Below are 132,498 nucleotides of genomic sequence, written 5' to 3'. Positions count from 1 at the left end.
CACACACACACACACACACACACACACACACACACACACACACACACACGTCGCGCACGCGCACTCGCTCTTCCCCGCATTCCTCGCCCCTCCCCACAGGCCCAGATCACACGTCACGCACGCGCTCTCCCCTTGACAACCCCGCTCCCTCCCCGCGGGCCTAGCGCACACATCACGCACGCGCACTCCCCACGGGCGGCCACACGACGGCGCCGCCCGCTCAGCTCAAGGGCTGAAGAGCTGAGGACCGAGCGAGCCCGAGAGTCCGCGTTTCCGCGCGGGACTCCGGCCTCTCCAGGCAGAGGCGCCGCCGCCTGCAGTCCCTTCAGTTCTGCAGGCGCCGCAGACTCCTGGGGTCCTGCCGATGTTCGCGGGGCTCCAACCTACCACCCGGCACCGCTGCCTCCGCCGGCTCCCCGAGCCGCGGGGGGTCCCCTTGGCCCTCGCCCCCACCCTCTGGGGCTCACCCGCAGCTCCCTCGCCGCGTGGACCTGGAGGCCAGGGATTGTTTCCCACGAGGGGCTGGAGGCCGGGGAAGGACGAGCCGGGAGGAGAAGGCGGGGATGCACATGCGCAGAGGGAGGGAGCAGCGTGGCGCGGTGGCGGCGAGTTGGAAGTTGGCTTCTGGCAGCTTGGGTTGGAAAAGTGGCTCTACCTTTAGAAGGAATGCCTCACTCCTAAATTGTACAAAAGTAAGCTAATAGTAGTACAGTACCTAGCTAACGGTTTTTATGAAGATTAAGGGCGTTTACATTGTAAAAGCACTTAGGATGACGTCTGGCACATAAATTGTTCAGTACGTTTCTTAAGATTACCTTGCCCAGTTTACGCCATGCGCACTCCTTTAGAAATCAGCTGGTAGAGTTTCTGCCTTGTTGACTGGATTGAGATATTACTATCTGATATATTCACTCCTGCTACCTGGACCCTGGATTCTGTCCGTGTCCCAGAGATGTATGTCAAAGCAGTGTGCGTTTTCGACTAGACACAAACCAAGAGAAGCAAAGTGGTACATGAATTTAATTTATGAACGTGGACAGATGTTATTTTAGTTTTGTTAAATTTATCTTCTATAGTTTAGACAGTAAATCTATGTAAACTAAAATAATATCTGTGAGCAGCCTAGTTATTCCGCGGAATGAGGAAAAAAGCAACCTAGCAATTCAGTATTAATAATAAAAACTGTTCCTATGTAAGAAACTGTTCACACACCAAACTTACGAAGAAAGCACTTTATCATCTCTCAGAAATGCTTTACCTGGAACCAAATATACATTCTTTTATGTGGGCATCCTCATGACATTTTTAGCACAGTATGAGCATATGGGTGTATTATTTTATGATGAACTTTTCATAAAAGAATATGTAGTTAACTCTTTTTGATCAATGTCATTTAACTTTTTTTTACTACAGATTTACAGAAGAGTTGCAAAGATAGTTCCCATATACTCTTCACCCAGTTTCACCTAATTGTTAACATTTATTTATTTATTTTTATTCGGCTGCATCAGGTCTTAGTTGCGGCACACATGGGACCTTCGTTGCAGCGTGAGGATTTCTCTAGTTGCCGCGCGTGCGGGTTCAGTTGCCCTGTGGCATGTGGGATCTGTTCCCCCACCAGGGATCAAACCTAAGTCTCCTACATTGGAAGGCGTATTCTTAACCACTGGACCACCAGGGAAGTCCCTTTAATTGTTAACATTTTACATAACCATGGTTACATTTACCAAAACTAAGAAAGTGATACGGGTACAATTGTATCAACTAAACTACAGAGTTTATTCCGCGTTCATCAGTTTTTCCATTAATGCGCTTTTACTGATCCAGGATTCAATCCAGGATACCACAGTACGTTTAATCATCAAGTCTGTTTGGTCTCGTCCCATCTGCAATAGTTTCGTGGTCTTTCCTTGTCTTTCATTACCTTCAGATGTTTGAAGAATAGTGGTCAGATATTATGAAGAATGTCCCTGACTTTGAGTTTGTCTGATGTTTTCTCCTGATTGGACTGAGGTTATAAATTTTTAGAAAGAATACCACAGAGAGGATGTGTCCTACCTATATATGAGGGGACACATGATATCAACACAACTTATATTAACCTTGGTTACTTGGTGAAGGTGGTGTCTGACAGGTTTCTCCACTATATCTTTAGGATTTTCCCCTTTCCAATCTATGCTTAGGTGTGGGTTACTAAGTCCAGTGCACTCAGTGGGAGCGGAATAAGCTCCATCTCAAATTTAGGGTCATATTTTTAAATCACCACATTTAGTAGTAAATTTGGGGCGAGAACCTTTAAGGCTATGCAAATATACTATTCCTACTTAGAGTTTTGGCCACTAATTTTAGCTTTCACTGGTGGCTCTTGCCTGCAACAGTTATTACTGTGGTGTTCCAATTGGTGATTTTATATTTCACCTCTTTCTTCTATATTTATTAACTGGGAATCCCCTGTAAGGGAAAACTTTCATTTCCAGCATTTATTTATTACATCATTTATTTATATCAGTATGGATATTTATTTTATTCCCAACCATGGTTATTCAACCCACCTTCTCACTCAACCATTGGCACTCTCTGATCTGTCTTCTGTTCTATAATTTTACCCTTTTCAGAATGTCAAATGGAATTACATGTATCTCCTGGGTTTGGCTTAGCAAAATTCATTTAAGATTCATTCATGTGGTTGCTCCCTTTTTTTTTAGGTCAGTTCCTTTTCCCTGACTCTTTTAATTTCATCCAATACTATTATGTTATTATGTTGCTCAAATTGTTCTGTGTTTGGGCATTGAGAGCTATCGTAGGTTAGCTTTTGGATCCTCTTAAAGTATTCTTATCATTTTTAAGAAATAACAGTTTTATTGAGATATAATTCATATAACATACAACTCATTTAAAGTGTACAATTCAGTCGTTTTTAGTTTATGCACAGATAAGAGTGATCATCACCACAGTCAGTTTTAGAGCACTTTCATCAACTCAAAAGAAACCCCATATGCTTTAGCTATCATCCCCCTATACCTTCATCTCCGCAATGCCATGCAACTACTAATCTATTGTTGTCTCCATATAAATGGAATCAAACAATATGTGGCCTCTTGTGACTGATTTCTTTCACTTTACATAATGTCTTTCAAAGTTCTTCCATGGGCTTCCCTGGTGGCACAGTGGTTAAGAGTCCATCTGCCGTGCAGGGGACATGGGTTCGAGGCTTGGTCCAGGAAGATCCCACATGCTGCGGAGCAACTAAGCCTGTGCACCACAACTACTGCGCCGGTGCTCTAGAGCCCACGAGCCACAACTACTGAAGCCGGCACACCTAGAGCCTGTGCTCCACAACAAGAGAAGCCTCCGCAATGAGAAGCCCACACACTGCAACGAAGAGTAGCCCCCACTCACTGCAACTAGAGAAAGCCCGCACGCAGCAATGAAGACCCAACGCAGCCAAATATAAATAAATGAAATAAATTTATTTTAAAAAGTTCTTCCATGTTTTAGCACGTATTAATACTTCATTCTTTTTTATGACTGAATAATATTCCCTTGTATGGAATATTTTTGTTTTGTATCAATTTTCTTTATCCCTTCATCAGGTGATGGACATTTGGATTGTTTCCACCTTTTAGATATTGTGAATAACGTTGCTATAAACATTCATGTATAACTTTTGCTTGGACATGTTTTCGTTACTCTTGGGTATTTACCTAGGAATTAAATTGGTGATTCACATGGTAACTCTATGTTTAATATTTTGAAGAACTGCCAGACTTTTTTCCACAGTGGCTTCACAATTTTTCATCCTCACCAGAAGTGTATGATGGTTCCTATTTTTACACATCCTTACACACACTTTTTTTTTTTTTTTGGCCATGCCACGTGGCTTACAGGAGCTCAGTCCCCCGACCAGGGATTGAACCCAGACCACGGCAGTGAAAGTGCCAAATCCTAACCACTAGACCACCTGGGAACTCCCCTACACAGACTTGCTTTTATCTGATATTTTATTCTAGTCATCCTAGTGTTATGAACTACAACTGCACTGTAGTCTTGATTTGCATTTCCCTGATGAATAATGAGGATAAACCTCTTTTCCTAAGTTTATAGGCCATTTGTATATCTTCTCGGGAGAAATTTCTATTCAGATCTGCTGCCAATTTTTAAATTGTGTTATTTTATTGTTCTTTTAGTATTGAGATGTAAAAGTTTTTGGTGTAGTCTAGATGCACGTCTCTTATCAGATATATGATTTGCAAATATGTAATCCAATTCTTTTTTTTTAAACCGATCAAGGCAAATAATTATCTATTTATTTATTTATTGGCTGTGTTGGGTCTTAGTTGCAGCACGTGGGATTCTTCATTGTGGTATGCACGCTTCTCTCTAGTTGTGGCGCCCAGGCTCCAGAGCGGGTGGGCTCTGTAGTTTCAGCACGCAGGCTCTCTAGTTGGCGTGCGAGCTCAGTAGTTGTGGCACGCGGGCTTAGTTGCCCTGCCACATGTGGGATCTTAGTTCCCTTACCAGGGATCAAACCCACGTCCTCTGCATTGTAAGGTGGATTCTTTACCACTGGACGACCAGGGAAGTCCTTGTAATCCAGTTCTGTAGGTTGTCTTTTCACTCTCTTGATACTGTCCTTTCAAGCACAAAAGTTCTGCATTTCAATGAAGTACAGTTTATATTTTGCTTAGTTGCTTGTACTTTTGGTATCATGTCTAAGAATTCATTGCCACATCCAAGGTCATGCAGATATACCCCTATGTTTTCTTCTAAGAATTTTATACTTTTAGCTCTTACATTTAGGTCTTTGATCTGTTTTGAGTTAATCTTTTCCTATAGTATGAAATAAGGGTTTAACTTTATTCATTTGTAAGTGGCTATCTGGTTGTACTAACACCAGTTTTTTAAACTTTATTGGAGTATAATTGCTTTACAATGTTGTGTTAGTTTCTGCTGTATAACAAAGTGAATCAGCTATACGTATACATATATCCCCATATCCCCTCCCTCTTGTGTCTCCCTCCCACCCCCTCTACCCCACCCCTCTAGGTGGTCGCAAAGCACAGAGCTGATCTCCCTGTGCTATGCAGCTGCTTCCCACTAGCTAGCTATTTTACATTTGGTAGTGTATATATGTCAATGCCACTCTCTCACTTCATCACAGCTTACCCTTCCCCCTCCCTGTGTCCTCAAGTCCATTCTCTACATCTGCATCTTTATTCCCATCCTTCCCCTAGCATCTTCAGAACCATATATAATTTTTAGATTCCATATATATGTGTTAGCATATGGTATTTGTTTTTCTTTCTGACTTACTCTAGGTCTATTCACGTCACTACAAAAACTCAATTTTGTTTCTTTTTATGGTTGAGTAATATTCCATTGCATATATGTGCCACATCTTCTTTATCCATTCATCTGTTGATGGACACTTAGGTTGCTTCCATGTCTTGGCTATTGTAAATAGTGCCGCAGTGAACATTGTGGTACATGACTCTTTTTGAACTATGGTTTTCTCAGGGTATATGCCCAGTAGTGGGATTGCTGGGTCGTATGGTAGTCCTGTTTTTAGTTTTTTAAGGACCCTCCATACTGTTCTCCATAGTGGCTGTTTCAATTTACATTCCTACCAACAGCCAGCACCGTTTATTTTTAAATTATTCTTTCCCTATTGAATATTCTTGACACACTTGCCAAAAATCAGTTGCCCACAGATCTATGAGTTTATTTCTGGACTCTTAATTCTATTCTGTTGCTCTGTATTTCTATACTTACGTCCATACTTCACTGTCTTTGATACTGCTTCTCTACAGTAAGTTTTAAAATTCATAAGTGTGAGTTTTCTTCTTCAAGATTGTTATGGCTGTTCTATGTCCCTTGTTAATCTATATAAATTTTAGAATCAATTGTCAATTTTTATGAAGAAGCCAGCTGGGATTATGGTAGGAATTGCATCAAATCTGTAGACTAATTTGGGGAGTATTGACATCTTAACAATACTAAGACCTGTGATCTAAAACTTTGGGCTTTTTTGGAACTTCCCTGGTGGTCCAGTGGTTAAGACTCCACACTTCCACTGCAGGGGGCACAGGTTCAATCCCTGGTCGGGGAACTAAGATCCCACATGCTGCGTGGCCAAAAAAATAAAATAGAATGAATAGTTTCTTTCCTTTAATTAGATTTTTGTTTCCTTTGATCAATGTCTTGCAGTTTTTAGGTGCAAGTTTTGTAATTCTTTTGTTAAAGTTATCCCTAAGTATTCTATTCTTTTGGTACTATTGTTAAGTAGTATTGTTTCTTTAATTTTGTTTTTAGATTGTTCATTACAAGTGTATAGAAATAGAATTGATTTTTTCATATTGACCTAGTATCCTGGCACCTGGTTGAACTCAAGTATTCTTTAGGATTTTATATATACAGGATAATGTCATCTGCAAATAGAGATTTACTTCTTCCTTTCTTTTCCTCTCTTTTCTTTATTTTTTTTTTGACCACACCCCTTGGCTTATGGGATTTTAGTTCCCCCACCGGGGATCAAACCTGGGGCCCTGCCAGTGTGAGTGCTAAGTCCTAACCACTGGACCACCAAGGAATTCCTACTTCTTCCTTTCTAATCTGTATGATTTTTATTTATTTTTCTGGCCTAATTGCCCTGGCTAAGGCGTCTAGTACAGGGGTCCCCAAGCCCCAGGCCACGGACTGGTACTGGTCCATGGCCTGTTAGGAACTGGGCTGCACAGCCGGAGGTGAGCGGTGCGCGAGTGAACGATGCTTCATCTGCTGCTCCCCATCACTCGCATTACCGCCTGAACAATCCCTCCCCATCCCCCAACCGTCTGTGGAAAAATATTCTTCCATGAAACCGGTCCCTGGTGACAAAAAGGCTGGGGACCACTGCTCTAGTACACAGTTGAATAAAAGTGGAAATAATTGGCATCCTTGAATTATTATTGATCCTAGGGGGAAGGCATCCAGTGTTTCATCATTAAGTATGATATTAGCTGTAGGTTTATATAGATGCTCTTTACCAGGTTGAAGAAGTTTCCTTTTACTCCTAACTTGTTGAGAGCTTTTATTATAAAAGTGTGTTGAATTTTGTCAAGTGCTTTTTCTATGTGTGCTGAGATGGTCATGTGGTTTTTAGTTTTATATTATTGATATGATATATGACATAGATTATTAAATGTTAAACCAACCTTGCATTCCTGGGGAAAATTTCGTCATGATTTATAATTTCTTTGTATGTTATGTAAGATTTAGTTTGCTATTCTTTTGTTGGGGATTATTATGCCTATATTCATAGGAGATACTTGTCTCGTTTTTATTTTTATTTTTTGTCATGCCTTTGGTTTTGTTTTCAGCATAATACTGACCTCACAGAATGAGTTGGGAAATGTACCATCCTCTTCTATTTTTTTGGAACTGTTTGTGAAAAATTGTTATTGAGTCTTCTATAAATGTTTGGTAGAATTCATAGTGAAACCACCTGGGCCTAGGCTTTTCTTGCTGGTAATTACTGATTAGTGACTTGATCTCTTTACATGTCGTAGGTCTGTTCAGATTGTCCATTTATTCTTCAGTCAGTTTGGATCCTTTGTGTCTTTCTAGGAATTTTTCCATTTGTAGTAAGATACCTAATTTACTGGCATACAATTGTTCCTAGTATTTCTTATAATCTATTTTTATTTGTTTCTGTAAGGTGGATAGTAAATTCCTCTTTTTTATTTCTGATTCTAGTAATCTGAGTCTCCCCTATCTCACTTCCTCCCTTCTCCCCTCATCCCTCCATCTATCTAGCTAAGGGTTTCTCAGTTTTATTGATCTTATCAAAGAACTGGCTTTTTGTTTCATTGATTTTCTCTATTGTTTTTCTATTCTGTTTTATTAATTTGTGCTCTAATCTTTTATTATCAGTTCTTTCTACTTGCTTGAAGTTTATTTTGCTCTTGCTTTTTAAATGTCTCAATTTGGAAGGTTGGGTTACTGATTTTACACCCATCGAGGAGCCCTTGGAGGAGCCAACCCAGAGTTGCCTCATCAGAACAAAAGGAAATATCACCCAGGAAATTCCCAGAGTTTCATAAGCACTGTCAGGAACCAGGGTCAAAGACCAAATATTGGAAGAGAAATGCTTCTGGTGTTCTTATCACTTAGGAATTTTCAAGTGTTTTAGGAGCCCTGTGCCAGGAACTGGGGGCAGAGACCAAAATATATTTTCTATTATCTCACAGGCCCAAATAAACAAATCTCATGATGCAGCCCAAGAGATCTTGATAAATTAGGCTAATTGACTCTCTTCTTCCTGCATTCAACTAGAACTTTAATTTATTTACCTCCAGATTTATGAGCATTTCTTCTGTGTGGAGGGGTTATTACGGAAAAATTTTGTATGTATATATATATTTTTTAAATAAATTTATTTATTTATTTTTGGCTGCATTGAGTCTTCGTTGCTGTGCGTGGGTTTTCTCTAGTTGCAGCGAGCGGGAGCCACTCTTTGTTGTGGTTCACGGGCTTCTCATTGCAGTGGCTTCTCTTGTTGCAGAGCACGGGCTCTAGGCATGCAGGCTTCAGTAGTTGTGGCATGTGGGCTCAGTAGTTGTGGCTCGCGGGCTCTAGAACACAGGCTCAGTAGTTGTGGTGCACGGGCTTAGTTGCTCTGTGACACGTGGGATCTTCCTGGACCAGGGCTCGAACCCATGTCCCCTGTACTGGCAGGCAGATTCTTAACCACTGCACCACCAGGGAAGTCCCTGTATGTATATATTTTTGAATTTTTCAAATATATTGAGCCTAGAATAGGGGTAAAGAGAGAAAGGATGAGGTCCTGGATTGTTCTTGAAACCCAGGTTGCTGTCTTGTGCTCAAGTAGGTCAACTTGGTGACCTCCAGGATGAACCCTTAGGGCCATAGTAACCTGCTATCCTAAGGGAGAGGCTCATAACATTGTGTGAGTGACCATCACAACTATATTCAACATGAGCCAAGACATAATTAAAAACACTATTGTTGAGAATATTTGTAAATATATGCGTGTGAATCAAGAATGGCACCACCTTGGCCCTACTGCTCCTACTACATTTACTTTAAGGGGGGAAACTTGTATGGGCCCTGAGGCCTGGAGTCTCCTCAGGCTTGAGGATTCTCTGAGTTTCTAAGACCCCTAAGGCCCCAAATCTTGTGGACTAGGCATGTGAAGGTATATTAAAAACTCTCTCATTGATTTGGTAGTACCAAGAATGCTCCATGGGTGCTGGGAGCCTAGCAACCATGGGGAAAGGGGCAGTGGCTTATGCTTACTTAAAAGCATATACTACATTCCTGAAGACACTATCTATCCTCTCAGGATATTGTCTTCCAATTGGCAACATAATTGAGTCTTTAGTAAGCCATTCCACCTTTCAAGTTAGGCCAGCTCCTTCTGGGTAATAGAGTATGTTGTAAGACCAGTTAATTCCATGGGCATGAGCCTTTGCTGTGAAATGAGTTTCTTGACCAGATACAATGCTATGAGGAATACTATGAGGTTGATAAGACATTCTTTGAGACCACAAGGGGTGGTGCTGACAGAAGCATTACACGTAGGGAAGGCAAATCCATATCCAGAATGTGTATCTATTCCAGTAAGAATGAATCTCTGCCCCCTCCATAATGGAAGAGGTCAAATATAATCAACCTGCCAGGAGGTAGCTTGCTGGTCCTCCCAGATAATGGTGCCACATCAGGAGTTAGTGTTGATGTCTGTTGTTGATGACAGATTAGACACTTAGCAGTAGCATTAGCCAAGTCAGCCTTGGTAAAGGGAAGTCCATGTTGTTGAGCCCATTCTTTTTTTGCCACCCCATGCAGCCTGCAGGATCTTGGTTCACGAGCCAGGTCAGGCTGTAGCTCCTGCGTTGGGAGCTCCAAGTCCGAACCACTGGACTAACAACAGAGAACCTCAGACCCCAGGGAATATTCATCAGAGTGAGGTGTCACGGAGGTCCTCATCTCAGCACCAAGACCCAGCTCTACCCAACAGCCTACAATCTCCAGTGTTGGAAGCCTCAGGCCAAACAACCAGTGAGATGGGAACATAATCCCACTCATTAAAAAAAAAAAAAAAAAAAAAAAGGAGGAGTTACTAACAAAGAAACACAACAGTACTTCTTTTCATGTTTGCCTATGTAGTTATCTTTACTGGTATTCTTTATTTGTTAATACGGCTTTAAGTTACTGTCTAGTGTTGAGTATCCTTCCTTTTCAGGCTAACAGACAGAGTTTAGAATTTCTTGTAGGGTAGGTCTACACTGACTTAGCTTGGACCAAACTTTAATCAGGCTTCTCTCGCCCTCACAAGCCCCAAACTTTGGCTGTCCCCCAGTGTGACCAAGCACAGAAATAAAGAATATATCCTCCCATCCCTTAACAGCTCATTCCAAAAAGGGCTTAACAGAGTCAGACAAATTTCCAGTCAGACTACCCCATCACGCTGTTTGTTCACCTCCTCCACTCACTCAATTTCCTCTCGAGTTCCCGCTAATCCTTCTTATTCCTCCCTAGAAAAGAAAAGCCTTTTTCTATTTAATTTTGAGAAGCTTTCCGATCCTTAAGTCAGGGCATTATTTCTATTGCAGTAGTCTTTTTTAGAGGCTTCTCTTAACCTGAAGCCTGGATTTATTTTTGATATCCAACGCGCCATCTTGCTATCTTTTTCACTGCTGAGAGAAATGCTACCATATACTGTTTACTTTTAAACAGTATCATCTTATTGCTAGTATTTCCTAGTATTTAATTCATTTAATTTCTTAGTATTTAAAGTAACTTTCCTGTTCATATTCATAATTCACATTGATTTACAACTTTGCTTCCTTGGGTAGCCTGGTGTTTAAAAGGCACACTGGCTGTGAGACTCTTTTTGTGAGGTACTAAAAGAACTCAGGGCTGCATACAGTAGAAGTGATAACCCTAGCCCACAATCTCTGAATTGCTAAGGAACAAAAATGTTACCGAAATTCTTTCAAGGTACTGGGCGAGCAGGCTTCTGGGAAATGGAGTCTGGAAGTTCGTGAGCTCACCGCGCATGGTCACGGGAACCGGTCTCTTTTTCGCGTCTCCTTCTGCGCATGTCTAATAGCCTGGAGGCTCTGCCTCTAGAAAGCCTCGGGACGATTGTGGCAGATGGTTACGGAGCGTCCGGGTCTGCGCGCCGCTCAGGGAGCTGGTGCGGCCCTAGTGGGAGTGGCGGGCGAGGCAGAAGGGTTGGACGAGGGCCGGGGGGAGGGAGGAGGCGGCCCTGCGCGGCTCCAGGGAGTAGGCGGGGGGACTGCGGTGCCCGAAGGTGGGGAGGAGCAGGACCCGCGGCGTAAGAACCTGAGAGGGCAGGTGGTGGCGGCCTTGGCGGAGTTTCCCTCTGGAGAAGTCGTCGGCGTCGGGCGTGGGGACGCCAGACCTCGGTGAGGCCGCAAATTCCGCGACGCAGGCCGCCTGGTATCTGCGGCCACGGGAGTGGGGCATGTGCACATGCGTGATGGGTGCGCCCTGCCCGCGAGTGGGGGACGGGTTTGAGGGGAGCTTGGGTGCAGGGCAGAACTAGGTATAAAGAAATTATCTGGGAAAGTTACCTACGTGAGACTTCATTTTCTCGTCTGTGAAACACGTGATATTAATAACACGTGCCTCGTGGGGTTGTTCAGAGGATTAAATACCATAGCACAGTGCCTGGCAGTAAATGTTAGCTACCGTGGTTCGTAGAAATAATTCTTCTTCTTACTCATTACTTTATGGCTTACAACCTGTCACTTAGGTCAGTATAACTCTCCCCACTGTAGCAGATTAGAACACTGAGACTGAGAGGACAGTTATATAGACAAAGCCACAAAACGATCAGATAACAAACTAGAAGACATACTCAGATTTTCTCCGAATGTCATGGTCTTTCGCATTTACTGTCTTGGTTATAAAAGCCAGCACTGCATCCTCCCCAGAACTTAGCAAAAATAATTTGACGTGTGAAAAATAATTTGAACGGTTGAGTATTACCATGTAACAGCTCTGTTTCTGGGATTTCTAGATGTCTTCGGAGTCCTGGGGACAGAGAGCATAATTGTTTCTGAGTTAGTTCTGTAACAGTCTAGTTTTGTGTTCTGAGCAGCCTTGGTTTGAGTTTATTGAAGGTCCGACCTGAGATTCTATGGAATAATGGATACTAAGAGTTGAACTGCGGGCCTGGGTGAAGGTTCCAATGAAAATGAATTTGTTCCTTAGGTGCATTTCTCATCTACCTTGGAATAAAGTACCTCTTGTGAAGTAAGGAGGAGTCTCTAGGAACAGAATCTGACGTGGGAGAGAACCACTCCACCATTTGAGCAAGTGTCTTAGCAGAGGCAGTAGTTCCTAGAAGGGAGCAGATCCCAGGTTTGCACCGCCTGCTCAGAATGAGTGAGATTTGGGTGTTGCCACATTCAGAAGTCGTCACAGGCTGCCTGATGGAGGAAAGTCTGGAGCAGTTTTCAGAAGGCAGGGGAACTGGGCTGAGAGGAATGAAGGAGGGTTAGGCTACTCAGGAAATATAAGTTCATTGGAGAGCTTTTGAGGACATGGTGTGAGGAAAGGAGCTTTACAGCTAGATTGGAATGAATTCTGTTTTAGCAATCCCAGTTAAACCCGCACTCTCTATTTTTCACTCACTCATCCCAGATTCTGAGCTCTTAGCACAGTGAATCTGGCATCTAAAAATACGCTGATGATTTTCTTATACAAAACAGTATAAGAAGAACTTTCTATTTGTCTTGTTAAAAGTTGGGAAAAATTGGTCCTGAGGGTGTAAATGAATTTCCCTGGCTTTGTGTTAGTGGCAGAGCCAAGAATAGATGTTGAGTCTCCTGATACCCAGGCCGGTTGCTGCTGCATCATCATTGGTAAAATGTTTCTTAAAAGGCAGTCTTTTGAGGATCTATATATACTTTTTTGTATTTTTTTTTACTTTTATCCATATTAAAATTTTTTTTTAATTAGTTGATTTTTAAAATTGAAGTATCATTGATTTACAGTGTTTCAGGTGTACAGCAAAGTGATTCAGTTACACATATATATATTCTTTTTCAGATTCTTTTCCATTATAGATTATTACAAGATACTGAATAGCTTTATATATATAACTATATTTTATAGTTCCCTGTGCTGTACAGTAGGTCCTTGTTGTTTATCTATACACATACTTTAGAAAAACACTTAAAAAGTAGCCTTGAAGTGCCTCCTTCCCTTTTTCCGTAGCTTTGGGTGAATTCTCTACCTCAAGCAGTAAATAAGAAAATATATGTGTACATTACAACATTTGCTGTATATCTTAATGAAAGCTTAGTGTTCCTTCATTTAGGGTATTGTTATTTGACCAATTTCCTTGTAATTTTTAAATTTCTTTGAAATAAAGGGGTACATATATTGTTTAAAAAAAAAGTAGAAAATAATTACATTCACCCAGTGAAAAATTGCATACCCAAGCTCTGCATGACCATATCACAGTCACACATAGACATGTGAGTACTTTTTTTCATATGTCCCTTCCTGCCCCTTCTGCAGGATGAAAAGGATATTCTCCCACATAGAAGCATTTTACCCGGGCTATTTTTGTAGCCATTTAAATAGGCAAATCCAGGAGTTGCAGGCAGTCTATATCTCTAATGACTTTATTCCTCTCTTTCTATCCCAGCTATACCTTCAGAGATTTCAACATTTTTCCAAGACCAGCAAAATATGAAGAAATCTTATGTGAGTTGTTAAAGTCTTTCTACACTGTTTAACAATGTATTTTATGGGGTTAATGACTCCTATACTTGAAATGGAAAAGTAGAAATAGGTAAAATGAAACTGAGGGAAACAGCATAGCATAATGGTTCTCAAACTTTAATGTGCATTAAAATCACCTGGAAAGTTTGCAAAACATGGAATGGGACCTGAGATTGCAGGTGATGGTGATATTGAGGTCTACAGGCCAGTAACATTGGAATAGCAGGTCACTAGAGCAGAATTGGCAAGGAGACACATATACACAGATCATAAGAAATTATGTGGTTACCAAAATCAAGCTGCAAATATTTATTTATTTATTTAAAAATTAATTTTTATTGGAGTATAGTTGCTTTATGATGTTGTGTTCATTTCTACAGTACAGCAAAGTGAATCAGCTATATGTATACCTATATCCCCTCTTATTTTTTGGATTTCCTTCCCATTTAGGTCACCACAGAGTGTTGAGTAGAGTTCCCTGAGCTATAGAGTAGGTTCTCATTAGAGCTGCAAATATTTCTGACCATTCTGGTAGTCATGGCTAAAAAAAAGACTATGTTACATGGCTTTTATTGATCATGTGAATAAAGCTGCCTGATTCCTTTTGGAGCCAAAAGATTTTCTGACATTGAAAGCTGAAAGAAGAAAAAAAAAACCTTTTGTTTCTTTTCCTGTAAATGATGAACAACCTTTTGGTGGCAACCATGAAATAAATGCCTGTAATTATTCTTCAGTGGATGCAAAAGATGGTACCAAGCAAAACCCAGTTAATGAGATTTTTCAGGAGGCCATATTACTGATGCTCATGTAGACAGCTTTCTGATGGTCTTGGGTTTTTTGGGGGGGCCCACCCCTGCATAAAACTAGAACATCTACAGAATAAATTGACTGCATGTCCTTAAAATAAATTTCTAAAATTCTTTGTCTTGCTCAGTATGTAGAGTGTTCAGTTAAGAGAAGATTTTCTGGCAGGTGTTTCTGCACCTAATCAAATTTCAATCTGCTTCATGCAGAATGGATTCTGCCTCATCATTTGCTGGAATTTGGTCAGTGAAGGTCACCAATAATATATATTGTTTAAGTACATGTAAACAATTAACCATTTTAAAGTGTACATTTCAGTGGCGTTTAATACATTCACAGTATTGTGCAACCATCATCACTATCTAGTTCCAGAACATTTCCATCATCCCAAAATAAAACCTAATACACTTTAAAGTCATTCTCTATTCCCCTTTTACCCCAGTCCCTGGCAACTACTAATTTACTTTCTGACTCTAAGAACTTGCCTCTTGTAGATATTTTACATAAATGTAATTATACAGTATGTGTTTTTTGTGTCTTTCATTTAGTATGTTTTCGAATTTCATCCATATTGCAGCATGTATCAGACTTCATTCCTTCCCCACCCCCCAGCTTTATTAAGGTATAATTGACAAAATTGTAAGATATTTAAAGTACATATCATGACAATTTGATATACATATATGTTATGAAAGGATTCCTCCCATCTACTAAATTAACACATCCACCACCTCACATATTTTTCTCTTTTTTTGTGAGACATTTAAGTTCTCCGCAGATTTCAATTATACAATCAATACAATGTTATCAGTGTAGTCACCATGTTATACATTAGATCCTCAGACCTTTTTCATTTTATAGCTGAAAGTTTGTACCCTTTTACCAAGATTTCATATCTTTTCATGACTCAATATTCCACTGTATGGAGGTACCACATTTTGTTTATGCAGGTATCAATTGATGGACATTTTTGTTGTTTCCACCTTACAGCTATTGTGAATAGGGCCACTGTCAACATTTGTGCACATTTTTGTTTGAAAACCTGTTTTCTGCCTGTATCACTGCATCTTTTCCAGTCTTGAATAGTCTCATTAAATAATTGTATTTCATTAAAAAAAAAAGAAAACCTGTTTTCAATTATGGGTATATACCTAGAAGTGGAAATGCTGGGTCCTATGTTAATTATTTTTAACTTAATGAGGAACCACCAAACTTTTTCACAGTGGCTGCACAATTTTACATTTTCACCAGCAATATATGAGAGTTCCAGTTTTTCCTCATCCTCAGCAACACTTGTTAACATCTGTATTTTTTTATTATAGCCATCCTAGTGTGTGTGAAGTCATATCTCATTGTGGTTTTGATTTGCTTTTCCCTAATGACAAATGAGCACCATTTTGTGTGCTTCTTGGACATTTCTATAACTACTTTGCAGACATATTTATTCGTGTCCTTTGTCCATTTTTAAATTGGGTTGTTTATTATAAGAGTATTTCAGGTACTAGGCTTCTATCAGTTATATGATTTTCAAATATTTCCTCCCATTCTTTGAGTTGTCTTTTCATTCTTTTGATAGTATATACTTTGAATCAAAAAGGGTTTTAATTTTTTTTAATAAATTAGTTTAGTGGTGCTTGATTCTTTTTTTTATAAATTTATTTTATTTATTTTATATTTGGCTGCGTTGGGTCTTTGTTGCTGCGTGCGGGCTTTCTCTCGTTGCAGCGAGCGGGGGCTACTCTTCGTTGCAGTGGGTGGGCTTCTCATTGCAGTGGCTTCTCATTGTGGAGCACAGGCTCTAGGCACGCAGGCTTCAGTAGTTGTGGCTCACGGGCTCAGTAGTTGCGGCTCGGATCTAGAACGCAGGCTTAGTAGTTGTGGCTCACGGGCTTAGTTGCTCCATGGCATGTGGGATCTTCCCAGACCAGGGTTCAAACCCGTGTCCCCTGTATTGGCAGGAGGATTCTTAACCACTGCACCACCAGGAAAGCCCAAGGGTTTTAATTGTGATGAAGTTTGGTTTATCTATTTTTCTTCTGTTGTATGTGCTTTTGATGTCGTATCTAAGAACTCATTGCCAAACCAAGATCATGAAGATTTACTGTGTTTTCTCCTAAGAGTGTTACAGTTTTAGCTCTTACATTTAGGTCTTTGATCTATTTTGAGTTAATTTTTGCATATATAACATGAGGAAGGGGTCCAGTTTCATATATTTGTATGTGGATATCCAGTTGTCCCAACACCGTTTGTTGAAGAGACTGTTTTTTTCACATTGAGTGGTCTTGGTACTCTTGATGAGAAATAGTTCACCAGAGATGTGTAGGTTTTTTCCCAGATTTTCAGTTCTGTTCACTTGATCTATATGTGTACCCTTATGCCAGTTCCATACTGTTTTGATTCTCTAGCTTTGTGGCAAGTTTTGAAGTCAGAACACGTGAGTCCTCTGATTTGTTCTTCTTTGTCATGGTTGTTTTGGCTATTTGAGGTTCCTTGCAATTCCACGTGAATATAAAGATCATGTCCATTTCTGCAAAAAAGGCTGTTGGATTTTTCATCGAATTTGTGGAACACTGGGGAGTATTCTTATCTTGACTATATTAAGTATTTTATCCCATGAACAAGGAGTGTCCTTCCATTATTTAGGTCTTTAATTTTTTTTAGCAAAGTCTTGTAGTTTTCAGTGTATACAAGTCTTGGACCTCCTTGGTTAACTCTGTTCCAAAGTATTTTATTCTTTTTGATGGTATTGTAAGTACAGTTGTTTTCTTAATTTACTTTTGGATTGTTCATTAAACTGATATTTTGTGTGTTAATCTTGTGTTCTACAATTTTATTGAATTTATTAGCTCTAATAATTTTTTGATGGATATTTTAGGATTTTCTGTGTGTAAGATCATGTCATCTAAAGACAGAGATAGTTTTACTTCACTGTTTCTAATTTGGATGGCTTTATTTCTTTTTATTGCCTGGTTTCTCTGGCTGGGACTTCTTTTACAGTGTTGAATAGAAGTGACCAAGGTGGGTATTCTTGTCTTGTTCCGCATTTTAGTGGGAAAGCTTTCAGTCTTTTACCATTAAATACTAGCTATGGGTTTTTCGTAAAAGCCTTTTTATCAGGTTGGGAAGTTCACTTCTATTCCTAGTTTATTGAGTGATTTTATCCTGAAAAGGTTTTGGATATCGTCAAGTGCTTTTTCTGCTTCACTTGAGCATCATGTGGGGATTTTTCATCTTCATTTGGTATATTAAATTGATTTTCTCATGTTGAACTGCTCTTTCATTCCTGGTATAAATTCTACTTCATCAGGATTCATGATCTGTTTATTTATTTGTTTGTTTATTCATTCATTCATTCATTCATTCATAATGCACCACGCAGCTTGTGGGATCTTAGTTTCCTGACCAGGGATGGAACCCTTGCCCCCAGCAGTGGAAGTGTGGAGTCCTAATCACTGAACTGCCAGGGAATTACCCATGATCCTTTTAATATGTTGTTTGGACTCAATTTTGTAGTATTTTGTTGAGGATATTACATTTATATTCATAAGGAATATTGGCCTGTAATTTCATTTTATTGTGATGCCTTTATCTAACTTAGATATTAGGGTAATTAATGCTGGCCTCATTGAATTAATTAAGAAGTACAGTTTACCCTTGAACTACACAGGTTTAAACTGCATGGGTCCTCTTATATGCAGAGTTTTTTCAATACTAGATATTACAGTACTACACAATCCATGGATGGTTGAATCTGCAGGTGCAGAACCGCAGATAAGGAGGGATAGCTCTGAAGTTATACTCGGATTTTCAACCACACTGAGGTCATCACCCCTAACCCCTGCGTTTTTCAGGGGTCTGAAAAACGTTTTTCAGGGTTTTTCTTCCTCTTTTTGGAAGAGTTTGGGAAGGATTAGTGTTAATTCTTCTTTAAATGTTTGTTAAAATTCAGCAGTGAAGTCATCTGGTTCTGGACTTTTCTTTGTTGAAAAGTTTTTGATTACTGATTTGATCTCTTTGCTTGCTATTCACATTTTGTATTTCTTCCTGAATCAGTTGGTTATTTGTGTTTCTAGGAATTTATTCATTTAATCTAAGTTTCTAATTTTTTGACGTAAATTGTTTTTAGTATTGTCTTATAACCCTCTTTATTTCTGTTAGGTTGGTAGTAATGTCTCCATTTCTGATTTTAATATTTTGAGTCTTTTTTACTTTGTCAGTCTAGCTAGAGGTTTGTCAGTTTTGTTGATTGTTTTTTAGAGAAGCACTTTTGGTTTTGTTCATTCTATTTTTTCCCCACTTATTTGTCTCTCCTCTAATCTTTATTATTTCCTTCCTCCTGTCAGAGACAAAGACCAAAATATATCTATATTCCTTACTGTATCACAGTATCAGAAGGATAGAGACAAACAGGGAGAACACCATGTGATGACAGAAGCAGAGATTGGAGTAATGCAGCTTCAATCCAGAGAATGTCAAGTATTGCTGGCCACCATTGGAAATAAGGGGGAGGCAAGGAAAGTTTCTGTCTAGAGTCCCAGAGGGAGCATGGCCTTGCTAACACCTTGCTTTTGGACGTCTAGACTCTAGAACTATGAGAGGATAAATTTCTCATTACAAACCACCAGTTTGTGGGAATTTGTCATAGCAGCCCTAGGGATCTAATCCATGTGTCATAGATTTGTAATTATTGTTTTATGCTTTTGTCTTTTAAGTTAGATAGAGAAAAAAAGGAGTTATTAACCAAAAATATAGTAATATTGGCTTTCACATATACCTTTATAGTTTTTAAAATTATTTATTTGTTTCTTTATTTATTTTATTTATTTATTTTGGCTGTGCTGGGTCTTAGTTGCAGCATGTGGGCATGTGGGACCTTTAGTGGTGGCATGTGGACTTCTTAGTTGTGGCATGCAGGCTCCTTAGTTGTGGCATGTGGACTCTTAGTTGCAGCATGTATGTGGGATCTAGTTCCCCAGCCAAGGATCAAACCTGAGCCCCCTGCATTGGGAGCGCAGAATCTTACCCACTGGACCACCAGGGAAGTCCCTACCTTTATAGTTTAATGGTGTTCTTTATTTCTTTAACTAGCTTTGAGTTAGTGTCTTCCATTGATTTTAGCCTGAAGGACTCTTTAGGTTTTCTTGAAGGACAAGTCTATTAGCAGCAAACTCCCTCGGCTTTTGTTTATCTGAGAATGGCTTAATTTCTCTTTGTTTGGAAGAACAGTATTTTTGAATATAGAATTCTTCATTGAAAGTTTTTCTTTCAGCACTTTAATATGTCATGCCACTGCCTCTTGTCCTCCATGGTTCTGATGAGAAATTGGATATTCCTTTTCAGGATCTTCTGTACATGATGAGTCACTTCTCTCTTATTTCTTTCAAGATTCTCTTTATCTTTGACAATTGATTATACTGTGTTTTAGTGGGTCTCTTTGTGCGTATTTTACTTGAAATTCCTTGAGCTTTTTGGATGTGTAGGTTCATGTCTTTCATCAACTTTGGGAGGTTTTCGGCTTTTATTTTTTCAAATATTTTTTCTGTCTTTTACTTTCCTTCTGGTACTCCCAATATGCAAATGTTGGTGTGCTTGATGGTGTTCCACAGGTCTCTTAGGCTCTGTTTATCTTTCTTTATTCTTTTTTCTTTCTCAAACTGTATAATTTCAGTTTACCTATCTTCTAGTTTGCTGATTCTTTTTTCCATCTGTTCACATCTGCTGTTGAACCCTCTACTGAAGTTTTTATTTCAATTTTTGTACTTTTCAACTTCAGGATTTCTATTTGATATTCTCTTTGGTGGAACATCATTCTTCTGGTTTCCTTTAATTTCCCCCCCATCGTTCCTTTACTTCTTTAACCCTATTTAAGACAATTGATTTATAATCTTTGTCTAGTAAATCCAAAGATTAGGCCTCCTCAGGGAAGGTGTCTGTGAATTTTTTTCTTGTGAAAGGGCTATACTTTCTCATTTAAATGCCTTATAATTTTTTGGTGAAACTGGACATTTTGAATATTATAATGTGTTAATTCAGATATCAGATCTCCTCCCCAACCCTCAGAGTTGTTACTGTTGTGTGAGGCATAGTTTTTTGTTTGTTTTGTAAATGTCTAAACTATTTTTGTAAAGACTGTCTTCTTTGTTGCATGTCATTACTGAAATCTCTGTCCCATTTACATAGTGCTCAACTAGTGATTTAACAGAGATTTCCTTAAGTGCCTGGAGTCAACAAAACTAAAAATCTCCCCAGTCCTTACTGTAGGGTTTGTGTGTATTGGAGCATATCCTCAACACCACACTGGGCAATTTAAAACTCTTCCCTCACCCTCACTTCTTATTTGTACAGAGCTTGATAGTCACCCAGAGTTGAGAGCTTAGGATTTTGTCAGGACTTTTTTGAACATGTGCCTCATCCTAGATATGTGTGGGTCTTCTAGATTTCCAGGACTATATGGAAACTTTTCAAAGCCCCAAAGTATACTCCCCAGCTTTTCTTCACAGACATTTTGACATATCTTTTGTTTGCTCCAGCTGACGTCCTTTGCCCCAGTGGCAGCAGCTGGTTCATTTGCCTTTAAATGTTTTCAGTAAATGCCCTTCATGTAGTCATTTCTCTGATGTGAGAGGTTCTGAGCATTCTGCTGTAGTCTTTTCAGGCCTCCACCAGACAGTTCAAAACAAACAACCCCAATTGTTGAGAAACAACTCCATTCTGCTCTCTCTGGCACCAGGAATCTACACCAAGAATATTGGAGTCCATCTTCAAGACCAAATGTTACTGGTTGAACTGTCTCCTGAAAATTTATATGTTAAAGTCCTAATCATTGATATCTCAGACTATGATCTTACTGGGAGAAAGGGTCTTTACAGAGGTAGTCAGGTTAAAGTGAGGTCATTAGAGTGGGCCCTAATCCAATACTAGTGTCCTTATAAAAGGGAAATTTGGACACAGAGCTACATATAGCAGGAAGACGTTGTAGAGTTACAGGGAGAAGACAGCCATCTGAAAGCCAAGGAGAAAGGCTTTGAATAGATTCCTATCTCACAGCCCTCAGAAGGAACCAGCCCTGCTGACATCTTAATCTTGGACTTCTAGCCTCCAGATCTGTGAGATAATAAACTTATGTTGTTTAAGCCACTCAGTCTGTATACTTTGTTATGGCAACTGTAGCAAGCTAATACAGCCTGAGAGGGTGAGACAAAGCAAGGGTAAGTTAAAACAACACAAGATCCCTCCTACCAGGTTTCAGTTGCATTTTTCTTGATTAATCATTCTCTTGATTGTTGTAACCTTTGTCTATTTTCCAGAGTTCTGCTAAAGTTGATTCTGATAGTTTTTGCCAGGTTTTTAGGTGTTCCTTTGGAGGGATGTGGCCCTGAGAGTTCTGTGCTCTGCTGTTTTCCCTGGTCAGAGTCTGTTACCAATGATATGTTGCAGTTTTGGAGTTACTTGACCTCTCTGCATCATTTGACCCCACTGCCTGCTCTTCTGCACAGCCTCTACTAGCAGCTCCTATAACTTCATACAGCCCTCCTTCTACCCCTCTAGTGATGTCTCCTTCAGAACAATTAAGGACTTTGACTCCTGGCAATTAATGTATCCCTGTATATTAGTTTCCTGTTACAGCTGTAACAAATTGCCACAGATTTAATGGTTTAAACCAACACAAAGTTAGAGGGAAGTCCAAATTAATCTTACAAGGTGATGACAGGACTTGTACCTTCTGGGCTGTGGTGGGAGAATCTGTTTCCTTGCTTTTTTCAGCTGTTGTGGCACCTTCCTCCATTTTCAAGGCATATCACATCAGTCTCAACTCTTTATATTGCCTTCTCCTCTTCTGTAGTCACATCTCTTTCTGGCTCCTTCTTATTTATTAGGACACTTTTGATTATCCTTAGCGTCCACCTGGATAATCCAGGATGCTCTCTTTTCAGGATTCTTAGCTAATCACATCTACAAAGGCCCTCTTGCCGTATACAGTAATATTCACATGTTCCAGGATTAGGACATGAATATCCTTAGGCCATTATTCAGCCTACCACAGCTGGGTTTTCATCCTTGACTCACTGTTCATATACATGTTTATACATTTATATATATACATTAATTTCTCATTCTATTTGTGTAAGTAGACAGAAATGTATGTATCATGGAAGAATATATATTTTGTTTTATATGCTTCTTAGAATTATGTCAGCTATCTCATTTGATATGTAGGTTACTGTATCTCCGTTTTAAAAATTTTAATATTGTACTTAAGATTGGTCCAAATTTTTAATTTTTAATGTCATATAATATTTTATTATGAGACCATACCACATTTTAGTTTTCCATTTCTTTACTGAGAGACGCTTGCCATTTCCATTTTTCATTGTCATGTATAATACAGGTGTACCTTGTTTTATTGTGCTTTGCTTTACTGCACTTCATAGATACTGTATTTTTTTTACAAATTGAAGGTTTGTGGTAAATCTGCATCGAGTCTTTTGGCACATTGTTCCAAAAGCATTTGCTCACTTCTTGTCTGTTGTCATATTTTGGTAATTTTCACAATATTTCAAACGTTTTCATTATTATTATATTTGTTATGGTGATCTGTGATCAGTGATCTTTGATGTTACTATTGTAATTGTTTTGGGGCACCACAAACCACACCCATATAAGACAGTGAACTTAAATGTATCTGTTTCGACTGCTCCACCAACCAGCTGTTCCCCAGTCTCTTTCCCTCTCCTTGGGCCTCTATATTCCCTGAGACACAACAGTATTGAAATTAGGCAAACTAATAACTCTACAATGGCCTTTAAGTGTTCAAGTGAAAGGAAGAATCGCACATCTCTCACTTTAAATCAAAAGCTAGATTAAACTTAGTGAGGAAAGCATGCCAAAAGCCTAGATAGACCAAAAGCTAGGCCTCTTGCACCAAACTGTTAGTCAAGTTGTGAATGCAAAGGAAAAGTTCTTGAAGGAAATTAAAAGTGCTACTCCAGTAAACACACAAATGATAAGAAAGTGAAACAGCCTTATTGCTGATATGGAGAAAGTTTTAGTGGTCTGGATAGAAGATGAAAGCAGCTACAACATTCCCTTAACCAAAGCCTAATCCAGAGCAAGGACCTAATTCTCTTTTCTTCAATTCCATGTAAGGCTGAGAGAGGTGAGGAAAGCTGCAGAAGAAACATCTGAAGCTAGCAGAGGCTGGTTCATGAGGTTTAAGGAAAGAAGACGTCTCCATAATATCAAAGTGCAAGGTGAAGCAGCAAGTGCTGATGTAGAAACTATAGCAAGTTATCTAGAAGATCTAGCTAAGATAATTAGTGAAGGTGGCTACACTAAACAACAGATTTTCAATGTAGACAAAACAGCCTTAAATTGGAAGAACATACCATCTAGGACTTGCATGGCTAGAGAGGAGAAGTCAGTGCCTGGCTTCAGAGGACAGGCTGATTCTCTTGTCAAGGGCTAATGCAGCTGTTGACTTTAAGTTGAAGCCGATGCTCATTTACCATTTGCAAAGTCCTAGGACCCTTAAGAATTATGCTAAATCTACTCTGCCTATGCTCTATAAATGGAACAACAGAGCCTGGATGACAGCACATCAGTTTATAACATGGTTTGATGAATATTCTAAGCCTACTATTGAGACTTACTGCTCAGAAAAAAAGATTCCTTTCAGAATACTACTGTTCATTGACAGTGCACCTGGTCACCCAAGAGCTCTGATGGAGATGTACAATGAGATTAATAATGTTTTCATGCCTGATAACACAGCGTCTGCAGTCCATGGGTCAAGGAGTGATTTTGATGTTCAAGTCTTGTTATTTAAAAAATACATTTCATAACACTATAGCTGTCATAGACAGTGATTTCTCTGATGGATCTGGCAAAGTAAAAACCTGGAAAGGATTCACCATTCTAGAAGCCATTAGGAATGTTTGTGATTCATCAGAAGAGGGCTACGTATCAACATTAACAGGCATTTTGAAGAAGCTGATTTCAGCCCTCATGGATGACTTTGAGGAGTTTGAGACTTCAGAGGAGGAAGTAATTGCAGGTATGGTAGAAATAGCAAGAGAACTACAACTAGAAGTGGAGCCTGAAGATATTACTGAATTACTCCGATCTCTTGATAAAACTTTAACGGTTGAGGAGTTGCTCCTTCTAGATGAGCAAAGAAAGTGGTTTCTTGAGATCGAATCTACTCTTGGTGAAGATTGTATGAGACTGTTCAGTTATGGGAAGAAAATACTCAGGTGCCTACCTACATTTTTTTAATCTAAAAAAATAAGAATGAAATTTTATAAATAGATTGACAATATAAGTTTACAATTTATAAATAAATAAAAAGGTTTCCCAGAAGGAAGAGTAAGCAGATATTTTGGACACCCCTATTCTACAGGAGTTATATCCAAAATTATTCAATAACTCACTCCCTGAATAACTCCATAGCTCTTTATCTTATCATAGTCCCAAATGGTACTCTCTTATGTGCTAATTGCTTTTCCTTTAACTACTATTCTTAGAGGTATCCATGGTTATGCTGTTGCCCCAGGTTCATGACTGTTACTCTAATGTTGTTTAACCACTCAGAATTTTACCTCCTCAGTGAAACCCACCCTAATAGCAGGAATAGAACTTTTGTCCCCTTTGAAACCGCAATCAACTTTGCTCATCTTTTCACAATAGTAACATCTTATTGTAGTTATATGCTTGTATATTTGTCTGTTTTTCAGATTATATGCTTCTTGATAACAGTAACATTGCTTTGTCTTCAGATTCCCCCAAAGTAGGATAGTTTTTATGGCATGCAAGCATCAATAACTTATATTAATAACTGGAGGGAACTAGTAGGGAATATCTGTTAGGATTTCTCCCTCTCCAACCAAGTACAGTGCAGAAGTAGACATCCCAAAACGTATTTTGATTGACTCTGAATAGTGAACAGTATAACCATTCTCATGTAGCTTCTCCATGTCTTTCAATTCTGATTACTTAAATTTGAGCACAAATGTGCTATTTCAGGAATCCTTATCATTTGAGGATGTGACTTTGGACTTCACCCAGGAGGAGTGGCAGCAGCTGGACCCTGCTCAGAGGACACTGTACAGGGATGTGATGCTGGAGAACTATAGTCACCTCGTCTCAGTGGGTAGGGATTGTTTTCCATGTAGATTCCTAGTATGCATGTCCTTTCTTGGTTGCTGACACCTGTGGAAATTTTTTGAGTTTGAAGATACTTAGGCTTGAGATCCAGGGTGATAAGAAGAAGGACTGCTGAAACACCATAAAGAATTTTTCTTATCCCAATAATAGATTGAAATTGGTCCCTGAAGCTTCATTTTCTGTTTTCTTCAGGAGCCGTAAAGCCCATGAGCCTAGCGCAATTCCCATGTCATTTCCCATTCACAGGGTATTGCATCCCTAAACCAGAACTGATCTTCAGGTTGGAACAAGGAGAGCAACCATGGGTATTAGAGGAAGAGTCCCCAAGCCAGAGCTCCCCAGGTGAGTTAGGCTGTATTAAACAGAAGGACACCTGGTGATAGGTACGAATTCTTATTAATCTTAAGTATTGCTCATGTGTTCATTTTTTCTTTTAACATCTTTATTGGAGTATAATTGCTTTACAGTGTTGTGTTAGTTTCTGCTGTGTGACAAAGTGAATCAGCTGTATGCATATGTATATCCCCATATTCCCTCCCTCTTGCATCTCCCTCCCACCTTCCTTATCCCATCCCTCTAGGTGGTTGCAAAGCACCAAGCTGATCTCCCTGTGCCATGCAACTGCTTCCCATTAGCTATCTATTTTACATTTGGTAGTGTATATATGTCAATGCTACTCTCTTGCTTCATCCCATCTTACCCTTCACCCTCCCAGAGTCCTCAAGTCCATTCTCTACGGCTGTGTCTTTATTCCTGTCCTGCCCCTAGGTTCATCAGAACCTTTTTTTTTTTCTTTTAGATTCCATATATATGTGTTAGTACATGGTATTTATATTTCTCTTTCTGAGTTACTTCACTCTGTATGACAGACTGTAGGTCCATCCACCTTACTACAAATAACTCAATTTTGCTTCTTTTTTATGGCTGAGTAATACTACATTGTATATATGTACCACATCTTCTTTATCCATTCGTCTGTCGATGGGCATTTAGGTTGCTTCAGTGTCCTGGCTATAGTAAATAGAGCTGCAGTGAACATTGTGGTACATGACTCTTTTTGAATTATGGTTTTCTCAAGGTATATACCCAGTAGTGGGATTGCTGGGTCATATGGTAGTTCTATTTTTAATTTTTTAAGGAGCCTCCATACTGTTCTCCATAGTGGCTGTATCAATTCACACTCCCACCAACAAGGCAAGAGTGTTCCCTTTTCTCCACACCCTCTCCAGCATTTATTGTTTGTAGATTTTTGGATGATGGCCATTTTGACCGATGTGAGGTGATACCTCATTGTAGTTTTGATTTGCATTTCTCTAATGATTAGTGATGTTGAGCACATTTTCATGTGTTTGTTGGCAATCTGTATATCTTCTCTGGAGAAATGTCTATTTAGGTCTTCTGCCCATTTTTGGATTGAGTTGTTTGTTTTTTTGATACTGAGCTGCATGAACTGCTTGTATATTTTGGAGATTAATCCTTTGTCAGTTGCTTCATTTGCAAATATGAAATTCTGAGGGTTGTCTCCCATTCTGAGGGTTGTCTTTTCATCTTGTTTATGGTTTCCTTTGCTCTGTCAAAGCTTTTAAGTTTCATTAGGTCCCATTTGTTTATTTTTGTTTTTATTTCCATTTCTCTAGGAGGGGGGACAAAAAGGATCTTGCTGTGATTTATGTCATAGAGTGTTCTGCCTATGTTTTCCTCTAAGAGTTTTATAGTGTCTGGCCATACATTTAGGTCTTTAATCCATTTTGAGTGTATTTTTGTGTATAGTGTTAGGAAGTGTTCTAATTTCATTCTTTTACCTGTAGCTGTCCATTTTTCCCAGCACCACTTATTGAAGAGGCTGTCTTTTCTCCATTGTATACTCTGGCCTTTTATCAAAGATAAGGTGACCATATGTGCATGTTTTATCTCTGGGCTTTCTATCCTGTTCCACTGATCTATATTTCTGTTTTTGTGCCAGTACGATACTGTATTGATTAGTGTAACTTTGTAGTATAGTCTGAAGTCCAGGAGTCTGATTCCTCCAGCTCCATTTTTCTTCTCAAGATTGTTTTGGCTACTCGGGATATTTTCTGTTTCCATACAAATTGCGAAAATTTTTTTTCTAGTTCTGTGAAAAATGCCAGTGGTAGTTTGATAGGGATTGCATTGAATCTGTAGATTGCTTTGGGTAGTATAGTCATTTTCACAATATTGATTCTTCCAATCCAAGAACATAGTATATCTGTCCATCTGTTTGTATCATCTTTAATTTCTTTCATCAGTATCTTACAGTTTTTTGCATACAGGTCTTTTGTCTCCTTAGGTAGGTTTATTCCTAGGTATTTTATTCTTTTTGTTGCAATGGTAAATGGGAGTGTTTCCTTAATTTCACTTTCAGATTTTCATCATTAGTGTATAGGAATGCAAGAGATTTCTGTGCATTAATTTTGTATCCTGCTACTTTACCCAATTCATTGATTAGCTCTAGTAGTTTTCTGGTAGCATCTTTAGGGTTCTTTATGTATAGTATCATGTCATCTGCAACAGTGACAGTTTTACTTCTTTTCTGATTTGGATTCCTTTTATTTCTTTTTCTTCTCTGATTGCTGTGGCTATAACTTCCAAAACTATGTTGAATAATAGTGGTGAGAGTGGGCAACCTTGTCTTGTTCCTGATCTTAGCGGAAATGGTTTCAGTTTTTCACCATTGAGAATGATGTTGGCTGTGGGTTTGTCATATATGGCCTTTATTATGTTGAGGTAGGTTCCCTCTATGCCTACTTTCTGGAGGATTTTTATCATAAATGAGTGTTGAATTTTGTCAAAAGCTTTTTCTGCATCTATTGAGATGATCATATGGTTTTTATCCTTCAGTTTGTTAATATGGTGTATCACATTGATTGATTTGCATATATTGAAAAATCCTTGCATTCCTGGGATAAACCCCACGTGATCATGGTGTATGATCCTTTTAATGTGCTGTTGGATTTGTTTGCTAGTATTTTGTTGAGGATTTTTGCATCTGTGTTCATCAGTGATATTGGCCTGTAGTTTTCTTTTTTTGTGACATCCTTGTCTGGTTTTGCTATCAGGATGATGGTGGCCTCGTAGAATGAGTTTGGGAGTGTTCCTCCCTCTGCTATATTTTGGAAGAGTTTTAGAAGGATAGGTGTTAACTCTTCTCTAAATATTTGATAGAATTCTCCTGTGAAGCCATCTGGTCCTGGGCTTTTGTTTGTTGGAAGATTTTTAATAAAAGTTTCAATTTCAGTGCTTGTGATTGGCTTATATTTTCTATTTCTTCGTGGTTCAGTCTCAGAAGGTTGTGCTTTTCTAAGAATTTGTCCATTTCTTCCGGGTTTTCCATTTTATTAGCATATAGTTGCTTGTACTAATGTCTCATGATCCTTTGTATTCTGCAGTGTCAGTTGTTACTTCTCCTTTTTCATTTCTAATTCTGTTGATTTGAGTCTTCTCCCTTTTTTCTTGATAAGTCTGGCTAATGGTTTATCAATTTTGTTTATCTTAAAGAATCACTTTTAGTTTTATTGATCTTTGCTATCATTTCCTTCATTTCTTTTTCATTTATTTCTGGTCTGATCTTTATGATTACTTTCCTTCTGCTAACTTTGGGGTTTTTTCCTTCTTCGTTCTCTAATTGCTTTAGATGTAAGGTTAGGTTGTTTATTTGAGATTTTTCTTTTTTCTTGGGGTAGGATTGTATTGCTATAAACTGCCCTCATAGAACTGCTTTTGCTGCATCCCATAGGTTTTCGGTCGTCATGTTTTCATTGTCATTTGTTTTTAGGTATTTTTTGATTTCCTCTTTGATTTCTTCAGTGATCTCTTGGTTATTTAATAGCATATTGTTTAGCTTCCATGTGTTTGTATTTTTAAATTAATTAATTAATCTATTTATTTTTGGCTGCATTGGGTCTACGTTGCTGCGTGGGCTTTCTGTTGTTGCGGTTAGAAGGAGCTACTCTTCGTTGCAGTTCACAGGCTTCACATTGCAGTGGCTTCTCTTGCTGCAGAGCACAGGCTCTAGGCGCACAGGCTTCAGTAGTTTTGGCTTGTGGGCTGTAGAGCGCCAGCTCAGTAGTTGCGGTGCATGGGCTTAGGTTTTCCGTGGCCTGTGGGATCTTCCCGGACCAGAGCTCGAGCCCATGTCCCCTGCATTGGCAGGCAGATTCTTAACCACTGCACCACCTTGGAACCCCACATGTTCGTATTTTTTACAGTTTTTTTCCTGTAAATGATATTTAGTCGCATAGCATTGTGGTCGGAAAAGATACTTGATATGATTTCAATTTTCTTAAATTTACCAAGGCTTGATTTGTGACCCAGGATATGGTCTATCCTGGAGAATATTCCATGAGTGCTTGAGAAGAAGCACTCTGTTGTTTTATTCTGTTGTTTTTTGATGGAATGTCCTATAAGTATCAATTAAGTCCATCTTTTAATGTGTCATTTAAAGCTTGTGTTTCCTTACTTATTTTCGTTTTAGATGATCTGTCCATTGGTGAAAGTGGGGTGTTAAAGTCCCCTAGTATTATTGTGTTACTGTCCATTTCCCCTTTTATGGCTGTTAGCATTTGCCTTATGTATTGAGGTGCTCCTATGTTGGGTGCATAAATATTTACAATTGTTATATCTTCTTCTTGGATTGATCCCTTGATCATTATGTAGTATCCTTGTCTCTTGTAATTGTCTTTATTTTAAAGTGTATTTTGTCTGATATGAGTATTGCTACTCCAGCTTTCTTTTGATTTCCATTTGCATGGAATGTCTTTTTCCATCCCCTCATTTTCAGTCTGTATGTGTCCATAGGTCTGAAATGGGTCTCTTGTAGACGGCATATATACTGGTCTTGTTTTTGTATCCATTCAGCCAGCTGTGTCTTTTGGTTGGAGCATTTAATCCATTTATATTTAAGGTAATTATCGATATGCATGTTCCTGTTACCATTTTCTTAATTGTTTTGGGTTTATTATTGTAGGTCTTTTCCTTCTCTTATGTTTCCTGCCTAGAGAAGTTTCTTTAGCATTTGTTGTAAAGCTGGTTTGGTGGTGCTGAATTCTCTTAACGTTTGCTCATCTGTAAAGGTTTTAATTTCTCCATTGAATCTGAATGAGATCCTTGCTGGGTAGAGTAATCTTGGTTGTTGGTTTTTCTCTTTTATCACTTTAAATATGTTCTGCCACTCCATTCTGGCTTGCAGAGTTTCTGCTGAAAAATCAGCTGTTAACCTTATTGAGATTCCCTTGTATGTTATTTGTTGCTTTTCACTTGCTGTTTTAATATTTTTTCTTTGTATTTAATTTTTGATAGTTTGATTAATGTGTGTCTCGGTGTGTTTCTCTTTGGGTTTATCCTGTATGGGACTCTCTGTGCTTCCTGGACTTGATGGTCTATTTCCTTTTCCATGTTAAGGAAGTTTTCGACTATAATCTCTTCAAATATTTTCTCAGACCCTTTCTTTTTCTCTTCTTTTTCTGGGACCCATAAAATTCGAATGTTGGTGCGTTTAGTGTTGTCCCAGACGTCTCTGAGACTGTCTTCAATTCTTTTCATTCTTTTTTCTTTATTCTGCTCCCTGAGAGTTATTTCCACCATTTTATCTTACAGCTCACTTATCCATTCTTCTGCCTCAGGTATTCTGTTATTGATTCCTTCTAGAGTATTTTTAACTTCAGTAATTGTGTTGTTCATTACTGTTTGTTTGCTCTTTAGTTCTTCTAGATCCTGTGAAATGTTTCTTGTATTTTCTCCATTCTGTTTCTGAGATTCTACATCATATTTACTATCATTACTCTGAATTCTTTTTCAGGTAGGTTGTCTATTTCATCTTCATTTATTTGGTCTTGTAGGTTTTTACCTTGCTCCTTCGTCTGTAACACATATTTTTGTTGTTTCATTTTTCTTTTTTTTGATGGGTGGTGCTGTATTCCTGTCTTACTGGTTGTTTGACCTGAGATGCCCAGCAATGGAATTTGCAGGCAGTTGGATAGAGCTTGGTCTTGGTGCTGAGCTGATGACCTCCGGGAGGCCTCACTCTGATTGATATTCCCTGGGGTCTGACGTTTGCTGTTAGTCCAGCAGTTTGGACTCAGAGCTCCCACCACAGGAGCTCGGGCCCGACCTCTGGACTGGGAACCCAGATCCCGCAAGCTTCGTGGCACGGTTAAAAAAAGAAAGAAAGGAGCAGTATAATATCAAAGAATATAAAACAAAATAAAATTAGAAAGGTAAAAAATATATTAGGAAAACTAAAACTGTAATTGAAACAACTGCAGCAAGGTAAAATAAAACCACAACAGAAAAAAAAAGGGGGTGGGGTGGGGAACAAGCCAAAAGGAGAGATCATTAACAAAGTATAAAAAATAAAATAAAATTAGAAAAATAAAAGACTTATTAGGAAAAATAAAAATATAAAAGAATCAACAAGGTAAAACAGAACCCCAGTCTAAAAGAGGAAAAAAGAAAAAAAGAGCCTCGATTCTGGGGGCAGAGTTTAGGCAGGGGTTGTAACTTAGGCAGGACCTAGGCGGGTGGGGGAGTGATGTTTGAGTATGGGGTAGGGCCTTGGCGGGGTGATGTTCAAGTGTGGGGCGGGGCATAGATGGGGTGACGTTTGAGTGTGGGGTGGGGCCTCTGCTTCGGACCTGCTTAGAAGGGGAGAGGCAGCAGGTGGAAAGGAGGGCCTCTGGAATGTAGAGTTCTGGAGTTTGGAGGCAGGGCCCTGAGTGAGGGTGCCTGGGTGGGGTTTAGGCCCAGCCTGTTGGAGGGGGTCTCGGAGGGGGTCTCAGATGGGGTCTCCGAGTGCAGAGGTGGGGCCCCGGGTAGGGGTGCAGGGGTGGGGCTTGGGCTCTGCACGGCAGGAGGGAGGCTCCGAGGGTAGAGGATTAGGCCCTGGAGCCCAAGAGGCTCCCCCATGCCTAAGTGGGCAAGGAAAGCACTGGCCCCATTCCCCTCTGTTCCTTCATGCCCCTCCCGCACCATCTTCCCCGTAGCCACTGGACCGCTAAGCGTGGGTGGGTTCTGCTGGGTGTAGGAACTCCTTCCCTCCCCCAGCCACCCTTCAGGGTGCCGGTCCCGGAGGTCCAGCCTTTACTTTTGCTCCCCCTTCCCCCCCACCCACTCCCTCAGGATCTGGGCAGCTGGAGGAGGCCTGGGTGTGCAGAGGATCAGGCCCGGGATCTCAGCAGATTCCTGGGGGTCCAAGTGGGCAGGGGAAACCTGGCCACGCTCCCTTTTGATCCTCTGCCCTCCCATTGGTTCCCCAAATTTCCCCTTCCTGCGTGGTACCACTTCCCCTCCCCCAGCCACCCCTCAGGAGCGCCAGGTCCCTGCCGCCTCCACTTCTCCTCCCCCTTTACTCCCCCCAAGCCTCATGTCCTACCCAGTCGCTGGGGGTTACTTCCGGCCCCTTAGGTGTCTGCGGTCCCCCACTGGTGCCTGGTAGGTGCCCTAGCTGTGAGGAGACGTGAATTCCACATCTTCCTAGTATGCCAGCTTGACTCCCCCGCCCCGCCCCCGTTTTTTCATTCAACAGATATTGAGTACCTACATTCATTACTCTGGTTTTAGGTGTTGGAAATATATCCGTGAACTAAATTTTGCCCCTGACCTCATGGAGCTTGCATTCTGATAGGGAGAGAAGGGTAAGAAACAAACAGTTACACATATATACACTTAAATGTGCCAGTAAATAGGAGATTAGAGAAGGTTAAGAATGATGGAGTATTTTATTTTAGAAAGGAGATCAAGAAGGCCTTTCTAATATTATCAACTTGAATAAAATGAGGATGAGAATCATGGGGAGTCTTGGTGGCAGAGGTGACATCAAATGTCAGTCCACCAAGGCAGGGATATACTTGGTGTTTTTGAGGACACATAAATATGACTATGGATTGGGGGAAATGAGTGAGTGAAGAGTAGAAAGAGTTGGCATTGTAGAGGTAACGGGAGCTGAAATTATGTGGTGCCATTTGGACCACGATAAGGACTTTGATTTTATTCTGAGTGAGATGAGAAGCCATTGGTATAATTTAACCCAGTAAGCAACATATGCTGATATGCTTTTTTAAATTGATTTCTCTGGCTGCTGAGCAGAGAAAATACTATTGAGGGCAGAGGGCTGAAAGCAGGAACATCAGTCAGAATAGTATTTTAATCTCTGTAAATGTGATGGTAGCTTACCCTTGGTTGGAAGTAGTGAGGAAGAATAAAAGTGATTGACTTCTGGATTTAGTTTGAAGGTGGGACCTATAAGATTTGCTCTTGAATTGGGCAAGAACTGTGAGAGAAAGAAATGAGTCAAAAAAGACTCCAGAGATTTCATCCAGAAAAATTGGATGAATGGGCACCAATTGCCAAGATTGGGAAAATTGGAGAGAAACAACTTGGGAGGAGTTATTAGGAGTTTAAATTGCATATACCAAATTTCAGGTGATTATAAAATATCCAGGTTTACTTGTGAATAAACATATGGGTATACAAGCAGAGGTAGATTAGGGGAGAGTCCAGGTTGGAGATATTTATTTGGAAATTATCAGCCATGGCAATATTTAAAGTTTTAAAATGCAGTATTTAAAGCTAAGGGATTAGATAACGTCTCTCCTTAGGAGAAGGAATGCACAGATTTGAGAGGCCTGAAGGCTGTACCCTGGGACACTACCTTTCAGAAGCCATGAGAATGAGATGGCTCAGCAGAAAAAAGAGAAGCAGCAGTTTGGAGATTAGGGGGAAAGAGAATGTGGTGTCCTGTAGCCAAGAGAAGACAGTGTTTAAAGGACAAAGTGAACTTCTTCAAAGAAGGATGTGTGAAGTAAGCCTTGTCTCTATCCCTGCCTGCAAATCATCCAGAAACATTAAAGTAAGTGAGCAATATAAACTCCATTTAATAACACTAGAGAACATCTAAAGTCCCAAATCAGTACAAATATAAATCAGTACAAATATAGAAGCTGCAAAATCACTGAAAAAATCAAGCAGGAGTGTATGTATCAGCAGATGGATAAAAAACAAAAGCATTTCTGACACTAAAAGGAATTGGCAATGTACTTATCAGGGACAAAGTAAACGCTCTGAGGTGTGAAACCTAAATGTTTAGATTAACTACAATGTTGGGCACAGGATAGCTGGAGCCTTTTTGGATACAATTTGGTTCTGCAAATCAGACGTACTAAGGCTACGTGTGGAAACAGACACATAAGCCATGTTTTTCAGTAGCACTATTGTTTCTCTGACAAATAAGAAAAGAGAGACTTTCCATCTGTGGAAAAAAAACCCTCACAGACGCCTATATGTGGGGAAATAAACATACATATTATCTTAGTGGATGATCCTAGAACACAGAATTTAAAACAAAAACTTACTTGATAACAATTAGTTAGGATGTGCAGACCTTAACAGTTACAAATCTGAGCAACACAGAAAGGCTATATCTCTTGATAAGGGGAGGCTAAAAACATGGAAAGGAATATGGTAATACAGTGAATTCTGTTAAAACAGAATGTGTGCATTCCTAAAAAATCATTGTTTTGTGCAAAATAGTATATTAAAAATCACATGGCAATGGGAAAATGGGGTTGGGGTATAACACTTAAAAGCTCTGTCTGTGACACATTGAGAGAGCAGTATTGAAGTCTCTAGCTATAATTTTGCATTTGTTTATTTCTCCTTTTCAGTTCTATTGGTTTCTGCTTTATGAATTTTGAAGAATTATTAGATGCATACATATTAGGATCTTTACGTCCTCTTGATGGATTGATCCTTTTTTGATTATGTAATGTCTCTCTATCCCTGAGAGAACTTTCTGTTTTAAAGTTTACTTTGATATTATTATAGTTACTCCAGCTTTCTTTTAGTTAATATTTCCATGGTATACCTTTTCCCATTCTTTTATATTTAAAGTGGATTTCATACAGATAGCATATGTTTGGGTCTTGTTTATCTAATGTGAAAACCTCTACTTTTTAATTGGAATATTTTGACCACTTAAATTTAACATAATTTTTGTATGTTTGGATTCAAATTTATTTCACGGTTGTTTCCTATTTGTCTCATCTATCCTTTTCTCCCCCTTTTTTCCTTTTTAAAATCTCTTTTGGGGAATTCCTTGGCAGTCCAGTGGTTAGGATTCTGCACTTTCACTGCTGAGGGTCCAGGTTTGATCCCTGGTCAGGGAGCTAAGATTCCATGAGCCGCCTGGTGCAGCAAAAAAAAAAAAAAAAAAAAAAAAATCTCTTTTAGATTGAGTTTTTTGTTTGTTTTATCTCTACTATTTACTTATTAGTAATACCTGTCTTAATTTATCTTTTAAGTGGTTGTTCTGTGGTACACTGTATACATCTTCAGTTTATCACAGTCTAAGTATACTATTCTACATGTGGTCTTACAGTCTTATAACAATATACTCCTGTCACCTTCTCCCACTTTATGTGATGTGGTAGCCATACATTTTTACTTAGAAACCCCACAATGTATAATTAATATTTTTGCTTGAGACAGTCAATCATCTTTGAAAGTGATTAAAAAGTCTTTTATTTACCTTTTTGAAAACCATGTTCAGCACTCTATTTCTTTGTTTATCTTACTCTCTCCAGTACTTCCTTTAGTACTACGTGTAACACAGGTCTGTTGGCAGTTAATTATTTTTTGTAAATTTATTTTATTTTTGGCTGTGTTGGGTCTTCATTGCTGCGTGCGGGCTTTCTCTAGTTGCGGCAAGTGGGGGCTACTCTTCACTGCAGTGTGCAGGCTTCTCACTGTGGTGGCTTCTCTTGTTGCAGAGCATGGGCTCTAGGCACATGGGCTTCAGCAGTGGTGACATGCGGGCTCAGTAGTTGTGGCTCATGGGCTCTGGAGTGCAGCCTCAGTAGTTGTGGCACACGGGCTTAGTTGCTCTGTGGCACGTGAGACCCGTGTTCGAACCTGTGTCCCCTGCATTGGCAGGCAGATTCTTAACCACTGCGCCACCAGGGAATCCCTGTTGGCTGTTAATTTTCTCAGCTTTTATTTGTCTAAAAAGGCCTTTATTTAATCTTTTCATTTGTGAAATATAGAATTTTTCTGAGTGCAGATTTCTGGATTGGCACTTTTTTTTCTGTCCTTACTTTAAAGAGCTGATCCACTGTCTTCTGGCTTACACTCTTACTTCCTCCTTTGTTCTTCTGTATTTAATGTTCTGGTTTTTCTAGCTGCCTCCAAGACTTTTTTTTTTTTTTTTTTTGCAGTACGCGGGCCTCTCACTGCTATGGCCTTTCCTGTTGCGGAGCACAGGCTCCGGACGCGCAGGCTCAGTGGCCATGGCTCACGGGCCCAGCTGCTCCGCGGCATGCAGGATCCTCCCAGACCGGGGCACGAACCTGCGTCCCCTGCAACGGCAGGCAGACTCCCAACCACCACGCCACCAGGGAAGCCCCAAGACTTTTTTTATCTTTGGTTTTCAACTGTTTGGCTCTGATGTTTCTAGGTTTAGCTTTGTTTTGTCTGTATTTTTCTTTTTTGTTGTTTTATCAGCTTCTCAAATACATGGTTTGATGTCTTTCATCTTTTCTACCTTTTTTTCTGCGACTCCAGTTACTTATATGTGGCTGTGTTTGATATTATTTCGTGGTTCTTGGATCTTTCACATCAGGAGAATTTTCTCAGTATTTGTGCTCCATTTTCAGCTTTTAGCTGTCCTCCCAAAGCTGTATTACAGAGGTTTATCTTTCTGCTCTTGCTCTTCCTCCAGCAGTGAGCTGCTACTACTTGTTACTTCATGCTGTACTTCTGGTGGGGGCAAGGGTGTTCTTTGTTGTTCTGATCCAGCTTCCGTTTTAGGTGTGAGCCTGGGCCTCAGTAGTGGGGTTTCCTCAGCGTACCTCCCTTTTCTTCAGTGGTAAGAGACTTCTACTTTTGTATCAATTACGGATTTTGGGCCCAAGATGGGTTCTCTGCTCCTTCTCTGGGTATAGAGTATTTATCTTCTACTCCTGTCCCCCTATACTCCCATACTAGGGGATCCAGATTGTTGGCTAAATTCATCTCAGATTGGTAGCTTGCTTTAAGCAAAAGAAAATGAGTTCTCTCTTAAGGAAAAGCACCCTCAATGCAGGACACATTAGGATTCTCACTTATTAAATATGAGCTTAAAAAAAACTTAAAGAAATATATTGTTTGTGAGATTAAGCAGAAATAACAAAATATATTTTCCAACACCTGTTATTTAAGATAAAGGCTTTTTTAGATAGTTAAGTGTAAAGCATCCATTCAAAGAAATAAAAGATGAAATAAAATCAGTAAGGAAGAAAGAATGTCTAAATGGCTAGGCAGATGGTTGAATAACCCATTAGAATTTTTAGAACTAAAAATAAGTTGTTGAAATTCTAAAAAATGGATTAACTACCAGATTAGATGCAGCTGAAGAGACGTTACTAGAAAATACCACTAAATAAATGACACAGTCCAAGTATAGGGTGACAGGAGAAGGAAAATACGTCAGTACGTTCAAAGATGTATAGGATAGGGATGAGAAGACAGATATAACATGAATCATTGGATCACAAGAAGCAGAAAGAAGAACGGAGAAGCAATATTTGAAGCAATAATAGCTTAGAATTTTCCAGAAATCCTTCAGTAAGACCACATATGTGGACACAAAACACACACCAAGCAGGATAAATAAAAAGTAATATATACTTAAGTACTATTAGTATAACTTGAGAACACTGGATCTTAATAGCAGCCAGAGAGAAAATCAGGTTACTGCCTAAGGAATGAGACATTGCCAGAGACATCTAAATTGAAGCAAAAAATATTTGTCAATCTAGAATAATGAACTCAGGAAGCTATTTTTTAAAGAATGAGAGTTGTCAAAGAGAAATAAAGCCAGATACTAGTTAAAGGCAATATAGATTTTATTCAGTAACTATTGAAATAGACGGATAAAATTTCAATAAAACTGAGCTTAACTCCAAATACAGCAAAGGCAGCTGGGGATTTGTAGCCAACAAGCAGAGTGAAGGCGTAAGTGAATAGAAAACTACTAAGAGGAGACATCAAGGGTAGGGATATTCTTGCTAAACTGGCCTAACAGAATTCTTGCTAAATGCAGGCCAAGGGTTTATAAATCATGGTTGGAGCATGAGGAACTTACGGGTGAGGAGATATCAAGGGTGAGGAGATTGTCACTAGACTGACAAGGTTTCTTGCTGAAACTGCTCAGTAGAGACAGACATGAAAGGCCAAGGTCAAGACCTAGTCAAGAATAAGTCTCAGAGGAGCTTAACTAAAATTTAGTCAAGGAGAGAGTCTTTGTCAGAGTGTATGATTAAATTTGGATTGGTCCTGAAATAAATTATAGGAACAATATCTTTTATTGTATAATTTTGTTAGTAAAATTAAAATAGAAATACTACAGGACGAGAGAAAATGAAACCCAAAAGAGTGCTTGAGATGAGAGAAGTGGTAAGTTATAAGAAATTAGGAAATTTATAGCTAAGTCTAAACAACATGTGGATAGAATCATTATGATATCTAATTTGTAAGGCTAAAAAAGATACTATGATAAACTAAAAAATAGTTGTATAATTGAGTTGGGAGGTGATCAAATGGCATGTGACTCTTCTCTTATTCAGAAAAAGAGGTTCAGGTTATAGAATCACCTTAGATTTTAAGTTAAATATTAATGACAGAATTTAATGGACAGCCACCTAAAGTGGAGAAACAGGTATGTATAACCTCCAAAGTTGTAAAGAGAAAAAAGTGGAAAAGATTTTTAAAAATTAGTCTAAAACAAAGAAAGAAAGGTACAATAAAAGTAGTAGTAAAACTGTGACAAATACAAAGTAGCAAGTAAAATGGAGACAACGTGACATATTTTAATAATCACCATAATTGTATATAAAAGGACTAAATTTACCAGTCAAATTGGATCTTCAAATAATAAAATAACCTATATCTAAGACATCAGGTTTTAGTAACTTTGTATCTTCAGCATCTTTTGCTCACTCAGCATTCTGTGTTTTATGTGTCTGCAGAACATCTCTAACAGGATACTCCAATTCCTCTAATGTGGCAAGAACTACTATTAAAATCATCATTCACAAATCACAATCTTCCCTACTAATCTTCATTTATTAGGTTCTGTGAACCTTCTACTCTTAAAACTGACATAGCAGCATTTTATTTTTCTCTCTATCATCCTTTCTTACTGATATTAGATCACTGTTATTGGTTTTTTAAAAAATATTTATTTGGATGCATCAGGTCTTAGTTGCAGCACACAGGATTGAGGCACACGGGATTGCAACATGTGGGGTCTTTCATTGTGGCACACCAGCTCTTTGTTGCCATGCATGGGATCTTTGTTGCGGCTTGGGCTTCTCTAGTTGTGGTGTGTGGGCTCCAGAGCACGCGGGCTCACTAGTTGCAGCATGTGGGCTTAGTTGCCCTGTGGTATGTGGGGTCTTAGTTCCCAGACCAGGGATTGAACCTGCGTCTCATGCACTGAAAGGTGAATTCCTAACCACTGGACCACCAGGGAAGTCCCTAGATCACTATTATTGTTATACTTTTGTAAAAGTGTTTAAAAAATATTTTTATTTTCTCATTTTCCACTGACACCACCCAAAACACTAACCATATTGTTTTAGTTTGTTCTAGTTTCTAAATGAAATTATACTTTCCCCCCCAAAGCATCTAATTTATCATGTTAGTAGCCTGAGTTACATTTTTCCCAATGTGTAATATATGAAATTTAAGTTTTTCTCTTTTAATGATGTTTTTTAAAAATATTTATTTATTAGGCTGTGCCAAGTCTTAGTTGAGACATGCGGGATCTTTTTTTTTTAGTTGCGGCATGCGGGCTCATAATTGCAGCATGTGGACTTCTTAGTTGCAGCATGCAGACTCTTAGTTGCGGCATGCAGACTCAGTGGCGGCATGCATGCAGGATCTGGTTCCCCAACCAGGAATCAAACCTGGGCCCCTTGCATTGGGAGCATGGAGTCTTACCCACTGGACCACCAGGGAAGTCCCTTAATGATGCTGGCACAAAACTGGGGGTGCTAAACTCCCATTTAATCCTTCCTATCACCCATATATATGCTTTCCTTCCCTACAGCTCTATGTTTGATTCCTATGTACTCAGTGATTCTCATGAATTAATATGTGAAAAGTACATGGAACAGAGCCTGGCTCATGGAGATGGTTTGTTAGTTTTCTTGTTATTATCATTATTAATATTTTTAAGCATTTTTCTTGTTTTTTTGTTTTTTTACTCTTTTTAGATTATTTCTTGACTTTGTCGAACATCTGAGGCAAAGGAGAAAAATAATATATTTCCATAAATAATTTTTTGAGCAAAAAAGAGCACTCTGCTTAAAATTATATTTTCACAAAACAAGTAATATTTATAAGATGAAAAATACCCAAACTCATATTTAGAATTTGGAAATTATCCCCTCTACATATTAATGACTAAATTGGTCATAGTTCAGTATTTGTACAGCAGATTCATATAATGCTTCATTTACCATGATAAAAATTATTAATATTCAGAGGGAGCTATATATTTTGCCATTGTTTGATTTTCTTATTCATTTCAAAATATAATACTAAAATAAATCTGTTTTATAATTTTTATATCCTTTGTAAGTCCAGAACAGCAACAACAAAAAAATTTCTACCCTTTCCTCTAAAAAGCCTTCATAGATCCCCTCAAAAAAAAAAATCTCTACCTGTTCCCACTCTCATAATCCTTCATTTCTCTTTTATGTGTTTATTACATTCTGCAATATAGTATAGCTGTATTTGTGCATCCACTTTCCACATTTCCTCTACTATGTACTAAGGTCCTGGGGTCAGGATTAAGGTTTATTCATTGATGTGCCCCTCCCAAAGAATTTGGTCTAATAATTGGTATAAACTCAGTACTACCATATTTGTTTTTAAATAATTTAGCCCTTTTTGGTTAGTGATCCAAAAAGGGATGTTATTCCACTATATAGAATGCTATATTTATTAATTAGTTTTTTTTTATACTCAGTGCTTGCCTTAAGGTGACCATCCACTGATTTTTATTTAAATACTTGTGGTTTTCTACTTCCTTTGTCTTTGTGCTTCAGATCCTGTCTTTACCATTCATGAAACAGAATAGAAACTATATCCATTAAAAATCAGTTTAGGGCTTCCCTGGTGGCGCAGTGGTTGAGAGTCCGCCTGCCGATGCAGGGGACATGGGTTCGTGCCCCGGTCTGGGAAGATCCCACATGCCGCGGAGCGGCTAGGCCCGTGAGCCATGGCCGCTAAGCCTGTGCCTCCAGAGCCTGTGCTCCACAACGGGAGAGGCCACAACAGTGAGAGGCCCGCATACCAAAAAAAAAACCAAAACCAAAAACAAAAAAAACAACAACAAAAAAAAAAAATCAGTTTAGAATTTATTGATATAAAAGAGAAAGCTTGAAAGTCTCTGTATTTATGTGCTTTTTAACAGTGCTTTGAAATGAATGATTTGTTTTAAATATTGATTATACCCATTAATGAGTTATTTGTACATTATTTTCATAAGAAAAATTATAGATTTAATAAGCAGTTATTTTTAAGAGGTATTTCCAACAAATCTTGGTATTTCCCATTAGCTTATAATATATGTGTATACATGTTGCAACATGTATTCACTTTAGTTTATTTTTAATTTTTATCCTTTGAAGTAAAAATATTTTGATAAATTTTAAAATTTAAGCTCAAGGTTCCCCAGCTTTTATGAAATGTTTTGTACTTGTTTTGATATACATTATCTGCTGTAGATTCTAATTCTTGATAGTGTATGGATATTGAATGAGGCTGTTTTCTTATGTATATTATGCTTTCTCCAAAGAGAGCATATCTTATTTTGTTATATAACTTATAATGGATATTGGATCATTACTTAATTGTTACTCTTGATGAGTGAGAGGGCCTTTATATTGATTCATTCAGAAGACACTACAAAAGAATTAACTTCTGAATGCACATATTGAATTTTAAACCTTTAGATTCTTGTTCAAAAATTACAGGTTTGAATAAAATTTGAGATTTGTGTTTTGAAAAGCACACTGCTTGTTAAGGACCATTATTAATTCCATATCCACTCAAGGTATTCAAAGGAAATCAGAGGTAAACACTTGTAAGACCATGGGATATAGTTGGGAAAAGAAGGGGAAAAAAAGAAAAGACAACTGAGTATTTTAAATTTCAGCAATTAATAGAGGATGTTTATGTTACAAAGGAGTATTGTCCATTGTTGTGATAGAATGAGATGTACAGAATGTAATAAATTTTAAATTTCAGTGTAAATAGAACTTGAAATTGTAGAGATGTTTGTAAAGACATATTGGGAAACAGATGTGAGACAGTGTCATTTCCCTGATGTTTAATGTTTAAATTCTAAGCAAAGCCAAAATGGGAATGTAAACCAGCTTAGTGAAAGTCTTGGTTGAACTTGAACAATTTCTGGCAAATTAATAGTCTGTCATTTCTAGAAAGAATACATTTATTATGGCCTTGTGGAGTGATATTGTGGTTACCCAATATGAATATAGTTGGAAAAAGTATTTTTCCCCCCAGGATGGTAACTACAGTCTATTTTGTCTAATGATGCTTGGAGACAGTGGGCTCTGGACAGGTTTTTGAACAGGGTCATCACTGTTATATTGCAAATACTGAACAGGAAGATAACAAGATGAAGTCTAGCTGAGAATTCTTAGGATAAATAAATGTAAGTATCAGTGAATATTTTAGGTCAGGTCCTCCATGGTTTTAAATATAAATAACACCCAGAAATGTAGAGATCTGGGTTTAAAAACAAAAAAATACATTAACATATTAAATTTGTCACAGAAAATTTAAGATGAGGAAAAGTTAGCATTTGATGGTTGGATAGGTTAACTTTTGCAAAAACTCTTAGAGAATAACCTGAATATACTAAAACTAAAAACAGGCTTCCCTGGTGGCGCAGTGGTTGAGAGTCCGCCTGCCGATGCAGGGGACACAGGTTTGTGCCCTAGTCTGGGAAGATCCCACATGCCGCGGAACGGCTGGGCCTGTGAGCCATGGCTGCTGAGCCTGCGCATCTGGAGCCTGTGCTCCACAACGGGAGAGGCCACAACAGTGAGAGGCCCGCGTACCACAAAAACAAACAAAAAAAAAACAAATGGATCTGGCCCTCTGGCAGTCTTCCTTGTCTCTTTGATTTTACATTTCTTGGTAGACATTTGTATTCTTTGTAAGTCACACGAGTAGAGAATGAATAAGAAAGTAGGCTACAGGTCTCCTTAAGCAGGAACAAATTGGTACTTTTCCATAAATTTAATTTGGTATTAACAGTATAATAAATTAGCAATATATAAGAGAAAATTAAAATAATTTTAAAAAGAGGAGAATTGAACTAGAAACATGTAAATCATAGAGATTTAGCTGCAGTATTTTAAGTATATCATGTAAAGTCTAATCTGTATCCTTCAAAAGATCAAATCAGTCCTCTGATATTTCTCCAGGGTACTCTTACCTACTAATCATTGCCTCTCTGCTTCTCTGCATTTCCAACACCTGAATCAGTCTTTTTTTTTTTCAAAGTCTGTCTTCCTTTATTCACTGTGATTTGTATTTATTTTTAACCTATGTTAAGTCTTGAAGTACATATTTATAAATTGTTAAATGTAGATGGGTTCATTCTAAGTTTTTATCCCCCATTTCTACTCTGTCAGGCTTTGTTTATTTCTTCTAAGCCAAAAGGATGAGGGACATGAACATCTTGGATTACTCTTATTTCAAGAAACTGAGTCAATCATATAAAAGGGCATTTGTATGTAAGTGTAAGTTTATCATAATAGTAATAAAATTAATAACTTAGTGTTTTTTTTCTCTTTTCCAGAAGTCTGCAAAGTTGATAATCAGCTAGAGCAGAATCAGGAAATCCAGGACAGACATTTCGGGCAAGCTCCGTTTATCAACAACAAAACACTGACTATAGAGAGAGGTAATGTATTAGGAAAAATGTTTAATTTCAGCACATACCCAGTTTCTTCTGTAAAAATACCTTGTAAATGTGACACAAGTGGTATGAGTTTGAAATATATTTCAGAATTAATTATTGAGAAAAACTATTTAAGAAAGAAGTCTGATGATCTCAGCGCATATGGAAAATTATTCCTTCATATTAACCATGAAAAAACTCATGTGGGAGAGATACCTTATGAATTCATTCAAAATGGAAAGTACCTCAGTCATAATGAAGACTTCATGCCATATGAGAAAATTAAAAATGTAGAGCATTCTTTTGACTACAAAGAACGTGGGAAAGATTTCTGTGAGAAGACACTTTTCATCACATATAAACAAGCTCACAAGGGACAGAGTCCTTGTGAACATAGGGAATGTGATAAAACATTCTGTAATTATTCAACCCCCCAAAAAAGAGAAAGTCTTTATGAGTTTAATGAATATGGTAAAGCCTCTGAGAAATTATCTCTCTTGAAACATAGAGTTCATTTGAAGGTGAAAGATTATGAACATATTGAAAAAGTGGATAATTTCAGCAGATCAGACTTTCCTGACACAGGAGAGAGAACATTTGAATCTAACCTGAGGGAACCTTTCTGGGAGAAGTCAGTTCTTAATGTAACTCAGAGAACAGGCATAGGAGACAATGTCTATGAATGTAATGAACGTGAAAAAGCATTCTGTGAAAAATCAAAACTCACCAAACATCAGAGACTATATACAGGAGAGAAACCCTATGAATGTAACGAATGTGGGAAATGCTTCTCTAGGAAGTCACTTCTCACTTTACATCAGAGAATCCACACTGGAGAGAAGCCCTATAAATGTAATGAATGTGGGAAATCCTTCTCTAGGAATTCACACCTCACAATTCATCAGAGAACTCACACAGGAGAGAAACCCTATGAATGTAAGGAATGTAGAAAAAGCTTCTACCATAAGTCATATCTCACAGTACACCAGAGAATTCACACAGGGGAGAAACCCTATGAATGTAATCAATGTGGGAAAACCTTCATAAGCAACTCAGTTCTCACAGTACATCAGAAAACACACACAGGTGAGAAACCCTATGAGTGTAGTCAATGTGGGAAATTTTTCTCCAGGAATTCATACCTTACAGTACATCAGAGAACTCACTCAGGTGAGAAACCATATGAATGTAAGGTATGTGGGAAAACCTTCTGTCATAAGTCAGATGTCACTAAACACCAGAAAACTCACATAGGGAGGAAACCCTACAAATGTAATGAGTGCGAGAAAACCTTCAGTCGCAATTCAGGCCTAAAAGTACACCAGAGAACACACACAAAGGAGAAACCCTATGAATGTAATGAGTGTGGGAAATCATTCTCTGAGAAATCAGTCCTCACGGTACATCAGAGAATACACACAGGGGAAAAACCTTATAAGTGTAATGAATGTGGAAAAACCTTTTACAATAAGTCAGATCTCACTAAACACCAGAGAACTCACACAGGTGAGAAACCCTATGAATGTAAGGAATGTGGGAAATTCTTCTCTAGAAATTCATACCTTACAGTACACCAGAGAGCTCACACAGGGGAAAAACCCTATGTGTGTAAAAAATGTGGGAAAACCTTCTACTATAAGTCAGACTATACAGTACATAAGAGAACACACAGAGGGGAGAAGTCTTCTCACTGTGATCAGTGTGGGAAAACCTTCACTTGCAATTCAGTCCTCAGATCACATCAGAGAACTCACACAGGGGAGAAGCCCTATGAATGTAAGGAGTGTGGGAAATCTTTCTCTGAGAAATCAGTCCTCACTGTACATCAGAGGATACACACAGGGGAAAAACCTTATAAGTGTAATGAATGTGGGAAGCCCTTCTATCATAAGTCAGATCTCACTAAACATCAGAGGACACACACAGGGGAGAAACCCTATGAATGCAGTCATTGTGGGAAAACCTTCAGTTGCAACTCAGGTCTCAAAGTACATCAGAGAAGACACATAAGGTAGAAACCCTATGAATGTATTGAGTGTGTGAAAACCTCTAAGAAATCAGTTCTCACAGTACATTCAAAATTACATACAGGGGAAAAAATCTTTTAAATTTAGCAATGAGAGAAATCTTAGTATCTAGCATTTCATACCTTGAAATACTATGGAGAATTCACACAGAACATGACCCCTATGAATGTCAAGTGGCAAATTTTTTTACCCTAAGTCATATTCCAAAGTAAATGAAAGAGTAACCACAGGGGAAATTACTATGAATGTAATGAATATCTATTAATAAGACAACTAAAAAATGAATACATGAAGAAACCCTACTAATGTATATGGGAAATGGGGGGAAATATTATAAGTTAGGGCTTGTTAAACAAATAACTTACGTAGGAGATAATCCTGTGAATCAAATGTATGTAGGAAAATGTTCTTCCAGAACTTGGCCATTACTAACAGTCAGATAAACTACACCTGGGGAGAACTGTCAACATCTTGTATTTTTTTGAAAACTTCATACACAAGTTGTACTTGCTGTATGTCAGGGAAATAATAGGGAAGAGACCTGAAGAATACAGCAAATATAGTTGAGCCTATTTCAAGAAATGCCATTTTACTGAACAAGGCGATGTAGAGATGAAGTCTTAAAGATGTTTTGAATGTGAAGGCTTTAACAGAATTCAGACTTTATTATATCTGAAGATTGTTTTGAAGGAAGTCTGTCAACTTAGGAAGTATGGACAGAAATTTTCCTTTAGATATGATGTTATTCTAAAAGTTATATTTTGCACTTATTTCAAATTTTTTAGTAGAAATAAAACTGAAAATAGACATTTATAAAAATATTAACGGGAATATGAAGCTTTTTTAAAAGCACAAATAAATTGAATAATCTCAGTCTCTGATTCTACTTTTGGAGAAACACGTATCAGCCCATGGCCTTCCACATCATGAGCCATCACATGTTTTTGATGAGTCTGCACCCCAACTGTGCTGTTACCCATGCAAATACAGTTGGTCCTTCATGTCTGTGTTTTCCTATCTGCGGTTCTGTGGTTGGTTGACTCCACATATGCAGAACCCAAGAGTATGGAGGGCCTACTGTAAAGAACTTGAGCATCAGCTGATTTTGATATTTGAAGAGGTGTCCAGGAACTAGTCCCCAGCAGATACTGAGGGATGACTGTACTGCCTAATTGTCCGGTTCATCCAGGGGCCTACCTCTAGGGGATCTCAGAATGGACTAGATCCCCAGAACAATTGCCAGGATCAGCCAGGGGCAGCATTGAGACTGCTTCTGCTTCCTCTTCTTAGGTTCAGTAACCGGAAACATTGAGTGTGAATGAAGCTAGAGTACTGGCTAGAATACTCTAGGACATAAGACCTCAGTGCTCCCATTTAAATTTACAGGAAGCTTTTCATAGCCCATTCTATATCCTATAGCTGTTACCACCTTCCACAGTATTCTAAATTTGGTTAATACTGATCCCACATGTCTCATTACTTTTACAATAATACACATATATTATTGCGTTTATGTGTGTGATATAACATTGTTTTACAGGTATATCACTGGGAACGTGTTCTGCAACTTTTGTCTTCAAATGCATGGTTTTGGTATTTATACATGTTGATATATTTTGCTTTAGTTGACTCATTTTAATAAAATGTAATATATGGGGTCTTCTGTGGCAGTCCAGTGGTTAAGACTTCACTTTCCAATGCAGTGGGTGTGGGTTCGATCCCTGGTCAGGGAGCTAAGATCCCACATGCCTTGTGGCCAAAAAACCAAAACATAAAGCAGAAGCAATATTGTAACAAATTCAATCAAGACTTTAAAAATGGTCCATATTAAGAAAACTTAAAAAAATAGCATATGACTATGTAACTATAACAATATTGTCCATTTTTGTGTTTATGATTTTTAAATTTTTCAGTTTTAATATAAAGTAATAAGGTTTGAGTTTTTTTAAAATCAACTTTGAAGTATAATTTAAATGTGGTAAAATATACCCTATTTAAGTAGCTGATTTAATGAGTTTTAATAATAGTATAACCATATGTAATCACTCCTGCAATTAAGAAAGACAGCATACCCTATATGCAGAAGTGTTCCTCATTCCCCTTCCCAGTCCCTCCTGGGATGTCCCTCTCCCTTCTGGCCCCTGGCAAATCAGTGATCTGCTTTCTAGCACTAGGTTAGATTGATTTTTTAATTGCATTTCACATAAATGGAATTATACAAGATGTCCTCTTGTTTGTCTTCTTTCATTCAGCATGATTTTGAGATTCATACATGTTTTAGCATGTATCAGTAAATACCTTCGTTTTTATTGCTGAGTGGTATTCCACTGTATGCATATATTACAGTTTTTTAATCCATTTGCCTGTTCTTTGCAGTTTTTGATTGTTAAGAACATAGCTGTAATGAACTTAATGTGCATTTTTGTGTAGACTGGTGTTTTTATATCTCTCGGTTAAATACTTAAGAGTAAAATTTCTGGGTTGGTAGGGTTATTATGTGCAATATCAAACTTTTTTGAAGTGGTTGTTCCATCTTACGTTTCCGTCAGCAGTGTGCAAGAGTTGCAGTTGTTCCACATTTTTGTCAATGCTTGGTATTGTCACTTTTTGATGTAGCCATTCTAAGGAGTGTATAGGTTTTTCATTGTAGTTTTCATTTATATCCCTGATGAATAATGACATTAGGCATCTTTCAGTTGCTTATTGGCCATTTGTATATCTTATTTTGCGAAGCACCTGTTCATATCATTTGCCTCTTCTTAGTTTGGGTTGTTTGTCTTCTTATTATTGAGTTATAAGAGTTCTTTATTAATTGTGAATATTTTCCCCAGTCTGTGGTTTTTCACAAAAAGCTTTTCATTTTGATGAAGTTCAGCTTACCAGTTTTTTCTTTTCTTAGAAATCTTTGCAGATCCAATGGCATCGAAGATTTTTTTCCCATGTTTTCTAAATGTTTTAACTCTATGTTTAGGTGTATGATCTATTTTGAGTACATTTTGTATGTGGTCTTTGGTAAGGGTCTAGGTTTATATTACTTCATTTGAATATTCAACTGTTTCAGCTCCATTTGTTGAAAAGACTACCCTTTCCCCACTGAATTAACTTGGCATCTTTTTAAAAATCATTTGATTATTTGTTTATGTGGGGGAGTCTATCTATGGACCCTTTATTTTGTTCCTCTGACCTTTATATCTTCTTTACACTGTCTGTGTTCCCTTATCTTTATAGTAAATCTTTTTGGAAATAGTATAAGTTCTCTAACTTTGTTCTCCTGTTTCAAAATTGTTTTGGTTATTCTAAGTCCTTTGCATTTTCACATACATTTTAGAATGAACTTGTCAATTTCTTTTAAAAAAAGACTGCTTTAATATTTTTTTATGATTTCACTGACTCTATAAGTCAGTTTGGGGAAAATTGGCCTCTTAATAATATTGACTCTACTGATCCATGAATATGATATATCTCACCATTCAATTGGTGTCTCAGTGAAAAGAGAAATCTTAGCCTGTGGAGGCAAAGAGGCTTCCTTGACAAGGTGCTTGTGCTGGTTGGGTCTCTCTTGTCATTTTGGCCCACCTACCTCTGTTTCTTGGTAGGGGAGGGGGGTGCCTCCCCAGGCTGCCTGTTGTTGGATGGGATCTTCTAGATCAGTCCCCTTTGCCAGCGGTTCTGGCTTGCCTGGAGCTGTCAAAAGGACTCCCTTTTAATCTGGGGAGAAGAATGAAACTACCTACTTTCTGTTGCTAGGTTGAGGGTTGGGAAACAGTGAGTCTGGATGGCCTTCTTCTGTTGAGTGGAGGGACGTGCTACAGTTGTTCCTCCAGTCCTGGGGTCATAAACCAGTTTGCCTTTTTCTTAACACTTTTCACAGTTCACTGTTGATTGTCTCATATTGTTTCATAGGAAGAGTTTTACAGAGAGGAGCAGGGAGAAATGGCTCTACACTATATTGTATAAACCAATAGTTTGCTTTGTTTTTTATTTATCTCATCTATACTTTTGGCCTCCTTTCCTCACCTTTTTGAATTTGAATGCATATTTTCCATATTCCATTTTATCAGTGCTATTGGCTTATTTACTATACTTCTTTTTAAAATTACCATATAGATGTTTCTTTTAAATTTACAGTACACTTCCTTAATTTGTCAAGTCTACTTTTAAGTAATAGATCATTTAATATTTAAAATACATGAGTGTACTTAAATTTCTCCTATTATGCACTGTTTTTATCATATTTCCCATTTCTTTGTTCATTATCAATCTCACGATATACTATTGTGCTTACTTTAAAATTTCTTTTTAAATAAATTTGAGTGAAAAGTATTTTATATTTCTCCTTATTTTACCAATTTTGATGTTTCTTATTACTTTGTATTCACATTTTCATCTGATATCATTTTGCTTTAGCCTAAGAGAATTTCATTTAACATTTCTTGTAATGCAGTACTTCTGGTAATGAATTTTTACAGGTTTTCGTTTCTTTATTTGGAGGGGAGTTATTTTGCCTTTTTGTGGAGGTTATTTTAGCTGGATATAGAATTATATGTTGGTAGTTTGTTTTCTTCTAAGGCTTTAAAGATGTCATTTCATTGTCTTTTGCCTTAGATAGTTTGTGATAAGAAGTCTGAGGAAATTTTTATCTTTGTTCCTCTGTACATGTTCCCCCCACCCCCCGCAGACTCATTTAAACTTTTTTTAAAACTTTTTTGTTCATATCTTTTTCAGGAAATTGATTATGATGTGCCTTGGTTGGGTTTTTTTTGTTTTTTGCATTTATCATGCTTAGGGTTCTTTGATCTTAGGGTTGTAGTTTTGGTCAGTATTGGAACCCATTTGCCTATTTATTTAAAAAATATTTTCCTGTCTCTTTTTTCTCTTCTTCTAATGCTTTAGTTACATATATTTTAGACCAGTAGGTATTGTGTCATTGACACTAAGCCTTTTATTTTATTTTATTTTGTTTTGTTTTTTCTGTTGCTGTATACCCCACAGCTATTTTCCATTATTAATATCTTTATATGATACATTTGTTATAATTAGTGAACTAATATTGACACCTTATTGTTAACTGAAGTTCATATCAGTACTTTAATATTTAGATATCCTTAACTTTTCCCTAATGTCCTTTTTCTTTTCCAGAATCCCATACCTATCAGCACTTAGTCCCAATTATACCCTCATCCTCATCCCTAACAACCACTAAATCTTCTTTCTGTCTCTATGGAGTTGCCTATTCTGAACCTTTTATATATAAATTGAGTCATATACTACGTGGCCTTTTTTTGTCTGGTTTCTTTCTCTTAGCATTATATTTTCAAGGGTCATCCTTGTTATAGCATGTAAGAATACTTCATTCCTTTTTATGACTGGATAATATTACATTGTAGAGTTACCATATTTTGTTTTTCCATCCCTCAGTTCATGGACATTTGGATGGTTTCTGCTTTTTTTTTTTTTTTTTTTTGTGGTACGCGGGCCTCTCACTGCCGTGGCCTCTCCCGTTGCGGAGCACAGGCTCCGGACACGCAGGCTCAGCAGCCATGGCTCACGGGCCCAGCCGCTCCGTGGCATGTGGGATCCTCCCAGACCAGGGCACGAACCCGCGTCCCCTGCATCGGCAGGCGGACTCTCAACCACTGCGCCACCAGGGAAGCCCAGTTTCTGCTTTTTGACTGCTATAAATAATGCTGGTATGAACACATATATTACATGTTTTTGTGTGAATTTTTTTATAACTAGGAGTGGAATTACTAGGAACTTGCCAAACTTTTCCACAGCAGCTGCACCATTTTACATTCCCACCAGCAGTGTATGAGGGTTCCAGTTTCGCTAATACTTATCACCACTTGATATTTTGTATTTAAAAAATTTTAGGCATCCTTATGGGTGTGAGTGGTATCTTATTGTGGTTTTGATTTGCATTTCCCTAATAACTAATGATATTGAGCATTTTTCATGAACTTGTTGGCCACTAGCATGTCTTCTTTGGTGAAATATCTATGCAGTAGATTATTTTCCCATTTTTAATTGGATTCTTTTGTTTGTTTTTGAGATATAAGTGTTCTATATACATTCTGGGTTGTATACCTTTATCAGGTATATAATATGCAAATATTTTCTCTCATATTGAAGGTTGTCTTTTTACTCTTGATAATGTCCTTCCTTTGATGCAGAAATGTTTTAAATTTCAGTCAACTCCAATTTATCTTTTGTTGTTTGATTGTTTGGTTTCATATATAAGAAATTATCTAATTCAAGATTATGATTTTCACCTATTTCCTTCTAATAGTTTCATATTTTTAGCTCTCACACTTAGGCCTTTGTCTGTTCTGAGTTAATTTTTGTATATATTCTGAAGGAAATGTCTAACTGCATTCTTTTGCATGTCAATAACCAGTTGTCCCAGGACGATTTGCTGAAGAGACTGTTGTTTTTCTATTGAATGATTTGGTACCCCTACCCCCATTGAACATTAATTGAGCATAGATGTATGGGTTTATTTCTGGACTCTAAATTCTATTTTATTGGTCTATATGTCTATCCTTCTGTTAGTACCACACTGTTTTGTTTTATTTTGTTTTTGTGGCCGCATCATGTGGCATGTGGGATCTTAGTTCCCCAACCAGGGATCGAACCCATGCCTCCTGAATTGGAAGCACAGGGTCTTATCCACTGGACCAACAGGGAAGTTCCAGTACCACACTGTTTTGATTACTATAGCTTTGTAATGAGTTTTGACATCAGAATACGTGAATCTTGCAACTTTGTTCTTCTTTTTCATTATTGTTTCTGCTGTTTGGGGTCCCTTGCAATTCCTTGTAAATTTGAGGATCACCTCTTCCATTTCTGCAAAAAAAACTGTTTGGATTTTGATAGGGATTACATTAAATCTGTAGATTGCCTTGGGTAATATTGTCATCTGAACCATATTAAGTCTTCCAGTCTAGGAACATGAGATGTCATTTTGTTTATTTAGGTCTTTAATTCTTTCTGTGATGTTTTGTAGTTTCAGTGATTTTTGTGGGTTAATCTTGTATAGTGCCACTTGATGAATTGTTTTGGATTTAACCCCTTTTTGTGTGAATTTATTGGGATTTTCTATTTGTAGCTTCACCTCAAATGCCATCCATCACCTTAGGCAACATCAGTCTGTAAATATTTTTGACAGATGCCCCCCAGGAAGCAACTTTAGCACTGGGCCAGTTTTGAATTAGCTGAAAGAAATACAAGGCCTTTGAGGTGTGCTATCAGACAGGTCAGATAAATATAAGTGTTTGTGAGTGGGGTTTGTTGTGATTCTTCTAATATTGGAAATGTGGGCTATTATTTTGACATTTTATTCCTAAGCTGGAGAGTGAGGACCATGATGGGGGCAAGTTAGAATGTCCCACAGTTTCACTGTTCTTAGCAAAAATCAGCCATGTTCCTTGAATTTGCATTCTGACTTGGATGCAAGGCTTTAATTAAATCCCAGATTTCATAACGTTGATTCTGACAGTTTTTGCCCATATTTTTGTTGTTTTTATGGAGTTGCATAATTTTGAGTTCCTTACTCCACCATTTTTGCTGACACCACTGTGATCTATTTTGAGTTAACTTTTTGCTAAACTTGTAGGTCTGTGTCTATGGTCATTTTTTTGGATATGGATTTCTAGTTGTTCACTCCCATTTGTTGACAAGACTATCCTTTCTCCATTGAATTCTGATAAGAATGACCTGCGTTCCTAGAGATGACTCTCTAAAGGTGCAGAGAAAGAATGTAAGTTCTGGGACTTCCCTGGTGGTGCAGTGGTTAAGACTCTGCACTCCCAATGCAGGGGGCCCGGGTTCAATCCCTGGTCAGGGAACTAGATCCCACATTCATGCTGCAACTAAGGAGCCCACAAGCTGCAACTAAGTAGCTGGTGAGCTGCAACTAAGGAGCCCACAAGCCACAACTAAGGAGCCCACTGCTTCAACTAAGACCCAGCGCAACCAAATAAATAATAAATACATATTTTTTAAAAAAAGAGGGCCAACTTTTTAAAAATTTATATATATATATATATGAATACAAATTCTACCAAGAAGGACTTTTGTTCCCTGAGTACAGATTTTTAACAATATCTATAACACTTTTGAGATGAATAGGGAAGTTTTGGGGATTGGTAAAAAGGTTAGGTGGGCTTTGAATTGCTTCTACAGCTGCATTTTTGTTCTTGCTAAGACTAAATTCGTAAGACAAGGACAGTTGTTCTTAATTCCTTAGAGAGTTGGGTTGCAACCTGAATGACAACAAGAAGCTAACCCACTCATCAGACAGTATTATCTTTAGCTTGCTCCCTTATGTTATAGAGGAGATCCTCAACCAAGATGGAAATCAAAAGATTCCATTGGTCTTGATTTAGAGCTGTTTCCCTTTGGAATGCTTTTCTTCCTCTGCGTACACAGTTTCATTTCAGCTTAGGGGAGAAGGCCTTTAAAAATTTCCTATGGGGCTCTGAATATCAGCTTCCAGTTTGGTCAACTTTTGATCATAGTGCCCCTTAAAAAAATTTTTTTTCCCGATATCTTATCAGGTTTCAGCTGAGACAAACAGTAAATATACCTGTCAGTATTGAATAACCTCTTGGACACAAGAGGCCTCCCAAAAAGCGGGTGCAAAAGATACTGCCCTCCCAAGATGCAGAACCAGTCCCAAAGATAGCCAAAAGAAAGACAGTCCCTCTGGGAGCTAGCAATGGTTGATAGGATCCTAGCCGCAAATGGGGTGCAACCCACCTTTTCTGTCAGGCCACATTTTTTGACCTCCAACCTGACTGTTGAGCTGCCTGCATACGTAAGAACCAACAATTTCCATGTCCTAGGCATGCAGAAAACCAAGTCAGTTCTCAGAACACAATATAAGACAAACAAGAAAGCAGTAGTTGTCCTTGGAAGAGAAAGGATGACAACAAATGGGTATCTCAAAACCAAATTTACAAGAATCTGAATTTGGAAAGAAAGGGACAATATGAAATTTTATCTTTCTCTCTCAACCAGGCACTACATAGATCTAGGACAGTTGACTCTGGTAAGAATTCTCACCCTTTGCTGGCTCTGCCAGTTTTCCTAGGATCCCATCTACAGGCTGTGGAGCAATTTGGGTAGAGAGAGAGTTGCCCCAGAACCTACCATACTTTGGCAGTTTTCCACTAATTTTTAGTTTTGTTGCAGGAGAGAGAAATGTCATGTCCTGGGACGTGTGAGTGAATCCCTGGGATGGACCACCAAGTGAGGGTCCTTGGCTTCAAGCAGGAAAGAATTCAAGAGTGAGCCAAAGTAAAGTTAAAGCAAGTTTATTTAGAGAGATACATATTCTATAGGCAGAATGCAGACGGGCTCAGAGAATGGCCCCGGGGTATAGGGTTGTTAGTTTTTATGAGCTGGGTAATTTAATATGCTAATGAGTGGGAGAAATGTTTTAACTATTTTGGGGAAAGGATGGAAATTTCCAGGAATTGGGCCACTGCCCACTTTTTGACCTTTTATGGTCAGCCTCGGAACTGTCATGGTGCCTGTCGTGGCACTGGTGGGTGTGTCATTTAGCATGCTTATGTATTACAGTGAGCGTACAATGAGGCATAAGATCTCCTGGAAGTCAGATCTTCTGCCATCTTGGGCCTAGTTGGTTCTAATAAGTTTCTGTCATATTCCGTTTTTCTTAAAGGCCATGTCCCCCTTCTCATTCTTCTAGTGGTTGTGCCCTGCCCCTCTTCGTTCCTTTCTCAGTTTCTCTTAGCTGTTTAAGGGAATAATTGCTAGAAGTTTGCTGGAGGATTCCTCGGAGTCCTGTCAGTCCTGAGTGCCCCATATGGTGTCTTCTCTGGGGGTGAAAATGGGGGCATTCAAGTTTTTATGGAAGGATTTGACAAAGGACAATCTTTTTTCCACTATCCCAGTTTATTACAAATGAGACACTAGTTTCTGGGCCAGTGTTTTGGTGATGGACCCCTAGGAGTGTGCAACAGGGGAGGCTCAGGTGTTCTAGGTTTCTGGCCTTGGAGCTGTTGCAGCTATAAGGCAACTAACTTGGTAGTCTTTTGTTTATAGCCTTACAATGTCTTCAGAGTGGAAAGGCAATTAAGATAGTTAGTAGACTGAGTACTCAGGTAAATGAGGGTAGAAAGGGAGTGGTCGGAGACACATCAGTCATTTAGTCTTTTGTTTTAGGTACCTTTTGTGTCTTTAATTTTTATTAGCCTTTGTAATGAGTCTTTCAGTGATGCTGTTTTGGAATCTTGAAGTCTTTTGGAGGCTTCTGCATATAAAATAAGTATCCCATTCTGTTTGTTTGATTTGGGAGCCCTTGCTTTCAAGTGTACTTCTCAAATGAATGATCATATCTAATTGGAACATTCCCCATAATGGCCATTGTAATTCTAGGTTATCTTAGGAAAATTTTGCCATTTTGGGGACTACAGCTTTTAGGAGCACAGTTCTTGAGGTGTGCTGGGAGGTGGCACACTCAATTCTTTGAAACTTGAAGATCCCATTTCTTTAACTAATCTTGGATTTCTCAGAACCATATTCATACCTAAGAGGGATGTGCCATTGGGTTGGGGATTTTGCGGTGCTTTACAGTGTACCTCATTGCAAGGAAATTTTCTCGAGGTTGACAGCTGACCTAGTGTCAATCTAACCCATTCCATGACTAGCTTATTTTAGCACAGGAGTCTTAAGAGTTAGGTGGCGAACACACCATTTAAGCGTTCAACCCATGCTCACCAATTTTGCAGGTTTGGTTTCTCAGTGAGATTCCCATTAATAACAGATCTGTTATTCCTTTATGTCATGTGTACATTAGCAGAAATCAACAGTAATTGAAGAAATAGAACTGTGGACACCAGCAGTAATCAAAGAAATGGCCCTTTGGAGTGGCCAAGAGAAGGCCTTAGGTGTACACCAACAAAACCAGCAGTTCTTAAAGTGGAACTATGGACTGATCCAGTAGAACCCAACAAAGCAGAATTGTGGACTAACCACATTGAGGGTCAAATGTAAAATTGGGAAAAAACAAAAGAATTCATAAAAAAGAAAAAAAGGAAGGGAATGGATAGGAGAGGTAAAATTAATAGAAGGTACAGAGTAGATGGAATTTTAAATATATCAATATTAATTACAGTAATTGTAAATTGACTAAATAGAGTACAGAATTTGACAGACCCCATTTAAAAATAGTATCTACATTTTATTTACAATAGATATAAAACATAGTGATATAGAATGAGTGAAAACAAAAGTATGGAAAAAGTTCTACAAACACACCAATAGAAAATTAAAGTAAAATTATCTGTATTCACAGGTGACATGATCTAATATATAGAAAATCTTAATTCACTAAAAAACAATTAGAATAAACCAGTTCAGCAAGTTTGCAGGATACATCAGTATACAGAAACTCAATTGTATTTTTACACATTTGCAAATAACAACTCAGAAATGAAATTTAAAAAGTCATTCTATTTACATAGCATCAAAAAGAATAAAATACTTAGGAGTAAATTTGACAAAAGAACTGCAAAACTTATAATCTGAAAAATGCAAAACATTGTTGAAAGAAACTTTGAAATGACCTTTAAGTACCTGGGAAAAACATCTCACATTCATAGATCAGATGGATACAATAAAGATTACAGCTGAGATAAATAAAATAGAAAAACAAGACAAAATGTAAAAAATTTATTTGAAAAGATCAACAAAATTGGCAGATCTTTATTTAGCTAGATTGACTTTTAAAAAAGAATTCATATTACTAATATCAGAAATGAAAGTGGGGATATTACTAATGATTTTACAGAAATGAAAGGATTATACAAGAATAGTATGAGCAGTTGCATGACAACAATCTAGATGACCTAGATCAAATGGACAAACTGAAGAATTTGTCCATTTCTTCATGGTTGTCCATTTTATTGGCATATAGTTGTTTGTAGTAGTCTCTTATAATCCTTTGTATTTCTGCAGTGTCAGTTGTGATTTCTCCTTTTTCATTTCTGATTTTGTTGATTTGTGTCCTCTCCCTTTTTTTCTTGATGAGTCTGGCTAAGGGTTTATCAATTTTGTTTATCTTCTCAAAGAACCAGCTTTTAGTTTTATTGAACTTTGCTATTGTTTTCTTCATTTCTCTTTCATTTATTTCTGCTCTGATCTTTATGATTTCTTTCCTTCTACTGACTTTGGGTTTTCTTTGTTCTTCTTTCTCTAGTTGCTTTAGGTGTAAGGTTAGATTGTTTACTTGAGATTTTTGTTTCTTGAGGTGAGATTGAGTTGCTATAGACTCCCCTCTTAGAACTGCTTTTGCTGCATCCCATAGGTTTTGGGTTATCGTGTTTTTGTTATTTGTTTTTATGTATTTTTTTATTTCTTCTTTGATTTCTTCAGTGATCTCTTGGTTATTTAGTAGCACACTGTTTAGCCTCCGTGTATTTGTGTGTTTTACAGTTTTTTCCTGTAATTGATTTCCAATTTCATAGCATTGTGGTCAGAAAAGATGCTTGATATGATTTCAATTTTCTTAAATTTTCCAAGGCTTGATTTGTGACCCAAGATGTGATCTATCCTGGAGAATGTTCAGTGTGCACTTGAGAAGAAAGTGTATTCTGCCACTTTCGGGTGGAATGTTCTATAAATATCAATTAAATCTATGTGGCTTATTGTGTTATTTAATCCTTGTGTTTCCTTATTTATTTTCTGTTTGGATGACCTGTCCATTGGGTAAGTGGGGTGTTAAAGTCCCCTACTATTATTGTGTTACTGTCGATTTCCCCTTTCATGGTTGTTAGCATTTGCCTTATTTATTAAGGTGCTCCTGTGTTGGGTGCATAAACATTTATAATTGTTATATCTTCTTCTTGGATTGATCCCTTGATCATTATGTAGTGTCCTTCCTTATCTCTTGTAACAGTCTTTATTTTAAATTCTATTTTGTCTAATATGAGTATTGCTTCTCCAGCTTTCTTTTGATTTCCATTTGCATGGAATATCTTTTTCCATCCCTCCACTTTCATTCTGTATGTGTCCCTAGATCTGAAGTGGATCTCTTGTAGACAGCATATATATGGGTCTTGTTTTTGTATCCATTCAGCCAGCCTGTGTCTTTTGGTTGGGACATTTAATCCAGTTACACTCAAGGTTATTATCGATATGTATGTTCCTATTACCATTTTCTTAATTGTTCTGGGTTTGTTTTTGTGGGTCTTTTTCTTCTCTTGTGTTTCCCGCCGAGAGAAGTTTCTTTAGCATTTGTTGTAAAGCTGGTTTGGTGGGGCTGAATTCTCTTAGCTTTTGCTTGTCTGAAAAGCTTTTGATTTCTCTGTCAAATCTGAATGAGATGCTTGCTGGGTAGAGTAATCTTGGTTGTACGTTTTTCTCTTTCATCACTTTAAGTTTATCCTGCCACTCCCTTCTGACCTGCAGAGTTTCTGCTGAAAAATCAGCTGATAACCTTATGGGGATTCCTTTTTATGTTATTTTTTGTTTTTCCCTTGCTTCTTTTAACATTTTTTCTTTGAATTTAATATTTCTTAGTTTGGTTAATATGTGTCTTGGTGTGTTTCTTCTAGGGTTTATCCTGTATGGGACTCTCTGCACTTCCTGGACTTGGGTGGCTATTTCCTTTCCCATGTTAGGGAAGTTTTCCACTATAATCTCTTCAAATATTTTCTCAGACCCTTTCTTTTTCTCTTCTTCTGGGACCCCTATAATTCAAATGTTGGTGTGTATAGTGTTGTCCCAGAGGTCTCTGAGATTGTCTTCAATTCTTTTCATTTTTTTTTTATTCTGCTTCTCAGCAGTTATTTCCACCATTTTGTCTTCCAGCTCACTTGTTCATTCTTCTGCTTCAGTTACTCTGTTATTGATTCCTTCTGTTGTATTTTTCATTTCAGTTATTGTGTTGTTCATCTCTGTTTGTTGTTTTTTAGTTCTTCTAGATCTTTGTTAAACATTTTTTGTATTTTCTCAATCTGTGCCTCCATTCTATTTCCAAGATTCTGGATCATCTTTAGTATCATTACTCTGAATTCTTTTTCAGGTCGATTGCCCAGTTCCTCTTCATTTATTTGGTGTTGCAGGTTTTTACCTTGCTTCTTCATCTGTGACATTTTTTTTTTGCCATGTCTCTTTTTTTTTTTTTTTTTTTTTGGTGTGTGGGATTGTGTTCCTGTCTTACTGGTTCTTTGACCTGAGGCTTCCAACAGAGTTTGTAGGCTGTTGGGTAAAGCTGGGTCTTGGTGCTGAGATGAGGACCTCCAGGAGACGTCACTCCAGCAAATATCCCCTGGAGTCTGAGGTTCTCTATTTGTCCAATGGTTTGGACTTGGAGCTCCCACTGCAGGAGCTTGGCCTGACCACAAGCTTGTGAACCAAAATCCTGCAAGCCACATGGGGTGGCAAAAAAAAAAAAAAAAAAGAACTGTAACAAAGAGTAAAATATAAAATTAGACTGGGAAACTAACAGATATATTAGAATATAAAAATAGAAATATAGATGAAACAACAACCGGAAGGTAAAACCACAATAGTAAAAGAGAGGAGAACAACAACAACAAAAAGGTGGAAAAGGCCTTGGCTGTGGAGGGCCTGGCCTAATCAGAGGTGGTGTTTGGGTGGTGGGCAGGGTTTATGCTTAGGAGACACAGGGCTAGAAAAGGCCCTGGGGTGTGTGTGGGGGTGGGGTTTAAGCTCAGCGGAACAGAAGGAGCCCAGGCATGCCCCTGCTCTCAGAGGGTGGGGGACCCTGCCTCGGAGTCCAGCAGGCTTCCTGGGCCCAAGTGTGCGGGGCAGACATCCTCCACTCCTTCTCCCACTCCAGTCCTGGAAGGCCCCACCCGCCTGTGTCTCCTGTTCTCGTCCTGGCTTCCTTCTTATGCCCCCAAGGCAGAGTCAAGATGGCGGTATGGGAAGACTCAGAGTTAGTGTCTCCCCACAACACCAGTGCCTGCCAGATGCTGGTGGGGGACCTCAACGCCCAAGGAGATGTGAGGAACCCCAAGTGAACCAGTAGGATGTGCAGGGACTGGGGGATGTGGAGAAGTGGAGGCCTGACAGGACTGGCACCCCTGAGGGGTGGCTGAGAAGGGGGAGGGGTTCCCACACCTGGAGGGACCCTCTGGGGCTCAGATCAGTGGGGAGCACACTGAGCATTTCCCCTGCCCAGCCGGCCAGGGAAGTCTGCCCTGCTCTCAGGCCAGGTCCTGTGCCCCCAGAGGCCCCCTCCGGGCCGTGTTGATCCTGGGGGCATAGGAAGGAGGCCGGGGGAGAACAGGAGAGGCAGGCAGAAGGGGCCCTCCAGGACCGGAGGAGCAGGAGAGGAGCAGCAAAAGGCATTTGCTCTGCCCACTCAGGCCCAGGAAGCTTGCTGGTCTCCCAGGCTGGGTCCCCTGCCCTCCAAGGCCCCCACCACAGGCTGCATTGGTCCAAGATGGCAGAATTTAGATTGGAGCAGCATTTAACAATTCTATGAAGCATGGGCAATAAAATAATTTTACTAGTAATGTAGCTGGTGGAGTTGGGTTTTCTATTTTGCTTTTGTTATTGGGTTGCATTAGTTAAGTATGACATAAAGATGTAGTTTATTATGAGATAGTGAGAAAATTAAAAAATGATACAGGGGGACTTCCCTGGTGGTCCAGTAGGTAAGACTCTGTACTCCCAATGCAGGGGGCCCAGGTTCAATCCCTGGTCGGGGAACTAGGTCCCGCATGCCACAACTAAGAGTCTGCATGCTGCGACTAAGAAGTCTGTGTGCCACAACTAAGAAGTCCGCATGCCACAACTAAGACCTGGCTTATTTTGGCTCAGCCAAAATAAATAAATATATTTTTTAAAATGATACAGGGAAAACTGGCCACTGACATGGAAGAAAATACAGGAATACTGTGAGTAGGGATCAATTAATTTAATTTCGACATTGTTTATTTCATAATTTACTGCTACATTCCATCAGGAAATTTGCTTTGATGTTACAACAGTCCAGCAGGTAAAACACATTTGAAAATAAATTCTAATGCTTAGTCTTGTAACATAGAAATATAATGCACATAATATATTGGAAAAACCCCCACCTACCCAGATTGCTATATGCATCATTTCTGAAACACATACCATATATAAAAGTATACCTTTACATTGGCTGTGATGTTTTCAGCTCTAAGAAAACTTAAATTTGTAAAGCACCAGATGGTAACTGTCTTAGGCTCATCTTAGGCATGTGAGGCATAACACTCACCTCTGCTACTGTAATGTGAAGGCAGCCACAGGCAAAACAGGTACGAATGTTTTTTGCTTTGTTTTTGTATTAGTGTTGTAATAAAATTTGTATTTATAGACACTTAAGTTTGAATATCATATAATTTTCACGTCACAAGATATTCTTTAATTTTTCTACCATTCAGAAATGTAAAACCATTCTTAGCTTGCAGGCAGTGGGCCAGATCTGAATCACTTGTGGAAAAATGTACAACCAAACCAAACCAAGGCACTACAGCAATGAAGTGAGGGATGAATGCTGGTAGTCAACCTTTTATTTATTTTGCAACATAATTCAAGAAATACAAATTATAATGATAGTATCTAACATATAGCTCTTCCTGTGTCTCAGACACTATTCTAAGTGCTTTAAAAATATTAACTTTTTACACCTCACAACAATCCTAACACATTATCACTTCTTTTTTATAGAAAAGGAAACTGAGGCACAGAGAGGTTAAGTGCATGCTTCATGCTGGAAACTGAGCCTGGGCAGTAGGAGTCCAGAGTCCACACTCTTAACCTCTATATCACGTTGCTTCTACCAGGAAGAAAAAGGTAGTGAAGAATGTTTAGGACTCTCATACAAAATACAAATTCAGACAGCTCTGCAATCTGCTAAAACAACACTAAGACAGACGTTTCTTTACATAGCATTTTTTTTATTGTGTAGGGTGTTTTCAGCTGTTTTTTAAAGTGAACTTAGGTTTTTCCTATAAATAAATGTATCCCTAATGTAAAATTTGGCTGACCATGAGTTGAAAAATTTACAAAAACATTTTTAGCTTCTTTCTGAAAGATTAGTTCAGTAAAATCCAAATCCATTCAGAAATAGGAGAAAAAGATACATTATAATTTTAAAGGAGTATTACACTTAAATACACATTCTATTAACAAGAGTCACTGCTGAGACTTAATATCTTCATATACATAAAAGTTACTGAACTAAGGGCTTCCCTCATGGCGCAGTGGTTGAGAGTCCACCTGCCAATGCAGGGGACACGGGTTCGTGCCCCGGTCCGGAAAGATCCCACATGCCGCGGAGCGGCTAGGCACGTGAGCCATGGCCACGGTGCCTGCACGTCCAGAGCCTTGTGCTCCGCAATGGGAGAGGCCACAGCAGTGAGAGGCCCGTGTACCGCAAAATAAAAAAGTTACTGAACTAAATAAGGCTACATATTTCCCTATGTACAGTTATGGATGGGTCCACATGCACATCAAACATCCACAATCTGTGTTCTGTAGCACACTGACATTCACACATAAGTCCTACATACTACAGGACTCTTCACATGTGTTTAATGATGTCACCTGGTTATTCAATTTATTTGTGCTTTTTAAGAAGCTCCATATATCTAGATATTTGCAGGTTTCTTTAAAAGAAAAACAACTTTGTAATCAAATTTCTGCAACATGGCTTCTAGTAAAAGTGTTACCCTAGGTACAGATTCTCTTGGAATTTTTGTTAAAAAGCTTTCACATATTTAAATACTTATAAAGGTTCTATACTTTATCACTAATCTGACATTCACCAAAACATCACTTCTTGATAAAGCCTTCCATATGTGTTTCAGTCTTTGTGATTATCCCCTTTTACAGTATTCTAAGTCTAACTGATATAAAAAGATTTCTGAATGGTCAGGATACTGATAGGAATCTCTCACTCATGTGAGCTTTTGGATGTCTAAATGATGGCTACCCTGACAGAAATTTCCTTACATTCATTTACTTACAGGATTTCTCTCATATGGTTTCTATGCTGTACAATAAAGTATGACTTCTGAAAGAGAGGTTTCCCTCATGTTTTACAATTTGTAGTGTTTCTACCATCGAAGTTGTCTTGATACTTAGTAAAAGTCTGAAATATGGTAAAAATTTCTCCCTAAAATATTTACAGACTTTCTCTCCATGATGAAAGACTGTGGCTGAAATCTTCCCATACTGATATTTCATAAGGTTTTTGTCTCATGTAAATTATCTGATTATTCTGAAGGATAAATTCAGACAGAAGAACTTCCCAATTTATACTCTTTATAAGCTTTTCCCTTTGTGTGTGTCTTCTGATGTGCAATGAGTTTTGATTTCTGGAAAAAAGTTTCCTTACACTCCTGACATTCATAGGGTTTCTCTCCTGTGTGTTTTCTCTGATGTATGACAAAATGTGATTTCTGAGAGAAGGATTTCCCACATTCTTTACATTCATAGGGTTTTTCTCCTGTGTGAGTCCTTTGATGTAATCTGAGGACTGAATTCACAGAGAAAGATTTACCACATTCATTACATTCATAGGGCTTCTCCCCTGTGTGTTTTCTCTGATGTTTAGTGAGGTCTGATTTATAGTAAAAGTTTTTTCCACATTTATTACATTCAAAGGGTTTCTCCCCTGTGTGAGTTCGCTGATGTACTGTTAGGGCTGACTTCTGGTAGAAGCATTTCCCACATTCCCTACATTCATAGGGTTTTTCTCCCGTGTGAGTTCTCTGATGAGTTTTGAGGTGTGAATTTCTAGAGAAGAATTTCCCACATTCCTTACATTTATAGGGTTTCTCCCCTGTATGTGTTCTCTGATGTACTGTGAGGTGTGATTTCTGGGAAAAGGATTTCCTACATTCCTTACATTCATATGGTTTCTCCCCTGTGTGTGTTTTCTGATGTACCATGAGGTATGCCTTAACGTAGAAGAACTTCCCACATTCAGTACATTCATAGGGTTTCTCTCCTGTGTGTGTTTTCTGATGTTCCATGAGGTGTGGCTTCTGGTAGAAGGATTTCTCACACTGATTACATTCATAGGGTTTCTCTCCTGCATGAGTTCTCAAATGTCTACTGAGAGATGACAGGTGGTAGAAAGTTTTCTTACATTCTTTACATTCATAGGTCTTCTCTCTGGTAGGAGTTTTCTGTTGTCTTGTGAGGTCTCCATTCCGAGAGACAGATTTCCCACATTCACTGGGTTTGTCCTTTGAATGAGTATGCTCATGTATTATGAGGACAGACTTCTGGCAGAAGGACTTTCCACATTCATTGCATTTATAGGATTTCTCATTGGTATGAGTTTTCTGATGTTTTGTGAGTTCTCCATTCCTAGAGAGAAATTTCCAGATTCATTAATGTATACGGCTTTTTTTTTTTTTGGTCTGCTGTGTATATTTTCCAAGTAACTCTGAGAACCAATTTCTAGAGATTTTTCCAATATTCATTAGATTCATAGGGCTTCTCCATTGTGAATATTCTATGTTGAAATACATTATGGCTTAACATTTGGTAGAAGGAATTTCACTTGCATTATAGGTCTCTTAACTGCCTGAACTCCACTTTGTGTAATAAAGCCTCCCTTATCGTGTAAGTAAGAAGAATCAAAAGACTGTTGCAAAGTTGTAATCTCCTGATCTTGAATTATAAACAAGGTCTCTATTATGAAACAAGGCTTTCCCATTTGGATTATGTTCTTTGGAATTTTCTCCAGTGTTAGTTTTTTCACATTTATTATTAACTAGTGCTCTCTCACTTCTAGTACCCCCATCAAGACCCTTTCTTACGAAGCTTCTAATCTCAAAATTGAATTCTTGAACTTGCCTTTGATTTTTAGCTTGGCTTTCCTGGTATCTTGCTCCTTGGTCATGAGTATTCCATAGGTCTTCTACAAAGGAATCCAAAATTTAATACCGTATAAATCTTAACACATTATTATGGTCATAGGGTGGATTCTTAGGCTTCAGGCCAATATCCTCAAATGAAGGAACTCTCAAGTGCAAACTTCCTCTATCTCAGTGGTTTAGAAGAAACATAAATAACACTAAAAACTGCTATAGCAGAGGGGAAGGGACCTGGTTATAAACCCAAGTATCTTTGACACTACAAATATGATCTTAAAAACCTGGAGAAGGTTAAGCCAAAAAAAAAAAAAAAAAAAAAAAAACAAAGAATAGGGAGCAGAGAACAAAGGACATTCAAAGTGCTGCTGAACAGGAATGTGAGACACAGAGAATGCTGTGAGTCCATTAAGGACAATGAATAGTAAGTAGGGTGAAAATAAAAATTAGTAGACAACTGTGTTCACTGGAAATATCAGAGGAAAGATTAAACTGGATGAAGGAGCTAAAGTATAGGTCTTTACCCACTCAAACCTAGTTTACTGTGTTAGGATTCCTAGTAATCAGTAGACTATAAACTTCCACTTTATTTCTCTTTACCCATAATACAACAATCTCGATGTCAACACTAAAGTGACTTTCTCAAAACATCCATTTCCTAATGTTTAGAGGAAAATTCCGCTCTGTCTAGTTGGCTTAATTTTTGCTGGTTCAGAAGACCCAGAAACACATACATCCAAAAGGAAAGATTAAAGAAAAGCAGAGTGCAAGCCATCCTTATAACAGAACGAATTCCCAGTTGTAGCACCAGAGATTTTCAATGCTGAACACCAAATACTGCATCTCCAAAAGAGAGTTACCTATGACTCAACACTAGTTTTATTCTGCTTTCACATCTTAGCTCCCACATGTCTGCTTCAATTTGCTACCTGATCTTTAAAGAGTAATTATTCAACATTGTTCTAAATCTTTATGGACCTTCATATTTATTCATCTTTAAATGCTTGAAAGAAAGTGAAAGATTATGAGCAGAGGCTTGGGGTTAGAATTTCATGGCATTTGTGGGGAAAACATAAAAAAAGTTGTTTGATAAGGACATGTGCAAGGTTAACTTGGATACTCATGAAATAAGATCTTACATATGAAAGACATTTAAGAGAGCAGATGAAATGAAAATTAGCATGTGTTTTGGGGCCACAAGGAAAAATAAGAATCAGGGCTTCCCTGGTGGCCCAGTGGTTAAGAATCTGCCTGCCAATGCAGGGAACACAGGTTCGAGCCCTGGTCTGGGAAGATCCCACATGCCACGGAGCAACTAAGCCTGTGCACCACAACTACCAAGCCTGCGCTCTAGAGCCCACGAACCACAACTACTGAAGCCTGCGCACCTAGAAGCCTGTGCTCCGCAACAAGAGAAGCCACCACAATGAGAAGCCTGTGCACTGCAACCAAGAGTAGCCCCCGCTCGCCCCAACTAGAGAAAGCCCACGTGCAGCAACCAAGACCCAACACAGCCAAAAGTAAATACATAAATAAATAATAAGATGCAGTAGGGAATAAAGCGCCAGACTAGTTCTTGACAGAAAATTAGGTGTATTTTGTATCAACTCCGAAATAATATAACCGATGAAAGGCATAATGATTTGTAAACTGATTTCAGAGTTTAAAGAGAGAATAGGAAATTAAAATGGGTGCTGAAAAAACTAAGGCATTTTGTTGTTAATGAAAGGAGGAAAATGGCATTTGACAAAATTTATAAGACAGATTTTAAGATTATAGTTGCATACTTTAATGGCAAGGAGTAACTGGGAATTCTAGAAAAAAGACAAAATGAAAGTTTAAGTCAAAGTTAGTATATAGGGAAGAGAAGTAAATCTATTTTAAAAATGTCAAGCAAAAGAGGGAATTTAGATGGAGAACGAAAACTGGAATTGTGATTTATGTTGCTTACATATGCAGATCAAGTATCCTCAATCATTTCCAAAAGTACAGGGCATTTAAAAAAGAGATTCCTGAAAAAAAAAATTTCAAAAGTCAAAGGCACCAACCTCCTCACAGGTTATAATTTCTAACTTACCAGGGTACTTCTGACATGGAAATTCTACTTCTAATATCCATGGCTCTTTTCCTTGCTTCAACTTGAAGACTGCATTTGGCTTATTCACACAATAACCTATTAATAGAAAGATAAAGAAAACAATACAAATTGCTTGAAATACAGCAACTCTGAAGGATAAGGAAGTGCAGTTTAGGAGCAGAACAAGGAAGGTTCCACATAGGCTTGGCAAATTTAGATTGTATCAGTGGAGTGCATGGGGACACACATATTTTTCTGGTACCCAAAATGGATTCATCAACTTTGACCCCTAAAACAAAGCTAATATTTAACCCTATATGAGACTTAACAAATTCCAGTAACTGAGAAAGGAAATGCAAACTACTGGGAGTTACAGATAGGGAAGATTTCCTCACCCACTGAGATGAGGTGACGATAGTTCTCCTGCATCACTTCCCTATACAGGGTCCTCTGAGCAGCATCCAGCAACTGCCACTCCTCCTGGGTGAATTCCACAGTAACATCCTTGAATGTTACTGGTCCCTGAAACAACGTATTTCAGTTAAAACTGAAGCGATCAAAATACAGTACCATCAAAAAGACATGTGAACTGTTAATGTGCTAACTATAGTATTTATTCTGGAGAGTTAGATATACTGCCACCCTGCTTTATACATATATAAAATATTTGTTCAGTATATATTTACTCAGATATCACTCCATGCCTGGAACTCTGCCAGAGATACAGAATGAAAGCAACTATTCTTTTTTTTTTTTTTTTTTTTTTGTGGTACGTGGGCCTCTCACCATTGTGGCCTCTCCCGTTGCGGAGCACAGGCTCTGGACACGCAGGCTCAGCGGCCATGGCTCACGGGCCCAGCTGCTCCGCGGCATGTGGGATCTTCCCGGACTGGGGCACGAACCCGTGTCCCCTGCATCAGCAGGCGGACTCCCAACCACCACGCTACCAGGGAAGCCCCGAAAGCAACTGTTCTTGTCATCAAGGAGCTTACATGCTGACAGGCAAAGATTAAATTCTTAAATGCAATATGCGTAGCAGTTGCTATGACAGAAGTATGTACAAGATGAAAGATGGTCACAAAGGATGGCCAAGATGGTGGAGAAGGAAGACTCTGAGCTGAGCTCCTCCCACAGACACAATGAAATTACAACTATTCACAGAGCAACGATCTCTGAAAATTATCTGAAGAGTAGCAGAAAATATTCCCCACAACTAAAGATACAAAGAAGGAACCACAGTGACATGGGTAGGAGGGGAAGAGACACAGTATAGTCAAGACCCACACGCCCATGTAGGTGACCCACAGATGAGAGGATAACCAAAATTGTAGAGGTTGTCCCCAAGGAGTAAGGGGTCCGAGCCCCACATTGGGCTTCCCTGCCTGGGGGGTCCTGCACCAGGAAGACGAAACCCCAGAACGTCTGGCTTTGAAGGCCAGTGCGGCTTGAGAGCCAGAGGACTGTAGAAAACAGAGACTCCACTCTTAAAGGGTGCATGCAAAAATCTGACACGTTCCAAGTCACAGTGCAGAGGGAGTAATTTGAAAGGAGCCTACCTCAGACCCACTTGCTGACCTTGGAGAGCCTCCTGGAGAGGGAGGAGGCAACTGGAACTCCCCCTGGAGACATAGACACTGGCAGCAGCCATTTTGGGAGCTTGTTCTACCATGAGGACACTGGTGCTAATAGGTACCATTCTGGAGTCCTCCCTCTAGCCTATTAGTGCTGGAGGCTTCCATGCCCACCAATGGGTCGTCACCAATCCCAGGACACTTCAGGCCATGCAGCCAGCCACGTTGGGTCCCATTCCAGGCACCCCACAGGCCGTGCAGCTAGCCAGGCAGGGACCCAGCCCCTCCCAACAGAGGCCGGGAGCTACTGGATAAGGCAGGGCCTGGCTTCCAACAGGGCTGAGGGTCAGCCCTGCCTACCAGTGTGCCCACAATAGTCGGCCCCACAACAAGGAAGGATTCATGTAGCCCACATATAGGGAACCCGAGGAGCTTATAGCTCTGGTGATCAGAGGGGAATATACTGCTGGGCCTCAGAGGACATCTCCTACATACGATTACTTCTCTAAGATTGAGAAATGTAACCAACCTACCAAATGCATGGAAATAAAAACAGAGGATTAGGCAAAATGAGGAGACAGAAGAATATGTTCCAAACAAAAGAACAAGACAAAACCTCAGAAAAAGAATTAAATGAAGTGGAGATAAGCATTCTACCCTATAAAGAGTTAAAATATCTTTTATGAATATAAAGACGAAAACCTTTAACATATTACTAGTAAATCAAATCCAACAAAATAAAAAAATAGATTATAATCTATACCATGACCTTGTGTGATTTATCCCAGGAATGCAAGAGTGGTTCAACATACAAAAGTCAATCAATTACAGTAATAGAGCAAAGGGGAAAACGTAGAAGATCATTTTAATTGACGCACAAAAAGTGTTTGACAAACTTCAACACTCTTTCATGATAAAAACACTCAGTAAACCAGAAATAGAAGGAAATTCCTCAAAATGATAAACAACATTTTTAATCCACCTCTACCCCAGGTAATAGCATACTCAGTAGTGAAAGACTGAAAACTTTCTCCTTATGACCAGGAACAAGTCAAGGATGTCTGCTTCTGCCACTTCTAATCCACACTGTACTGGAAGTTCTAGCCAGAGCAGTTTTACAAGAAAAGGATATAAAGGCACCCAAACTGGAAAGGAAAAAAAAAAAAAACTATCTCTATTTGCAGATGACATTAATCTACATATAGAATATCCCAAAGAATCCACAAAAACGAAAACTAATAGAGCTCATAAACAAAGTCGGCATGTTGCAGAATTATAAGATCAACCCACAAAAATTGGTTGTGTTTCTATATACCAGTAATGAAAATCCAAAAGAGAAATTAAGACAATTCCATTTAATGTAGCACCAAAAAGAATAAAATACCTAGGGATACATTTACTCACGGAGGTGTAAGACTTATACACTGAAAACTGCAAAACATTGCTGGAAGTATTAAAGAAGACCTAAATAAAAGAAATGACATTCTATGTTCATAGACTATAAGATTTAATATAGTTCAAGTGACAGTACTACTCCAAGGAATCTACAGGTTCAGTGCAATCCCTAATAAAATCCCAATGACTTCTGCACAGAAATGGAGAAGCCAATCCGCAAATTCATATGGAATTGCAAGAAGTCCCTAATAGCCAAAAGAAAATTGGGAAAGAAACCAAGTTGGAGGACTCACACTTATTTCAAATCTTACTATAAAGCTACAGTATCAAAACAGTGTGATTGGCATAAAGATAGACGTATTATGCAATGGGATAGAAATGAGAGTCTAGAAATAAAACCATACATCTATGGCCACCTGATTTTCAACAAGGAAGACAAGACCATTCAATGGAGAAAGAATAGTTTCTTCAACAAATAGCACTGCGACAACCAAATGTCCACATGCATAAGAACGAAACCTGACCTCTACTTCACCCCATATAAAAAAAAATTAACTCGAAATAGATCACTGACCTAAATATTAAGAGCTAAAACTATAAAACTCAGAAGAAAGCATAGGAATAAATTTCCTTACCTTGAATTTGGCAATGGATTCTAGATATGACACCAAAAGTACAAGCAGTAAAAGAAAAATAAGCTGACTTTATCAAACTTTAAAATTTTTATGGGGACTTCCCTGGCAGTCCAGTGGTAAAGAATCCATGCTTCCAATGCAAGGGGTGCAGGTTTGATCCCTGGTCAGGGACCTAAGATCCCACATGCCATGTGGCGTGGCAGCCAAGGAAATTTTATATATATATATATATATATATATATATATATATATATAACTTGTATGCATCATAGGATATTACCAAAATAGGAAAATGACAACTCACAGAATGTAATATAATATTTGCAAATCGCGTATCTGATAAAGGTGTTATTATCCAGAATATATAAAATATACTTACAATTCAATAACAGAAAAGATAACCCAGCCAGAAAATGGGCAAAGAAATTGAACAGACATTTCTTTAAGTTATACAAATGAGCACGTGAAAAGATGCTCAGCATCATTAGTCCTTAGGGGAAATTCAAATCAAAACCACAATTATACCACTTCATATTTACTATGATGGGTGTTTTTTTTAAAAAAAAAAAACAACAGAAAATAACAGGTGATGGAGAGGTTGTGGAGAAACTGTAACCCTTATATATTGCTTGTGGGACTGTAAAACGGTACAGCTGCTGTGGAAAAGTTTGGCAGTTGCTCAGCAAGTTAAACATACAAATACCATACAACCCAGCATACTTGTACACAAAAGTTCATAGTGGCACTATTCACAACAGCCAAAAAGTGAAAACCACCTAAATGCCCATCAGTGGATGAACAGATAAACAACTGTGGTATAAACATACAATGGACTATTATTTTGCCATAAAAATGAAGTATTGATACATGGTATAGGGTGAATGAACTTGGAAAACATTATGCTAAGTGAAAGAAGCCAAATAGAAAAGGTACATATTATATGATTCCACTTATATGAAATATCCAGAATAAGTAAATGCACAGAGACGGAAAGTAGATTGGTAATTGCCAGAGGCTAAAGGGAGAGGGACTAGGTAATGATTGCTTAATGGGAATGGGGTTTTCTTTGGGGATGGCAAAAATGTTTTAGAACTATATGTTGTAGTGGTCCCACAACATTGTGGATGTGCTAAATGTCACCTAACTGTACGCTTTAAAATGGTCAATATTATGTGAATTTCACTTCATTTAAACCAACAAAACCTTCTAACAAAGAAATCTTCAGGTCTCAGTGGTGAATTCCACCAAACATTTAAGGCAGAAACAATACCAATTATATGCAATCTCTTCCATAAAACAAAGAGGAGAGAACCGTTCTCAACTCATTTTATGAAGCCGACGTTACCCTGATACCCAAACCTAACAAAAGGATTATCAGAAAAGAAAACTACAGTGGTGGCTTGCACCTGTTTGTACCAGATCAAGAGTGCTGATTGTCAAATTTTGGGCAATTGATTAACATCATTTTGTAGCTTGAAATTAGCCCCGGCAGGGGTATTTATACCATAGAAATTGGTAAACAGTACAAACCAGATTTCTCTCCCAGTCCCCAAAATCTGATTAAACATTTACCACCATAGTGACTACCAACCAATATCTGTCATGGTTATAAGTACAAAAATCCTCAACAAAATATCAGCAAATCCACTACCTGATTTCAAGACTTATTGCAAAGCTATATTGTGTTACTAGCAAAAGGATAAACACACAGATCATTGGAACAAAAACAGTGTCTAGTAATAGAACCACACATATAATTTTGACAAAGGTTCAAAAGAAATTCAGTGGATTAAGGATAGTCTTTTCAAAAAACTAGTGCTGGAACAAATGAGTAGAATGGTGGTTCCCAACGTATGGGGGGAGTGGGGAGTTAGTGTTTAATTTGTGTGGAGTTTCAGTGTAGGATGATGAAAAGAGTTCTGGAGATGGATGGTGGTTATGGTTGCACAACAATGTGAATGTACTTCATGCCACAGAGCTATACATTTAAAATTGGTTATGATGGTAAATTTTGTTATGTGTATTTTACTACAATTAAAAATAAGTCAACTATACTTTATTTTAAAAAAGAAAAATAAATAAAAGAAAACAACAAAACACTAAAAATAGCTATACAAAAGCATCAAATATTAACTTAAGCACTAGAATTTGAGAGGTAAAGATCCAAGAAAAAAGTGAAATTAATTATGATGAGTCTTATACCTCTGGTTAGCATTTTCAGGGCATTTTCCAATTTCATAGCCAGGGCAAAAATGTAGAGCAGAAAGCAGCTCAGAGCCAGCATCTCTAAAATAAGCATAAAGAAAGAAATTCTGAATAGAAACAAATTCTGAGAAGCAAAGGAGAAGTTGATCTTAACCTTAACGAGAACAAGCTTCTAACCTAGTGTTTTCTAAAATCAGAGATCTGAGAATCCAAAGGTGAACAAAAGATAAAATTCAGAAGAGACAAATATTTCAAAAGACAACAGAAAACCACAACTTATTTCATTCTTGGGGGCAAGTAGGGAAGAGAGGAAACTGGTTCAACTTTTAACAAACTTTTAATGTTTGCTTATGGTTTTGTGTGATGTATTAGCATCCCTAAGACCCCTGGTCACAAAGCAAGTCAACACCAACTTGCCTTTTGATACTACCTGGTGACTGAGTGGGAGTTTCGTATTCAAGAGGTCCCCAAACATAAGCTTAGTATTTGTAGAACTTTTTTGTTGTGGTGGTGGTGGTGGTATGCGGGTCTCTCACTGCTGTGGCCTCTCCTGTTGCGGAGCACAGGCTCTGCACGCACAGGCTCAGCGGCCATGGCTCATGGGCCTAGCCACTCCGCAGCATATGGGATCCTCCCGGACCGGGGCACGAACCCTTGTCCCCTGCATCGGCAGGCAGACTCTCAACCACTGCGCCACCAGGGAAGCCCCCTCTGTAGAACTTTTTGACTTCCTATCAAATGTCTCAAAGTGGTCAGTTTATTTTAAGTTGGGGAAGCAGTTTCTGGAACCAAAGGAAAGCTCCATAATTTATATGGATGCTCTGATATGCAAACACTCACCATTTTCCCCCCACAGGCCTTTACTGAGTGCATGGCCACAACCCTCCAAAGGCTGGGAGCAGAGCACCAGGGCAGGAAGAGATGTCTCTGGTGCTTAAAGCTCTACAGGGCAGCAACTCCTCAGTCATCCAAAAGAAAAGCTGGTGGCTAAGCTAAAAGCACATCAGTGGAGCTCTGGTGGTGTTCACAACCCAAGCCCCCTGAAGGAAAAGCCTTGATACTGCCCCCAATCATGTGAAGCTTGGTGGTGAACAGTACCTCACTAAAGCCCAGGGCCATCTCAGCTACATATCTGACTTAGCGAGCAGACAGAGGAAGGGATGTGACTTTTTCTGGAGGTATTATTTACTTCAATCCCTACTGTACTTTTATATATAATGTCTAGCAATAATAAAGAAATAGGAGACATGCAAAGAAGTAGAAAATTTTGATTCATACTGAAGAAAGGAGCCTATTGAAACAGACCTACAGATTAACCTAGATGTTGGGATTAGCAGATAAGGATTTTAAAGTAATTACCCTAAAACTAAATAAATAAAACTAAATGACCTAGTGAAAAAAATTGAGAATATAAATGAAATGATGCGAAATCTTAGCAGAGAAAGAAAAACAAAAGAAAAAACAGGAATTTTTAGAACTGAATGATACAATATCAGAAGTGGATTCTACAGGCTTATGAGTGAAGAGAACTGACAGAACAAAAGAAGGATGCCATGAACTTGAAAACAGTCAGCTCAACAGAAATATCCAAACTAAAGGACACACACACAAAAAACAACCCAAACTGAACAGAGCATCTGAACATTTAGGACAATATGTACATATTTCAACACTGTGTAATTGGGATTTTAGAAAGAAAAAGAGAATGATGCAAAGAAACTATCTGAAGAGTGAGTTCCAAGAATTTTAAAAAATGATAAAAGGCAACAACCTACTGGGCATATACCCTGAGAAAACCGTAATTCAAAAGGAGTCATGTACCAAAATGTTCACTGCAGCTCTGTTTCCAACAGCCAGGACATGGAAGCAACCTAAGTGTCCATCAACAGATGAATGGATAAAGAAGATGTGGCACATATATACAATGGAATATTACTCAGCCATAAAAAGGAACGAAACTTAGTTATTTGTAGTGAGGTGGATGGACCTAGAGACTCTCATACAGACTAAAGTCAGAAAAAAAAAACAAATACCGTATGCTAACGCATATATATGGAATCTAAAAAAAAAGAAAAGAAAAAAATGGTCAGAAGAACCTAGGAGCAAGACGGGAATAAAGATGCAGACCAACTAGAGAATGGACTTGAGGATACGGGGAGGGGGAAGGGTAAGCTGGGACAAAGTGAGAGAGTGGCATGGACATATATACACTACCAAACATAAAATAGATAGCTAGTGGGAAGCAGCTGCATAGCACAGGGAGATCAGCTCGGTGCTTTGTGACCACCTAGAGGGGTGGGATAGGGAGGGTGGGAGGGAGGGACAAGCAAGAGGGAAGAGATATGGAGATATATGTTTAGGTATAGCTGATTCACTTTGTTATACAACAGAAATTAACACACCATTGTAAAGCAATTATACTCCAATGAAGATGTTAAAAAAAAAAAGGCAACAACCCACAAATCTTTGTCATCCTTCAAAAGGGATAAATGCAAAACAAATCATGCCTGTGTGCATCATGGTCTAACTATTGAAAACTAAAGATAAAATGAAAATCTTAAGCACAGAGGAAAAGAACACATTATATTCAGGTGGATAACAGTAAGATGAAGACTAGCTTCTCATCAGAAACAACAGAAGCCAGAAGACAAAGACATCCTAAAAATGCAGATACAAAGAAAACTCTCGATAAAGTTCTATATCCGGCAAAATATCCTTCAAAAACCAAGGTGAAATAAAGACATTTTCAGAAAGACCAGCCAAGTAAACTTGTCACCATCAGTGCTGAAGTAATACATGAAATAATAAAATAAGTTGCTTAGGCTGAAGGGAAAAGATATCAGAGAGAACCCCAGACCTGTAGGAAGGAATAAAGAGCTCCCAAAGCAGATATGTACATAAACACAAAAGAGTTTTATTTACACACACACACACACACACACACACACACACACACACACACGTTTCTTTAAAAGATAAATACTGTTTAAAGCAAAAATAACAAGTATTGGGGGTTAAAAATATATGTATTAAGTGAGATATAAGACAAGGACCACAGGGTGAGGAGGCTGTAAAGAGAATTATACTGATAAAAGTTTATTACACTGTTCATGAATACAGTATTTGAAGACACCATTATTTTAATGGTGCATGTTGTAATCTCCAGATTCAGCAATAAGCAAAATACACACAAAAATAAAGCTTCAAAGTCAATAAAGGAGATACAGTGTAATACACAAAATACTCAAATATTTTAACCCAAGGGAAGTACAGTAAATCTAATTAGGATAAAAAGAAATATAGATATAAACATACTAGGATAAAAGATATCTTAAAAAGCAGCTAGCCCAAAACACAAATTTATTTCAAAGGTGTGACAAGTTAACAGGTGAATTTTCAATAGTACCAGTAGTAGAAGACAATGAATGCTTTTCAGTGTTTTAAAAGGTAAGAACTGTCAACCAGTATTTCTATACACAGTGAAAAAGCTCTTCGTGGATATTTCATATAAAGAAAACTGAGAATTTTCCACCAGCAGACCATCACTAAAACAACAAGCAAGCAGAATAAAAACAATAACTATAAAGGATGCTTTCAAACAGCAGAAATTGATGGCAGCAGAACTTGAGAGATGCAAGAAGGAAAAAAAAGACTTTCTAATCTGGCCAAAATGCCTTAAAAAATCCAATTATCTGCACAAAATAAATTTTTCCAAGAGTAGGTAGTGATGACTGTACTTAAAACTACTTCAAAAAACAAAAAGGCTCACTAGTTATTTCTTTTGTTCCAGACTGACCACTCAGCAGTTAATTACAGAGCATAAGGTAAGAAAAACATCACGTGCCACACCTGAACAAATGCCGGATAAGGAAATTTTCATATATAAGGTATAAATGTGTTCAAGACTGACCAAAGCAGAACCGTAGAATAGGTTAAATTTTTCTAGAGTCTCTTTCTTTCCACCATCAGGCCTAAAGGCTATGATCTCTAATTAATAATAATGTCCACACTGAAAATTTATGTTATAGTAATAATAACAACACTTCAAAAGTTGGCTGTGAGAATTATGTAAGATAAACTACGTCAAGGGCTTACCAAAGGGCCGGGCATTTAATTAATTGCTGAATATGCTATTTTGTTTTTAAAAATTAAGTTTAAAAAGCAAAGAAATGGTTACCACAGAATTCAGGATTCCTTTTCTCTGGGTAATGGTGGGGTGAGATTAAGGAAGGGCATACAGGGGCTTCAAAAGTACTAGTAATTTTCATTGCTTAAGCCAGATATGGGATACAGTGGTGTTACTTAATCAGTATTCCCTAAATTATACATATACATTATGTACATTACTTGCATAAAGTATGATTTTTTAAATATTTAATGAACCAATAAAATCAAAATTCATGTCTTCTACAGCCTACAAAGTCATATACATTCTATTCCCTTCTACCTCTTAGATCTTACCTCTTACTGTTCTCCCCCAAGTTCACTTCTCTCTAGTTTCAGTATCCTAAATACTGTTTCTGGAACATGCCTCAGGGTGTATGCATTTGCTATTCCTTTTATGTAGTATGCTCTTCCTCCAGATTTCTACCTGGCTGTCTCTCATTTAATTCAAGATATTCCTCAAATATTACCTTTTAGAGTGGCATTCCCTAACCAACTTATTCCCTGTTCCTCACTTCTAACACTCTGTCCTCTTAAACTGCTTGAGTTTGCCTCTGAGCAGATACATCAGAAATATTACTCAAGTGTTGACACATTTTATTATTTAATATTAAAGAATCACATTTGTTAATATCCTTACCAATCTCATCAGAAAAGTCTTTAAGTATCAGCATTTGTCAACTTCACAAGTTTTCCAACATTCTAATTTTCACTTGAAAGCTCAACTTTTAATATTAGCAACAAATACTAAATTATTTTCTTTGAAATGACAGGCTCACATCACTCATTGTTGAGAAAATGTTTGAATACCATGTGAATACCGTAGTTTGTCTGCCAGTTGCTCTTTCACATAAAAATGATATTCCATGAAAAAAAGTGGCTAGGTGAGCTCACAAATCAATCACACAAGTGCTTTTCCTCAAGACAACCAACCATCATACTTCAGTATGCCGCAAAAGTACTTTAGGTGAACTTGCCATTTCATCCCACTGAATATTAAAAAGATGTGTACTCAAGGGTCAAGATTTAATAACATTACTAACTTTTACTGTTTCATCAAAGATATCCTTAAGTAAAGGTGGCAGTTTTTTTACTACTGCAGAGGAAGATAATGTCATTGGTGTCATTTTCCTGATGTATGCCAGATAGGCAGCAATCTATTGCTTTTACACCATCAGTGCTAATGTCGTCAGTGTAAAAGGCAATTTGCATCCTGGTATTATGTTTTGACTTCACAAACCCTCGGAAAGGGTTTTGAGGCTCCCAGACTACACCTTGGAACTGCTGTTGTATTCAAACAGTATTTTCCCTGAAGGTGATTTTTAATGATTTCCACTTTTCTAATTTAATATATGGGCTCTCTTTCATAAAATTCACTGAAAACACACACACACACAGAGTGAAATAAAGTTAAGAGGTAAATAAATGACTCACCCGGAACTTGTTCATTTTCTGCTGCTATTGGAAAGTATAGAAACTATGAAGTCAGAACAGGGAAAGTTGGAAGACAGAAGTCATAAGAGACCTTATCTTGCAGTCAGGAATCACCTGTGAGAAATTTACATACAACATTTTAGTAAAAGATAAACCTCTGGGAAAATGTCTCTTTGAGACATGAGAAGGAATAGGAAGGACCATGAGAAAGGAGTACCCACCTGTCCACTGGTGACTCTCATATAATCTTGATAAATCTGGGACATTTTTGAATCTAAACATTTCTTTCCTATTGGCTGTTTTGAAAATTATATGTCCATTACTAAATAACACAAAAGAATATAAAACTTAAACGTCCAATAATAGCAGATTAGTTAAGCAAGGTATATAATATATATCCAAAGTATGGAACCCTATGCTGACATCACAAATGATGTTGAAGAGAAACATCTATTGATATGGAAAATCTTTTAAGTTACATGTCATAACAATTTTTCCTATTGACACTATAAACCCCACAAGGTTAGAAAGTCTTCAGAGCTCTTGAAAATAAGATGTTTCATCTCTCTAAATTTCAGTTTCTCCAGAATCACTTCTCCAAAAACCCTATTTTGACTAAAATATGGTACAGTGACAGGGAGGCTTCAGTTCTATGCTAAGCTCTGCTATTAACAAACCTAGTGACTATCTTAGTTTCTATGTTATTATCTTTTTTTAAACATATTTATTGGAGTATAATTGCTTTACAATGGTGTTAGTTTCTGTTGTACAACAAAGTGAATCAGCTATACATATACATATATGTCCATATCTCTTCCCTCTTGTATCTCCCTCCCACCCTCCCTATCCCACCCCTCTAGGTGGTCACAAAGCACCGAGCTGATCTCCCTGGGCTATGTGGCTGCTTCCCACTTATGCTATTATCTTTAACATGAGAAGGAATTAGGTAATTTTAAACAATCATGTACTATTCTGATTCTATAAGTCTTCATTCAGTACCACAAATCCAACAGAACCCCAGAATTCACTGTCCCCTCCAACCCTGGGCTGGGGCCTAGAGTAAAATGTAATTAGGCCTTGATGAATTCTGACATGGCCATCTAAACTGTTGACACTAACACAAATATAACTTCTAAAATAACAATTTGGCACCATAATCCCAAAATAGGCACTTCACATGGGGAGCAAAAGGTGCCAAATGCCGAGGTCCTTCTCATATGCAGAAGAAACCACTTCCCTGGTGCTTACATGATGCCTACTTACTAAAGCCTAGATACACCATCCAATAAGAGGCATTATGATATCACCTTCATAATATGGAGCATGGATGAAATCGCTGTTTTCATCTTTAAAAAAGTCTGTCCCATTTCCCCTCTGGCCTGGATAGGATTCTCAGCTTATCCAGTAAAACTTAAAATTCAGGGTTTCAACTATGGTTTAAATTCACATGTGTAACAGTCGTCTGGGTATCGAGACAGGTTAGAGAATGCAGGAAGGGCCTTAATTAACCTTTTACACAGGAGTTTTAAGGAAGCCTCAAGAATTTTTGAAAATAGAATACTACATTGTACGATTAGGTCCACTACACTCTACTCTGGTGGTGCTCAGGGACAATCACTGGATTAAATACAACCCAAGCCTGTGGATTTTAGGGTGGAAAACAGCATGAGATACAGAGTAAAACAAATCCCTGCTAATGATGGCTAAGCCAGTTATCTCTCTGAACCTTCGGTACTTGTATTTATTAAAATGGAGGTGGTAAATACGGATTCAAAGGATAGTTATGATGATTAAGATGATTAAATGAGCCAATAATGAAAAGAACAGCATACCTTTTAATGAGAAAAGCAGCTCACCTTTATTGAATCCTTAACGTACTTTATATACACTACCCTATTCAATACAAAAAACGACCCTAAAGGCTATTATAATTTTACAGATGAGTATCCGAGTCATACCCAGATTAACCTGCCCATTTACCGGCGGGCGCTGGCCTTAAGCCCGGGCCCCTCAGGCTTTACAACCCACGTCTCCAACAGCCTGCGCCGCCCACGCGCCAGCGCCGACGTGACGGGTTTGGCATCCACGTCACAAACGGCTGTTCTCGCGCGCGTACGTCCCGCTATAAGCCCGGCGCCCCAGGCCTCCTCCAGCCGCCCCTTTCACGCAGGTCGAGAAACAAGGCTTCTGGGGAGGAACCGCACTGCGGACAGCCAGCCTCCCCGCCAGGCCCCCTGCCTGGCCTCTTCCCCAGTCCTCCTCGGAGGCCAGTCCGGCGCTCAGAGTGGGGGTGGGGGGCGGCGGCTGCCAGGGTCTCCGACTCAGCGCGGCCGTGGAGACCGGCTTCCCCCCGCCCCCGGCCTAGCGCCCGCACCGAAGCCTCCGACACACCTGCAGGGGCTCGGCCTCAGCTCCCGGCCCGCGCAGGTTCCAGGCCCCGCCCTCCGCGGCGCCGAGCAGACTGGAGGCGCCTGAGTCCTCTCCCCGCCGGGGAGCGAGACGGAGAATGGCGGCTGCTGGGGGAGGTGGAATTGCTCATGCGCGGAACACTCCCGCGCCCCACGCAGGCACTGCGCGTCCCGGGAGCCTCCCGGCGCCTCCACTTCGGATGACGTCACGAGGGTCGGCTTCTTCCCGCGGTCCGAGTGTTTTCTGCTGGCCCGGTCCTTTCCTCACTCGCAGCGGTAACGGATTAGAGCTGGCCACCCGCTTGAAAGCAGGAAGCTACCTTGAGGTAGTGCGATGAATATCGATAGTAATCGAAAGGTAGTACTCGGAACTAAGTACAGTAGTACATTGAAAGAATAACACCCTGTAACAGCTGACTTTATTTTAGGAGTATTAGCTTTCAGAATTATGGAAATGACACATGAAACGTGATGAAAACATGAATAAGCTAAAACAGAAGACGAGTCGCACACATCCCACTTTACAAAAGGAAAAAACCTCGCTTAATGTTAGGTGCACACTCTTCTGAGATTTTTACTCAAATTTTACGCTAATGGTATATTTTGACTATCACTTCACTAAGGAATATATACTGAATGTATGCTGATTTTCTGATCTAACTTTATGACATCAGTTTACTCTGGGCCAACAATAGAAATGTTTCCTCTCAAAGTAATTACAAAAATACTAAATTTTTATAATAAAATTAACTTAAAAAACGTGGAATCCATATAGAGAAAATATATATACACATCTGAATAATGTGTGCACATGTGTGCATAGCTGTATACACACACACACACACACACACATACACACCAATATCCTGGGTGGGAGGTGTTGGGGAAATGATTAAAAATAGTCTCTTGCCAACCCAGAAAATCCTCTCCAGAAATGGAGAAAGAAAAAATTATTAATTATTATTATTTTATTAATGAACTAAGCATTAAACTAGACTGCAATGCGCATTCCAGGCAATCTGCTAATGAGTTTGCAGACAGAAATATCACACTTTTATGTAGCCAGGCAGATACAACCCTTTCTATGTACTAAGAGAACTTGACAACACCATTTACTACACACTGTTCATCCTAAATTCACACGGTAATTGGGGTGGCCATTTCTATTAGCTAATTGCCTTTATCCAAATGAAAGTAAAGCGTCTTGCATCTCTATGACAAGCAAGTAGCTACAACTTGTAGCCAAAAGCCTAGGAGTTTACCACAGACACAGGGAGATGGGGTGCTATCTTCCTTGATGTTTATTTACATTTCAAAGACATAGCTCCAAGGCCTTTAACAAAGATAATCCTGGGTTGTAAAACTAACAAGAGGTTTATTTACTTTTTAAAAACATTTGCATGCATCTCAAAGGGACAGAAAAAAGGATTTCAGTTACAAGTTTTCTCAAGGAAATGCTCTAAGAAAAGAGGGAAGGAAAATCTTTTCCCCTTTTTGAACCAGGGAAAATTCAATTTTTAAATATTTGTATTTACTCTTACAGGAAACTATAAAACTTAACAATTTAAATCAAAATGACAATTTTTTTCTGAGAGTTTGGTTTTGTTTTCCTTGACAAATAATTTTAAACTTCATCAGGAAATATGTAACCTCAGAGAATAGGGAGGAAATTTTATTGGAAATGCATATTATTATAAACATAATTTAAAAGTTTGGTGCTGGCTTCAAAGAAGAACGGAAACAGATCCAAATACATAAGAATTGAGTATATGTTAAAATAGTTATTTCAGGGCTTCCCTGGTGGAGCAGTGGTTGAGAATTCGCCTGCCAATGCAGGGGACACAGTTTCGAGCCCTGGTCCGGGAAGATCCCACATGCCGCAGAGCAACTAAGCCTGTGCGCCACAACTACTGAGCCTGCGCTCTAGAGCCTGCGAGCCACAACTACTGAAGCCTGCGTGCCTAGAGCCTGTGCTCTGCAACAAGAGAAGTCACCGCAATGAGAAGCCCGTGCACCACAATGAAGAGTAGCCCCCGCTGGCCGCAACTAGAGAAAAGCCCGCGTGCAGTAACGAAGACCCAACGCACCCAAAAATAAATGAATACATAAATTTATTTTTTAATTGTTATTTCAAACAATGGAGATAGTTTGGAATGTTCAGTTAATGATTTGAGAAAATAAGGTTAATCGTACATGAATTCAGCATGTAAATTTAAAAAGTAAACCATCAATTACCTAGAATATAAATAAAAGATTTTAAAGAACATAATTTGATATAGCATGAAACAAAAGGCAGAAACCAGAAAGGATATAACAGAAAGTTAAAACACAAACTGAGAAAGTATATTTAATAATTACGAGACACAGATTTCACACTCTTGATAAACTGCTCTTACAAATCAGTTGAAAGATGAACATCTAACATGCAATAAAAATAGAAAAAGAATATCCTCCTGCAGCTTTTCATTTAATCTACAATGCAGTGGACTGCCAGATGCGTCAATATTCTATTTACTATTGCAAAAGAAAATATATGGACAATTAAACTATGACATACCATTTACTTTAAGATGCATTACAAGATCCAATTTCAGAGCTGTTAAAATACGAGAAAAAATGCATGTCTTAGAAATATTGAAATGTAATTATAAAAGAGAAAGTACAGGGACTTCCCTGGAGGGTCCAGTGGTTATGAATCTGCCTTCCAGTGCAGGGGACACAGGTTCAATCCCTGGTCGGGGAACTATGATCTCACATGCCGCAGGGCAACTAAGCCCAGGTGCCATAACTACTGAGCCTATGCATCACAACTAGAAAGCCCACGTGCCGCAACTACAGAACCCATGCACTCTGGAGCCCGTGCGCCACAACTAGAGAGAAGTCCACATACCGCAATGAAAGATCCCACCTACCACAACTAAGACCCAATGCAGCCCCCCCCCCAAATTTTTAAGTAAATACTAAAAAAGAAAGTACAACTAGTCACTAAGTATATGAAAAATATGTAACATCACTAGAAATCAAAGAAATATTAAAACAAACATGAGACACTATTTTGTCTACAGTATTTCAAATTTCATTTCCTTTCAAATGTACTGCCTTAACTAAAACCCCACCTAGAATTTTCCCCAATTTTATTTTCTTCATACCACTTATCCAAGTGATTTCTATTTGACTGGTCCCAGGAAATGACAGTAGAATAAATTTGTAGAATGATGCTATTCATGTGGTCTAGACAGGAACTACTTTTAGATTTAGAGTAAATGTAACTTTTGAAAGTTTAGAAAGTAGGAAGATTTGAGATGGCATTTGTGGAGATTTGGAGTAATAGTATCATTATGACTTTTTTTTCTAGATACTAAATAGAGCCAAGGCTGAGTGAGAGAACACATTTTCAGCTTGTTGTGAAGAGTGGACAGTTCAATGAGACAAAGAACTGACTAGACTGGGGCAGGGGTTATTCATTATGGAGCTGTAGATTGGTAGCTTGAAAATCTGATGGGCATTCAGTTGGTGTAAATTTTGTTTGCTAGAATGATGACTTGTAATAGTTTTCTATGTGGTACTTGGTCAGCGGTTTTTCAGCTTGGGATAGACTTCGTTGCACTGGATAACAAATGTGAACAAGACTTTCTAAATGGTAAATAAACATGATTGTTACTCATTTTCTAAGACTGGATTGAAAAATATGTCCCTTAAATTCTAATAACATGTAGAAGCCTGAAATGTAGAAATGTGAGATGTGAGATATAAAGCAAAATTAAGTGTTAGTATTGTGGCACAGGCAAGGTTTCAAGGAAAAGTAAGTGAAAGTAAATGTGATTATCATGGTAGTTTACCTGTCAAACAACTATGATAGATCAATATTAAGGTATCACAGCCAAAATAGTCAGAACTAGATTGCCACAGCTGACTTAGTCTGCCATTGTTTTGTACTTTCTTTTGTACAGTCCTGTGAATCATGGCTAGAAGGAAAATTAGAGTGCAATCTAATAACTCTTCCCTCAAACATGAGGCAGTTGGTGCATTCAGAGATTTACTTTGCTGTTATGTGTAGAATGGAAATAAGGGAAGTTCAACTGGAGCATGAAAACTTGTCACAATGTTATTAAAAACAATGTAGATTTGAGAGTATTAGACCTACTCTGTAGTCCATCTCTTTATTTTCCCCATTAACACCTTTATCTACTTGTTTTCCTTGTCACTGAAATTACTCTTCATTAGCTCAGTTGTACCCATCCCAGTCTCTGTGATTTTCCTCCTACCCAAAGCTACCACTTCTGTAAAATCTTCCATCCTCTATTTGCTGTTTCTTGAGTTTACATTTTCATTTCTACCCACTTTGAAATTTCTGTTTGTAAAATGCTGAATAATTACGTCTGCCTATTATTAGCTTTTCTCCCTTTTCGCCACATTTGTTTTTCCAAACAAACTAGATGGGGAAGAGTCACTTTGATCTTGAGAGACTCCTGAAACCAAAAGTCAAATATATAGTATGACATTTGTATCTTCGTCCAATTCTATTAGAAATCTGTTCAAATTCTTATGGTATGTTCAATATTTTCATTTCTAGAAGACTGCAAAACTCATGACCTAACAGAGAGAATCCAGGACAACCAAAACAAATATTTGCCACAAGTTGCATTCAACAACAAAACATTGACTTCAGAGAAAGTTAATGCTTTAGGAAAATCATCTAATATGAGCACAAACTTTGTTTCTTCAAGAATAATGCCTTATAAATATGACTTATATGGAACAAGTTTGAAAAATACTTCAGTATCAATTAGTAGTAATAGAAACTTTTCAAGAAAGAAGCCTGATGTGTTAAATATACATGAGAAATTATTTGTTATTAAGGAGGAAAAGTCTCATACTCAAGGGGATTCTTATGAAAATAATCAAAATGAGAAAGCCCTTGATTGTAATAATGGTATTATTCAACACCTAAACATCCAAACTTCAGAGAAGACGTTTAAATATAATAATGGTGGGAAAGCCTTAGAGAAAAAGACTGTGATAATCCCACATAGGCAAATTCATACAGGAGAGAAACTCTGTGAATATAATGGACATGAGGAAAGTTTCTGTGAGAAGTCCTCTCTTTTGAAATGTCATGGAATCTACGTGGAAATGAAGCAACATGAAAGCAGTCAAATTGAAAATAATTGCAGCAGAATGTCACACTTCACTCAACTTCAGAAAAATCAGAGAGGAGAGAGGCTATTCAAATGTAATGAATGTGGGAAAACATTCAATCACAAGTCAAACCTCACAGTGCATCAGAGAACACATACAGGGGAGAAGCGCTATGAATGTACTAAATGTGGGAAGTCCTTCCAACAGAAGTCAATGCACATGGTCCATCAGAGAGTTCACACAGGAGAGAAACCCTATGAACGTAATTTATGTGGGAAGACCTTCAGTCACAAATCAGCCCTCACAGACCATCAGAGAACACACACAGGAGAGAAACCCTACAAATGCAATGAATGTGGGAAGTCCTTTTACTGAAAGTCATCCCTCACTCAACATGGGAGGACTCACACAGGGGAAAAACCCTATGAATGTAATGAATGTGGGAAAACTTTCTGCCAGAAGTCAGCTCTCATTCAACATCAGAGAACTCACACAGGAGAGAAACCCTTTCAGTGTAATGAATGTGGTAAAACTTTCTGTCAGAAGTCAGCCATTGATATACATCAGAGAACTCACTCAGGAGAGAAACCCTTCCAGTGCAATGAATGTGGGAAATCTTTTCATATGAAGTCAACTCTTACTAAACATCAAAGAACTCACACAGGGGAAAAACCCTATGAATGTAATGCATGTGGGAAGAATTTCTGTCAGAAATCTACCCTCACTAATCATTTGAGAACTCACTCGGGGGAGAAACCTTATAAATGTGGAGAATGTGAGAAAACTTTCTGCCAGAAATCAACCCTTACTAATCATCAGGGAATTCACATAGGGCAGAAGCCCCATGTGGCACAAACTGGCTATGTTTTTCCCAATACTCATTTCCTTTTTTGTGTGGGTACACAACTAGTTAAGATTTTCTAGCTTTCCCTTGATCCACATGAGGTTATGCGATCAAGCTCTGTATCAGAATGTGGGCGTAAGTGATGTACATTATTTCCAAGCCCGTGAAAGGCCTCATTTGGAATCCTTCCTACTTCCCACTCTTTCCCTGTCAAAGATCATCCTCAGGACAGCTTGGGAGTGAGGCATTAGAGATTACAGATTCACAAGTTGGAAGAAACCAGGGTCTCTGAATGACTTCCTGAGCAGAGCCCTCCCTTCTCTACCATGACCATTAAGTCTTTTCAGGAACAAGAAATAAACTTGCATTGTGTTGAGCCATCACATGTTCAGGTCTATTTGTTGTCATAGCTTATCTTAGCCATCCTGTATTTCATATAGCCTGTGAATCTAATGATGGAGTGAGAAACACTGTATGTCAGAGAATTCAGTAATAGAGAAACCCCTGTCAATATCCTGCATTTTAATAATAACCCTTCATCAGCAAGTCAAACATTTTGTAAATCAGATATTTACCATGAAAAACCCCAAGATGAAATGGCTGTAGGAAGATTTTCACAAAGACACAGATTTTACTGAACATCAGATAATTGAGAGTAGAATAAAACCTTATAATCTCAAAACACATTACAAAATTTGTATATCAGAGAATATGTGACAGAAGAAAATTGTCAGCTTTAGAAATGTCAGGGAGGCTTCCCTCGTGGTGCAGTGGTTAAGAATCCGCCTGCCAATGCAGGGGATGCAGGTTCGAGCCCTGGTCTGGGAAGATCCCACATGCCGTGGAGCAACTAAGCCCGTGTGCCACAACTACTGAGCCTGAGCTGTAGAGCCCGCAAGCCACAACTACCTAGCCCATGTGCCACAACTACTGAAACCTGTGCGCCTAGAGCCTATGCTCGGCAACAAGAGAAGCCACGACAATGAGAAGCCCGTGCACCACAATGAAGAGTAGCCCCCGCTCACCGCAACTAGAGAAAGCCCGTGCACGGCAACGAAGACCCAACGTAGCCAAAAATAAATAAATTCATTTAAAAAAATGTTGGGGGAATCTTCATCTGGAAATAATCTAATTCTAGAAGCAAGGTTTTGGATGCAGTACCAAATATCTTATTAGAAATATAACACAGTATGTTTACTTTGTCATGCTCACCATGGAATATGTAGCTTTAAAAAAGGCACAAATGAGTTGAAGCATCAGAATAGCAGCTTTCAATGTGTATGTAAATAGCCTCTGAGCTATGTCAGGCTGATACGCATAATTATGCTCTTTAACACTTATTTCATGTATGTTTGATTTTTGTTTTAGACCCCAAAATAATCGTAGTGGAATGATGACGCTTACCTAAATAACTTTATTTATATCAGGGTTTCTTACACTAAATACTATTGTTGTTTCATCATATATTTACATAACATATACTTTAGAAGACACATTGAATGAATAAAATGCCACATATCCTGTGTTCTTTACTCTTTGGTGACATATATAAATGGGTATAAACATTGTTACCAAACTGTCCTTTCAGTAAATTACCCAAACAATGTTTAATAGAATCAAGGTTTACTTAAAGTATGCAACGAACCAGTACACAATTGTTTATAACACACATCTGAGTCAATGTTCAAAAGTAGCCTTGAACATTAGTACTTATACTTTACAGATTAAAAACAGCACTTGTTGAAGAAGTTACCCCCATTTTATATTTTTTATATGTCTAAGTGATATGCTTATATAAATTTAGGTGTGAAGCCCAGATTTTATGTGAGCTAAGAACTATCTGTGTTTGTATTTAGTGTGGTAGAATGCCACAGTTTTCTTCCTTGAATTATGTGACATGGCATTGTTTTCTCAGACAAGCTGTTCTATTTCTGCCACTTATCATTTGTATGACCTATGTAGTGATTTAATCTCTCTGTGCCTCAGTTTCCTCATTTGCAACATGGAGATACTATTACCTACTTCACAGATACTGAATAGTTTGACTTGGAGTGTTCTGTTATAGCCAAAGGCATTTATGTTCAGAACTTGAACTTTAGAAATAAAATTGTCTATCATTCCATTGTTTGAAAGCAATTTCTATTTGTTGATACAAGAAGATTCTTTTTAGAACTTTCCATTTTGTCAGGTGTCTTCTCTTTAAAACATATGAAACAAATATGTTTTAAGTTAAATTGAATGATCAACTGACCCCCTTCTCTTACTGCTTGATTAAATATGGTGCAAAGTAAAGACCCAACTTTGTTTTTTTCCAGATGAATAGCCAGTTGATCTCTCACCGTTTGATTTATTCACCCTATTTCACTGATTTGAAACCCGTTTTTAAATTGTATGCAGGACTTCCCTGGTGGCGCAGTGGTTGAGAGTCTGCCTGCCAATGCTGGGGACATGGGTTCGAGCCCTGGTCTGGGAGGATCCCACATGCCGCGGAGCAACTAAGCCCGCGCGCCACAACAACTGAGCCTGCGCGTCTGGAGCCTGTGCTCCGCAACAAGAGAGGCCGTGATAGTGAGAGGCCCGCGCACCGCGATGAGGAGTGGCCCCCGCTTGCCACGACTGGAGAAAGCCCTCGCACAGAAAAGAAGACCCAACACAGCCAAAAATAAATATAAAAATAAATAAATATGTTTAAAAAAATGTATGCAGAATTACCCTTTGAAGTGGCTATTGTATTTTTAGGCTCTGCATTCCTGTCCACATTGTTCTGCTGGTGCATAACCCAGATGGGCCAATTATAGGACACTGCCTGCCTTGAAAGGAGTCCTTCAAGCTGAAATGAAAAGATGCTAATCAGCAACGTGAAAACATATGAAAATACACAGGACACTGGTAAAGGCGAAAATAAACTTAGAAAACTGTAACTCTGTATTAGGATTGTCTGTTACCCCCTCAAATATATAGAAGTTAAAGGAAAGGAGTAGTACAAATAGCTACTGTAACTATGTTCTGAGTGGATTTGGTGTGTGTGTGTATGTATGCCATATTTGAATAAAACATGCAGTGTGGAAATGTACAGCATTTTATGTGAGTATGTAGGCATATATTATCTGACAGGACACGTGAAGTCCTTAATCAGGTAAGACATTATTAATAATGAGATGATTTTATGAAAGAATATTTATAAATTTGAGCATGTGATTTTTCCCCATCTCAGTGATTACCTCTGGTGCCTGACTCCTAATGAAGTCACTGGGAAAACTGCTTATCCGGGGATTTCCAGCGAGGCTGAGGATCTTTTTACTCCAGCTGACTAAAAAATCCTCTTGATCCTGGTGAAGTTGACTCAGTTTATACTGAGGTTGGGCCTGGGTAAAAGGTGTCAGCCACCCTTAGTACTGAGGAGAGGTATTTAAGGACAGGAACATGAAGGCAGAAGCAAATAAGATTGTCAAGTCTGTCTGGTGACAGCAGCCCATCATTTTCCAGTCTGACCCTGGGCCACTATGTGTCCAGCCAGAGTAGCCAAGCCTGCCAGGATGGGTCCCTGCTGAAGGCGGCTGTCTTGCTGCACCCAGCACTGTGGTTATGGGTGTGGACGGTGGAGCCAGTGTCTGAGTCTGTTATCCCAACTCCAGCTCCTGCTACCTGTATGGCCTTGTGTCACTGTGTCCTGATCTAGGCCAAGGATTGGACACCTCTCGTTGGGATTGCTTTGGAAATTAGAAACCATATGATCTTAGGAAGTTTTTGCACATCCCTCCCTATGTGGGGGCAGTTTTCTTCTGGCTTCCCAGAGAGTGCTCACTGTTGTGTACGCACGCGCGCGCGTACAGACGGCTGTGTGCTTATTGTTGTGTACGCACAGACACGCACACCTGCAGAGTGACGTTAAATAAGGAACTATGGGGTGGGATCAGAAAAGGACATGCCTGAGGACATCCCTAGAAATACGTGCTAGAATCATCCCCACTGGGCAGGTGGGGGGAGAGAGACAGGCCTTGAGAGACCCAAGTGTTACCGAAACGCAAGTCCATGTGCCCAACGCACAGTGAGGCCAAACAATACCAAAACGCCGGAGTTAGGAACAGAGAAAGGTTTATTGCAGGACCATGCAAGGAGACGGGTGGCTCATGCCTTAAAAAAAAAACGCCGAACTCCCTGAAAGTTTCAGCAAAGCCCTTTTACAGGAAAGGTGAGGAAGGGGCGTGGTTAGTTGTTGCAGACTTCTTGGTGTCCGATCCTTTGTTCCTGAAGTCAGGTCATAGGTCACGATGTTCCTTTAAACCTCCACCGAAACAAATGTTACTCTGTTCTACAAGAAAGGGGAAGGTCGCAAGGCACAGCTTTCACCCTTCGAGGTCCAGGCCTGGCTGAGAGAAGGGGGTCCCTGCGCGGGGGGCGGGGGGCGGGTTACCCTGCCCCAGAGCGTTCGTCCAGCACCCAGTCTGGGTCCTCCCACCAGTGCCCAGGCCTGGCTGAAGAGGCAGATCTCCAGATCCGGGTCCCCAGACCCTGCCCAGCCGTCATCGCTGAGGGAGCCAGGCACCCAGCACCCAGCTGGCCCTCAGGCTCCTCAGGCTGTCCAAACGGTGGGGGCCAGGTCCCCCAGACTGTGTCCCATGCAGCCTGCCGCTGCCATTAGGTCGCAGAGGCAGGGATGGGGGAGAGGTTGGCTCACCGCCGCCTCAGGGCCTGAGCCCGGCCAGTGGGCGTCGTGGCGAGGGCTCTGGAGCCCTGCAGGACACACCCCCAGCCTGTTCCCTGGGCCCCCAGCTCACCCGCCAGCCCGAAGCCGGGGAGCTGGAGGGCCCCAGAGAGAAAGAAGGCCGGGATCTGCCTCTTACCTCACTCTCCACCTGACGACCACCACTCCCCCCGAACACTGGCTCAATGCCCCCCCTAAGGGTCGCTCATTGACAGTTGCTCACTTGCGGGCGGGGCCCACTGTAGCGCGGACCAATGGCTGAGCAGGACCTCTAACCCGGCTCTAACCGTCCCGCGTTAATGGTCTCCCGGTAACTGTTGCCTGGTAACAGCGTGGGGGAGGTGGGTAAAGCTCGCGGCAATGGCCTAGGGATGCACACTGCAGCACGCTATTACACTAGGAATTATCCAGGATGGAGAACAGGTAAAATGGGGAATTGAGTCTGGAACCCAGGTCTGCCTCCTCAGAGCTGCACACAGACCCTCCCCGGGAGCGGTAGAGAGGGCTGTGAGGTGTGACTGTGTGAGATATGGGGTTGCGTGGAGAAGGGGTGAGCCGTCGGCAGCCCAGAGGGCTGTGTGTAGCGGTGTTGTCTGAGGAGGGGATTCAAGTAAGGGGCCCCCAGGAAGTGAAGTCACCTCCTTGGCAACAGACCCCAACAGAACTCTGAGCCCCAGGAGCCAGGCACACACGTTCTAGCGACAGCCCCACAGCCGGCTCACTTGGCTGGAGACGCTTCACAGAGACGGATGTTCTCCTGCTCTGTCCTGACTTCCCAGGGTTTCTGCTTCAGGAAACCCCTGAGTGGGAGGTTTCTCAGGTGCGTTAGGTGGTTCAATGCTTAACCTGGACGACTCTGGTCCTTTACCAGGAGGTTCCTAAGGGAACACGAGGTGGCCTAGAGCAGGCCAGTCCAGGCCCGGCCGCATCTGGGAGCCGTCCCCGGGGAAGCCTCACGTCCCTGCATCTCCATGTGGGGGGAAGGGGGACTTGAGGGGAGGTTTCCCCTCTGGGCAGGAACGGGTGGATGGGAACTTGGTCAGCTGGTGGTCCCATCATTATCACACTCAAGCACAAGGGTGAGAGAGGATTCCTGAGGTGCCTCTTATCTGTGCCAGCGTGGATCCAAGGCCCTCAGGTTGTCATCATTTTTCCCTCCTTGGAGGAGGTCTGTGCAGAGAGTGGTGTGCGTGTGTCTGCAGTGGACATGGCTGGTGGGTCTGAGGGGCAGCGCAGGCGGCAGGCAGGGCTCTAGGGTTCCTGCCTGGCTGCTGGGCACTGTGTTCACAGGACTCCACACAGGAGATCGCACAGGAGCCGGTCCATGGCGCCCCCTGCTCCATCTCCCTGCAGGAGGGGCAGGAGCCCCACACCAGCAACAGAGCCCAGCGCAGGCTCAGGGTGAGTGCCAGCGAGGAGGAGACTGCACACCCAGGAAGCCCCAGAGCCGCCCTGCCCCTCCCCTGGGTCCCTCCTGGCGTCCTGCTCCTAAAGGAATCCGGGCCCCCATCTCCTCTCCCACCCGCCCTCACGGCCCAGGCCCTGCCCGGTCCAGCTATAAAGTCACTATCCACATATATGTGGGAATCTCAGAAAGAGACTTTCATAGGATTCCACTTCATTATTTTTTTTTGGCTGCGGTGGGTCTTCGTTGCTGCGCGCGGGCTTTCTCTAGTTGCAGAGAGCAGGGGCTACTCTTCGTTGCAGTGCTCGCGGGCTCTAGAGCACAGGCTCAGTAGTTGTGGCGCACAGGCTTAGTTGCTCCACGGCATGTGGGATCTTCCCAGACCAGGGCTCAAACCCGTGTCCCCTGCATTGGCAGGCGGATTTTTAACCACTGCGCCACCAGGGAAGCCCCCACTTAATGTTAAGTCAACTTTGTTTCTGCATTTTTCTACAGATTTTCCTCTTTTAACTCCATCCTCAGGTGTCCATGTTGGCCTGACTAACCTGATCCCTCCTGCCCCAGGGAGACTCTGTGTTCTCATCCCCAGAATGGGATGTTTTGATAACAATCACAGGGATGATGCAGTTAATACAGGGGGAGCTGTCAATACTGTGCTACAAACTGCCCTGAGATAGTAACACATGTAACCATCGCCCACCGCCAATTCACTTGTGAAGCCAGAACCTTTATTCTGCTGAGGGCACTCCTGTCCCACCTCTTGCCTCAAGTCCCTGAGGCTTGGGGATTCGGTCTCAGCTCCAGCCCCAGCCCTCCTGGTGTCCTTGACGCTGCCTCTGACTCATGTCCCTGCTCTGTTCCACCCCAGGGGGAAAACGTGTCCACAGGGGACAGGAATGAGACCTGCATGGTGTGGAGCGTCCAGGCAGGCAGGCTGGAGAAGCTGGTGGGAAACCTGGTGCCTGCCTTCCTGGGCGGCGTCCCCTCCGACCTCCCCACATTCCTGGGCACCTACAGGGCTTTCCCTACCCCCCAGCAGATAGTGGAGCTTCTCTTCACAAGGTGAGCACTCTGCTCCTTATGGGACATTGGTGACTCGGCCACCTTCTAGCTGTGACATGTGGGAATGTCACTCCACCTCTCTGAGCCTCAGCTGGCCCCTCTGCACACTAGGGTAAAGAGAGGACCAGCCCCCTACGGTGACTGTAGAGACCAGCGAGTCCTTCACGGAAAGTGCTTTCTGGGGACCTGGCCTGTGGAAAGGTCTGCTGGAGGGGCCGTGGTTGTGCTAATTCATCATGTCCCTCCTCCCCATGAGGAAGCCTCTGCCTCAGTTGTCACTGTGCCTCTCACCTTGGGATGAACTCTTCCCAGTTGAATGGTGATGGGTGACTCCATTAGGGGTGCCCTGTCCTGGGTGGGTGAGAGCAAGGGTTCCTGGGAGTGGGTAGTGGGGCCCCAGGCCACTCAGATGTGTGCGATGGGGCTGGTGGGGCTCATTCATTCTTCACATATAGAGGAAGGCCCACTAGGTGCAGGTGCTTTTCTAGGAACACCCATCATTTAATGCATCGAGCAGACAGCAGTCCTGCCCCTCAGGGCTTCCGTTCTACCGGGGGCCACACTGTCACACTAGGCATCACATCCAGGTGTGTCCTCAGGACAGTCCATGTGACGCCTTCTTGGCCTCCTCTAGTTATGGATGCATCCTCCCTTACTCTGATGAGGACGGTGGACCCCTGCACCAGCTGAAAATGTGAGTGGGCTTTGTATGTATTCTTTTTTTTTTTTTTGCGGTACGCGGGCTTCTCACAGCTGTGGCCTCTCCCGTTGCGGAGCGCAGCCTCCGGACGCACAGGCTCCGGACGCGCAGGCTCAGCGGCCATGGCTCATGGGCCCAGCCGCTCCGCGGCATGTGGGAGCTTCCCGGACCGGGGCACGAACCCGCGTCCCCTGCATTGGCAGGCGGACTCTCAACCACTGCGCCACCAGGGAAGCCCTGTGAGTGGGGTTTGGTTCAAGAGGGAAGGACTCCCTTCTCCAAAGAACTGCATGGAGATGTGGGGTCTGTAGATGGGCAGGGCTGGCAGAACCCTGGATCCCACTCATCTGATGGTTCGTGCTGAGGGCAGAGGTCCGAGGGCTTCTCCTGGAAAAGAGGAAAGGAGTCCAAGAGCGCTGCGGACGGGGCTGGGGTGCCGTGAGGAGCATTCGGGAGGTCAGAGGCCAGAGTCAGCCCCTAAGAGAGTCCACACCCGTCCCCTCTCCATCCCAGCCCTGCCTCCACCCCCCATTCTGGGACCCAGAACCCAAGGTGTGGAGAGCATCCGGCTCACTGGCTGGTGGATCTGGTTAGCAGTGGTGCTCAGCAGTGGTGCAAGTCCATTTTTAATATTTTTTATTACATATACTAAATTGTTTATTCTATGATATGAAGTTCACTTAAAATAAAATTTAATAGTTTGATTATTTTAAATTGTACATGTAAATGGCAGTAAGTACATTCACAGTGTTACATAACCCCCTCTAACATCTATTCGAGAACACTTGTACCCTTTTGGTCGCTGAATAATTTTCATTCCAGGAACACACCACAGTTGGTTTTCCTTATATCTGTTGATGGACATTAGGACTGTTTTACCTTTGGGCTCTTGTGAATAGTGGTGCTCTGAATACTTGTGTACCAGCATTTGAGTGTCTGTATTCACTTCTTTGGGGTATTGATTGATCTAGGAGTGGAATTTTGGGGTTGACTGAAAACTGTATGCCTGTCCTTTTGAGGATCTGCTCAAGTCTTGTATACAGTGGTTTTTACAATTTGACAATCCCCCAGAATTTAGGTGTACTATTCACTTCTTCATCTATGTTGCAATTTCCTCTCTCTCTCTCTCTCTCTCTCTCTCTCTCTCCCTCCCTCTCCCCGCCCCCCTCTCCCTTCCACCTGGTCTCTCACCCGGGGGAAGAAGTCTATATGTTATGAGATGCTGACTGAAGAGGTCCCCGTGGCCTGGCACCGAGGGAGACCAGCAGACAGAGGAGCACCTGGGTCCTGACTCGAGTCCACAGCCCCAAACCCCTGAGAGACACTGGCAGAGGCCTCCAGCTGAGTCCTGTTCAATTCCTGGCCTACAGATAGCGTGAGATAATGTTTGTTGCTTAAGCCACTAAGAGTGGCTAATGCTGTCGCACACAGTGGATCACTCACACGGCCATCAAGCACCAGGCCCTGGCCCTGCCCTCCCTACTGTCCCCTACTGTCCTCCCAAGCTCCCACCAGCCACACTGGCCCCCTTCTGACTCCCTCTCTGGCCAAACACATTCAGCTTCTATGTTTCGTGCCTTCTTCTAGGCTAATTGTCCCCAGATGTGTGCAGGGCTGACTCCGTCTCACTGCTGGGAACAGACATGTCACCTCAATGCAGCCTTTCCAGATCCCCTCACCTAGTGGACCCCAGGACCCCGTTGTGGCACCCTGCTGTTTTTCGATATAGAACTTGCTGTTTTCTTTCTTTTGTTTCTGTATTCTTGGTTTTGTCTATTTTCCCTTCCAGACTGTGAGCTGCTAGAGGGCAGGGACCCTGGTGGTTCTTTTCATCATGGCCCCCATTTGAGGGCTCAGGGCACAGCTGGTGAATGAGTAGATAAGAGGCTCCATCCTGCCACTGACAAGCTCAGATGTTAGAGATGGATGCTAATAAGAGGAGGTACAGGCCAGGTCAGGGGCAGGGGAATGTTCAGGAGTCCAGGGGACACTCTCCTGGCCCCAGTTGCTCCAGTAGAGCACACTGGACACATCATTCCCCCTGATGGGAACCACTCATACTACACACCAAGCAGGGAAGCCACAGCACAAAACATACCTTTGTTTCAGAGAATTCAGGACATCAACATTCCTTGGGCCCCGGCATGTTGGGGCCCCCCCCGGAAAGGGGCCCTCTTGTCCACATTGGCCCTGTGGTGTCCAGTTCCCTTACAAGGACTCCTCAGCACAGCCAGTGCAGTGGTTCTTGCCTCAATTTCAAATGAGGACCCTGATGGTCTAACAAGGGGGAATTTCTTTTAGTCCAAGGAAGAGTGATCCAGGTTTCAGTTATTGTCTTTCTTCTTTTCCATTTTTCACCATCCAAAGGTCCACTCCTTCCCTGACCCCATGCCCCATGGTCCCTTCCTATAATGTGTGAGTGTCGGTGTACACTTGTGTGGACATGCAGAGGAATCTACTCCACATGTTCGGGGGTGCTAGGAGTTCTAATTCCAAAGCAAGCCCTGTGGGAGGAGGCAGCCCTAGCCTAGGAGGTCCAAACTCTCACTTCTTCTCAAGACTCTGCCCCTGCCCAGTGCCCTGGGTTTTCCCTGCCCCTTTCTGGCCCTCAGTTTTCCAATTGTACAATGATGGGTTAAAAAAAAAAAGACGTTCTAAAGCCTGCACACAGTCTGACTAGCCTTCCACATCCCTGGGCTGGGTATGTCTTGGTGATACAAGCACCCTCAGGCATTCCTTACAGGTTGGAGTCACCCCAGTGGCTCTTGGGTCTCTCTGACCTGCAGCCAGGAAGGGGTTTCAGCCTCAATTAACCTTGTACACTGAGGGACAAGGGACAGTTCCCCAAGATGTGCTGAGGCACTGTAAGTAATAGAAGATGATATGGATGCGGACCAGGCCAAAGAATGGGATCTTCAGAATAGATGAGCCACCTTCAACCTTGCGACTGCCATGGTACCTACGAGGACGTTTCTGAGATGGGGATTGTCACGTCAAAGTTCACACCGTATTTCAGTGCAAAACCAATAGTTTCCTTAATATTAGATTTCCGTAATATAACAGAAAACCCAGAACAATACAGGCTTAGACAAGAGGCAGAGTTTTTCCTTTCTGATGTAAAAAGATCTATGAACTTGGACAGTCCTTGCTGACCCTGAAATGCACATGATTATAGTCAGCCATCATCTGTCTTTCTGTTCCAGCAGCTTTTAGGTAGTGTCAATCCTTAAGTCAGTCTCCTACCCCAAAATGGCTGCTGGAGCACCAGCCTAGATCAGCCACCATGTCTTCATTTCTGAGGCAGGATGGAGCAAAGATGAAGGGCCATAGCTCCCACACAGCTGTGTCTGCACTGTCTAAGCAGTCCCCAAAGCTCCAGGTAATCTTTCTATTCACAACTGATTTGCCTGAAGTTTGGCCACTCTGAGCTGCTAGAGAGGTTAGAAATTAGAGCCTTGAATTTGGTGAACTGCTGTCCTCAATAAAAGAATGAAAACCAAGTGTTGATAACTAGTACTCTTTTCCTACAGTAAACAGCAGGATGAAGAGTTAAAGATGGAATACTCTTCAGATGAGTTGTTCATTCATTTCCCCACAACAGTCTCTCCTTGTTGTTTCTTCATTCCCAGAGAAATTAGAGATGTGGTTTCTAACCAGGATATTCGAGTATTAAAGATTCTTTCAATTCCTGCTGGTGACTGGAAACTTTTGGTAGCTTTCGTTTGCGTGTACCTTGAAAGCAGCTCAGAGAAATTCCTCTTCTGTTCTCTAATGAGGTGGAGAGACATGGAGGGTGGTGTCTTTGGGGGAAGCAGCATGTTCAAAAAGCTGGATCAAAATTCAGTATCTGTCAAAAAAAAGATCTCTTTGATCAAGGAAGTAGAACTATCAGACATCGCCATTTTGACACTAGGAACCCATGGACCATCGTTTTGATTATTAGTAAAAATAATCCCCCACCCAATAAAACCCCACATGGTAAAACTTATTAGTGACTGAAAACTGATGGAAGGAGAATATGATTTAAAATATTTTGATACCCGTTATTTGACTCAGGTTATTTGACCGAGAACCAGTTAAGATCCCCTAAAGAAATCTTACAAAAGCAGACTCTGTAGTCAGTAAATTATGATTTGGACAAGAAAACGTGTCATTTATTTTTTTTTAAATTAATTTCAAGTAAAACACTTTCAGGAAATTAAAATTAAACACGGGTATGCAGACCGGGGGTCCTGAGGCCGGGAGGCGCCCCGCCCCGCCCCGCCCCGCCCCACCCCCTCCCTCCCGAGGAGAGTGCGCAGGCGTGAGCGGAGGCAGGTGAGAGGTCTGCGCCGCTGGGATGCTGGGGCTCCTGAAGGACCGCGTCCCGAGGAAAGGGAAGTTGGAGACCGAGTCCGTCCCCACACTGTGACGCTCCCGGCGAGGTAGCAGTGCAGAGACGAGTAAGTACAGCTCTACCCGCAGCACCTCACCGCGCGCCCCCCGGCCGCCGCCCCCCGCCTAACCAACAGCCAGGGGCCCGACCCCTCCAGCCCCGAGGAGCGCGAGCCTCCCTCGCTCCTCGGCTCCGGGACCGCCGCCACCGGCCGCAGGGTGAGGACGCCGGGCCGGGGCCACGAAGGCGGCTGTTCAGCGGTGGGCGCCCCGCGCGCTTGCAGCCCTCCCTCCTCGGCGCCCCTCGGGCCTCCTCGCGGCGGGGCTGTCCCCACGCGCCCGGGGGGGCTGGCCTCTGGGTCTGCGGACGCTGGACTCGGCCCCGTCGCCGCGGGCTCGCGGGGCCTGGACGGGGAGGCGGCGCAGAGGAGCCCGAAGACGGGGCCGCGGGGCGGGCGTCTCGGGCACGGTGGGTCCGGAGCGGTGCAGGGGCCTCTGCTCTCGGGACGCGCGCGGGTGATGGGCGCACGCACAGCTCGGGGATCCTGGACCCCCGGCCGCCAGGATTGGTGTTCAGACGGGGGCCTCTGTGCCCTTTCCTGAAGCCCTCAGGAGGGTCAGCTCCAAAGGCTGAAGGTTCGCTTTCAGCGTTTTCACCCTTGATTAACTGAAATGACTCTTAACTGACTCGCAGAGCGCTCTCTGGAGGGTGACATGGGACATAATAACATCTAACCAAAGTTTGAAATAAGGAAATTCTGGGCTTTCTGCGTATGGAGGGCTTTTTGACCAGTATGTTTCTCTGGTTTGTGTTACTCTTTTCCAGCAACAAGCCGTTGCGAAGCAGCGTTACTCTAAGTTAAATGAGCATTTAAAATTTCATTTTTGAGTAGTTATCATAGATGCTCAAATATTTGAAAATTCTAGCTACTAAAAAGGGCTTGGTTGTTTTGGGGGGCTTTTTGGTAAATGTTGCATGAGGAAGGGAAGATTTCTGAATCATGAGAAATGTTTATTTCATGATATTCTGCCATGCAGCACTATTGCAATTTTGAGTATCTAACAGTGGGTGAATCTCGATTGTCCCCAGCAAATGCATAATTTGTTTGAGAACAGTTTGTTTTTTGTTCTGTGGGGGTTTTTTTGTAGTATTTTGTTGGTACCAATCTACCTAATTAGCTAGCTTCAAATCATAATCGAATGTAGTCAGAAGTAGTGGTTGATGTAAGGTACAGTGCTTTGTTAAGAGAGATAGGTTGCCTTTCTCTATTGAAATTTTTTCTTGACTTAGCACATTTTCCACACAAAACACTCAGGAATGACTTTTAAAAACACTTCAGTTCCGTCTCTGGTAATGAGGAAGCAAGCACATGGTTTCACTGTTGAAAATAATGACACACATTTCAAAGATGGGGATCTGGTAACAAGAGGAATTGGAGCATTGAGTTTGGTGAATTGGCGGCCTCAATAAAACTGAGTTTCTCTTCTAAGGGAAAAAGAACGAGAACCACCTGGTGATGACCAGGGCTCTTTCCCTACACTAAACAACAAGAAGAAGGGGAGGAGATGGAGTGATTTTCAGATGAAATGGACATTCATTTACCAACCACATACTTTCTTTTTGGTGTTTCTTGATTCCCAGGGAAATTAGAAACGTGGTTTCCTCACCAGGATATTTGAGTGGGAAGATTCTTTCAGTTCCTAGACAGGTGACAGAATCTGTTGTGTAGCTTTCATCTGCCTGTCCTTCTAAGTAGCTCTGAGAAAATGCTCTTCTCTAATGAGGTGGGCAGAATGGGAGGGTGGTGGACCCTTTTGGGGCAAGTGTTTTAAAAGCTGGACCAAAAGTGAATTGCTGTCTTCAAAGAAATGGACTGACTAGACCCCAGCATTTCGAACTTAAGGTCACTTGCAACGTCATGGAGAAATAATCCACACCATATAAAAATCCACCTCATCAAATGAATTATTGACTGAATATTGATGAAAGAAAAAGAACATTTTGAAGAATTTTGATGTCTGATATTTGACCTAGGCCAATCGACTGAGTACAAATAATGATTAGTAGACAGAACTTCCAAAGAGAGAATTTATAGTCATTCAGCTGTGATGTGGACAAGAATCCTGTCGTTTATTTGTTAAAAATAGATCCCAACCAAAATACTTTCAGTTTATTAAAAATAAACATGGATAAACTATAAATAATTTACTGTGCTGTGTTTTCAAAGCAGGATCAAGGAATTAAAATGTCTTTCTCAACACTATTTTTCAAATATTATTATAATGCTGATTGCAGTGTTTATTAAACTCAGTAAAAATTGTTGAGGAATTTAAGTTCTCTGAGGTCAGATCACTGGGTCAGAAGAGCAGGGTTAAATTGGAGGGCAAAACTATTAAAAATACAAAATTGACTTTTGTCATTTTAAATGTATTAGATCGATGGCTATTTAAGTTGATTCTATGATTAAAATTTTTGTGGGTATAGTAGTTTATGCTGAATTACCAAATAACTCAAAATTTCAGCAGCATATCACTCTCTATTTCCCACATCTCAGCGCTGGGTGTGTGTTCACTTTGAGGAGGCTGCACTCCTTCACGTGGTCGTTCAGGATCCCAGAGTCTCCCATCTTGTGCCTCTACCATCCCTAGGACCTCCATGAGCAGAAGGACCAAGAACCAGGAGAAATGCATGTGGGAGGTTAAAATGAGCCAGGTCTGGAGGGACACACATCAGTTCCTCTCCTGCTCCATTGACAACAAAGTGGTCCTGTGGCCACAAAGGAGGCTGGGAAATCTTCCAGCTGTGTGCCCCAAGAAGGGGAGCATGGATTTCCGTAGACAAAGTTGTCAGCAACAGGAGTAATTCATTAGATTTACTGTGTTTTCAAATCTATATTTAGTATTTATCATACACCAAGCACTGTGTGGAGAGTAGAATGAGATTTGATTTTTCTTTAAATATAATACTTTTATTGCACCTAGGTTTATTTTTTTAATTTAATTTCATTAAAAAATTTTTTTAGGGCCTCCCTGGTGGCACAGTGGTTGAGAGTCCGCCTGCCGATGCAGGGGACACGGGTTCGTGCCCCGGTCTGGGAAGATCCCACATGCCGTGGAGCGGCTGGGCCCGTGAGCCATGGCCGCTGAGCCTGCGCGTCCGGAGCCTGTGCTCTGCAACAGGAGAGACCACAACAGTGAGAGGCCCGTGTACCACCAAAAAAAAAAAAAAAAAAAAAAAATTATTCCTTTTTCAAATTCGTTTCCCATTTAGGTTATTACAGAATATTGAGCAGAGTTCCCTGTTCTATACAGTAGGTCCTTGTTGGTTACCTTTTTTAAATATTGCAGATGTACATGTCAATCCCAAACTCCCAGTCTGTCCCTCCGCCCCAGCACCCTTCCCCTCTGGTAACCATAAGTTCATTCTCTAAGTCTATGAGTCTGTTTCTGTTTCGTAGATAAGTTCGTTTGTATCATTTTTTTCTTTTTTTAGATTCCCGATGTAAGTGATATCATATGATATATTTGTCTTTCTCTGTCTGACTTCCCTCAGTATGATAATCTCCAGGTCCATCTATGTTGCTGCAAATGGCATTATTTCAGGGGCTTCCCTGGTGGCACAGTGGTTAAGAATCCGCCTGCCAATGCACGGAACACAGGTTCCAGCCCTGATCTGGGAAGATCCCACATGCCGCGGAGCAACTAAACCTGTGTGCCACAACTACTGAGCCTACACTCTAGAGCCCGCGAGTCACAGCTACTGAAGCCTGTCCACTTAGAGCCTGTGCTTCGCAACAAGAGAAGCCACCATGATGAGGAGTCCCTGCTCGCCACAACTACAGAAAGCCTGCGCGCAGCAACGAAGACCCAACGCATACAAAAATAAATACATTTAATAAATTTTTAGAAAAATGGCATTATTTCATTCTCTTTTTATGGCCGAGTAATATTCCATTGTATACATGTACCACATATTCTTTATCCATTCATTTGTCGATGGACATTTAGGTTGCCTCCATATCTTGGCTATTGTAAAGAGGGCTGCAGTGGGCATTGGGGTGCATGTATACTTTTGAACCAAGTTTTTCTCTGGATATATGCTCAAGAGTGGGATTGCTGGATCATATGGTAGCTCTATTTTTAGTTTTTTAAGGAACCTCTGTACTGTTCTCCATAGTGGCTGTACCAATTTACATTCCCACCAACAGTGTAGGAGAGTCCCCTTTTCTCCACATCCTCACCAACATTTGTTATTTGTAAATTTTTTTAAATTTATTTTTTAGCTGTGCCATGTGGCATGTAGGATCTTAGTTCCCCAACCAGGGATGGAACCCGTGCCCCCTGTAACGAAAGCGTGGAGTCTTAACCACTGGACCGCCAGGGAAGTCCCCATGTTTGTAGATTTTTTGATGATGGCCATTCTGACTGGTGTGAGGTGATATCTCATTGTAGTCTTGATTTGAGTGTCTCTAATAATTAGCGACGTTGAACAGCTTTTCATGTGCCTCTTGGCCATCTGTGTCTTCTTTGGAGAAATGTCTATTTAGGTCTTCTGCCCATTTTTTGATTGGGTTATTTGTTTTTATGGTATTGAGTTGCATGAGCTGTTTGTAAATTTTGGAGACTAATTCTTTGTCAGTTGCATCATTTGCAAATATTTTCTCCCATTCTGTGGGTTTAAACTGAGAATTGATTGAGCAGCATCTTGGTCAGGGAGAAGCTCTGAATCCATAGAAGCAGAGAGGACATGGTATAAAGTGCCTGCCATCCTGGGAGAAAAGGATAAAGACAACCTGATCTGGAAGTTCAGGGGAGGATTTTAGATTTGGAAGCTGCCTGGAGATGACAGGATTTGGACTCCACTTTCAGAGATGAGCAAGATACGGGTGTGGAGGAAGATGCAGCAGGAGCTGTAGAAGCAGGTCTTTTAAGTACAAGGTGTCATAAGGAATATAATGCAGCCATTAAATTCATATTTTCTAAAATTTTAAATGGATGGAATAATTACTAATGTTAAATGAAAAAGTGACCAGTAAATAAGCTAATCTCATTTTTTAACTCTATATAAATTTGGATGGAATTATATAGATATGTTGAGTGACAGTCTTCTAAAATTTTTTACGGTTAATTTAAACAAAAGTGCCATAAATTACATTGGTTGGATAGACTAATTCTTCCAAACCAGACACACACAGCTGGGTTGTAGACAAGTGAACGCCAGCACTTTCTCACCCTTTCCCTGCAGGTCCTCTCCCTGTGAGGCATCGACCTCATCTCTATTCTCTGCTGTGGACCCAGGGCCGCCTGACTCAGGGGCTCATTGGCCTATTGTGTCATAGTCCAGACAAGGACTTCCACTAGAAGGCACCCCTCAGAAACACTGAATCTACAGAATTTGGTTTGCTCTAACAGCAGGACTGTGAAGGTGGGTAAGTGTGATTGACTTCTGCTGACAGAACTATAGAGCCCTGCAGCACTCTTCCCATTTCTCACAAGGCCACCAGCGGGCGGTGTGTAGCTGCTTCTGACAAACACACTGCCCCCTTCAAAAGCAGTCATTTCCAAGTTAGCCTTCATCAGAATGTGTTTTAGAAACTTAGAGGAATTCTTTAAGGTATATTTGCTTGCTTTCCTTCTCCAATGTCATTTGGAAACTAGTGAAAATCCACTAAAAGTAACAAATATAAGGTGAGCCACTGACTGGATGTTGTCCCTTGTGATCTTTACAGGCATTTAAAAGTATGTGTCCATATATATGGAATCTAAAAAAAAAAAGGTTCTGGAGGGCCTAGGGGCAGGACAGGAATAAAGACGCAGACGTAGAGAATGGACTTGAGGACACTGGGAGGGGGAAAGGTAAGCTGGGACGAAGTGAGAGAGTGGCATGGACTTATATATACTACCAAATGTAAAATAGATAGCTAGTGGGAAGCAGCTGCATAGCATAAGGAGATCAGCTCTGTGCTTTGTGACCACCTAGAGGGGTGGGGTAGGGATGGTAGGAGGGAGACGCAAGAGGGAGGAGATATGGGGATATATGTATACATATAGCTGATTCACTTTGTTATAAAGCAGAAACTAACACACCATTGTAAAGCAGTTATACTACAATAAAGACGTTAAAAAAAATAATGCCAAAGGGAGTTCCCTGGTGGCCTAGTGTAAAAAAAAAAAAAGTATGTGTCCAACTCCTCCCCATGTCTGTCCACCTCTGGACCTTCCTCTCTCCCTCCAACCATCTATAAACATCTGTTTATGTAAAACATCATCTATGTAACATATTAGAGATATTTTTCAATCACATTGCCCCTTCTTTGTGCTGTGAACCTTTGGGTGGCACGTTGTCTGCTTGTAAGACAGTGAGAATGTCCCTGACGCCCTAGGAGACAATTGAAGGTGGGCAGTAGGTCTCAGTGGAGTCGGTCAAAAGTGGAGATCTCCTACTCAGCACAGCCAAGATCGGGTCCACATGTCTCCTATCCCCAAAGCACTGTCTGCTTTCCCCCTGGGGAACTTTGCTAAAATCCTGTCTATCCTGAAGGAGCATCAGGGTCATTATTATAATGGTTATAATAATTATGGGAGAGAGGGACTTCCCTGGTGGCACAGTGGTTAAGAATCCACCTGCCAGTGCAGGGGACATGGGTTCAAGCCCTGGTCTGGGAAGATCCCACATGCCGTGGAGCAACTAAGCCCGTGTGCCACTGAACCTGCACTCTAGAGCCCGCAAGGCACAACTACTGAGCCCACATGCCACAACTACTGAGCCTGCACGCCTAGAGCCCGTGCTCTGCAACAAGAGAAGCCACCGCAGTGAGAAGCCCGTGCACTGCCACAAAGAGTAGCCCCTGCTCGCTGCAATTAGAGAAAGCCTGTGCATAGCAACGCAGACCCAACGCAGCCAAAAAAATAAATTAATTAATTAAAAAAAATAATTATGGGAGAGAGATGGGTTATGATTCTAATTACCTGGTACTCTGCCTACAACAGCCTTCACTGTATTACATTACAACTGATGCTCAACCTTCTGGCAGCAGAGTCTACACCTTGGTTTCAGTATATTACAGACCGCCAGCCCTGCACTTGGCAAAGAAGACAGGCCAATACTGCTGAATGAATACATTTGGGAAGCAAGATCTGACAGGTTTGAGAATGTATTTGAAATCAGGACTCTCCCAGAACTGTCCTGACACGAGGTCATCGTAAATCGGCTGCCACCTCACCTGCCAGGCCCTTTACACCCGCTGGCCTTCTCATAGCACCCTTCAGCCAGGACCCAGCTGATCCCAGGTATCTCGTAGATCAAATCTCACCATCTGCTGACTTCTCTTCCTCACTTTGGCCTCCTTGATTGTCCTACTGTGTGGCTGTCCACTCCAGGGCTCAGGGGATGCCTCTGATTCCCTTGGGGATCATGTTAGTGTACAGGAATGCACATGATTTTTAACATTGACTTTTGTATCCTGTTACTTTGCTGAATTCATATATTAGTTCTAACATGATTTTTGTGGCATCCTTAAAATTACTCCATATGAAATCATGTCATGTGTGAACAGAGATAATTCTGCTTCCTCCTTTCAAATGTGGATGTCAGTGATTTATTCATTTATTAATTAATTAATGTATTTATCTATCTTTCTTAACTGCTGTGGCTAAAAATACTAGTGCAATGTTGAATAGAGTTGGTAAAACACAGCATTCTTACGTGCTTCCTGATCTCAAAGGGAAAGTTTTCAGTCTTTTACCATTGAGTGTGATGTTGGCTGTGCGTTTTACATACATGGCTTGGATTATGTTGTGGTAATTTCCTACAAACGTAGTTTTAGAGCGTTTTTTATCATGAAAGTGTGTTGAATTTTTTTCAGTTGCTTTTTCTGCAATAACTGAGATGATCATGTTTTTTACTTCATTCTGTTAATGTAGTGCATTACACTGGTACATTTTCTTAGGTTGAAACATTCTTGTATTCCAGGAATAAATCCCACTTGTTCATGGTATATATTCTTATTACAAAGTAGTTATAACTGATTATTATATAAATAGATGTATATGTTCTCCCAACCTCAGCTCAGGCTTCCCGAGTCCTGGTAGAGTGGCAGGTGATGGCCAGGACACAGCACTGAACCACAGAAGTTTATGCCTCTAATTAGTCGTGATTATTGTTATTACTAATCCATGACTGTTGTTTCACACAGTCAATGACTGTCTGACTGAGACCTGCTTCCCCCCATCTCCTGCCTCCGTCTCTCAGACTCCACTCCTTCCTTCTGGAATTCACTCACTTCTTCCTTCAATACATCTTTCCTCACGCTCAGTGAGAGCCTGAGAGAGGCAGACTCTTAGTCTTTTTTATCTGAAGATGTTCTTATTTTGCTTTTATTCTTGAGTGATAGTTTAGAATGAAAAGTACATGGACCTCACTTACCACCTCAGTAAAACAAAATGTCCCGCACTCCCCACCTCCACCCTGTTCCTCTGTTTACTTATGTTCAGACGCTGGCCTTATAATCAGACACTGGCTGCCTGAATCATGGGCTGTCTTATTCTGTTTGGGCTGCTATAACAAATACAAAGAGACTGGGTGGCACATAAACAATAGAAATTTATTTCTTGCAGTTTTACATGCTGGAATGTCCAAGATCAAGGTGTCTGGTGAGTGACCATCCTCTAGTTTATAGGTGGCCCTCTTTTTGCTGTGTTGTCACATGTGAGAAGGAGCCAGGGGGCTCTCTCAGGCCTTTTTTACAAGGGCACTCATCCCATTCATCGGGGCTCTGCCTTCTGACCTCATCACCTCCCAAAGGCCCTGCCTCCTAATATCATCAGCTTAGAGGTTAAGTTTTCAGCGTATGTACTTGGGGGGACATAAATATTCAGTCCATAGCAAAGGCCTAGTAGCTTTCCCCTCAGGGGGGTCTCTTTCTTGCTCACCCAGAGCCCAGACAGTAAAGCTTCCTCAGTGAGTAGAATGTTTTCTAGTCCCCCTTCTGTTAGGGGCACAGTCCACCAGCAGACCTGGCTTTCTGTGTGTGTCCATCCCTGATCCCTGCCTCCTCTCCCACCAAAAGGCAGTGAAACTCAGTCCCTCACCTGGTTCTGTGGACCAGTAGCAGGAACCTCACCTGGCAGCTGAAACATTAGATCACAAACTTGCACCCAGCTTTCCTTTCTCTCTTCACTCCCAGAGCCTTTCCCTTGCTCTCTTCTGAGCTTGGCCAGGCCATCACACGACTGGGTGTTTTGTAGCACAAGGGTGTTTGGACTGTGTGGTCTGCATCTTTCCTGGACCAGGAGCTGTCACATCCTTGGCAGCTGCAGTCTCCCTTGTTAACAATGAGAACATGCGTAGGCCTTTAGCTAACAATACTCTTGTGGATTTTTTTATGTAGTTTGTTTTTTTTTAAGCTTTCTGTGTGTAGAAAATAATTCTGGTTCTCCGTTGCTTTCTTTTAAAGTATCCTTTTAAAAATAAAATTAATTTAAGAATTCTGGGAAGATGGCAATTGTCGTGGAAGCATAGTCTTTGTCTTCCAGAATCCCCACATAAACACAGAGCGGTATTAAAAACAAAACCCATGGGCAATATTTACAACAAGACTAGATGACAAGGTATCCCCCTGATACCACAAAATACAAGTGAACAACAGCCACGAGACCTGCCCAATATCACCATGAGTGTTGGGAAAGGAGAAGGAAGCAACAGCGTAACTGGACGCCTGAGGGCCCTGCGCATGCTCAGTACAGGAGCAGGTGCGCCCGCGTCCGCCCCCTTCCCGGGAGAGCCCCACGCATGCGCGGTGCCGGAGCCAAATGAGGACCCGCCGCAGAGCCTTGAGCTTGTGCAGAGCAGGAGCCAGGCCGGGAGCCGCAGCTGAGACTGTGAGGACTAGGTTCACTCCACCAGTGAGTGAGGCAGAGGTCTAAGGTAAGGCATGAAAGTCCTTGACTTCTCCCACTGAGCCCCCAGGGCTCCACTGGGACTGCACCCCACAATTGACATCCATTATAAGGTGTGTAATCAAAATAAGTACGATGGAAACAGTAAAGAGGAAGGACAGAGAAGCTCAACTCAATGCTTGAGCCAGGGTGAGGTGAGAAAGGCACTGGCATTAGGCACAAAGTTTCAGGGACACCAAACAACTCAGTAATCAAGATAACTGAAATTTTAATGCAATAATTTTTCGAAAACCAAATTCAATGCCAAAAAGTCCTTGATGAACAAAATATCAAACTTTGAAATAAAGATAGAATCATTAAAAGTCCCGTATTGAGCCATATTGGAGCTGGAGGCAAAAGGAAGCGCCAGTAATACTGACCCTGTCTTTATTACAGTTTCAGGAGAGTGTTCCAGGAGCCCTCCTTGAGGAATCTACTAAAGAACCAGCTTCAGAAACCACAATAACTAAAGAGACATTGCAATAAGGATTAGTGTGAGCAGTAAATATATAGTTACCTCTAGAATTAAGATTAAATGCGGGTTAAAAAGAAGAGGTTATACTATGTAACTGATACAGATTTGGGCCCTTGGACTCTTCAGTCAACATAAATTGATAAGAGGCCAGACAAGGAATTCAGGCAAGCCTTTATTGGGACTCATGCTGAAGCACAAGGGATAAAAACAAGTAACAGGCGCCCTTGCTAGCTCTCCAGTGGGAGGCCGATTCCTTAAATGGGATGAGGGTGGGGGAGGATTGGTAAGTCGGACTGAGGTTTGGCTTAGGTGGCCTGCCCACCCCCTTGGTGCTGCTGTGTGCAGGGATCATGTGCAGTACCCTGCTTGTGCTCCTGGCACCTCAGAAGTGGTGGTTGGTTTGTGGCCTTTTAGTATCTTATTGTTCCTAATTGCCTCTACCTGGCTGGCATGAAGCTATTTTTAGTCCCTTATAGTTGCCTTCTATTCTGTTGCTGGAGGAGACGTTTGTCCAGGTGCAGGTACAAGCGCTCAGGTAGAGGGTCCCACGTCCCAACCCATCTCATAATGGCTTTATGATCTAAGAATATAGATATGGTACAAACAAAGAAATGGGGAAGGGAAGGAGAGAATTTCATGCAAAAAAAGTTTTAACTGTTTTCAGAAGTCACAATTAGTTCTGATATTTTATTGTTCTAAGGCTATCATAGTTTTTTTTTTCAGGTATAGGTGACATATAACATTATGGTACTTTCAGCTGTACAACATAAGGATTCGTTATTTGTATATACTGTGAAATAATCACCACAATAAGTCTAGATGAAATCTGTCACCATATATAAGTACATTTTTTTTCTTTCATGAGAATTTTTAAGGTCGACTCTCTTAGCAACTTTCACGTATTCGATATAATATTATTATCTATGGTCAGCATGATGTGTCTTACATCTCATGACTTATTTATAGCTGGAAGTTTGTACCTTTTCACCCTCAGTCATTTCACCCCACCCACCTCCTAACTCTGGCATCCACCAGTCTGTTCTATCTATGAGCTAGGATTTTTGTTTTTTTTCTTAAAGATTCCACGTGTAAGGGAGATCATGCAGTATTTGTCTTTCTCTCTCTGAGTTATTTCACTTAGCGTAATGTCCTCAAGGTCCTGTCATGTTATCACATGGCAAGATTTCATTTTTTTATTTGGCTGAATAATATTCCATTGTATATCTATCTATACCACAGTTTCTTTATCCAGTCATCCGTCTTTGGACAATGGGTTGTTTCCCTATCTTGGCTATTGTAAATAGTGCTGCCGTGAGCATAGGGGTGCATATATCTTTTCAAATTAGTGTTTTCCTTTTCTTTGGATAAATACCAGAAGTGGGATTGCTGGGCCATATGGTAGTTCCACTGTTAATTTTGTGAGAAAATGCTATACCATATTCCATAGTGGCTGCACCAATTTCCGTTCCCACCAACACCTCACAAGGGTTCCCTTTTCTCCACATCCTCTCCAACATTTGTTATTTCTTGTCTTTTTTGATAATAGCCTTTCTAATTGGTGACAGGTGACATCTCGTGGTTTTGATTAGCATTTCCCTGAGGATTAATGATGTTGAGCATCTTTTCACGTAAATACCTATTGGCCACCTGTATATCTTCTTTGGAAAAATGTTTCTTCAGCTCTTCTGCCCATTTTTTAAAATCAGAGTGCCTCTTTGTTTGCTTTTGAGTGGTATGAGTGCTTTATATATTTTGGATATTAACCACTTATCAGATACATGATTTGCAAATATTTTCTCCCATTCCAATGGGCCTTTTCACTTTGTTGATGGTTTTCTTTGCTGTGCAGAAGCATTTTAGTTTTAGTTTTTGTTTTTTAATATTTATTTAGGCTGCACCCAGTCTTAGTTGCAGCACGTGGGATCTTCTTTGCAGCATGTGGGATCTTTGGTTGGGGCATGCAGGCTTCTTAGTTGCGGCATGCATGTGGGATCTAGTTCCTGGACCAGGGATCGAACCCAGGCCCCTTACATTGGGAGCGCGGAGTTTTACCCACTGGACCACCAGGGAAGTCCCGAAGCTTTTTAGTTAGATGTAGTTCCACTTATTAATTTTTGCTTTTTTTCCCTTTGTTTTGGAGTCAGATCCAAAAAATCATCACCAAAACTGAAGTCAAGGAGCTTACTGCCTGTTTTTTTGTGATTTCAGGTTTTCCACTCAAGGCTTTCATCCATTAACTTTTGTGTTTGTTGTAAGATAGTGGTCCAGTTTCACTCCTTTGCATGGGGCTGTCGAGTTTTCCCATCACCATTTACTGAAGAGATTGTCCTTTTTCCCATTGTATATTCTTAGCTATTTGTGATAAATTAACTGACCATATAAGCATGGGTTGATTTCTAGACTCTCCCCCCTGTTCCATTCATCTATATGTTTGTTTCTATGCCAACACCATAGAGTTTTGTTTACTATAGCTTTGTAATATAGTTTGAAATTAGGGAGTGTAAATCCTTCAGCTTTGTTATTCTTTCTCAAGATCGCTTTGGCTATTGGGTGACCTTTGTGGTTCTATAGAATTTTAGGATTGTTTCTTCTATTTCTGTGAAAAATTCCATTGGAATTTTCATAAGGATCGCATTAAATCTTTAGATTGCTTTGAGTAGCATGGTCATTTTAACAATATTGATTCTTCCAATCCATGAGGTGGAATATCTTCCCATTTAGTGATGTCTTCTTCAACTTCTTTCATCTGTGTCTTGTATGCTATTATGGATACTGTTAATCTGAACTTGTGTGTGCATCAGTTGAGATGAAACAAATGACTAATTGGATATTCTAATTCAGTTATTCCACTGTGTCCTTGAGAACCAGATTTCCCAGTGTGGAGGAAAGGAAATACAGATGTCACAGAAGAGGTTAAGTAAAAACCTTACAGTTCTCAATTTGAATTGGGTATATCTGTATAACCTACCAGAGTATTGTATCATATGTGTAAAATCTATCTCCTCCCACTGAAAAGACTAGAAACAGTGATCAAACCAGAAGCAAAGAGGATTCCTAACTTCACAATGTTCAGTATTTAATATTCATTATTACTTTCCACTAAAGGAAACAAAGGCTTCTTGGAGAAATGACTGATTCTAGTCCTGGGAAGGAAATATACAAGATGAACTTGAAACATCTTGCCAAACCAGGTATCATGGAAGTATTCAGACTATTAGGGGCATGTCAAAAGGACTTAAGAGTTAACCTGAAGAGGGTCCACCATGTAAAAGATGGGACAATGTGAACATCAACAGATATAATAACGGCCATGTATTGAAATCTGTCACATATGTTTTAATTCTTCACTTCATCCCGGTGTGTTTAAATTAATTCATCATCTTTGGAGTATGACAGGGTAGAAATTTATTATCTTGATAACAGATAAATAAATGAAAGAAGCATCTAATCTGCCTTTCCTTTATGAATGGTTCTACTGGGTGATGAAATAGTAGATGAAGGGAAGTATTTGTTTATTAGATTAATCCAGCTGATAAATAAAAAAATGATGTCATTAGAATATCATAATTTTTCACCCCCAATGGATTAATGAATGTAAGCATTGAAAATCATCCCTGCTGACATCTCAGTAAAGACAGACAACCTGAGATTATGTGCCCCTTGATGAAAGAGCACATCAATACCCAGAGTCTCATCAAAAATATTTATCCGAGTCTGGTCAAGCCTCTGAATACAGTTGAAAATTTGCAGGAAATAGAGAACAGAGGGATGTGTTGAACTGCATGCTGAGAACACAGTCTACAGAATTCTTACTGGAAAATCCTATGGGGGGAGGGCTAGGGTTCTTCCATGGATACAGTGTAAGAAAGAGAAAGGGATGGAGAAGGAACTTAGTGGCTAAGAGAGGATTAAAAGACATCAACAACATGAGCAAGACTAAACTGTAGGTTCTAGAGAGCACACTTGGGTGATAAAAACTAAAAGAAACTCAAGGAGAGTAATGACTATAAAAATCAGGACAGTGAGTCCTTTTGGAAGCAGGGAGGTGGTTGAGATTGGGATGGGGCACAGGGAGGGTATTCTGCCATGGATGGAAAAGTAAAATTTTCACCTGGATGGTGGTCACAATGGTGTTTTTTTTTTAAATTAAGGTATAGTTGATTTACAATATTATCCTAGTTTCAGGTGTACAACATAGTGACTCAAAATTTTATAGATTATGCAGCATTAAAAGTTATTTAGGACTTTTCTGCTGGTCCAGTGGTTTAAGACTCCTGACTTCCACTGCAGGGGGCGTGGGTTCAGTCCCTGGTCGGGGAGCTAAGATCCTGCATGCCGTGTGGTTCAGGAAAAAAAAAAAAAGAAGAAAGAAAAAGTTATTTAGAATACTGGCTGTATTCCCTGTGTTGTACAGTGTATCCTTGTAGTATTCCCTGTGTTGTACAGTGTATCCTTGTAAATTTATTTATTTCCTTGTAAATCTCAAAATATTTATGGCTACGAGAAAGCAGCCAGATACAGAAAGATGTCATTCATATAAAATGCAATGTTATCTCTAGTGGAAGAAATCAGATTAGTGGTTGCCTGGGGATGGGAAGGAGGGAGGTGTGGATTACAAAGGGACATGAGGAAACTTTTGGGGGCAATGGGTATGTTTTTTATCTTAATTAGGCTGATGCTTTACTGTGTATATACATATGACAAAACTCATTGAAGTGTATACTTTAAATATGTGCAGTTTTTTGTACCTCATTGGTACACCCATGAAGCTGTCGATAAAGCAGCACAGAGTGAATGATTTGAAGAGTGTTTCCCCAGTCTTTGTTGATGTTAAGAAGCCCCTCGTGCTGTGAAAAGTCCATGCTCCTGGTCCTGCTGCTGAGGCTTCCGTGAAGCACCAGGTGAACTCTGCTTCCAACAAGGCTCCCAGGAACTCTCATGCTCAGGGAAATTGGGAAACACTGGTATGAAGTGAGTGGTAGCTGAGAAGGGGCCTTCCCTCCTAACGAAAACTCCGCCATCAACAGCCAGGGGAACACAAGTCTTCTATTTCCTAGTGTTTCACACGAGTACATGATGGTTAACTAACATATAACGAAGGTTTGTCACCAATCTCTCCTTGAAGGAGTCTTCTCAGCCCCCCAGCATCTTAGATCATTTGATTAATTGGGAAAAAGGTAAGCTGATGGGTGAAATGGCTCCTCCATAGAATCCGTGCTATTGCAGTTATCCAATCAAGACCCTATAACCTGTGAAAGAAGCACAAAGAGGTGTGCTTAGCCTTTCATCTTGAAGGGTATTTGCTTGTTTCTGTTGTGAAAGAGGTGCATTTCGTGCCAGGCAAAGCATGCTACAATTTTTAAAAATTTGTATAAAAGTAGTGATTGGAAGTCATTTAAAATGCTCTTTTCTTATGGCTAGCTAAGGTCAGGGATAAATTTGAAATTCACTGACAATTGCAATTCCTTAGATGTGAGTTTTTGTTATGCCCTTTGTCAGGTTTTCTATTCTTTTTTCTTAACTTGTAGTAACTTTGTATGTAATTGATTTTAACTCTTTGTCTTATCTATGGGGAAAATACATTCTTCCACCTATCACTTACTATAACTTCATTTCTTGTGTCTTTTTTCACTTATGGCAGCTGTGCTTTATTTTTTTCAGTAAAAACTTGAAGTTTTAAATTACAAGTATTAATTACAAAAAACATACATTGAACCTAGGAATGGAAGACAAAATTTTAAACAATGGAAATGGAGGACGAATTTAAAATGGAAAACCTAAAATAACCAATTGGAGAGCAAACACTATGCTTGATAGATACAATTAAAGGCTGGTTTTTGGAAAAGGACAGTCTTGTTTTTCGATTTGGAAATAGACCCTGTCAAGCAAATAAAAAAAAAAATTAGAAAAAATTAAAATTAAAAAAATAATGAAGAATTTCATACCTAAATACTTCACATGTTAGGCTACTTTATTTTTATAATGGAATATACCAGATTTACAATGTTGTGATTGCCATATCCTCTGTAGCTGTTTTTGAGATTTTTAAGGAAACTGCATACTGTTCTCCAGAGTGGCTGGTAGCATTTTACATTCCCACCATCAGCGTAGCAGGGTTCCCTTTTCTCCATGCCCTCTCTGCATTTCTGTTTTTAGACTTTGTGATGATGGTCATTCTGAGTGGTGCGAGGTGATACCTGTTTGTAGTGTTGATTTGCATTTCGCGAATATTTGGTTGGCCATAAAGGGCGTTGGGGTTTTTCCATAAGGTATTATGGAAAAACCCCAGTGCCCATTAGGGCCAACCCAGTCATTGGCGATGTCCAATGACTCGACTTTAATGTCGAGTCCAATCTACCTCTTGAAATCCGGTTCCTGCAATTCTGCCTTGTTTTCAAGTCCTTTTTGATTACTTACCCAAAGACATTTTTCGAGGGCAGGTGTCCTTTACAACCCTGCAGGCCTTGTGAGCGGCAATGTCCCTGAGCACCGGTTTTCAAGTTGTTGTTTCAGGAAATGGCCATAAGGGGACAGGATTTCTTCAAGCCCCACTCGGGTTACTGGGGCAACCTGAGCCTTCGGGAAAGTCCTCTTCCTGACTGGACATTAGAGTGGCCTGTGCCTGTCCAAAAACCCCAGGGCTTGTGTCTCATTCCTTCCCCCCCTTACCCTTCATCCCCGGACAAATACCAATCTGTGCAAAACTGGCTGTTGGAGGGTGCTGTCTTCCCCAGGTGGGGAGACTCTAAGGAAAGAGGCTGGAGGTGGGAACCCCACCACCAGGAGATGTGGAGATTAGGTGACTTTTCATATCTCTTCCTGCCCAGAGGGTGCACCATCCTTTGGGTGTCCCAGGCATGTTTAGCTGTAGGTTGGCTCCGCTGCACCTGGAGATTTTGGACGCATGGAGTGGGGATCAGGCAGTACAACTCCCGTGGGGCTGCATTGGCTGGCACATCCTCACCAGCTCCCTAAGCCCCTTGGCAACTCAGCCTTGAGAGCCAAGCCAGCGCTTGCTCCAGGGATGTGAGGCTGTGTTGGGTCACTGGGCCTGAACCAATTTAGTAACCATTTCTCTTTTTGTTGTTGTTGTTTGTTTGTTTTGCTAATTTAATGTTAATCATATAACGGATACAGCTGATTTACAGTGTTGTGCTTTTTGTTGTACAGCAGCTGGAGTCACTTACACGAAGACATCTATATATTCTTTTTCCGATTCCTTTTCCATTGACGAAATTATAATGTGTTGAGTCGAGTTCCCTGTGCTATACAGTAGGTCCTTATTGATTATCTGTTTTCTCTCTATAAGGGTATGTATGCTAATTAAAACCTCCTAATTTAAGCCTCCCTCCCCCCACCTTTCTCCTTGGCAGCCAAAAGTTTGTTTTCTAAGTCTGTGCCTCTGTTTCTGTTTTGTAAGTTAGTTCATTTGTATCAATTTTTAGATTCCACCTATAAGTGATATCATATGAAATTTACCTTTCTCTGTTTGATTTATGTCACTTAGTATGTGTATCAAGGTCCATCCGAGTTGCTGTAAATGACCTTATTTCATTCATTTCATAGTTGAGTAATATTCCATTGTATATATGTACAACATGTTTTTTATCCATTCGTCCTTTGATGGACACTTTCATTGCTTCCAAGTCTAGGCTCTTGTAAGCAGGGCTGCAGTGAGCATTGTGGTCCGTGTGTCTTGTCGATTTCTGGTTTTCCCCAGATTTACACCCAGGAGTGGTTTTGATGGATCCTAAGGTAGCTCTATTTTTCTGTTTTTAAGGACCCTTCATACTGTTCTCCAGAGTGCCTTTTAGCGCATGTTAGCATATTTCATTCCCAGCAGCAGTGTAACATGGTTCCCTTTTCTTCACGCTCTCTCCAGAGACTTTGTGGTGATGGTCATTCTGACTGGTGAGAGGTGATACCTCGTTGTAGTCTTTTTTGCACTAGCATATAATTTCCGATGTTGAGTAGCTTCTGGTGTGCTTTTTTTAAAAAAATATAAAATCACTGTGAGGGAAATTTACATCTTGATATCTGGTTCCTGAAATTCTGCCTCGTTTTGAATTTGTTTTCCAAAACTAACCCTAAGGCACAGGTGTAATTTACAGCCTTGAGGGCCTTGTGAATATGCAGGACCCCCAAGCACCAGTTTTCATGTTGTTGTTTCGGGAATCAGCCACAAACCTGCCGGATTTCTTCATGCCCCACTCTGGTAATTGGAACAAACCGAGCCTTAGGGAAAGTCCTTCTCCTGGTTGGAAATTAGAGTGGAATGTGCCTGGACAAACACCCCAGGGCATGTGTATCATTCCTTCTCCCCTCCTTTTTGTAGTTAGGATTTGCATGTCTCTAATAATTCGTGATATTGAGCATTTTGCCATGTCCTTTTTTTTTAAGTGTGAGTAAAATTTACATCTTAAAATTTTCTTCTTGAAAATTTGACCTGTTTTGAATTTTTTTTCCATTACCGACTTAAGGACACTTTTTGAGGGCAGGTATCATTTATTACCCAACAGTCCTTGGAAATATGAAGTGACTGTTAGCACCAGGTTTAAAGCTGCTGTTGTGGGAAATGATCACAAAGCGGCAGGATTACTACATTCCCAACTCTAGCTATTAGGGAAAAAGAACTTTCCTGGAAGTTGTGTTCCGAGGTTGTAAATTGGAGTGTGAAGTGCCAGGACAAACCCCCAAAAGCTTATGTCTCATTACTTCTTGCTTGCTTTTTTTTAAATTTAATTTTTATTTAACAGAGTAAATATCTGTGGAAATGTATTCATTGGTATCAATTTTTAGATAACACCTATAAATGATGTCATAAGATATTTGTCTTTCTCTTTATGACTGATTTCACATAGTATGATTATCTCTAGGCTCATCTATGTGCTGAAAAGGACATCATTTCATCCTTTTTAGGGGCTAATATTCCGCTGTGTACATGTACCGCTTCTTTGTACTTTCATGCGTCAATGGACATTTTGTTTGCTTCCATGTCTTGGCTATTGTAAATATTGCTTCAGTGCCCATTGGGGTGTCTCTGCCTATTCGATTCTGGTCTTCTCCAGTTACAGGCCCAGTAGTGGGTCGGCCAGATCATATGGTAGCGCAATTTTTACCTTTAACGGCACCTCCATTCTGTTCTCTTTGGTGGCCGTTACCAGACTACATCCCACAAACAGCATAGAGGGTATGCTTTTCTCCAAAACCACTTCAGTATTTAATGTTTGTAGACTTTTTGCTGATGGCCATTCTGACTGATGTGAGGTGATATTTTTTTTCTAGTTTAGATTTCCATGTCTCTAATGATACATGATGTTGAGCATTTTTCTGTCATTTTTTGTTTGTTTGTTTAAAAATTACAGTGAGAAAAATTTACCTCTTGAAATTATCTTCTTGAAAGTTTGCCCTGATTTGAAAGTTTTTGTAAATTCCTGACGCCAGGACATTTTTGAGTGCTGGTGTCTTCTAAAGCCCTGCAGTCTTTGTGAATATTAACTGACTGTTGGCACTGGGTTTAAAACTGCTGTTGCGGGAAACCGCCACAAGGTGACAGGATTTTTCCATTCCCCACTCTGGTCACCATGGCAAGAGAGCCTTCCTGGAATTCATGTTCGTAGGTTATAAATTGAAGTGGAATGTGGCAGGACAAAACCCCAATCTTATGTCTCATGACTTTTTTTTTTTTTTAATTTAATTTTTATTTTCTATCGGAGTAAATTTGATTACAATGCTGTGTTTGTTTTAGGTGTGCAGAATTTGGTTTATTTATACATATACATATACCTATTCATCTTCAGATCCTGTTCCCATGTAGGTTATTACAGAGTGTTGAGTAGACATTCCTTGGTACAAGGTGGTCTTTGGTGATTATATATTTTACATGTATTAGTATATGTATGTTAACTCCAGTATCCTAATTTATCCATTCCTCCCACCTTTCTTTTTGGTTAACCATAAGTTTGTCTTCTAAGCCTGTGAGTGTCTTTCTCTATGGAAATATGTTCATTGGTATCAATTTTTTGATAACACCTACAAATGGTATCCTATTATGTTTGTCTTTCTCTTTCTGACTTACTTCACGTACTGTGATTATCTCTCGGTTCATCTATGGTGCTGCAAAGGGCTATGTTTCATTCTTTTTTGTAGCTAATATTCCACTGTGTACCTGTACCACTTATTCTTTGTCCATTCATGTGTCAATGGACATTTTGCTTGCTTCCAAGTCTCGGCTATTGTACATATGGCTGCAGTGCTCTTTTGGGTGCCTCAGCCTTATCCATTCTGGTCTTCTCGGGTTATAGGCCCAGTAATAGGTCTGCTGGATCATATGGTAGCTCAATTTTTACCTCTTAAAGGCAGCTCCGTTCTTTTCTCATTAGTTGCTATTACCAGTTTACATATCCCCAGCAGCATAGGAGGGCACGCATTTCTACACAACCCCTTCAGCATTTATTGTTTGTAGCCTTTTTGCTGATTGCCATTCTGCCTGCTGTGAGGTGATACCTCTTTGTTGTTTGGATTTGCATGACTCTAATTATTCGTTATATTGACCATTTTTCCATGTCCTTTTTTTTCTTTAAAAATTACAGCGAGAAAAATTTACCTCTTGAAATTATGTGCTTGAAAGTTTGCCCTGTTTTGAAATTTTTTGTCAATTCCAGACCCCAGGATGTTTTTTGAGGGCAGGTGTCATTTACAGCCCTACAGTCCTTGTGAATATTAAGTGACCATTAGCACTGGATTGAAAGCTGCTAAACGGCCACAAGTCTGCACACAATTTCTCCATTCCCAGCTCTGGTTACTATGGCAACAGACCCTTCCTGGATGTCCTGTTCCTAGGTTGTAAATTAGAGGGGAATCAGCCAGGACAAACCCCCAAAAGCTTATATCTCATTAGTTCTCATTTGAATTTTTTAAATTAAATTTGTATTTTTATCAGAGTAAATTTGATTACAAAGACATGGAGACAAACAAAATGTCCACGGCCAGATGAACAGATTTTTTTAAAGTGATACATGTACACAATGGTATATGACTCTGCCATGTAAAAGAATGAAATAATGCAGGAATGAAATAATTGCAGGAACATAGAGAAAACTAGAGATAATCATAGTAAGTAAAGTAAGTCAGAATCAGAAAGACAAATATTATATGATATCACTAATAGGTGGAATCTTAAAATACACACCATTGAAATAATTGAGAAAACATAAACAGACTCAAGGACTTAAAAAAAAACCACGGATACCAAAGGGGACAGAAGGGGACAAGGGAAAAATTAGGAGGATGGGATTAACAAATACAAACTATTTCATATAAAACAGATATTCAACAAGGATGTACGTATACCAAGGTAGGGCTATCAACTCTCTAATAATATATATGAGAAAAGAAGCCAAACATGCATATATATCTCTATATGTATAACAAAAAAATGATTCCCTATACTTACAACATACACAACATTGTATATCACTGTTACTCCAATAAAAACTAAAAATTAATCTAAAATTAATTTAATTAATCTAAAATTAATCTAATTTAAAAATTGACACGAGATTTGGGTGTTTGTTCTGGCACACTCCTCTTCAGTTTACAAGCCACAAACAGGATTTGCCCTAAGGCTCTGTTTGCTGGGCAAGATGTTGGGCCGGAGGAAATCCGGATAATCAAACTCAAAACGATTGATTATGGGCACTTAATATTCACAAGAACTGCTGGGCTCTAAATGATACTTGGCCTCAAAGAATGTCCAGGCCTAAGTGTTCAAAAATAATTGAACACAGGGCACACTTTCAAGAAGGCAGTTTCAACAGGTAAATTGTACTCACACTGATTATGAATAAAAACAGCCCATAAGAACATGCTCAACATAGAAATTAGCAGAGACATGCAAGTCAGAACTACAACGAGACATAACTTTGCACCGATTGGGAAGGCCATCATCAAAAATCGACAATGAATAAATAAATGGTGGAGAGAGCAAGGAGGAAAGGAGATACTTTATGGTCCTGGTGGGATGTAAATGGTAACAGCCTCAATAGAGAACATTACGGAAGTGCCTTTAGAAGTTAAAAATAGAGCCACCACGTGATACAGCAGTGCTACTTAGGTAGTGCCTAAGACTATATGTAGAAAATACCAGAATTCGAAGAGACACATGGACCCATGCATGCACTGATACAAAAGATGTGCAGACATACAAAATGTCCATGGACAGATGAACGGATTAAAAGAAAGTGATACATGTACACAATGGTATCTGGCTCTGCCATGTAAAAGAATGAAATAATGCCATTTGCAGGAACATACAGAAAACTAGAGATAATCATACCAGGTAAAGTAAGTCAGAATCAGAAAGACACATATATGATATCATTTACAGGTGGAATCTAAAAATACCCACCATTGAAATAATTGAGAACACATAAACAGACTCAGGGACTTAGAAAGTAATCCTGTGTTTACCAAAGGGTACTTAAGGGGTCAAGGGATAAATTAGGAGGATTTAGTGCTTAACCAATACAAACTGTTTTCATATAAAATAGATAATCAACAAGGACCTATTTATACCTGGGAAGTCTATCGACACTCTCTAATAACCTATATGGGAAAAAAAGCCGAACATGCATAGATATCTGTATATGTATAACTGAAAATGATCCTCTATACCTACAGCATACACAACATTGTATATCAATGTTACTGCCATAAAAAACTAAAAATTAATCTAATTAAAGAATTGGTAATGAAACACAAGATTTGCCTGTTTGTTCTGGCACATTCCACTCAAATTTACAACCCCCAAAAGGATTTCCCCTAAGGCTCTGGTTGCCGAGTTAACCAGAGTTGGGCCCGAGGAAATACTGCGCCTTATGAGCATTTCCCTCAAAAGCAACCTCCAGATGATTGCTTCTGGGCACTTAGTATTCACAAGGACTGCTGGGCTCTAAATGATACTTGCCCTCTAAAAATGTCCAGGCCTAAGTGTTCAAAAATATTTGAAAACAGGGCACACTTTCAAGAAGGCAATTTCAACAGGTAAATTCTACTCACACTGATTATGAATAAAAATGGCCCATAAGAACATGCTCAAAATAGCAGTTAGCAGACATGTGCTAATCAGAACTGCAACGAGGGTTCCACTGGCAAGAGTGCAACGCCATCATCAAAAATCTGCAATGAATATATGGTGGAGAGGGCATGGAGTAAAGGGAACCCTTTTATGGATGTAAATGGTAGCAGCCACTCTAGAGAACATTACGGAAGTGCCTTTAAGAGGTAAAAGAGAGCTACCGTATGATCCGGCAGTACTACCCCTAAGACTATATGCAGAGAATGCCGGAATTCGAAAAGACGCATGCACCCAAGCGTGCACTGTAGCACCATTTACAAGAGCCAAGACGTGGAGCCACACAAAATGTCCATGGACAGATGGATGGATAGAGAAGAAGTGGTGCCTGTACACATGGAGTATGGCTCAGCCATGAAAAAGAATGAAATAATGCCGTTTGCAGGAACATAGAGAAACCTAGAGATAATTAAACTAGTGAAGTAAGTCGGAACAAGAAAGACAGATATCAGAAGGTGTCACTTATAGGAGGAATCTTAAAATGCACATGAATAAAATAATTGAGAAATCATAAAGAGTCTCAGAGACTTAAAAAAAAATAAATGTCACCTAAGTTTAAAGAAGGGGGCAATTGATACATTCTGAAGATTGCATTAAGAAACACAAACTCTTTCATATAAAATAGATAATCAACAAGGACCTATATATACCAAGGGATGTCTGTTAACACTCTGTAATAATCTATATGGAAAGAATCCAGAGATGATATGTGTGTGTGTGTAAATGAGAAAGTTTGTGTACACCTACAACAGAGACAACATTGCATATCAGTGTTACTCCAATGAAAAATAGAAATTAATAAAAAGAAGACCTGATGCGACCCGAGCTATTGGGTGTTTGTTCTGGAAATTTCCACTCAAATTACAGCCCCAAAGCAGGATTTCTACTAAGGCTCCAGGAGACGGACTAACCAGAGTTCGGAACAAAGAAATCCTGCCATCTTGTTGACATTTCCGGCCACAGCAATCTGAAAACTATTGCTTATGGGCGCTTAATATTCACAAGGACTGCTGGGCTCTAAATTATACCTGCCCTCAAAAAATTTCCAGTGGCAAGTAATTGAAAATAATTAAAAACAGGGCAAACTACCAAGAAGAAAATATCAACAACTATGTACAACTCACACCATTTTAAAAAAAACACATGAAATGATGCTCATCATGGCTAATTACTAGAGACTCGCCAATCAAAACTACCAAGAGACACTGCCATGCACCAGTGAAAATGGCCATTATCAAAAAGACTATAGACAACAAGTGCTAAAGTAGGGGTTAAGAAAAGGGGACCCTCCTATGGTGCTAGTGGCATGTAATTGGTAACAGCCACTATAGAGAACACTATGGACATGCCTTTAAAAGGTGAAAAGAGAGCTACCGTATGATCAGGCAGTCCCAGGTTTAAGAGTATATGCGTTGAAAAGCGGAATTCGAAAAGGCACGTGCACCCAAGTGTGCACTTCACTATTTACAATAGCCAAGGCATGGAAGCAGACAACATGTCCGTCGACCGATGAATGGATAAAGAAATGAGACATGTATACATGGAATATGACTCAGCCATGAAAAAAATGAAATAATGCCTTTTGCAGTCACCTGTGGACCTAGAGATAATCATAGTAGGTTTAGTAAGTCAGAAAGAGACAAATATCCTAAGATGTCACTTACAGGTGGAATCTATAAATTCCTACAAATGAACTACTTTACAGAACAGATACAGACTTAGAAAACTAACTTCTGATGATCAAAAAGGAAAGGTAGGGAGAGGGATAAATTAGGAGGTTGGGATTAACAGATGCACACTAACATATATCAAACAGATAATCAAAAAGGACCTATAGAATAGCATAAGGAACTCTACTGAAAACACTGTAATATCCTATATGGGAAAAGAACCTGAAAAAAATACATATATGTCTATGTATAACTGAAGCAAGGTTCTGGACACCTAAGATGAACACAACATCAGAAATCAACTCTACTCCAATATAAAATAAAAATGAAATTACAAAAGAAAAAAAAATGTTGGGCCTGAAGTAATGCTTCTGCTTTGTGGCCGTTATCCTGTAACACCAACTTTAAAACCTGTGCTGACGGGCGCTTAATATTCACAAGGCCTGCGGGGCTGTAAGTTAAAAAAGCACCTGCCCTCAAGAAACGTCCTGGGGTAGGTCATCAAAAAAGAATTCAAAACAGGGCAGATGTTCAAGAAGCCAATTGAAAGAGGTAACTTTTACTCACACTCTTTAAAAAAAAAAAAATCACATGAAAAGTTTTCAGCATCGCTAAAGATTAGAGAAGTGGAAATCAAAACTGCAAAGAGGTTATCACCTCACACCGCTCAGAATGGCCATTGTCAAAAAGTCTACAAACAAGAAATGCTAGAGGGGGTGTGGAGAAAAGGGAACCCTTCTACACTGATGCTGGGAATATAAATTGGTAAAAGCCACTGTGGCAGACAGTGTGGAGGCTCCTTAAACAATTAAAAAGAGAATGAAATTAGAATACTCCCTAACCGCCCCCCCCCACAAAAATAAACTCCAAATAGATTAAAGATCTAGAAGTAAGGACGGATACTATAAAACTCTTGAGGAAAATATAGGCAGAACACTCTTTGACAGAAATCGCAGCAAATTCTTTTATGATACACCTCCTAGAATAATGAAAAATAAAACAAAAATAAACAAATGGGACCTAATTAAACTTCAAAGTGGTTGCACCGCAAAGGAAATCATAAACAAACAAAAAAGACAACCCTCAGAATGGGAAAAATTATTTGCAAAGGAAGATACCCCCAAGGAATTCATCTCTGAAAAGTACAAACAGCTCACGCAGCTCAATATCAAAAAAACAAACAACTGAATAAAAACATGGGCCAAGGATCTAAATGGACATTTCTCCAAAGAAGGCATACAGATGGCCAGAAAGCACATGAAAAGATGCTCAGCATCACTAATTATTAGAGAAATAGAGATCAAAGCAACAATGAAGTATCGCTTCTCACTGGTCAGAATGGCCATCATCAAAAAATCTACAATAGATGCTGGAGAGGGTGTGGAGAGGACGGAACCCTCCTTCACTGTTGGTGGGAATGTAAACTGGTACAGCCGCTATGGAGAACAGTATGGAGGTTCTTTAAGAAACTAAACGTAGAAGTACCACGTGACCCATCAAAACCACAGCTGAGCATAGATTCGGAGAAAACCAAAATTTTAAGACACCTGCACCACCACGATCATGGCAGCACTAGGTACAATAGCCAAGACAAGAAAGCAACCTAAGGGTAGAAGGACAAATGAATGGATAAAGAAGATGTGGTACATAAACAGAATGGAATATTACTCAGCCATAAAAAAGCATGAAATAATGCCATTTCCAGCCACAGGGAAGGAAGTAGAGATGATCATACTAAATGAAGTAAGTGAGACAGGGAAAGACAAGTATCATATGATATCATTTCTAGGTGGAACGTAAAAATGAATACAAGTGAACTTCTTCACAAAACAGAGACAACCTCACAGACTTAGAAAACTTATGGTTACCAAAGAAGGGAAAGGTGCGGGGCGGGGAGAAATTAGCAGGTTGAGATTAACATATGCACATTACTATTTATAAAATAATCAACGAGGACCCACTGTATAGCACAGGGAACCCTACTCAACACTCTGTAATAAGCAATACGGGAAAAGAACCCAAAAAGAAACACATATATGTCTATGTATAAGTGAATCAAGTGGCCGTACACTTTAAAAAACCCCCACAACATTGTAAATCACCTATATACTCCAATTCAAAATAAACATTAAAAAAAAGGAAAGAAATGCTGACCCTATTCCCGTCAGTCCTTGGTGATCTGGGCTGATGTCACATCCCTGGAGCCTGGGCAGGCTTGTGTTCCAAAGCTGGACTGTCATGGGGCTGAGGGAGCTGGGGAAGACGTGCCAGTGAGCCAGTGAGGATGGCAGTGAGCCACTGAGCCCCTGGAGTTCCTGTTCCCCTCTGCGTGAGCCCACAGTCTCCAGATCCAGGTGGGCCCTCCTACAGCGAAAGCAAGCCTAGTGCACCCAAAGGATGATGGAGCCTCGGGGCTGGAAGAGCCTTGAAAGGTTTCCTGGGCTCCACGTCTCCTGGTGGTGGGGTTCCCACCTCCAGCCTCCTTCCTTAGGGTCGCCCCACCTATGGATGACAGCACCCTCAGCAAAGTGGTGTTTCAGGAGTTGGGATTTGTCCCGGGGATAAAAGGTAAGGGGGAAGAAACAATGAGACACAAGCTTCGGGTGTTTCTTCAGGCACGTTCCACCCTAATTGACAATCCTGGAAGCGGACTTTCCCTCAGTCTCTGGTTGCCCGAGTAACCAGAGTTGGGCATGATAAATGCTGCCGCCTTGTGGCCATTTCCCATAACAACAACTTTAAAACCGGTGCTGATGGGCACTTAATCTTCACAAGGCCTTGCAGGGCTCCAAATGTCACCTGCCCTCAAGAAATTCCCTGGGGTAAATCATCGGAAAAGAATTCAAAACAGGACCGACTTACAAAAAGCCAACTGCAAGAGGAAAATTGTATTCACACTGTATAGAAAACAAGCACATGGAAAGACATCCAGCATCACTGATTATTAAAGAAATGAAAATCAAAACTACAATGAGGTATCACCTCACACTGGTCAGAAGGGCCATCGCCAACAAAAATGTACGAAGAATAAATGGTGGACCGGGCATATGGAAAAGGGAACCCTCCTACACTGTTGGTGGGGATCCAAGTTGGTGCAGTCACTGTAGAGAACAGTATGGAGGTTCCTTAAAAACCAAAACATAGAGTTCCCATTGGATCCGGCAGTCCCACTCATGGGCTTAGATCCATAGAAAATCATAATTGGAAAGGACAAGTGTACCCCTGTTTTCAAGGCAGCACTAGTTACAAGCCAAGACAGAGAAACCAAATTGTCCACTGACAGAAGAATGAAGATGTTGTACAGATATGCAATGGAATACTACTCAGTCCTGGGGGTGGGGCGGAGCCAGGATGTGGGTTCCTGGGCCTCTGACCGCAGGTGAGAGCAAGGAGGAAGACCAGTCCTGAGGGCAGAGGTTCACTGAAGTCTGTGAGCCCTGGTGCCCTGATGGGATTCATTCCCAGTGTGGACACGAGCAGGGCCTGCAGTGGTTTTGTTTTCCACCTGGGCCCCTTTGATGAAGCCATGGCAGCACTGGGCCCAGACGTCTCCTGGTGGTGTTTCAAACTGTCATAGCAGTTTTACAAAGGAACGAGAGAATGAAGCTGAACCCCTGATGGCCACTCCTTTCTGGCTCTGAGTTGCTTCTATCAGGACCGCAGTCACCTGCACATAGTCTGCTGTGACCCACCTGCTTCCACCTGGCCTTTCCTCTTTCTCCCTGCGATGATTCCAGGGACGTTTCCAGCCTGGACCCCTCTTCCAGGCCAGATGCCGCTGTCCAGCCATTGCATCCCCATCTCACCTTGGGGGCTAACAGGCCCCTCAGAGGACTGTGATCCTGCAGCTCCCCAACCCACGAGGGAGCCCCACCTCCCCTGGCTGCTGAGCCCAGACACCTGCTGTAACCAGGCAGGACCCTATGGGGCCTTCCTGGGACAGACCCCTCCTTCATATCCTTTGTTGTAACTCCTCTATGAAGTACCTAGATAATAGTATCTGATGCACACTTCCAGAGTTTCACTGATACTAAAACCACCACCAAATGGAAGAAATTAACTACTTGATGATCATGAACACGTAGCCCCAGAGCTGCTGGTGCCTAAGACTTTATAATGTTAACCGCCTTGTTACCTCACCATCAGCCAGAGAATTGTGCACCAGATGATCAGTTACCCTGCGACCCCCTTCCCTCACCTGGCCTTTAAAATTGCTTTGCTGAAACCCTTCAGGGAGTTCGGTTTTTAGAGCAAGCTGCCCGTCCTCCATGTGTTGGCGCTTTTACAATTAACATTGCACTTCCCTTCACCACAACCTGGTGTCAGTAGACTGGCTTTACCACGCATGGGTGCATGGAACCAAGTTTGGTTTGGCAACACTGGCGCCTCCCTGGCTCCCACTCTCTTTGTGCCCCAGTGACTGTCAGCTCGTCCTCCAGAGTCTGTGGCCAGTCCCCAGGCTAATTCTCCTCTACACCCACAGCCCTGGCCCAAGCCCGATCTTGTGCCTGGTTCCTCCATCAGGCCCTGACAAAGCTCCCCACCCCTGTAACAGGGAAGAGCTAAGTCAGACTCCAAGTCTGATCTGTTTCTTTGACTTTAACCTTTTCTTTTCATTGCTTTTGTTACTATAATAATACAGAATGTTCTGCCTCAGGGAACCCTGCCCCTCTGCCTGAATGTTAAACCAAAGTGCCTTTGTGCTTCCTGACCCTGACCGCCTGTGGCTGGCTGCAAGAAAGAAGACATTAACACATCCCCTCCCGAGGCTGGCCATTCCTGGGGACATTTGCAAATCTTATGGCCTTTTTACTTTACTTCCTCATCTCCTCCCTCTCTCTGTTCTACAAAAGAAACCGGCATCCAAACCCCGAGAAGTTGGTTTTTCAGAGACAGTAGTCCGCCGTCTTCTCGAACAAAGTCTTACTCCCTGCCTCAACACCTCGTCTCCGATTCATTGGCCTGTTGTGTGGCGAGCAGAACGACCTTGGACTCAGTAACGCACTCGGCTTAGCCAGCAGGAGGCCTGCTGCTCTTGGCTAGCCGGCCCCCAGCAGGGAATATTGGGGCAAGGCGCTAGCAGCTGCCAGGACAGTTTGTCCTGAGGACCTTCCCTTCAGAGTTCCCTGAAGCGGCACCAGCTACCCCAGCGCTTGGCGATTGAGGCCAGGAACTGACCAACTCCCATTTGGGGCTACGAGTTGACGGACTCGATTTGATTCTGGAGGGTAAGTCACTCCGGCGTGCACGCCGGGAACATATTCCCCCCTCGATCTGGGCTTTGCCTTTACGGGACGAGCCAGTCTGGTTGGGTACCCTGCTGCAGGGGAGAATCGTTGTTAGACTCTACCTGATTCTGGGAACCGGTTCGCTGGGAACGAGTTCATTGGTTCTGTAGGGTAAGTCTACCTGATCTAGGAACTGGTTCTTTGGTTTTGTCTTGGTTTTTTGTGCATCAGTGCTAGAGTTTGTTTGTGCCTTTTGTGTTGGAATTTGCGCCTTTTGTGTCTTGGTGTTATGAAACTTTTGAAAGTGGAAAATACTCCATCTATCCTGAAGGAGAGCCTTTTGGGGAATATATTATAAATGGGCAAAACGTAGCCGTGAGCCTATGACTAAGAAAGACGTGATATACTATTGTAATAGGGTGTGGACCCAATATATGTTAGGATCAGAAGCACGATGGCCCCTGAATGGCTCACTCAACTATTATACAATCTTCCAGTTAGAAATGTTCTGCAGAAGAGCAGGGAAAAGAGATAAGGTTCCCGTATGTAGGAGTATTTATGCTGTTGCATGAGGGGGAAAGGAGTCAGAGGGCTGCCCCCTTACGGTGCAGCGGTCTGAAAGGAAACACGGAGGAAAACCTGTTCTACAAGGGAAGAGGGAGAAAATGAGAGTGGGGACATGTCATTTCAAAACTTCACGCCCCCCCTCCAGCCTATCCAGCTCCCCCAGTGGCCGAGCAGGCTGCACCGGCAGTTGTTCCACACGCTGCCAACATATTCCCCGCCTTCTGTTTCCCCTACCCATGGGGATCAAATAGAAGTTTCTATGGTAACCTCTGGGGCACAGGGACCTGGTTTAGTATCACCACGTAAGACCTGACAGGGCACCCAGTTTGGACCGGGAGCCACTTCTGCAGCAGGGCAATTTCCCTTGCCCCGATATCCTGTAAGAGGCCAGGGGACTTCCGTGGACTTGAGGCGTCCGATTCTGATTTCCCCACAGGAGCCCGGGTAACATTGACAGTGGGGAACGAGTTGATTGATTTTCTAATAGATACAGGTGATCTTAAGAGGCTTGTAAATATTAAACAAAGGGGAAACAGTCATCTGAGGAAAAACTTGCCTGTATCTTTGAGATACAAATGTCCTGTCTGATTGTCTCAGAAACCCTTACCTCTGCCATCTTTTTAAAATACAAATTTTAAAAAAGAAGGTAGTTATTTTTTTAAATTATATTAAATTAATTTACTTTTATACAGCAGGTTCTTATTAGTTATCCATTTTTTACACATCGGTGTATACATGTCAATCCCAATCGCCCGATT

At 40.4% G+C, this 132,498-nt stretch overlaps 3 protein-coding genes across 10 annotated transcripts in view; 1 reads left to right on the top strand and 2 right to left on the bottom strand.

Moving 5' to 3' along the window:
- The window catches only part of ZNF248 (zinc finger protein 248), a 19,753-nt gene extending 19,176 nt beyond the window's left edge, over positions 1-577 (bottom strand). For 5 of the 8 annotated variants that reach the window (XR_003429778.1, XM_027091924.1, XM_027091927.1 and 2 more), the window contains exon 1: positions 1-461. This exon is cut by the window's left edge. The gene's annotated coding sequence lies outside the window, so the exon portion shown is untranslated. The other 3 variants (XM_027091925.1, XM_027091931.1, XM_027091932.1) reach the window with 2 other exon arrangements.
- A 10,543-nt stretch (positions 578-11,120) lies between these two features.
- LOC113612215 (zinc finger protein 33B-like) lies at positions 11,121-48,407 on the top strand. Its single transcript, XM_027091909.1, has 5 exons — positions 11,121-11,200; positions 13,688-13,746; positions 25,591-25,717; positions 25,924-26,073; positions 44,621-48,407. Exons 1-5 carry the CDS (start codon positions 11,158-11,160, stop codon positions 46,735-46,737), a joined length of 2,496 nt encoding a protein of 831 aa, XP_026947710.1. The 5' UTR covers positions 11,121-11,157; the 3' UTR covers positions 46,738-48,407.
- A 16,492-nt stretch (positions 48,408-64,899) lies between these two features.
- On the bottom strand, positions 64,900-82,608 carry ZNF25 (zinc finger protein 25). Its single transcript, XM_027091933.1, has 7 exons — positions 82,484-82,608; positions 80,314-80,414; positions 80,093-80,206; positions 69,084-69,210; positions 68,689-68,784; positions 66,595-66,658; positions 64,900-66,102 (listed from the first exon to the last, which is right to left on the bottom strand). Exons 3-7 carry the CDS (start codon positions 80,105-80,107, stop codon positions 65,019-65,021), a joined length of 1,386 nt encoding a protein of 461 aa, XP_026947734.1. The 5' UTR covers positions 80,108-80,206; positions 80,314-80,414; positions 82,484-82,608; the 3' UTR covers positions 64,900-65,018.
- Positions 82,609-132,498: the final 49,890 nt, after the last annotated feature.

Source organism: Aethalodelphis obliquidens, unplaced genomic scaffold (genome assembly GCF_003676395.1).
Source record: "Aethalodelphis obliquidens isolate GAN/ISIS:26980383/991018 unplaced genomic scaffold, ASM367639v1 scaffold73, whole genome shotgun sequence".
Taxonomy (NCBI): domain Eukaryota; kingdom Metazoa; phylum Chordata; class Mammalia; order Artiodactyla; family Delphinidae; genus Aethalodelphis; species Aethalodelphis obliquidens.
This window is presented reverse-complemented; position numbering and strand designations above follow the sequence as displayed.

What these genes read in the sequence shown, in the direction of transcription:
- LOC113612215 (XM_027091909.1), top strand. Translation starts at nt 11,158, where the DNA reads ATGGTTACGGAGCGTCCGGGTCTGCGCGCCGCTCAGGGAGCTG. An exon ending in AAAATATGAAGAAATCTTAT is followed by an intron (nt 13,747 to 25,590) that starts GTGAGTTGTTAA and finishes GTGCTATTTCAG; the next exon opens with GAATCCTTATCATTTGAGGA. An exon ending in CCCAAGCCAGAGCTCCCCAG is followed by an intron (nt 26,074 to 44,620) that starts GTGAGTTAGGCT and finishes TCTCTTTTCCAG; the next exon opens with AAGTCTGCAAAGTTGATAAT.
- ZNF25 (XM_027091933.1), bottom strand. An exon ending in TCGTCACCTCATCTCAGTGG is followed by an intron (nt 68,785 to 69,083) that starts GTGAGGAAATCT and finishes TTCTATTAATAG; the next exon opens with GTTATTGTGTGAATAAGCCA. An exon ending in TCCATGTCAGAAGTACCCTG is followed by an intron (nt 66,659 to 68,688) that starts GTAAGTTAGAAA and finishes ATTCCTTTGTAG; the next exon opens with AAGACCTATGGAATACTCAT.